General features: G+C 36.3%; 3 protein-coding genes across 3 annotated transcripts in view; 1 reads left to right on the top strand and 2 right to left on the bottom strand.

Moving 5' to 3' along the window:
* Nucleotides 1–21,689, bottom strand: part of LOC140164048 (uncharacterized) — a 22,568-nt gene extending 879 nt beyond the window's left edge. The window contains exons 1-13 of the mRNA XM_072187313.1: nucleotides 21,605–21,689; nucleotides 20,475–20,552; nucleotides 16,899–17,126; nucleotides 14,163–14,334; nucleotides 11,783–11,919; nucleotides 10,285–10,374; nucleotides 9,683–9,835; nucleotides 9,002–9,127; nucleotides 6,262–6,516; nucleotides 4,348–4,479; nucleotides 1,879–2,106; nucleotides 1,209–1,342; nucleotides 1–98 (exon numbers count right to left, since the gene is read on the bottom strand). The exon at nucleotides 1–98 is cut by the window's left edge and continues 879 nt beyond it. Of these exons, the coding sequence (XP_072043414.1) occupies nucleotides 1–98; nucleotides 1,209–1,342; nucleotides 1,879–2,106; nucleotides 4,348–4,479; nucleotides 6,262–6,516; nucleotides 9,002–9,127; nucleotides 9,683–9,835; nucleotides 10,285–10,374; nucleotides 11,783–11,919; nucleotides 14,163–14,334; nucleotides 16,899–17,126; nucleotides 20,475–20,552; nucleotides 21,605–21,623 (1,850 nt within the window). The 5' untranslated portion in view covers nucleotides 21,624–21,689. The remainder of the gene's footprint in view (nucleotides 99–1,208; nucleotides 1,343–1,878; nucleotides 2,107–4,347; nucleotides 4,480–6,261; nucleotides 6,517–9,001; nucleotides 9,128–9,682; nucleotides 9,836–10,284; nucleotides 10,375–11,782; nucleotides 11,920–14,162; nucleotides 14,335–16,898; nucleotides 17,127–20,474; nucleotides 20,553–21,604) is intronic.
* A 30,571-nt stretch (nucleotides 21,690–52,260) lies between these two features.
* LOC140164155 (toll-like receptor 6) lies at nucleotides 52,261–55,161 on the top strand. Its single transcript, XM_072187398.1, has one exon. It carries the CDS (start codon nucleotides 52,261–52,263, stop codon nucleotides 55,024–55,026), a length of 2,766 nt encoding a protein of 921 aa, XP_072043499.1. The 3' UTR covers nucleotides 55,027–55,161.
* Nucleotides 55,162–64,028: 8,867 nt separating this feature from the next.
* LOC140165012 (uncharacterized) lies at nucleotides 64,029–135,992 on the bottom strand. The gene is made up of 32 exons (XM_072188423.1): nucleotides 135,541–135,992; nucleotides 132,100–132,229; nucleotides 126,523–126,981; nucleotides 125,635–125,682; nucleotides 122,526–122,987; nucleotides 119,436–119,593; nucleotides 116,526–116,624; nucleotides 112,952–113,050; nucleotides 104,835–104,933; nucleotides 104,540–104,629; nucleotides 104,088–104,192; nucleotides 102,874–102,990; nucleotides 101,667–101,768; nucleotides 101,122–101,235; nucleotides 99,653–99,763; nucleotides 92,719–92,817; nucleotides 91,137–91,271; nucleotides 89,379–89,477; nucleotides 86,999–87,100; nucleotides 85,033–85,128; nucleotides 84,020–84,115; nucleotides 80,793–80,885; nucleotides 78,862–78,960; nucleotides 77,433–77,507; nucleotides 76,624–76,740; nucleotides 76,028–76,273; nucleotides 75,646–75,748; nucleotides 74,713–74,873; nucleotides 74,305–74,517; nucleotides 68,982–70,124; nucleotides 67,848–67,887; nucleotides 64,029–66,223 (listed from the first exon to the last, which is right to left on the bottom strand). Exons 3-32 carry the CDS (start codon nucleotides 126,527–126,529, stop codon nucleotides 65,889–65,891), a joined length of 4,863 nt encoding a protein of 1,620 aa, XP_072044524.1. The 5' UTR covers nucleotides 126,530–126,981; nucleotides 132,100–132,229; nucleotides 135,541–135,992; the 3' UTR covers nucleotides 64,029–65,888.
* Between the last annotated feature and the right edge of the window lie 8,187 nt (nucleotides 135,993–144,179).

Genomic DNA, 144,179 nt, shown 5'->3' with positions numbered 1-144,179 from the left:
ACATTTTTTCTACTCGCAATCGGGACAAGAGTATAAGCCGTATCTCCAGACTCGCTTACAACACGGCCACCAACCTTTACGTCACCACAGTCGATAAGCTGGAAAAAAGAAACATTTTATTATTATTATCAGTGGCGTCAATCCATTCCGAAAAGTAGCGGATCTAAAGCAGTGGGGGGGCAACCTCGAGAAAAATAAGTGTAAAATATGGCCACGTAGAGTCTATCTCGTCGCGCTTGTACGACGCAGTAGGGTGTCTGAGGGGTTGTGTCCCCCTCAAAAGTAAGAAATGAAGGCCCAATTACAGCCATCATACTGCAGTTACTGTCCGTTTTCCTATACACAATACACAGTGCTCTTTCCCATTGACGAGTGACCTCTACAAATAGCCCTACGTTAACAGTATGGGGATATGACTAGTTAACGTCGCTGTGTGAAAAATAACCGGCCAATATTAAAAGTACTCTTCTAAAGTTCTAGAAAATATAGTTTTTTAACATGTCCTAAATTTTTAGCTAATTTAGATGTTTGGAAATATTCGTACTTTGGTGTTTTAGTTAATGTTATAGGTAATAGTACATTGCCTAGTTAACGTCGCTGTGTGAAAAATAACCGGCCAATATTAAAAGTACTCTTCTAAAATTCTAGACAATATAGTTTTGTAACATGTCCTAAATTTTTAGCTAATTTAGGTGTTTGGAGAGGGTCGTACTTTTGTGTTTTAGGAAGGACATGTAAACGACAGATAACACCAAAAATATGAAGAAATTATTTCCAAACCGTGTTAAGTCAAAAATCATTATGTTGCTCATTTTCAAGAATGCTGGTTTACAAAAAAGCACGCCATTGTCTGATTTCGTGAACAAAGCCACACATAACATTGTTTCCTTTCGTTTCCTTTATAATCGGTTACCCAACTGAAGCTATGAATACCAGCTTTATTGCGATATCGCACATGAAAACAGTCACTTGTGCACAACCAGAGAAGATCCGATTTAATCAGTTGAGCTGTTTCAATGAGTGTTATCTTGGTTTAATAGCTTTTAATGGGGTTAAGTCCTGCAAAGGTCGAGATGAATTCTACTGTAGACATGACTGCATCATGTTTGGTGGACCACTATGGCAGTATAAAGTGTGTACAATTTTATGTTGGTGAAATGAAGGCCCAATTGATTATTATTATTATTATTATCATTATTTATTCTTACCTTTAACCCCCAAACGCGTCTGTCAAAATGAAGTACAACTCGCCAATTGGTGACGTCATAGTCTCCGACAATAAATGAAACTCGGCCCATAAATCCACCTTTCCATATGTTTAGCATTTCTACATGCTTGACATCTGTGAAGAAAATGATACGAACGTAAATCGGTATTGTAGTCCAATAAAATCCCGTAACCATCGTGCAAATCATGTTACATTACACATGTTCAGGTAGGCAATGTTTGTCGAGTCCTCACTAGCATGACTAGAAGCAACGTTGAAAGTCGCCAAGCCAATACTTTGAGTGAGGCAATAACATGTTATGTTCACGTGTCACGTGTAATGTTTGCGGAGTAATGATTAGTGGTGTAGCAAGCGCCTCAGGGCCCGTGGACAAGGGGCAGTGTGGGCCATTTTCATATCTCCTCTTTTCCCCCTTATTTCATTTTTGCTTTTGCTAAGGGCCCCTGGACTTCCTCCACCCTTTCCACTCACATGTACAACCCTGGAGGTGAAAGTCGGCCAAGCCAATCACAGTGTGTCACGCGTCTCGTATAAATGCAAATCATAAGTTTTCCGGTCGCAACTGAGCCAAATCAAATTTAATGTCACCGCGCACAATACGCCTTGAAACACTATACACGGAAAAAAAATTTGAAATGATTTTTACATACCACATTGAACCGTGACATTTACTGTAGGAGTCCGAGTGTACGTAATATACTCTCCATTGTCTTCGACGAGTTGTAGATGAAATAATTTCTCCGTCGTATCGTAAGAGTCACTATGGTTGATGATTTCAACATCAAATTTTACAAACTGGCCGATTCCGACATTCAATGTCTCGTTTACTTCTCGAAAGTTTGTATTGCTTTCAGCGGTGTCATTAATGGAAACAACATCTATAAGATTTACCAATAATAGAAACCAATTAACTTAATTAAGTACAACCGTTTAATGACAAATCATGTTGCTACTGATAATTTCCTACATGTTTAATAAACGGTGTGTTCTGCAGCCTGTCTCAAAAAAATTGTGCAAGTAAAAACTACCCTCTTTGGCAATTAGAAAATAACGATGTGCCATGATGCTTACATCAACGTCAAGGGCCGTTTGTTCTGTTCAATTTGCTTGTTGTAGTCTCGAGATATGTTTAGTTAACAACGAAAGGGTAAAATCACAAAGAGGGCACTTTTTACTTGCACATTTTTTTTTTGAGAAAGGCTGTAGATTTGGCTCGTACACTGCATAGATACATTACATCGATTTCAGTAAGCCTAATATAGCATTCACATAATATGATATGATATTGATTTTATAACCAGAAAGTAAGCGGCTCTGGAACCATTTGAATAAGAAGTGTCAGTCAAAAAAAAAAGATCAAATAACTATACGGCTTATATTAATAGTAATAAGTGAGAGCCTCTTTTTGCTTTCAGAAAGGTACTTTTTCAGCATTTTAAAAAAATGTATTTTAAATCGCTTAAGTTAAGGGATCTAGAATGAGCGTTTATGGCGTTTCGACAGTATTTTTTGTGGGACATGAGAGTACCTCAGACGTATCGAATTGCATTCTGAATACGAAGCATGTCTTTCTGATATCAAATCATTTTCATTTTTTGAAATTCACGATATAATACAAATTTTATGACAAATCATTAAAATTTGATATTTTCATTTATATTTTGGATATATAACAGTCCTCGAAATAAATTTTATAAATCTAATGATATATTCTTAAAGTGTATGTAGCTGGGAGGAAAAGCCGACGATCAATTGAACATTTTTACCTTTTATATTGAAGATATGGATTTTTTCCAAAAAGACCTATTTTTTTGGGTGTTTTGGGAAAAAAATCCATATCTTCAATACGAAAGGTCAAAATTTTCAATTGATCGTCGGCTTTTCATCCCACCTACATACACTTCATACTGCAGTTACTGTCCGTTTTCCTATACACAATACACAGTGCTCTCACCATTGACGCGTGACCTCTACAAATGATGTATGTTGGCAGAATGGGCACTTGCCTAGTTAACATCACTGTGTGAAAAATAACCAGCCAATATTTAACTTATTCTCCAAACTTCTAGCAAATATATTTCTCTAACATGACCTAAAATTACAGCTAGGTTAGATGTTCAGAAATAGTCGCACTTTTGTAAAATATGAGTGAGGGCAAGGCATAGCTAGCCAACTCCCCGTGTTAATTGAATGGAGATTTGACCGAAAATATTGGTATCGGACCGCTCACTTCTGAAGGATGCCACAAAAAACGGTACAAGCTACATTTAAACTATTCTCTGGCAATTATCATGATGAGTTTCTTATATAGTATGCCGAAATTGGGTACTGTAGGTGATTGACAAAGGGTCGCACTTTTGTGTTTTAGGAAGGATATGTAAACGACAGATAACATCAAAAATATGAAGAAATTATTTCCAAACCGTGTTAAGTCAACAATCATTATGTTGCTCATTTTCAAGAATGCTGGTTAACAAAGAGCAGGCCATTGTCTCATTTCGTGAACAAAGGTCCACTACCATTGTTTCCTTGCGTTTCCTTTATAATCGGTTACCCAACTGAAGCTGTATTATAGCAGCTCATTGCTATATCGCACATATAAAACAGACACATGTGCACAGCCAGAGAAGATCCGATTTAATCAGTTGAGCTGTTTCAATGAGTGTTATCTTGGTTTAATAGCTTTTAATGGGGTTTAAGTCCTGCAAAGGTCGAGGTGAATTCTACTGTAGACATGACTGCATCATGTTAAGTATAAATCGTCAGATTTATAAAGTTTACTTCAAGTACTGTTAAATATCAAAAATATCAATTTTTAATGATTTGCCATAAAATGTGTATTACATTGCGAATTTCAGAAAATCAACATTATTTGATATCATCAGGACATTCTTCGTATTCAGAATGAAATTCGATATGTCTGATGTGCTCTAATGTCCCACAATAAATACTGTCCAAACGTTCATACCCCTTCCCTTAAAGAACACGATTTGTTCTGAAAAAAGGTCGTAGTCATAATACGGAACAAATCTCATTCCTAGGAGTATGTCGAAGCTTCAATTTGTTACAACATTACAAAAGATAAATTGATAATGATAATGATCAATCCGCTGACTTACTAATTGAACCAGAAGCGCCACCAATGTTTGTCAGTCGGACAGGTAAAATTCCTTCACACACAGGACCAACGAGAACCGATTCAAAATTTATTGCAGGGCCGCACCCATCATAGTCATCGAAACCATACGGTCCTGAAAACAAAATATGCACTATTTCAAAATCTAAATAAACATACAAATTTATTGTTTTAATTATCATTTTAAGATGGTAAAACATATTGTAAACAAGCACATAAGCAAAATAAAAGCAAGATTTACGTGTCATATTGCCGACTAGAGTGCAATTCTACTGTTCTTATTACAAGACTGCCCTACCGTAACCCTAAACTCCGTAAACGAGGATTGGATTCAAGTCTAGCAAGTTGCACCCTATTCTGTAATTGTACCTACATTTTAGTGTTAAAGTTTTTGCTAGGGTAGTCTTGTAATAAGACTAGTAGAGTTGCACCCTATTCGCCAATCGCTCCTTTGCTGCATTCCATTCTTTATTTAAATCTTGTTTATAACTTTGTTGTACCAAATGTTTGTTGTAGTTTAAAGCTTGCTTTTGGTATTTTATATGTAAAGATGCCATATGCATTGGGTGCTATATAATTTATTATTAGTAGTAAACAATAAAAAATCATAACGATATCAATGTTGACATTATAAAAATCATGAAAGAGTCAAAAGACTCACTGAGTCTGATGTCTTCGGAAGGGAGTTTCATAGATGAGCAGGACCGCGACACTCCAGCACTTGTTGGAAGACAGAGTACAGCAGACAGTACTAATGTGATTTTCACATTTATAATTAAGATTACGTCATTGCCAGAGCTTGTTTTATTAATGATTGACAGCGGTGGGCGGATTTATACTCTTTGTTTTGTGAGCGGTACAAAAATGTGATTCCCTGATAAATTAATAAATTAGAATTCGGACCATCTCTTCCTCAGTCCTCTATGGTATCTTCTCATTACACGATCCATACTGCAGTTACTGTCCGTTTTCCTATACACAATACACAGTGCTCTTTCCCATTGACGCGTGACCTCTACAAATAGCCCTACGTTAAAAGTATGGGGATATGACTAGTTAACGTCGCTGTGTGAAAAATAACCGGCCAATATTAAAAGTACTCTTCTAAAGTTCTAGAAAATATAGTTTTTAACATATCCTAAATTTTTAGCTAATTTAGATGTTTGGAAATATTCGTACTTTGGTGTTTTAGTTAATGTTATAGGTAATAGTACATTGCCTAGTTAACGTCGCTGTGTGAAAAATAACCGGCCAATATTAAAAGTACTCTTCTAAAATTCTAGACAATATAGTTTTGTAACATGTCCTAAATTTTAGCTAATTTTATAGGTGTTTGGAGAGGGTCGCACTTTTGTGTTTTAGGAAGGATATTTAAACGACAGATAACACAAAAAATATGAAGAAATTATTTCCAAACCGTGTTAAGTCAACAATCATTATGTTGCTCATTTTCAAGAATGCTGGTTTACAAAAAGCAGGCAATTGTTTCATTTCGTGAACAAAGGTACACATACCATTGTTTCCTTTCGTTTCCTTTATAATCGGTTACCCAACTGAAGCTATAATACCAGCTTTATTGCGATATCGCACATGAAAACAGACACTTGTGCACAACCAGAGAAGATCCGATTTAATCAGTTGAGCTGTTTCCATGAGTGTTATCTTGGTTTAATAGCTTTTAATGGGGTTAAGTCCTGCAAAAGTCGAGATGAATTCTACTGTAGACATGACTGCATCATGCGTAGTAAGACTTGGCCGGCGACGACGCTTGCGAATTGCATGTATTCAACTGCGGTATAGCATGGTATAGGCAGTTTGTACAGAGTGTCTCATCTCATAGTATAAAATCTCTGAGATAAGGTGCCCACCTCCCGCCTTAAAGCTAACTAACACCTACCATAATCACATCGTTCAAAGTAATCCTCTGATATGGTAATGTTCCCTGTTCTATTGGTCGAACGAGAGATCATGGGTACACTACCAGTCAGCATAATGCTAAAATGTTTCTCATCGGTTTCCTCTGTTTGGTCGGCAAGAATGTTAAACGTGTAAGATACTGTTTCATTTACAGTCACAATGATTGTTTCTTCTATGGCGTGCTCGTATGTGTAATCTTCACCTTCTATGGCTGTTCCATTATCTGTGCTTACAGCTGAAAAAGAAAATATCGGCAACATAAGTGTTATACATACGTGTTTTCCCGCACGAAACTCTAAGCTAATTTTAACACACAGTTCAATACAGTATAATGTGACTTATCAATAAGTTTATGCTTCTCAGATAAAAATTGAAGTTGAGGAAGCATATAGCTCACAGTACAATGTGATCGGCACTTTGATAGCAACAGGGCTGCATCAATGTCTGCTTGGCCCTGGGCTCCATTTTCTGAGCAATAGAGCAGGCACTCAGATGAAGGCGTGATTTAACTAAACTGCTGCCCCGCTCCGCATTCACAGCCTGGTCTTTGACAGATCCCCCATCTCCACGTGTTGGCATTGAAACGCTAAACTCTAGTACGTAATGTATTTAAGGGGAAGATTGGAATGTCATCTATCCCTACGGAAGATCAGCCAGACAGTAACTTGAGTAGGTTTATTTTACCTTGAAGGCATGGAAAGTCTTGCAAATATGGGCTAACTAGCCCCTAAGCCATGCAATATGTTATGAATTAGTAGGACTACAACCATAACAACTGGTATCTACTGGTCACTTTATACTTTTATTTCCACATGTTTTTTTTTTATGTGTGGCTTTAAGCTTCGCTCAAGCTCGTCGTGGAAGGTCAGACCCTGGTTATGTACGTATATCTGTGTAGATGAGGCGCGAGGTTGACTTCCATTTTATGGCTATCCAGTTCGCATTTGTCTTGGATGGATGTTACACTGATTTTGGAAGCTGTTTTCCATGTCAAAATATATTGATAGCCTGATGGAGGAGGGTGACATCCCGCTATCTCTAAGGTCCGCTATCTCTAAGGTTCGCTATCTCTAAGGTTCGCTATCACTAACGTGTAAAGTCTATGGAGATCAGAATCACGCTATCTCTAATAGAGAAAAAGGTTCGCTATACCTAAAATAAGGTCCGCTACTTCTAAGGTTCGATATCACTAATTTAGAATAAGGTTCGCTAGTTCTAAGGTTCGATATCACTAATTTAAAATAAGGTTCGCTATCACTAATTTAAAATAAGGTTCGCTATCACTAATTTTGAATAAGGTCCGCTATCACTAATTTATTGAAGGTTCGCTATCTCTAAGGTTCGTTATCACTAACTCCAATAAAGGTCCGCTATACCTAAGGTTCGCTATCACTAATTTTGTTTAAGGTTCGCTATCCCTAATTAATTAAGGTTCGCTATCTCTAAGGTTCGTTATCACTAATTTCGATTAAGGTTCGCTATACCTAAGGTTCGTTATCACTAATCTTAAATAAGGTCCACTATCTCTAATTTTAAATAAGGTCCGCTATCTCTAATTTCAAATAAGGTCCGCTATCTCTAATTTTAAATAAGGACCGCTATAGCGAACCTTATTTGAAATTAGAGATAGCGAACCTTATTTAAAATTAGAGATAGGGAACCTTATTTAAAATTAGAGATAGCGAACCTTATTTGAAATTAGTGATAGCGAACCTTAGAGATAGCGGACCTTATTTAAAATTAGAGATAGCGAACCTTAGGGATACCGGGATTGTTAAAATTAGAGATAGCGGACCTTATTTTAAATTAGTGATAGCGAACCTTAGAGATAGCGAACCTTCAATAAATTAGTGATAGCGGACCTTATTTAAAATTAGAGATAGCGAACCTTATTTAAAATTAGTGATATCGAACCTTAGAAATACCGAACCTTTTTCAAAATTAGTGATATCGAACCTTAGGTATAGCGGACCTTTTTCGTAATTAGTGATAACGAACCTTAGAGATAGCGAACCTTAGAGATAGCGAACCTTAGAGATAGCGAACCGTAACCTGGAGGAGTACTGCTGCAGAATGGTGAAACCATTGTTAAAGTTTTGTGAAAAGTGTGAAATTTGGCTCAGATGTAGTATTCAGTCTGTTGAACAATTCTAGGGGGAGGGCCAAAAATGTTTTGTCCAATATGGCCGCCATAGAGGTCATCGAACTTTATACAGAGAAAAAAAATCAATTTGAGACCATTTTGATAACAATCGGAGCAATTTTTCAAATTTGACCATTGACCTTTTTGCTTATAACTTGAGAACCGTACATCACAGATAGGTCAAACTATATTTTTTCTGAATCCTTGTGACAAGAGGAACACTTTGGTATGGTTTATATTTTAATTTGAACAACTTTGAATTTCAACAAATTTCCGTTGACCATAACCACAAAAATCTGTAAATATCCTTTAAACAATGAGGAACTAACACAACTGCTTTTAAGCAGTTAAGCTTTTAAGCTTTTAAAAAAGCTTTAACCTCTGATAAGAATCTTTTACTTCTCTGTTTAACCTCTGATAAGAATCTTTTACTTCTCTGTTTAACACACAGCAGTGCAATCTTAACTTGAATGAATAAGAGTGCAGGACCATAGGAGAGAATAGTCTTCTACTTACTAATGATGCCATCGCTATCCCCGTTATTTGTGATATCAACACACACTGTCCTTCTACTTACTAATGATGCCATCGCTATCCCCGTTATTTGTGATATCAACACACACTGTCCTCCCTTCACAGACTGGCCCGTAAGAAGTGAAAGATAGATCAATCAGTGGTCCGCAAGTGTATGATTGTTCCATTCCTAAAACAATGACAACATTAGAGATAACGATAAAGAATATTATTGTTTCGTGCTATGTGTAGTTTCAATAAAGGTCACACGAGTCTTGGGAGATACCCCAATGGGCACAAATGACGTTGAAATAACGTTGAAATATATAAAGTCTGCACAAAAAGTAACTCAGCTGTTATAAATACGCCTATAGATTCAGAACTAATAATTGTTATATATACTCATGGCTTGGCATTTACTTGGCATCAACTTTTAAATTTAAAAGTTTGTGAATGACAGACCACTCATGCAGAAATTCTAAATTCTGCTGTACCTCAGTGACATCATCAATGGCTCTTTTTTCACCTATTGTAAGGTCATCAACGTACTTCCGAACCTTCATTTTGCTGTCATCAAACTCAGTGATAGATCCAATGATAGTGCCCTGAGGTACACCACCCACTCAGAGTAAGTATTTTTGTACTTCACTGTAATCTTCACTGCCTTCGAAACATCTGTCAGCACAAGTGTGCCAACATTTTTACGAAATAGGTTCTGCGTTTTGACTCAAGAAGATTTTCTTACCTGATTCATACTTTACAAGGTATGTTTTTGGAGTGCCTGCAGTAATTTCCTCTTCTGTGTCATTAAGACCATTGATCGCCATACGCCGAAGAGTCGGGGCAGCATAATACAAAAATCCCCCATATTCGGCAACACCGCTATAGGGTCCAGTGCCTGAGGTTGAAAATAATGACAATAATAATACTGAATTAAGTATCTTACTATAAATAGGGGAATGTTGTATGTATCCCGCTAGGGATCAATAACAAGAACACCAAAATGGTTTGCTGATCGTCTTTACGTGGATTCGTGTAATTTCCCGGGTGTCTGATAAGCGGATAAAATCGAGTCAAGTGATATCGAAAAAAGAATTTACCCGGACAACGGGAACCTCCGTGTCGGAAACACATAATTATTTACTTCTTACATATTCATCTTTTCCTTTTCATGGCTAAAATTGTGGGGCTCTTGGCTAACCGGATGTACGTGTTACAAGTTACAACCCCACGTCATACTAACAACACCATCACATGTTATACTGACAACACTATCACATGTCCTACAGACAGCACCATCACATGTTGTCGGTATGACAACCACAATGAGATATTAAATTTGCCTACCTTCATCAGACAGAACTGTTCTAGTTTTCGTCTGTAAGTCGTACACTTCAAGTTTGTTAAGCAATGCATCGGTCCAATATAGCTTGTGTTCTATAGAAAATAAAAAAGAAAAACAGACGAATGCGCGCTTGACATATATATCACTTCACAGAGACAATGTGTGCTACAATATGCTATTTTAGGGCTAAATTGTCCAAAGAAGGACAGTCGTGGCCTAAAGCCGTTACAAAGGAGATGCAAGTTACAATTTTTGGTTACAACTATCCATGTTCAGCCATAAAATCGGAATAGGTGATGTAGATTGAAGTTTCACCTACCTTGTGAATTTGCTGGCAATTGGATAGGCCTACTTCATATTTTTGCCATAGTTTATATTTCATGCTTCATTGTGACAGAATGCATCACTATTAATATATCTAATATTCCATGTGGTAGAGCCTATATCAATATTCAGATTCTTCCACACACTGTGATATACTAATGGATTTTTTTTTTTCAAAATGACCCTTCCATAACATAAAGCTTGATTATGATGGGATATGTAAAAATAATCCAGCCACCCAAAATATTTTACTTTTGGTTTGATCGATTTAGCATCAGGGTCCTGAGAATGATATTGGCAAACTGTTTTATCATGATACAGGATTATATGATTCTCCTTTTCCACTTAAAACCGATTAAAACAGAAATAGATATTTCACATTATGCTGTAAAATTAAATACATGTGCATGTCAATGCTTTTATCATGGTTAATACTGTTTTCTTTGTCACTCAAGATATGTTAAAAGACAAACAAATATTGCAAACTTATAGGTTAATGAACGCGTATTATTTGTTGGGAGAGAAATTAGACAAAATATTGCATGCGCGCTGATGTTGATGCGTCTTATGCACGAGCCCCGAAGTGGGAGTGGATTAGACGCATCAACATCAGTTATCGATTGATTTACTTGTGCAGCCCTTATTAAAAGTGGCACAATTGTGATTTTACCCTTTCGTTGATAACTAAACATATCTCGAGATTAAAACAAGCAAATTGAACAAAACAAACGGCATGTGAGAGCTAAGACTGCGCCCTTGACATTAATGTAAGCATCATGTCACAACGGTATTTCATAATTGCCATAGAGGGCGCTATTCACTTGCACACTTTTTTTTGAGACAGGCTGTATAGAGCCTTGTCGCCCGTACTATTTGACACGTTGGGCGTTGGGCTCGTGTACTTAAAATTCAAAAGCGTCCTTAAATGGTAAAAATAGGGTATTTATTTCGAAAAAATGTCCTTGATTCCAATATTATTAGAGACGGATATCAAAACATTGATTTTTTTGTGTGCAAATTGTCAGGCTGTTTTGAAGTTTAAAATGGTTGATTTTGGATACTACAAATCATTATTGATTTGGTTACCTTCTATTATCTATCAATTTTCTTTACAAATTGCAAATCATGACCCTCAGGGTGCATAATTTTGACGTGATATTCTTTTGCAATACAAACCCATTTCGTTGACTGTCATTGCCCATGGTTGAATAATATCATCGTCGGCTGCTATAAGTGACTCGTCAGTAGTCGTGCCATCGTGAGAGTACCTCCTGATCTGAGAGCCCTTTTTTGACCATCCAATATAAATCAACCTATTCAAAGCCAAAAAATGGAAAACATAAAATATTTCGAAATTAGACAATATTCCAAATATTCATATTTAGTAGAGCAGCCCAGACCCAAAGGAGCAGCGTTGCACACTGGTTAAGGTCTTGGCCTTTGGGGCGAGATGTTCCGGGTTCAATTCCTCGCAGGACCCAAAAAATCTGGTAAAGGCGGGGCACATGATCCATGATAAAAAAAACTCGTTACTGTCGGTTCTGATCAGGATAATAAGCCCGATTGTTGGCTACATTTGTCTCATGATGCAGTCATGTCTACAGTATAATTCACCACGACCTTTGCAGGTCTTAAACCCCATTAAAAGCTATTAAACCAAGATAACACTCATTGAAAACAGCTCAACTGATTAAATCAGATCTTCTCTGGTTAAATCCACACTTTCACATGTTTCTCTTATACCTGTGCGGTATTGGAATAAGCTGGTATTATAGTTTCAGTTGGATAACCGATTATAAAGCAAACGCAAAGTAACAATACTATGTGGGCCTTTGTTTACGAAATGAGACAATAGTCTGCTTATTGTTAACCAGCATTCTTGAGATTATTTCAGTTCATTATCCTTATCAGAAATGAGTCAAAACCACTAATTGCTCACTAATTGACCACTAATTGATAATAGCCCCTCGTGGGCAGATTAACAGCTGAACTGATCTAATCCCCCTGGTTGCCTTGTATGCCAAGAGGGTTGTTAATTAGTCAGTGTCGCAAAGGGGATTTGCGGCAAACCATGATCACAGCAGTATTCACACCTCTGTAATTTGGCCGATTTCCTTTTTTGCTTACAATACGTTAACAAATAAATTTAGCGATTAACAATCAAAACAATTACACTACCAACAGGTCCATTGTTTCTTGCAGTGTTTTACTTTTTTTTCTTAAAGCGTAGTGAATTATAGTGCACTATATCCACAAGACTTAGACCACTACGGTCTCATATTATTCCATAAATCATTAAACAACAACACTGGGACGCGCAGCTAAAAAGCGCACACCATAGGTATTTCTCAATTGACCTTTGGAGCCAAGATCAGCTGCTCAACAATTAGCAGTAAGTTCCTTGTCCAGGGAATTTCAATTTTTACACGAGAGCGTACTAACCACCGCCGGGATTCGAACCCGCACCTCTCGCGCCATGGTCGAACTTGACTGCTACCCATTCCTTTAGTACGCTTAAGGGAAGGGGTATGAACGTTTGGACAGTATTTATTGTGGGACATTAGAGCGCATCAGACATATCGAATTGCATTCTGAATACGAAGAATGTCCTTCTGATATCAAATAATTTTGATTTTTTGAAATTCGCAAGGTAATACACATTTTATGGCAAATCATTAAAAATTGATATTTAACAGTACTCGAAGTAAACTTTATAACTCTGATGATTTATATTTGAAGTGTATGTAGGTGGGATGAAAAGCCGACGATCAATTGATAATTTTGTTTGACCTTTCGTATTGAAGATATGGATTTTTTTTCCCTAACACCAAAAAAATTAGGTCTTTTTGGGAAAAAAATCCATATCTTCAATATGAAAGGTCAAAATTTTCAATTGATCGTCGGCTTTTCATCCCACCTACATACACTTTAAGAATATATCATTAAATTTATCAAATTTACTTCGAGGACTGTTATATCTCAAAATTGTGAAAATATCAAATTTTAATAATTTGTCATAAAATTTGTATTATGTCGTGAATTTTATAAAATGAAAATTATTTGATATCAGAAAGACATTCTTCGTATTCAGAATGCAATTCGATACGTCTGATGTGCTCTCATGTCCCAAAAAAAATACTGTTGAAACGCTCAAAACGCTCATTCCAGTTCCCTTAAGGGTAGACGAGGTATTTTTGGTCGAAGCAACCTAAAAATCGATTTTCATTATCTAGATCAATATATTATTGAAAATTAATACCTTGATGTTTTGCAAAAGTTCATTCTACAAATCGTATTCTTTGCAAACTTGCTTAATTTATTGTTGTTAATGAGTTATGTACGTTTTACAAAAGTGTTGTTGTTTCAGCACTCTTTACAACGTAACTCAAGAACCACAGCACCTATAAAAGTATATCTGTGATATTTTTAATTCTTCTTCACGCTCGCTATGAATTGAGCAATGCAGTTTTTGCCAAAGCTCACTACCATTCGTAAGATGCTGTGAACTATCAAGTCACAACAGTTTAAAGTGTATTAAAATAAGCTCATTTCTTACTGTGTCACAGATCCAAAAGCAAGAGCGCGTCCGTTTCTTGGTTGAAAATCGCTGCTGGCTATAGAACCTTGGCCTGTTCCGTCCATATTAATGTATTGTATGCCTTTAACCGCGCCCGTTTGTGTAAAATAAACGATACGATTACTTGTATCTAAGGTAATTCCCCATGGATCTGTGAATGAAAAAAAGTATTCATAATGGTGTAAATGTAACAAGTATACCAACCCAGTTAAAAATATGTTACCGAAAAATTATTTTAACCGATGTTAAACTTTAGAAGAGATGGCATGTTAAAGAAATCCACGAATTTCGTATTTTATCCACGGTGACTGATACTCCTTTTACCTATTATTGGTATGAAATCAAGTTAAATATAGTGCTCTAGCTGCAGAGCAATTAGGATATGGGGTAATCCATTTGTTCAAGATGGTTGCCACTTTGCCGCCATAACCAAAAACACTTAAATAGTTTTGTGTGTTTTAAAAATCAATCGGAAATGTGAAAAGTTGTTTAAAATGTTTGGTGTTATAACTCAAAACGGTAGATTAATAAATGTCGGGTGAAAGGTCATGAAAAGTTTTTAAAATATCTTATATGAAAAAATGCTGCAACAACTGTTTAAAATGTTGTCAAAATGTAATTGTTAACTTTTTGTTTTAGATAGCAAACCTTTTTGTAAAATATTTTATCAACTTTTTGATAACATTATAATGTTTTGCATCTATTTTTCAAAAATGTTTTTAGAACGTTATGTTAACGTTTTATAAAATACCCTCTATATAACCAGACAATAAAACCTTTTCTGTAAAACGTTTTGTTTGTGCTTGCTGGGCATCTTAATTTGAAGGCTCTTCGACGACTTTGAACAATTGACCTTTCTGAGCTAAAAATCAACAGCCATCTTGGACTTGAAGGTAAAAAAGAGTCAAATTATTATTACTTGTAGTCTATACTGTCCAAGACTCAATCCAGCATTTTCAGACATGTCACTTCGAGCCTACCTTGGCTCCTGCACTAGGACACACTTTTAATCTCAAGAAAGTCAACAAATAAATCCCATTCATCCATTTGACTGAATAGGACTGAATACACAGTCCATTCATAGATTTGTCACCTACCAGACAATAGAGATAAATCAATGAAGGACAAACTGATCACAGTACTAGGCATGTCCACACGGAGGGCTTTATGCTTAAGCAATGCAGTTCTCAAGCAAAAGCCTCGGGAAATCTGCCGTATGAACGCTCTCGAGGACTTTAATCTCTAAAGTCTGCCCCAAAACGTATCCCCAAATTTATCCCCAAGAAATTTCATGATTTCTCAAGTGATCCTCGGGTTCCACTGCCATGTGACCGATACATTTCCCGATTCTTGGGTGCTGAGCATAACCTATATGACCCTGTATTAATATATTTAATACGGCTCAATTAGTTGGGTTACAGCAGGTATTTAAAATCTATAGTTATAGTAAGGTACCGGTTGCAATTCCAGATCTTGCGACATCAGAGTCAGATATTGCAAAACAGGCTGTAATTGAGTCATGTGGACACATACTCAGGGATTGACTTGGGGATCATAATTCTCGAGCACACCAATCCTCAAGAATTGTATGATTGTCTGAATATGACTAGTATTTGGCTAGTAATACATAATTTCACACACCACTGGTTAATGTGGCCACTGGCTATTGTCATGAAACTTCCAAGTAGCCTATTGTAATCAGCATCACAATGGGTTTGAATGCATCATAAATTTTCATTCTGTTAGGTGTCAGAAATAAATAACATTTTTGGGCCCATCCATGTGACTTGTTTATGCAGGTCCTAAGGTAGGCTCGTAGTCACATGGAGCTTTAATTAGAGCCTATTAGGCCAATTACAATTGATTCTTAGTTTCCTGTTTCCCCCCCGCGTCCAAAGTAGAGAATTGCAAAATATTTAATTATTTTATTTATATTTTGGATTTTCTCTTTATAATTAACTTTTAATGACTACCATTTGCTACTTTCTGACTTTGATCATATCATCTATAATGATGAATAAACATAGAACCTAATTGTACCATTACTTATGTATAAAATCGAACATAGTAGTAAAATAATTAAATGCATGCTCCTTGTCAAAATGGCTTGATGTAGGTTGCGACCACTTATTTTAAAATAAAGAAAATAAAAGATAATTAATAATTAATAATTAAAAGTCGCCTCATCCCTGGTTTTCAACCATGAAACAGGAAACTAAGAATTAATTGTGAAGGGCCTTATGAAGGCTATTAGTCGACTTTGAAAATTTGACTTCTGTGAGCTGATAATTGGCGGCCATTTTGGATTTGAAGGTTAAAAGTAGGTCAAATCATCAAAGTGTGCCTCATTACGGTAAACAGATAATTCATGAAAAGGTGAGAACTTGCAATTTTACTCAGTGGCGGCCATTTTAAATTTGGCGACCATCTTGGAAAGAAATAATTTTGGCCTTTGCTCCAGATTCCACATCAAAAGCTACAAATGAGCCAAACTTGGTGATTTTCAGGTAAAAATGCACAAAACTTTCACGCTTCTGCAGCACTATTAGATACCGATAACATTCTACGAGCTTACGCCCTGCGAATTATGATACCAATACCCCCTGATATGACAGTGATAGTGCCGAGGTGCAAACGAAATAGTGCCACACAGAAACTAGCTGCTTCTTTTTATAGATTATTTCACCATTGTGGTTTCTACATATATATACGTACTTTGAGGACTGACAAGTATTTCTCCACCCGTTCCATCCAGGTTAAATCGAAGAATCTGGTCAGTGTCTCTTGAAACTACGTAAAGCTTTTCATCTACAGGATCATAATCCACACCTCGGACATTGGACATCGTCATTGATGGTGTTATTTCTACTTCTTCCAAATCAGTTAGACAAGTTAGGTTGGACGTGTATATCAAATCAGTGGATGTGGAAAACGTTAAGAAGTCTATGAAATGATTATGTAACAATATTAGATTATTCCTTTACCGTACCTGATCATGATGATTCGCATGATTTGTTACTGCAATTTCTACCAAATTTAATATAGGTTATTTAGGGTACCCACGATCTGCTCTGGCTGGCTCTCATGTTTGCGCCCCAAGGCGGTTTGATGTTTTGCCAGTTTTCGTACCTTAAAAGGGCATTTCGTGATCCACAGCATTATCCCCCACTTTTCCCAAAAAGGTTGAGATTTTTATATCACTGGAAACCTCTGGCTACATAATGTTTGTGTACAAAATGTCTTGCAGAATAATTCGTTTTGCAAAGATATCGTGAAATTTGAATTTCGTTCTGGTTACAACACATTGTCTATGGAGCAGTGTAATACACATAATCATGCATAACTCGCAAACGCAAAATCAGAAGCAACTGAAATTTTGGGAATAAGCTTTTTACGTGGATATAAACTGAACAATGTCATAAAAAGAGGATGCTATGATCACGAAATACTCCTTTAATAAACCAAACTAGAGATCTAACCCAATGGTCATGATGGTGATCAATGTACAGATATCATATTTCATTTAATGAAGTAAACTACCATTTCTTCCATGCTTTCTACATAAGGTCAATACAAACACTTTATTAGAGGTCCCGGTTCAACCATTTTTAAATTCCACTCACTATTTCCTCTTTGAAACTCTTATACTTCCATGAAGACAAATCATTCCACTTTTATTAATGTATTAACACTGTGTACTTTCATTCTGGACAAAAATAAGTCCACTTTTCAAGAAAACTTTAAAGAAAATGCTCAGTGTGTTGCAAAGATGATTTCGAACTATCAAATCATTATCCACGCAGAAACAATGTTTTAGGACAGACTTATCGCAGTCTAAAAACTTTTTTTTTTTAAATTATTATAATATGGAAGACTTGGAACAAATCTTTACTTTGATTACAGGCGTATTACATCAAATCAAAGTTGGTGTCCTTTGAGGCTTAGTTTTCTATAAGGCTGGCATGTTCTAATTACAACGTATGAATGCAACACCTTAATCACTTAAATGAACCCGAAATTAAAAAGAAAATCAAGAGGCGCCCTGTGGAAATGTTCATTCTACCATTCTTTGCAATGGAGAGCTGATTTGGTGCTCTGTGCCCTTACGTGAGCTCATGATTGCCGAATTCATTACCGTGGAACAGTGCTTTGACCTGTAAATTATCAGTGTACTATAAAGGCTTATAAAGGCCTATTAAATTTCTTGATGGATTTTGAAGGTATATTATAGGCCTAATTGTGATGTGTGTGAGTATGATCGTATCGGGGGGGGGGGTACCTGTGGCGTGCCGTGGCCGCTGCTACCCGGGGCTGCAGAAAAGGTACATTTTACCGCCCGCTTTATGAAATGCCCGAAAAGGTTAACCGATTTTTTTTCCAGCCAGCAGGGCGCTCAAGAAACTAAAAGTTGGTGGTAGTGGGGGTATGGGGTTTAAGGATCAAAAGATATCTGAACTTTTTTTTTTAAGAATTGGGGTAACTCCCCCCCAATCCCTTCTCTCTAGCGGCGGCCCTGGTAGAGACCAAAAGCAAATTTTAAGCTATAGTTTCATTCGTTGCAAAATTTTCAAGCCCTTTTTCATTAATGATTCTTCTTGCCGCCCCTTCTGCCCGGCTCTTTTTTCATTAATAATCTTCTTGCCGCCCCTTCTTCCGCCGCCCCTTCCTTTTTGCCACCTACTGCTTTTACCCTCGGAGGCTGGAGCCCTCAAAGCCCCTCCCAAATACGCGCATGGGTACATAGGCCTATATGTTGTTAAGTTTAATAGAATTTAGATGTCATACATGCCATGAAAACTAAGACTGGATCCACCCGGCCTCTTGTTATCCGGGGATAGCCGGGCAGTTGATAACAGATGGAGCTTTGACACAAATCTTGTCTCTGCAGGGCTGGGCATGTGCCGGGCCTTGTAGGGACCAAGCCCAAAGAGCACGGAATTAGCGGCGAGGCTTGAGCCAAGGCAAAAGGCTACATGGGTAGCAAGTCAACACTGAATTACCCGGCTACCTGGAATCGGGACTTGGCCGGGGTTTTACACACAAATATTGCCCCGTCGTTCGGGGACGTGGCCGAAAGTTAGTCAGGAAGATTTACTAACTTACCCTAAAATGCATAACCATAATCCTAACTATTCCTATACTACCCTAACCCTAATAATTCATGCTAACCAGATGGGGGTGGGGTGGGGCTCAGCTCATTCTACATGGATAAAACACTGTATTCTTTCATTCTGGACCTTATTAAATCCACTTTTTAAAACTTCAATAAAAAAAATGCATTAAACCCTGGTCCCCTGCAGCGCCTGGGTACCTGGGAATAGCATGGCCACGTGCCCGATCTATTCGATGGAATTGGCCGAGAGAGTTTTAACATGCTCTATTTGAGTGGATAATGGTTTGGACCATCTGTGTTTGGACATTCAAAATCATATTTGCCACACAATGTGATTTTTTTGTTGAAAATGGACTTAATTTCGTCCTGAACGAAAGTACACAGTGTTATAATGTTTTGTTAATTCTAAATTGACCCATTTGTCGGAAGATGTTTCTAAAATATAGGTGTATGAATGAGTCTGGTCGATGTTGTTTTGGGGGTTATGTAGAGACAATTAAAAGAAGGTGACCTGATATATTTGGAAAATCAAATTCTTTAAAACTTACGTATAACATAAAATGTCATCCCTTTCAAGCACTCATGCAAAAAGAAAATGTAAATGTTTTTGTAAATGTGACTAATTCTAATGGAATTACCGACATTGTCGATGTCTACAGTATTTTTATTAATGATGATCATCATGATCATGTAATATACTGATTTCAAGTGAAAGGCCCTATTTTTTTCATAAACATATTGAAATTAGAAGTTCCAACTCAGTGTATTTCCCAAGATATCATCAAAAAACTGCCTAACGTTTTGAGCAGATAAACTGCTCTTCTTCAGGGACAGACAACAAAATATAAAGCAAACAGCAAGAACTACATGCTGTAGTTTAAAAACAAATTCAAGTCAAAACTTGAAGGCAAGTTCAAATTGAAAATAAGTAGCAAACAAAGACAGCAAACTCAGAGCAAAATAAGTTGTGTCTTCTCTCATTGAGAGCAAATTCACTACTAATTCATCAGTTTTTTGATGATTTCTTTTGAAATACAATGATTTAGAACGCCAAATTTCAATATGTTTATGAGAAAAATACGAGCTTTCATCTGATACCAAAATCAGTATTTTGATGAGGTAAAGTGGGGGATGAGATTTTCAATCAGGTTACCCACCTTTAAGATGATAACACTTACCTTGGTTGCCCTGTGATTGAGCTAAATGCATCTGAAGCAGCGACACTATTGCCACAAAAAGAAACGCCATCATGTTAACTGGAAGGATAAATATAAATTATGTTTGTTTGTTTGTTTAAACGGTCGCTCCGTGTGGAGACACACTTGGGTCCTGATGGGACCAGGCTCAAACAAAATGCTGTCTGTATATTAAATTCCAGTTTACTCTGATAAACACAATGAACTCTTACAACATGGAAAAACAGTGGCATGAACGACGGGAATAAACATAATTTTTCACCAGATTCGCCGTCGCAAGTAATAAAGGAGACAAGCAGAAAAAGCGATCTCGGCCGGGAATTGAACCCAGGACCTCAGGTTTACAAGACCTGTGCCTTAACCACTTGGCCACGGCAGCTTCGTGATTAGGCTAAAAAAATTAAAATTGTTTATAAATTGCTTAAAAGTGAAGGATAATCATTCAAATTGTCATTTGGTATTTTTGAAATGAAAAATTTGGCAAAAACAAAGAAAACAGCAGTATTGATGAAGTTGAAGCCCGATTCAAATACATGTAAGCTCATGTAGCTACTGTTAGTATATAAATTACAGATTCATATAAAATGTCTTATTTTGTCTCAAATACACAGCATTCGGCTGAACCACTAGCAGGCTATGTTAGCACATCTATGACAATGCCAAAGGTACTAAAATCTGAATTTTGATGATTTTACGATCGTCCGGATGAGCTAGTCCGAATAATCAGACCCAGAACTAAATATTAATTTCTGACATGATCGTGTACGGATGAGCAAATGACTGAATGGGCCTTTGAACTTATCGCCTCCCCACAATTTGTAACATATTAAAACAAGGAGTGCCAAATCGGTTTTTTTTTTCGAAGATGTCATCAAAACCTGTTGAATTAGTTCGAACGTGAGACTAATTCGACAGTTTTGTATGATATTTCTGGAAAGTTACCGATTTGGAACACCTAATTTCAATTATATTAAAGAGAAAAATAGCATCTTTCATTTGATATCAAAGTCTGAATTTTGATGGGGTGCAGTGGGGGATGAGGCTGTCAATCAGGTCACAGTGTCTCCACATGGAGCGACCGTTTAAACAAACAAACAAACAAACACACCTACCTTTAAGCAGCTGAGGCATCGAAGAATACAGGTTGTGTCATTGAGTATCACAACGAATAATTATTTTCGCTGATGATTTCGGGGAGTGCTGGTTGCAAAAGTAGTCCTAAACATTCCGACTCTTGCTCCGTGATGCATCACAAATTAGGCAAATTATTTTCTCGCTTCAACTGTTTCTTATATATATGATATGAGATGTTTTGGTATGTATTAACACAAATGCATAGTCCGAGGACAACATTAGAATTTTTACAATGACCAAATTTCCAGGTGATTTGGTTTGAAAGGATTCTTTACGTAATTTTTATCAACTAATCTGCATAATCACGATAATGAGTCCATCACTCCACAGATCCGCCCAAGGATCTGTGGTCTATTCATATTCGAAATGTAAAATGTGATACGAAAGATTTGTTTGTTTGTTAAATTTTTTATTTGTTTATTAGTTTGTTAAAACGGTCGCCCTGAATGAATACATGAGAACAGGCTTATACAAAAAAATTCAAGCCAGGTTTAAAATCTTATATGATGCTGGACTATATTGAAAAGTTTTTAACAGATTTGAAGAAAGAGAAAAACACTCCATGGTAATAATTGTCAGCCTTTCATGCTTTGGTTCGACATAAAAACGACAGATCTGTGTGATCGTCTTGGGCCACTTTTTTATGTGTGAGATTGCCAGTTTTATGGCAACTAATATTAAAAATTGATATTTTTGACATTTAACAGTCCTCGAAGTAAACTTTATAAATTTAATGATATGTACTTAAAGTGTATGTAGCTGGGAGGAAAAGCCGACCATCGTTTGAAATTTTGACCTTTCGTATACAGTCCCGGCATACAGTTTTTCCCAAAAAGACCGGAAACGTATGGCTACATCATACTGCAGTTACTGTCCGTTTTCCTATACACAATACACAGTGCTCTCACCATTGACGCGTGACCTCTACAAACAGTGTATGTTATAGGTATATGGGCATTGCCTAGTTAACATCACTGTGTGAAAAATAACCAGCCAATATTTAAACTATTCTCCAAACTTCTAGCAAATATATTTCTCTAACATGACCTAAAATTACAGCTAGGTTAGATGTTCAGAAGGGGTCGCACTTTCGTAGAATATGAGTGAGGGCAAAGCATAGCTAGCTCATAGCTAGCCAACTCCCCGTGTTAATGAATGAAGATTTGACCGAAAATATTGAGCTATATTGGTAACGGACCGCTCCGTTCTGAAGGATGCCACAAAAAAACGGTACAAGCTACATTTAAACTATTCTGTGAAATTCTAGAAAATATAGTTTTGTAACATGTCCTAAATTTTTAGCTAATTTAGGTGTTTGGAGAGGGTCGCACTTTTGTGTTTTAGGAAGGATATGTAAACGACAGATAACACCAAAAATATGAAGAAATTATTTCCAAACCGTGTTAAGTCAACAATCATTATGTTGCTCATTTTCAAGAATGCTGGTTTACAAAAAGCAGGCCATTGTCTCATTTCGTGAACAAAGGTACACTATCATTGTTTTCTTTCGTTTCCTTTATAATCGGTTACCCAACTGAAGCTATAATACCAGGTCAAAATTTTCATACGGTGGACGGCTACTGCACCTCTGACCCTTTACTATTGAAATTCGCAATATAAGATGTTGCATTCAGTGAGTTAATTGATCTTGGGGCAATTTGGTTTTGTTAATCATCCCCATTTTTTCACTGGTATCACAGATTATAGAAGATAATCTGTGCTGGTATGTTTATAATTGATCATCAAAAAGCATTCGACACTGTAAACCATGTCACACTTGAGGCCATGAGTGTTTCTTCAGTGGATAGGTTTAGATCTTATTTGAGTGGTAGGAGTCAAATTGTTAATGCCAATCGGGTTGATTCTGGTCTACTGGAAATTTATTTCTCTATTACGTGAATGACATGGCGATCAGTATCAATTGCAAACTTCTTTTATATGTATGCCGATGACAGTGCCTTGCTGGTTCACATAAAGATCCAATAATTGTTGCTGATAAGTTAAGTCAAGAATCTTGCGACAATGCGTCGGCCGCATCACATACTGACGTATTTGCAAAATACGCATTTCGAGAAAATCGAACTTGAAAATTTAGCGATTTTCATTTGCCTTATAATCTTGATTAAAATATTATTGTCGATTAAAACCAGGTTAACAGTGATGCAAATATACCATATTTTCAATATAATTCACTTATCACTATCAGAGCATGACTCATTCTGCAAAAAATCAATATCAAAATAAAATACGTCACTATGTGAAAAGGACTAATGTCAATTTCGCCGTTCAAATGACAAATACGTCGCGCAAATACGTCAGTATGTGAAACAGTTGCGCAAATACGTCAGTATGTGAAAAGGACAAAACAGCAAATTTGCCGTGAAATGAAAGAGTCGCGCAAATACGTCAGTATGTGAAACGGCAAATTCTTCAAATTGCAGATACGATATACTGGGCTTGCGCAGTATAAGTGATCGGCAAATACGTCGTTATGTGATGCGGACATTTCATTGTTTTGTAAATACGACATAATTAAATTAATTAATATCTTACTAATTAAGCCACTTTGAGGCATGGGTTTTGGTGAATAAATAGATTAGAACATAACAAACTAATATACCAATTTTCTCAAAAATGTTAAAAATGTCGAATACGTCAGTATGTGATACGGCCGATGGTTGATTGATAACAAACTTTCCCTTCATCTCGGTAAGACTGAGCATTATGCAGTTATGTATACAGCAGAATTCACCACGACCTTTGCAGGACTTAAACCCCATTAAACCGAGATAAACCTCATTGAAAACAGTTGAACTATGTTAAATCAGGGATGTGTCTCATATCCCTGGTTAAATCCATATACACGTGTTTCTGATTTACCTGTGCGATATTGCAATGAGCTGTGATGAAATGGGTATTATAATTTCAGTTGGATGCACCATTACAAAACAAAAGCACAGTAACAATACTGTCAGTGGCCTTTGTTTCCGAAATTAGAACAATAGTCTGCATATTGTTATCCAGCCTTGTTGATGGTACAACTCATGTCAAAAGTAATTGTGATCGTATTACACAAGGAAATAAGAAACATGTGGTTTTAGACTTAACACGGTTTGGAAATAAGTCTTCTCATTTTTTAGCTCCCTATCGGGCAGTCAGAACTCCATATTTGGGAGTTAATCATATTTAGATGACCATAGAGGGAACGGATTGAAGTATATTTACAGCTTTTATGGCGAAAATTGATCGAACCGATCACACGATGGTGCCCGTTCGAAGTTGAGCACAATTAGCCATTGAAATTACATGTCCGACTGGTATGAAATTTTGGAAGACTCTCTTCGGAAAAACAGCTCGACAACAGCTTTTCCATGACATTTTGTTGCTTCAAATTGTAGTATATTAAGGATGAACCTTATAATTCACATGTGAGCCTTTATGGCTAATATAGGGTGAAGGGTTTTCCCACCAGCTCACTATATTCTATTGCCCATACCTACAGTACATCGAGTAAGCTAGAGGTCAATCATCAATTGGAGCGCTGTGTGTACACTGAATAGGAAAAACGGACAGTAACTGCATAATGGTGCATTCTGTTTGGTACTAAAAGGAAGCTCAATACTATTGATAACTTCTCTGTCAAATGCATTGGTGAGACTATTGATAACTCTCGTTAAGGTATCAATGAAAGGATAAAATCACAATTGTGCCACTAGGGAAGAGGGCTGCCGGCTGTATAGGGTGGAAATAGTCCGACGGTTCTTTATTCCGACGGTTCTTTAGTCCGAAGGTTCTTTAATCCGACGGTTCTTTATTACGAAGGTTCTTTATTCCGATGGTTCTTTATTTCGAAGGTTCTATAGTCCGAATTTTGAAAACGGTTCTTTAGTCCGAATATGAAAATAGGCTCTATAGTCCGAATTTAAAAAAGGGTTCTATAGCCCGAATATGGAACTAGGTTCTATAGTCCGAATTTTATTTTCATCATTTGTTTCAGTGTCGAATCATCATTCATTTATTCATTCTTGATTTCGTTCAATTTTTTTTTCATTAGCTCTTTCTTCAAATCCCTTTCCATTTTTTTGTTCTATATTCAAATTTCTTTCGTTCTATCTTTCTTTCTTCTCCTTGTTCTTTCTTAATGTTCATTATTTTGTTCATTATCTTTGTATTCATTGTTCTTTCATGTGGACTTCCTTTTAGTCTTTATTCAGATGTTTTATTTGTTCTTTCATTTATTTTCTTTCATTGTGTTTTTCCTTCTTTTGTTCTGTTTTTTTTTGTGTGTGTGTGTGTCTTTATTTTTGTACTTCTTCAGGTTTCTTTATATTTTCGTTCCATTCATTATTTTTCTTTTCGTTTCTGATGGTGTAAAAATATGTCAACATTTTTGGAGCAAATATCATATTTTTAAGATCTTTGTTTACAGTAAATTGGGGATATCAGGCGCGAACGCAGGATTTGTTTTTCATGACGGGGGGGGGGGCAAAAATAGCGTCATCCCGTTTACCATAAACTCTGCTATTATCTAGCTAGAAGGCGCAGTAAATGTTAATGTTATAAAAAAATCGGACTATAGAGCCTTTTTACTGATTCGGACTAAAGATCACGGTATCCGTTTCGGACTATAGAACCCTTTTGCAATTTCGGACTATAGAACCCTTTTTTAAATTCGGACTATAGAGCCTATTTTCATATTCGGACTAGAGAACCGTTTTTAAAATTCGGATTAAAGAACCTCTTTTAATATTCGGATTAGGAAACCTTTTTTAAAATTCGGACTATAGAACCTTCGAGATAAAGAACCGTCGGAATAAAGAACCTCTTTTAATTTTTATTCGGACTAGAGAACATCTTTTGAAATTCGGACTAGATGCTATGAACACATGTTCGGACTAGCGAACCTTCGGACTAAAGAACCTTCGGATTATAGAAGCGTCGGATTATAGAGCAGTCCCCGCTGTATTATGTAAATCAATGATAGTACCAAGTTTAACAAGAGTTCCTTCGTGAAATCAAAAGAATGAATGCATTAATTGCACAACATAACAAAATAGTTTTTACTATTTTTACTGTATTATCATGATGAAGGTATGATTCACCTTTTCCACTTAAAACAGATTAAAAGATAAATACTTCACATTCTGCTGTAAAATTAAATACATGTGCATGTCAATACTCATGGTAAATACCATTATATCATGGTAAATACTGTTCTCTTTGTAACTCAAGACATGTTAAAAGACAAATAAATATTGCACATTTATAGGTTAATGAACGCGTATTACTTGTTGGGAGAGAAATTAGACAAAATAATGCACGCGCCCTGATGTTGATTATTGTTAATTCACTCCAGAAAATTGATTTCAATTCTATTAAAATTCAATTCTTTCTACACCTTGAGTCTTGCTATTCAATTCCAATTCAATCCACCTTGCTTCATTTCAATTCCAATCCAATGCAGTGAAATTAACAGTTAATCAATTTCAATTCAATTCTGAGCATTCATTTCAATTCCAATTCCAATACAGTTTGTGTTTGTGTTAATTGACCAAAGGCACACTGCAAAAACTGTGTCTAGAGATTGAACACTTTTTGTCCTCCATTTGTAAACACATGTAAAATCTAAACACAAATGTCAAACTTCAAAACATCAAGTGTTTAATCTCTAAACACAAGGCATCAAATTACTAAACATTTTAGCATTTAGACATGTTCACAAATCGAGGACAATATGGTGGCTAGAATGGTGTTTAATTCCAGACACTGTTTTTGCAGTGCATGTTTTAAATTTTACTACCAATTTTATAACACTTGAGTCAGCAACATAAAGTCAAAATCAAGTACACTACTTGTCACAAACGCATTTCAACAGAAGATACTTTATTGTTATGTTAACTCATTTTTCACATTCAAACAATGCGAGTGATGATGGTATGTACGATCGATAATGGGACCCTGTCCCCAGACTGACCTCAAAGGTGTCAAAAATCAAGGTTTATTAGATAGCCCCTACTTGGCTGCTGCTCCTCCTAAGATTTTACACCCAAAATCCTTGTACTTTTCAAAAAGCTGTCAAAGATATAACCCTTTTCTTAATGGTTTTCTCACAATTTGTTCAAATGTACAATGATTTTCGAGCATAAGAATTAGGAGCTTGAGAAAAATAGGGGCTTTATGATTTGTGCTAAAAGTTTGAGATCTTTGGCAAGTTTTTTTTGGGGGAGGATCTCATACGGATCATATCAAGCAATAATTTAAAACATTGGAAATGCTAAGAATCAATTTGCATCATATTAGCATGATTAGAAGATATTAGTGTCTTTATGAACATAGAACCTATAATTTTTCCACATGACAAGAGAGACAGTTCTGTAGATATTCTTCTAAAGAAAGATTTGGTAACTTTAAACCTTTCTGCATAGTTAGCTGAACAGCTTGTCACTCACATGCAGTCTCAGCTTTATCGCCATTGTCCAGCCGTACTGTGCAATAAATTGGGGAAATCCTGTTCTGCATTCTTTTATAGTAAATACGCCAAATTTGGCGCATATGTAGAGCTTACAACGGTGCATAATTTTTGATATGGGATCAAGTAAAACATTTCAATATGACTTTACATATTTAGGTTGAAAATATGCTTTTTATCAATATTTTTACCCCAAAGATTTTACCCCAAAGTCATTATTACAGAGGATATAACTTCCTCAAGGATACTCCACAGTTAATTTTAATCTTCTCCGTTACGTAGCTGTGGGTTTGCCAATATACTGTGGACAAAAATACATGCTGTGACACCAAGAGCGAACCTTCTCTATACTTTTATGACAAATCCATCTCTGCCGCCTTTTCAAATGATAAAACTCAAGTATCTTCAACACTGCCGCCAAAGAAAGAATAGTATAAGGTCACTCAAGAAATCATTTATTCCTTACAAGGATTGCTTCGTATCGTCATAAATAATATTGATAGATATCGACTATTTAGTAGAAGTAAGAACAGGACACAACAACCTGCATAACATTTTCCAAATAACTTTATGTTGAACGGTTATTAATTTTCAAAATAGGTTTGTTTTGTCAAAACTTGGAATTCACCATTTTTACGTAATATCTTGTAACGTGTACAGTTTGACATAATGCACTTGCAATAAATAGAAACATGATAAGTATGAGTTCCTGCAAGTTTTAAAGACTTTTTTCTTTCTTGCATAGGTGTAGCTTATCGCACTCCAAATCTCATTCCAATCACGGTTTCAGTTGTTTATTAGTTGCTGACAATCTTGTTGTGTTCCACTGTTCCAAATTCTGAAAAGAAAAAAAGAGAAAAAAAAAAAATATTATTGACCTGAAATTGCTGCCATTTATTCGATTCAAAATGAAATAAGTAGAGAGGCTTTCACAGTGGGAATCCAAGATAGCATACTTAATAAAAATTTCCAATTTGTACCCACAACAAGCAATAAGTTGAATGAAAGAAACGTTTAGCCAAATTCTCAAGACTTATTCGGTGTGGTGACCACGCTTAAAAAGGAAACCTGTGCGTATATGAGGGGACTTGGGGGGGGGCACGGGCCCCCAGGGAAAAGCAGGAGGCGGCAAAAAAGAAGGGTGGTAGAAGAAGGGTGGAAAAAATTGAGCCAAAATGCACCCCCCTTTGTTTACCCTCTCCGCCGGTAGGAGTGGCCTATGCACGTATGCCTTTGTATTTTCGGAACAATTAATGTTAATTGTTAGAAATTTTATTACGTTATAAAATTTTGTTAATAATTTTATTAATAAATTAAGATATGAATAAAATTTAATAAAATTCAATGAAAATAATGAACTATTAAATCCATCTATATCTTACTTTACTTTATTTATCGCTCCTTTACAGTTAAAGTTGAGCACTCTCCGAAGTAATTCAGTTTATAACTTTGTATTTACCCAGGGAGCAGGGATGGTCCACCTGCATCGGGATCGGGAAGATATAAAAACCTCATCGGTGTCAAACAGTTCAGTGGGCTCAAATAAACACCCCTAGAGTGCACACGTAATTCTGCACGGGGCCTACAACAGGGGGGTCACATGTGGGGGGTCCATTTTAGTAATTTTTGCTCAAAGTATATCGTGTTTGGTGTCAAATGAAGGGAAATTTAAGAAAGTGGTGTTTGTTTTGTCAATTTATCATCCTGCAAAGGTGTACATGTAGGCCTACACTATATAGTAGCGGATGATTGAAACGCTAACATGGTTAATTAGGCTATACATCGTGTATATTACTGTCCCTATCTAGAATACTAGAAAATGGTGCCTTAAGACTTCCAGCTATTTCAGTGGAATGTTTCATTTTTATTGGAACTATTTTCTGTAAATCCTTTGTCAATATGACCATCATCTATGGATGATACTACATGTACATTCACATGTACATCAAAGCCCACTTTGTACCTCTTGTCTTAGAGTCCGTTAAACGTACTAAGCTTAGCTACATTGTGTTATCATGACAAATGTTGAAGTCATACAATAATATCATATTGGATGTCTTCTTCAGATCCACTTTCTTCTTCATCACTTGACTCTAGTTCACCTGCCAGTTTCATTTCCAAGTCTTCTTGCCGCTTTGCTCGACTACCGTCAGGACGTCCTCTGCAGATTCAGCCAATATTGCAGCGTCTGGATGCTTTTGAACACTTGCAGTTTCTCTGGCACCCTTTCTTGCAGGAGCAGTTGGTTCCTTTTGACACATTTGGTGGCCATGGTGGATTTCACATTGCTTGTGGAACTACGATCTCCCCCTCTAAAGTCCATCCGCATTCCTTGGCGATTTGACTATGATGTATGGTTAATTAGGCTATGCATCGTGTATATTACTGTCCCTATCTAGAATACTAGAAAATGATAAAGGTGCCTAAAGACTTCCAGCTATTTCAGTGGAATGTTTCATTTTTATTGGAACTATTTTCTGTAAATCCTTTGTCAATATGACCATCATCTATGGATGATACTACATGTACATTCACATGCACATCAAAGCCAACTTTGTACCTCTTGTCTTAGAGTCCGTTAAACGTACTAAGCTTAGCTACATTGTGTTATCATGACAAATGTTGAAGTCATACAATAATATCATATTGGATGTCTTCTTCAGATCCACTTTCTTCTTCATCACTTGACTCTAGTTCACCTGCCAGTTCCATTTCCAAGTCTTCTTGCAGCTTTGCTTGACTACCGTCTGGATGTCCTCTGCAGATTCAGCCGATATTGCAGCGTCTGGATGCTTTTGAACACTTGCAGTTTCTCTGGCACCCTTTCTTGCAGGAGCAGTTGGTTCCTTTTGACACATTTGGTGGCCATGGTGGATTTCACATTGCTTGTGGAACTACGATCTCCCCCTCTAAAGTCCATCCGCATTCCTTTGCGATTTGACTATGTTGCATGCATATGCTGCTCTCTCCAGATGAAGGCAAAATGCATCCTCGGTTGGGGGTAATCTCTTTAAGTTAGTAGTATAATTCTTCGCTACCCCTGCCTGACACAGATCTGTATCTAGTTTGCCTGCTATTTCATGGATAGGGACTCTCCTGGTCAGTTTTCATCCACAACTTTAATCCCATTTCCTGAAGCATGGTCTTAAAGTAGTAGATGCATAATCCAACAACATCATTGTCATTGGTGTAGATTACTATCCGCTTCACACCTCCCACTTGAGTAGCATATACAGCGTGTAGCAACATCCGCGTATCCGCTTCTTCATGAATTGACATTAGTTGTTTAACTCAGAGAAGATGTAAGGAAGTAATTACAACTTCTCTGCTCAACTGCAATCTCACTTCCATTAGTCAACAGGGTGCATTTTTGTTCAACACGGAAACCTCCCGCAAGAAACAACTTCATCGATCCTAGACATGGGTTGACCATTTCATTACTGACCCACTTCCCACAGAGGTACACAGGCAACGCTGATTTGTTGTTAGTTACGCTGAAAAAGCTTTGGGATCAGGCGCACAAAATTGGCTGCTAACTTCATACACTTTTCCACCTGTTTCAGCCCATCTGGTATACGCTCTGCAGATTTCAGGCTGTTGGCATAATACCTGTCGCAATAGAAGTGTATGCTCTCTGTACGTTGGGATAGATTGGACATTAGTGATCGTCTGTATTGGTCAGCAATATCTGGAAAAGGAGTATCTCTGTCAAATGACCACTTGCGAATGACAGACATTGCATCAACAATCACACTGGTACTAACAATGGAATCTGTGGGACAGCAGATATCTTGCACTCCAGGTTGCACTCCAGTCTCCTCCTTCAGGGCTTTCACAAGGCTACTTGTTATCTATCCAAAAACATGGAAAGAATGTGAAACAGCGCCTCAGATCAGTGTATTGATTGCAAAATTTAACGAAATATGATACCACACATGCAATATATGCGCAGCTCTACTTCATCTGATAACCCCCCCCATCCATTATCCAGAGGTCCCCCCCCCTCCCACCACACACACACACACACACCCCAACATGGTGGCCCAGTCCAATCAAATGTATGGCATAATTTTAAGCATTTTATACTAATCTTTGTGCAAATAAAAGGTGAATTTGTCACATTATAGTGCACTATAGTGCACCCCCCCCCCATGACAGCCCCTGTGCAGCTGATTTCCAATATATATATATATTTATATCTTGCCAAGACAGTTTGCATCAAAATATGAGGGTTTGCTCCCTGGATAATTGTCATATATATATATATATATTTATGGAGTTATATTGTCATATAGGCACTGTATGTACACAGGTTTATTCAAAGTACGTGTATGTAAATTGCGACCAATTACGAACACTTGCATCAGCTGTTTTTATTAATCATTGGTCACGTTGAAAACTATCATATAGATAATATACATTGTTGCATTTGCCACTATTATCTGGACAGACACCAATCATAGTAGGGTCTATGCACCAAACCATATTAGGCATCTCGACACAGCAACTCAGTATTCACGGTAAGTGTTTACTTTCTCAATCTAAACTTGCGATGGGTATTCGCTGGCGAAGTCATGTAATAATCGGATTAACTACCATCTTTTTTTTATAATATATCGCGCTGCACTACAAGCAGGTTGGACTCATCACTTAGGGGCATTGATAATAAAGTAAACATCTACCAAAAAGTAACCCCCCCCCCCTTTGTTTGCATACGATCAACCGTCTTGGAATAATGGACAATATTTAAAGCGGGGTAATTACTTTTTGGTGCATGTTTATTATAATTATGTTTGAGAATTTACAAGCAATTATTATAAAGACGCAATCAGGGATGGCACATTATACACACATCTAATAATGTTTTATACCGTTTTTAAACCCCTTGGTGTTTACAGTTTAGTATCCGCCTATGAGTTAAATACTAAATTAAAGACTTTTTCAGGGCCATCAGTAGGCAAGGGGCGTCCTACTTGTCTCATACTTAGGTACTTTACCTGAAGAAGTCAGAGCTACTCCTGACGAAAGCTTGACAGTTATAAACTTGTCCGACGGCGAACTCGCTAAAAACTTACTAATTGTTATAAACTCCCGTCGTAAAAGCCTATCCCACAATTAGTATGTTTAACCCAAGAACTACTTGTACACCCCCTAAGGTTTTTCATTCATCATAAAGAAAATGCGCGGTTTTACGCTTAAACGACTTAAAGCAATATTATAACATTTTCAAACAAAATAGATTAGCATTTCTTTGCCATAAAATGTTAGCTTTTACTGTCAGATATATCCTCTTTTATTTTTGAGCCGAACAACTACGGCAAAGCAAAGAAAATTGGAATTTACTACCAGCGCACATGTCGCCAATACGTACCACTCCTTCGGTCATGTTGTGGTACGACCCTTTGTTAATGTAGATCACCGTCCCGCACGCCGTGACGTACTGTGTGTTATGAACATCGTGTATGCGTTCGACTAATAATTCCATCGTAATAATAAAGCGCTGAATCAGCCTTTAATTCAAAATCACGGATTTTGACAAAACTACAACACTTAGAGTCTTGATTTTTGCAGGGTATATTGGTTTAATAAAGTACAATTTAATCGTGTAAAAAAGGAATTTTAAAAATTCAGTGAGGGCGTCTTCCTCAGCAAATGTTATAATATGGCTTTAACAGTGGACTTCGGTGGTATATATAAATGCGCATATATAAATGCGCACGTGACCAGATGGCCAGTGCCATGTTCGTGTTACCTCACTGTCAATCACTGAAATTGCGACCACAGTTCCAGGTGGTGGCCGCATTGCATTCTCTAAATTCAGTAAATTTTCATCGTCAACCGTGTAATTGAATGGGATTATTTTGAAATTTTAAAACGCTTGAAATATCACAAACAAATAGGCCTATGTTGATAAATAATATAAATACAAGCTAAAACCGTTGGGGTTCGATAATGAACCCCACAAAATTAACCGACTATATTGGAAAATGCCATACGGCCGGGCGGTTTCACAAGTTGCCGGCTCGATCATGTCATCCGCCGCCTGCACAGTTCTGACCTTAAAGCCAATCATGTCCCCTTTCATACTTTCATGCCGTTGCGACAAGAGGCATGACTTATCAGCCATTCACAAGTCTTGATTGTGTCTGTTTGTCTACAATGCTCGTGTGTCACGCCGCTCGGCGGCAAGCAGCATGATAGTATGAAACCAGCACTACGTCATAGATATGGCCAATTGGCACGCCCATTTAGCACGGAAATTATGAAATATAAGTTTGTAAATCAGCTATATCTAGCTTTTCCGTAGTTAATTTTTTTTTTTTTTTGATGGAAAACGTTAATAAAGAGTTTATCTTTCGGGTTAAGTTATTTTACCCTTTGCAATCAATGCCACTATTTTGCAAAAGCAATTTTCCTTGCGACCTGTCATTTTCCCCTATACTTTTGCACGGGGAGTTTATGTACATCCGGGTATGGCGACTTGTAGATGTCATGTGCGCATTTATATATGCGCATATACAACCGAAGTCCACTGCTTAAGCTAATCGTAGATACATCCTTTGCGCTCATTTTAGTAATACAATTTTTTTTTACCTCAGCACCTTACGCAGGGGTACATGTAGGACTGACCATCAAAGATGACCATAGAGACACACCATATAATAGGTTTCTACAGTAAAATCCATGATTTTCAATTTCCTCTTGTAAAATTATTTCAAGAGATATTAAACCAGCTGTGTACTTTTATCGGGTTGCTGCTGGTTAAAAATGCAATTCAATTATAAACGAATTTACATTTAAATTGTAAACCTACCCTTCTAAATAAATATTCTTTTCTGATAAACATTTTACAGAGATTGTGACATTGTAGGCAACTGTGCAGATTTTTTTTTAATTCGTTTTAAATTCGTTTTTACATTCTGATTAACATAATACCGTTATCTTTAGGGACCGTTCACAAACACTTGTTAGGGGGGCTGATGCAAAAAAATTTCATCGTGATATTTTTTCGCCCCCTTAGGAGGGTCAAAAAATTTCAGAGCCCCCCTTTTTGCATCAGCCCCCTCTAACAAGTGTTTGTGAACGGTCCCTTACAGTAATGAACCATCAAGATGTAATATTTTATAAATCATAATATTGTTTATTTATTTATTTATTTTATTTATTTATTGCATCATATTTAACCAGGGTACCCCGATCAGCAAAAATGCTGTTCTTACACGGGGCCCTGCATCAAATAACAACTGCACAACAGAAATTTAAAATTACATATAATACAATAAATAAAAAATTATTAACACATATCAAATCAAACCAGCATGGTAAAATAATATAGCACCAACTAGAGGAACAATTATTTGACAAAAAAAAAACAAATTTGTTTAATTGACAGTGAACCTGTTGTGTAGTTTATCGTATGACAATAACAAATTGACAATGATAATTCAAAATATGACAATAAATATCGAGTCATGTACACTTTTAAAATATATATACAGACTTGACATTTAATATGGAATATTGTGTCGCTAAATTCCAAAACTGGTCTGGAAGGGGTCTGCATGAGCCGCACGGGCTAAATATTAATTGGGGTGTGTTGTGAGATGCTGTAAAATAATTGTTTGACAGTAAGTGTACTTTCCATTGGTTTACATTATGACACTCGTGAATTTAGCCTAAAATGGCGGATTTAAAGAGATTGAATTTGATTTATGTGGGTGTAAAATTTCTGAATTTGAGCAACCTCTTTTATTGAGATTTGAGCGAGGTGATATTTACTGAACCTAAATACAAATAAGTGTTCATCAGAACTGGAATGCACTTGTAATCTCTAAGTTTTGAAACTGGGAGGAGCTTTAAAAGATATTGCTCTTAAAGGTGGTACCCACTCAGAAAGTTTGAATGGCCGTCTAGGGCCATATGTTATAAAGTTACTGTAACAGCATGAGTTCATTGGACAACCAGGAATCCGCAAAGTATTAGTACCATAAGTTTATAACATTTGACCTCAGGGGGCCATTCAAACTTTCTGAATACGTACCACTTTGAAGAGCCATGTTTTAAGTTGTACTTTGCAAGTGTATTTCATCTGTAATGAATGCCAATAACAGAACAATGTTGCATAAAATCCGAAATTGTGTTCCCCACAAAGCTAAAATTCAGTCTCCCCAAATCCGCCATTTTAGGCAAATTCGCTAAATTATGAGCACCAAAATTTAAACACGTTTTCTATCAAACAAATATTTACACCATCACCCGACCCCCCATTAACATTTAGCCCGTGCGATTTATGCCGACTCCGTCCAGACCAATCGTGGAATTTTGCGAAAAATATTCCATATTAAGTGTCAAGTCTGTATTTTATGTAGCTAAATTAGTTATGACAGCAAAAGTCACATCACAAAATAATAAGAGCCATTTGGTTAACCGTACATGTTTATTATTTGCAATACCGTAAAATTCCGTCTACAAGCATATATATGCCTCTAAACGAGGTTTTTTTGACACAAGAAACAAGAGGCAGACACTCTCAGCAAAAACGTTATTTGGAGTTTGAACAACTATATTACTGATAAAGGCGGCTGTACAAACATGTATATTTGTAAGACCAATCTATTGCAATGTTTTTGAGAAGGGTATTGGCCTTTCATATCTTTCGTTAAAAAAAACCCTCGTTTAGAGACATATATGCTTCTAGACGGAATTCTACGGTATTGCAATATTGCAAATTATTTGTCAGGTGGTGCAACGTTTTCTCAGGCTTTTGCTTTTAGTTGCACCTCCTCCATCTTGTTTTTATATGGGGTTGTTATTATGTATGTGATTTTTGATGGAAATAAATTGAATATGAATATGAATATATGAATAAAAAAAGATCATGGACGAAGTTCAGGTGTGTAAAATCAAAAATATCCAAGCACTATCTTTTATCTGACATTACTGAAAAAAAAATATTGTTTTTTATTTCACCCAGAAATTAATTTCAAAGTAAAAAGGTGTATCTCTAAATTGTGTTGATTTCAACATGTATCGATCGACATTTAGCACGACTATGCATAATAATAGAGGATGGTCAGTGGCGTTCTACGTGTACCTGACTAACGAAAAAACAAAGTTCTGTCTGATTTGCCAAATATGGTTACAATTGTCACCAGGATTGAAATTAATGCTTAGAACATGATTAAAAAACAAAGTTTCTTTGCCGCCTATCTTATAATATTAACTCTCTTCACGCGGGTGTCGACTGCAGACGATATGTTTAAAAAAAATTCAAAAATTCAAAAATTTCAGAAATGCAAATTTTCATGACCATAATTGGAATCAGCGTGAAAAAAGCATCAAAATGAGTACAAACAAGCCTAGTATTGGTTCAGTGGTTCTTGAAATAGCTTTTGATATTTTGAGAAAATATCTCAAAACTTGGGACTTCTTATGTTGAAGTCTATGGCTAGCATTAAGAGCATTAATCAAATACTTTATATCCTTCTTTCAGTTTTCGACATCTGTCTGTTTCAGTGGTAGAACACCATGGGGCGGAGAGTGCATTCCGTTAAAATGCCGAATAAATTGAAGTACCTGATGCTTTGTATATTCTTGGTTGTTTTGGTCGTCATCTTCTCGTTATTCACTAGACATCTGAGCTGGCAACCGGTTGACCGTAGTTCGGTGAGAGAGATTCGGCACCAAGTGCGCAATCCGCTACCAACCATCGACAACAGACCCCTTTTAGTACTAGGCATATTGTCAACAGAACTAAACAGTGACTTAAGGGACGCCTCACGATCCACATGGTTATCTACTATTCACATGTTGCGAGATAAGCTTCCTTTCAGAATAATCCACAAATTCCTTCTCGATCTACCAACAAATGAAACAATCATAGAAAATGATAGATATAACGATATGATATTCCTAAATGATACACATCACGGATGGGCCAATAAATTTGGATATAAATTATACGTTTGGTATAAGTACATTTATGAAAACTACCCAGATACGTTACTTGCCGCTAAACTAGATGATGATGTTTTTCTTTGTGTCTCACAGTTATTACAACGACTTAATGAACTCAAATCAACGAAATTACACTACGGATGGAAACATTATAATACCATATCAATAGATGAAATGTTTGTGGTTGTAGGTAAAGACTTGTTAGATAGAATCGTAAAACGTAAATATTGCGTAGAACTATCATCGACATGCAACGACACAATAGGTTTGGTTGACAGGAATTTTGCTGGTATATCTTTAGGAATGTGGCTGTCAATATACGATGACGTCGACTTTCAACCAGATAACAATAGGATTATTCATTTAAAACGACAGACGTTGAACTTCGAAAAAAAAATTCTGGAAAATATAAAGCCAGGTTTTTGTTCGAAATATTTCATTAACCATAAATCGTCTGTACAAATAATGAAACAACTTCATGTATATAACATGTATAACAACATATCTGATGCCGTGACTGGGTCCATATTTTCGGGTGATATCGTAAGGAAACTGCTCCCAATGCCATCATTAACAGCACATCACAACGATTATGCAATCATGGACAAGACGCCAGTTTGCGATAATTGGGCTGTTGTTACTACGATTAACTATCCTACAAAAGTCAAAAGCTGTAAAAAACATGGCATACTTTCCTAACTGGTGCTTAGTAATAGTAGCTGACACCAAGACACCGCCTGAAAGTTCATATCTTTCTGAAATTGAAATGACAAGTAACGCTTCCAAAATAATAAAATATCTTTCAGTGAAGGAACAAACTATCCTATACCCTTTATTATCAGAAATCATACCTTTAAACAGCTTTGGAAGGAAAAATATAGGGTATATGTATGCTATACATCACAAAGCTAAATTGATTTGGGATTTCGATGATGATAATGATGGAATAGTAGATTTAAATGATTTCAAGAATTTATTCCCGTATGTCACTGTCTGCAACGTTTTACATGATATACTTCTGAACCCTTACCCCTATTTCGGGGTTACAGAAACCCGTACATGGCCAAGAGGTTTCCCTCTGCAATATATTAAAAACAAAAGGACACTACCTAAGCTATGTAACTCAACTGATTATGTTCGGCTTGGTATAGTGCAATCATTAGCTAATCATGAACCTGACGTAGATGCTGTTTATAGAATGACACGCGACGCACCTTTTAACTTTCACGCCAAACGAACATCTCATCGGCCCTTCGTTTTGCCAAGAGGTTCATATGCACCATTCAATGCCCAGGCTACATTATGGTTTCCCCCGGCGTTTGCTTACATGGCATTACCATTGAGTGTACATGGACGTGTAAGTGATATTTGGAGAAGTTACATAGCGCAATATTTTCTAAACAGAAAAAACATTCGCTTAGCCTTTTCGCCGCCATATGTGATTCAAGACAGAAATGCCCATACTCTTTTAAGAGATTTCAATGCAGAATTAGATTTGTACCAAAAAAGTCAACAATTGGTCCATTTTCTTTCATCTGCAGAATATGTTAATGTAGACATTGTGGAGTTGTACAAACATTTATATACAAGACAATATTTAGAACAAATAGACATTCAATTCGCTGAAGCATGGACAAAGACGTTGATAAATATAACTGAATCATTCTAGAACTATTATCCATTTAATTGACCCTGGCAAAAGTTTCGAACGTTCCAATAGAGCCAAACGTAAGCAAGATTGAACACGATTATGCGATTAATTTTCTTACACGGAAAAATAAAGCCAATTCAGGAAAAAATGTTTTTTAGTATATGGCCTATACACACCGACCCTTCTTTTTTTCATTACGTAAATGGGTTTGTTTTGATGATAGGCATTTAGGAAAATACGTAATAAAATTTCATGTTAATTTAATTTAATTTTATGTTTTAAATGAAAACAAATCCATTATACGTAAATGAAAAGAAATATAGCTAAGCGTCCAACAAAAATACGGGTCCGCCGTATGTTTCCGCGTAGTATACCCAATATTGGACTCTCTGGAACGTTCATAAATTTACCCTGGTGTGCCCAGTTAAAATTAAAGCCTTAATGAACAATTTCCGTTAAATTTAAATTTTGTTATTCTTTATTCAAAATGTTGAAATAATATTAGTAATAACTGACGGGAAGGGTTGATGTCCATTTTAAGTTGAAATAACAAGGTAAGGTGAAAGAAACCCCACTGGTTATTTTGGCCATTTAACACACAGTTCTATGGGAGGACATTATTATCACAATTTTTAAATTATGATAATATGTCGAACTTTGCTCTGTTGACCTTCAAAGACAACAAATTTGGCCGATTCCATTTAGGTGCAAATTGGGACATGTGTAAACATTACAAATATGCAAAAAAATCAGGTTTGAAAAAATTTTACCAATTTCATATTATAAGATCATACATTATGGCTTTATTGGATTAAGTGACCATAAATATTTTATGATAATTTTATGGCAAGACATCTTATAAGAAGTGTGAAGTAGTTATTACGTTGACTTATTCTTTACATTAAAATGGTAATGTTAACCTTTGCGTATCGTTTATAAACCTGAAAAGCTTTAGTGAAATGTTTATATTAACTTGAGATATGTTTGTACAAATATATATATTAAAATATTAGTTGTAAATTTGTATAAATATATAGACATAAAAGTTGTTATGATCATTCAGACGGGTTGAATAATAGCCAGGTTTAAGTAGCTATACTCGATGAAAGGAATGTTTGGAGTACATAAATTGGTTAGAAATTACTGAAACTAATGTGAATTATATACGAAGTAGTTATTGAGGTATCCTTGTTGAAAAATGTGTATTAAAATACAATTTGTAAACGTTGTACATATATTATTGTGAAATTATATTTTGTTATCCGTCTATTTCTCTTGGTGTAATCAGCGAGTTTTCCCCCCGAAACTTTGAGATCCATCGGCCATCTATTATGGTGTGAAATCTATCTTTCAGCAGAATAACTGATAACTTGATATCAATTGGTGCAGAATCCGTGTCGTAATCTTTTCAGGTACCATTAGCTGACCGTGGATTACCCCTGAGGTAAGCAAGAAAAACAATTCAGCAATTTATAGCAATTTTGAATTGATTGTATATGAGTATCATATGTGAGTGGACACTACGAATGCGCCGTAAACTCGGCAAATTGTATTCTGAGTTACAGTGTAAAATATGCGTGAAGGTCGTACTCATAGCTGTCTCAATTCAGTGCGACAAGTATCTCATCAAACACTGTTTAAATCAATCAAAAATACTATTGCTGAAGAGGATAATAAGCTTCTACCTATTTCTGTAGAATAGTTCTTAAGCATTGTTATTTGTCTAGGTATGTATAATCAACAATTAACAATGAGAGGACATTCCTGAACCTCGTTGACTTGAGGATGATTTGAAATGACCGCCAATTATGACTGTTTGATATTTATTACCAGAAATGTGGAAAAAGAGACACATGCAGAACCGAATAAAATAAAAATTTTGTTGAAGGAACAGAGTTCAACAAACCATAACCCCGCTTCTGGATATCGGTTGAAGTCAAATGATATACCATTTTAAAGCTTATGATATATATTTTTTAAACACGAAATAAAACGAAATTGACCGGGGCCGACTTTACGGCTGCTTCGTGGTGTCCAGTCACATATATGTGATATTTTATGATAGTTATAATTGTTGAAATTCACGCTGCGATAGAGGATTGATTTCCCGCCAAGAATTTTTGCTGCGTGATTTCGGAAATTTTCTGAATAATTTTGCAGCCTGATATTCTTGTATTGATACAGTGTAAATTAATGGCGAAAAGTAAAAGTGAATATGGCTCCTATAAGGCTGTGTGTCCTGAACTCGCCACCCAAAAAAGGTGGGGATGTTACGTTTTTCCAAAGTCGACTCAAATTAAATGATGATATCTCTGCCAAGCAAGAAGTTATTGTCATGCTTGTGGTCTCATTTTATCGCTAAATAAAATGCAATTTTAACCCTGTAAAAAGAAATTCTTTAGCATTTTAATACTGACACTGTGCTTCATAGAATTCAGAATGGGCATGGTGGCGGATGTGGAGGTGGGGGATGTGGTACACACAAACTCTATGGGATTGATATTTTTAGTGCATAATCTGCTTCTGTAAAGACTGTAAATTGGATTTTAAATCTATTTAGCATCTAAAACACTCATGACCTTACAGCTAAATAATTTTACTAATTGTTTTTAATCATTTATGATTGGTTTAGTCTAGAAAATATAAACTTTTCCACACAAAAATACCCATTTTCATATTAAACACTGTAGTAAGTTATGTGGATGTCTTCAAAATCTAAAAGTTACTGTAAAATTGTAATTACTTATATCCTATCATAGTCAAAGTATAGATTTTCTGAAGGGAAATTTGATGATATCTAAATATGGGCTTTTTTTTTTTTTTTTTGTATGCGTTAGGGTCAAAAAGTTTCTGTTCAAATGATGTTGAATTGTAATTGTAATTGAATATATGAATACAAAAGCCACCCAAGTCCATACTTTGGCCAAATTGAGTTAAGCATGGGAAAGTGTTGCTATACATAGGTCTGTCATATGTATGAAAGAACAACTCAAATTCATCCTCTGTGTCTAGTGAGCATGTGAAAAATAGCATGTATGAAAGAATCAACCCATGATTTGAGTCTTGTAACACTTTGATTGAAATCCAGTATGTATAAAAGTCCACTTGTAACACATTTATTGCTGGAGATTGACTTTTGAAAAAAGAATGCGTTTAATCAAGGAAATTGTGTGGTTTATATTACATGGCAGAATGCTTATCAACATTATACATAACTGTGTGCTTTAATTTGTATTATCTTACTAGTGGTAATCTCATTCCAACATTATTGTCTTTGTATATGATTCAAAAAACCACCCAAGTCCCGAATTTAAAATGAACCCCACGAAGTCCTTGAAATGCTAATCGTCATACCTAATACAGTTTAACCCACCCATTTGCACGTAAAACTTACCATATTGACCAGGTAAATATAACTGAAGGAATTAAAATGATACACAGGTTTTTCTCTCAAAATCACTTCCCATGGACTTGGGTGGGTTTTGAATTCATGTATTCAATTGTTTTCCGAGATTACCAAACAGCTCTGATTTTGGTTCTTCCAAAGTCAGTAGGCTCCCACTGTCCTCTAACCAAAATAATGTTGTTTACTACCAGTTTATTACTGCAAGTTGGTAATAAGCAATGCATTAAGTAACCCATTTTTTATCCGAATCTTTTTTATTCCACCCTGTATAACTTGAAGGTCACCCTGTATATTGCGTTTAAATGTGTATATTTGAATTACTTATGCCTTCAGCTTTTCCAAAATGTATACTTTTGCTAGTTTAGGGTTAGGGTTAATAATTGTGGAGATAATCTAATTAGAAACTTGATAGGTGTAAAATTCATAATATTTGTGATGTAACGCTAAGGGTGGCGAGTTCAGGACACACGGCCATAAGCATACCAATTGCCCCAAAAATCCCACTGGATGGCAAGCAAACACTTTTTTGGCCTAATACTCAAAATAATTGAGCAGCACGTATACAGCACGTATATCATGTATATAGGAAGTAGAAGTTAAGCGTACCGTACATGATGACATAGCAAATCATATATCAGATATTGTAAATATTCTGTACATCCAACTGAAAGTTGATAATATTATATTATTAGAAGATATATTTATAAATGTTATATGCAATCAAAAATCTAACGTTTTGGTGAAAAGTAATAATGTGAATCTAATATCACGCCACAATTTTTTGAACACATCTGACAGGTACAATGTGTTACGTAATCTATTGAGTCTCCATGTTATATAAGGTCCTTGGTCTGAAGTGTTCTGTTCAATATCATGTAAATCCTCTGATGGCGATTTCATACCCAGGAATCATGATATTTCAGGCCTTGCCGTCTAGATTTTAAAGGCGAGTGGTTAATCACTCTCTAGCATGATTCTATAGGCGAGTGGTCGAATTTTCACAAATACCACATATTTGTGTATAATCTATAGTAGAGCTTCCAGCTTCGGTCTTAAAACCGTATGTATGTATGTATGTATTTAAGCCTATGTTGAAATGCGCGCGAAGCGCGCTAACATTTGTGACTTTCTCCGCCTGGAGGGGCACAGAATCGATTAAATGCTGAATTGGCTGATTCGATGGCTGATTTTGGGAGATTCGCAGCGAGTGATATTTAGTGTCTATGGCGAGTGGAAAAACGCTCACTAGAAATCGAGTTCGGGCGAGCGGTGGCGAGCGAGAGCGATCGCTCGCCTCAAACGGCAAGGCCTGATATTTGGCTTTTATCCAAGCTTTTGTGGGTTGAGGAAACTGTTTGAACAAGAAAAAACCTTATACGGATGTCCCCATAAATAGTATTTCAAAAAAGATGATACAAAAAATCAGAACCACTAAGACGCATCCGATGTGTTCAAATATGTCTCAAGGTTTTTCTTAGTGCGTCCATGTCAGCTTTCTTTCATTTTACCTCATTATTTCGGCTTACCAGAAAACCAGTTGTTACTATACGTTGGCGAAGTGACGTAATAAATCGGATTAACTACCATAGCCATAGGTAAAAACAATTTTGAAATATCACGCTGCAGTTTGCACTCATCATCTGTGTATGTCTGCAATCAGAGATTGACTACAATACCGGTATTTTCAAAGATACTAATCTTACAGGTGCGAGTGATCAGCATGATATGGTTCAATGCAGAGCTACCGCTTGAACGTACCAGTGCAGCGCGGTTTATTCAAAAATAGTTTTCACCTATTGTTATGGTAGTTAATTATTACATAACTTCGCCAGCGTACATATTAGTTCATCATTTTGGTAATTTTGTTTGACTGAAATCGTATATTATGGCTTTTGAAAGGTACTGGTATGCAGTAAAGTGACGTTCATTACCAAGATTTGTACTTGGTTCGAAATAATGCAAGACCGGGCGGTTTTAATTGCACAATATTCTGAAATATATAACATGTATAACAATCCTTTTAATAAATAAATTGAATTCAATTATATTTTGAAAATTGAAAATGATTTGTTTTCAGACATTTACACTACCAACACCAGTAGTTCATTTGAGCAAATAAAACCATTAAATCGATACAAACTACAATTAATGGCAAGAGTAATGTCCACGTTGTTTATACCCTCCTGACTGCAGAGTATTTTAGCTTATATTTTCAATATCGGAGCGCAGACTATTATAGCAAAATTTTGCAATTACAAATCACGACTTTCATATAATTAAGTAGAAACAAGCAGAGTATTGGCTTAGTGTTTTTCAACATAGTTCTAATAATGACATTATAACTGAAATCTGAACTCAACCATCAAAAATTTATATCTCCAATTTGTCCGTGCTAATTGTCGATAAATCCTTGACGTCTTGCTATAAATAATAGCTGTAATAGCTATGTAATGATTTATCTTGTTTATGTTATAGCATAAATGGGTACAAATATCGACGGCCATGATCGTTGCGTAACCATAGCATCCATCGTAGCAACCTAATAAAGTATTGGAAACCCATTTGCAGAGCTGTTTAATAATCTTTCAGTTTCCAGCGATGTGCGATATCAATCAAAAAGTCCGTTTTGGGATTCGCAGGATGCTACAATAAATGTCATTGGCCCAAATCGGCCATCTGTGGCTAGGACAGGGCTAGGACCCGTGAAATATGAATAACGAATCAAGCACTTCGTCTCAACAGACTATCGACTGCTCAGTGCCAGAAGTGGGTAAGTGCAGTAGCTGCCCTGTGAACATTTGGTAAATTACACACAATACATCTACACATGGCAGCTATTGTATTTATCCACTTCTGGTACTGAGCAGTCGCTTTTATGCGTAGATCAAATTTAGTTGCATTTGTTTATGGCTCGGTTCAAATTTTTCGTATGGCATAACAAAAATTATTTTATAATTCATATTATTAGGTTCCAGACTTACTAAACAGGGCCCACTGAAGTGCGTGGGTGCGTACGTGAGACATTGTGAAAAACCCATTTAGGCATAATACTATAGCTCTCTTATTGTGGACTTGGATTAGCTCTATAAGAATCTTGGAAAATTTAATCAATTACGCAAAGCTTTGTTATTTAATGGGGTAAATTGCGAAAGACTTGGCCAAAATTATTATAGAAACCATATTGTCAAAACTAAAAACAATAAGGAATGTATATTAAAGATCTTACCCAATACTAAGATTCACATATATAAGATAAACAACATTACATTTCCTGAGTACACTACTGTGATATTTTGTCCGCCCGTTATAGCCGTGCGATACACTCTTTTCATGCTCATTCATCTGTGTGAAAACGGCCTTGAGCACATAAAATCGGGAGAAGATTTAGCATAACAATAGAGCAAGTCTCCAAATCCAGTGTAAAAGCTACGGAGAGTAAAACATTCTCATTTACATAACAAGGAGCGACTTTTTGAGAGCTAACGCCCATCATATCATATAGCAAGTTCATCTGATTCTCATTACCAAAAACTTAAACCGAGCCATGCGCATTTACCTTATATATATTTAGATAGATATACAAAAATAAAATCGCCATCTTTGATTAGATGGAATAATAATACAAGTATATATCACTTAACGCCTCTTAAAATTAATGCAGAGACGCAAGTACGACATCATAATAGCTTTTTCAAGGACGGTGCATCATACCATTTGAATTTCGTGTACATGTACCTGACTTTAGTCAATAATTTAGTTAATAAAGAACGTAGAGTCATTACTAGGTATGTTTGCACTCATTTGAAATCATTTTTGATACCATGTTTAAATTGGTCACGTGAATGTTTTAAATATTCTGACATTTTATAAAAACGATAATTTTGTTCAATTTGATGTCGTCTGTTACGCCGATTTTCGCGCCAAGAAGGTTAAATACTTAAAAGTGTTTGGATTTATTGACCATGTCTTAACTCGCATTTATTCCGCTGGATTGAGAATAGATTGGATTGAATTGAATTCTCACCTAAATATCAACGTACCGTAATTGCATAATAGCATCTGCAATTGGTACAGCTCATCTGGAGGTAGGCCCTATTAAAAAAATAATTGATTGTAACTTCACCTTGAGTCATGCTTATTAATGTCAAAATCATCTGGAAGTATCTCTTTCATTTTCCTCAACATTACAGCAATTTAGAGCGGTTAGAACAAGTCTATAATTTGTACCGACTAAAATTGCCATAAAATCATACACTTTCTACATTTTTGTTCAAACGATGGAAAGCACAACAGAGAACAACAACGTCATGGATGCTGAAATTCCTGTAGGACATATTGTCATACTTTCAATCATAGTTTGCTTTGGTCTAGCCACTAATCTGCTGTTATTATTTCTTATCTGCATACGACGTTCTCTTCGTACACCCAGCAATATTTACATCATCAACAAAGTTGTTACGGATCTCTTAACCTTAACACTCGCACCTCTTCATCTTATATCGATCGCTGACTCTCGTGGATGGGGTTTTGGTGTGCTTGGATGTCAGATTATCAGTAGTTTCGACATGCTTTTTCTGTTCGTCAACCTTCATTCACTCTTTGCTCTTGGTCATCAAGTGTATGCCATCTTTGCGAAACCGAAGTGGTACATTGACAACAAGAAGGCGTTAAATCACAATATCGCCAACTGGATCTACTGCGCAATGTTGGTATTGCCTGTTCCAACTACTTCGTACACGTTCCTTTGGGATGGACTCATTGTCTGCGGCTATAGATGGCCTCCTATGCAAAACTATTACGCAATGTACTACATCTCACTCTGTGTCGTCGGCTTTATTGGCCCATACTGTTTCTTCCTCTGGTGGTTGTGTGAAGTCCGAAAAGTACCTGCGATTATCCGGGAAGACCCGATGAGTAAGCAAGAGGTGAAGGAAGTCTGTCGCGTTTTGATAACAATGTGTGTCATATGTTTAACGAGATGGCTGCCATATTGGGCATATCATTTCGCCATTATGGGGATCCTTGGGGATAACTACACTCAATCATTCCACGTACCAGGTGGCACAGGATCTTTCAACATGGCCGTTTCTTGGACCTTTTATCTTACAGCCGCTTCAAATATATGTGTATTGACATTTACAACTGAAAGCTGGCGTGTGGCAGTTAGAGATGCACTCCGTTTACGATTTGGTAGTGAAATAGCGACAGCTCCGGGGGAAGCTGCTATTGGCCCGACGACGAATGCAATACATGTGTCTGTTATTTCTGTGCAAGCTGCTGAGGAGGATAATTCGTATGATAACGTGGCAGTGGGTGGTGCCCCCGGAATGATTGAAATGGAAACGTTAGCTTAAGACTTTCTTATATTATTTATAGGAACATACACAACGGCCAGTGACATGGGTGGGTTCAAGTTGTTGGTATTTTGCCTCATTACATAACAAAAAATTTCGTAATTTGTGATGCGATCAAGCAAAATCAGTCGGAACTCGGAAATATTGATTTTGAGATACAGCCAAGCAAAGAATATAGTTCCTTTTGTTTTCTTGTGATAACTCTTTAATTGCTCATATCTTTGGAACTGGTTGTTCAATGTCATTGGGGTTTTCTGCAAAATGCAGTTTTGTAAATGCCTTTTACTATTCCATAAGAAACTGAAAATGTAATATTTCCGAGTTCCGACTGATTTTGCTTGATCGCATCACATTTATTCCGTACCCAAAAAAGGTTAACAAGAAAATCCGACTCCACAATAGAGAGCTGTCAATCAAATGTTAACAATAGACGTTACGAAATGTATCAAGGGTACTTGGCTATCAATTGTTTTCAAGGGTATGTTTGAAAAACGGCATTTAAAAAAGAATTAAAACAAAAAAAATACTTCACAGCAGGTTTCAAATCACTGCCACGGGCGACAATGCCTTTGGTGCTACGGTGATTGTGATTAGTTCTTGCGATTTTCTAATAATATACATATCAACACGTTTCTAGTGTAGTAAAAATCAGAGTTTGGTAGAAATACAGTCATAGTAAGACATAGTACTCTACTTTCTGAATGAGTTTCTTTTAATACAAATTGATTTTGATTAAAATGTCAGATTATCGGTAGTTTCAACATGCTTTTTTCTGTTCGTCAACCTTCATTCACTCTTTGCTCTTGGTCATCAAGTGTATGCCATCTTTGTAAAACCTGTGGGAAATTGACAACAAGAAAGCATTAAAAATCACAATATCGCCAACTGGATCTATTGCGCAATGTTGGTATTGCCTGTTCCAACTACTTCGTACACATTCCTTTGGGATGGACTCATTTTCTGCGGCTATAGATGGCCTCCTATGCAAAACTAGTACTACGCAATGTACTACATCTTACTCTGTTGTGTCGGCTTTCTTGTACCATACTGTTTCTTCCTCTGGTGGCTGTGTGAAGTCCAAAAAGTACCTGCGATTATCCGGGAATACCCGATGAGTAAGCAAGAGGTGAAGGACGTTTGTCCAGTTTTGATAACAATGTGTGTCATAATTATGTTTAATAAGATGGCTACCATATTTGGCATATCATTTCGCCATTATGGGGATCCTTAGGGATAAATATACTCAATCATTCCACGTACCAGGTGGGCAATGATTAACTCACATTCCTCATGAATGTTGTTCGTTGTTGAAAGGGATTCAATCATATGTTTCACCGTTGTTCATCACCGTTTAACATCTCGCGTCCGGCGCGTCTGCGTGGTTTTACTTCGCGAATTAAACTACGTAGACGATGCGGACACATGATGAACAACGGTGAAACATGATTGAATCCCTAAACCATCACATAAGGACTCAGAGGACCTAAAATTAGTGGGTTTTTTTATTTGGCAAAAATATCGGAATGATACACATCTTTATAGTTGTGTACTGTTTGAAAAAATGAGAAAATGTTCCCCGATGTTTTAAGAGCATGATCTTAATTGGCATCGTCTTGTTAACGATGAATAAAAAACCCCATATGCTTCTAGTTCATGAAAGTGCAAAAGAATTTAAGCATTTGAGTGCATGTTGACTATTAATATTGACATCCCATTAGCAAATATTATGACATAGCAAATGCGATTCCATTAGCCCCTACCGTTTGCGTTGTATCACGCAACACAAATCGCTCATGCAATATTTCACTTCCACACATATTTCGCTTTCACTCCGCCATCGCCACTTTGCTGTATTCATATTTGATTGCATGTTGACTACTATATTGACATCCCATTAGCAAATATTATGACATAGCAAATGGGACTCCATAATATGCATTGGCCCCTAACGTTTGCGCTGTATCACGCAACACAAATCGCTCATGCAATATTTCACTTCCACAAATATTTCACTTTCACTCCGCCACATTGCTGTATTCGTTTTAAACAATTTTGTTCTGAACTTAACCTCTAAAAAGGCCAAGACGCAAGTGCATATTTAGGTACTAAATTAATCTAAAAATTAAACAATTCTCCTGATATAGAAGTGTCTCGGTTCAACCACACCTCCCTTAAAGGAGGATTTCGTGATCCTAGCATCCTCTTTTTATGACATTTTTCAGTATATATCCACGAAAAAATCTTATTCCCAAAATTTCAGTTGTTTCCGATTTTGCGTTTGCGAGTTATGCATGATTATGTGTATACTGCTCTATTATGATTCCGTGTATTACATTGCTCCATAGGCCACTGTTGTAATTTCGTTCTGGTATACCAGAACGAAATTCAAATTTGGCAATATTTTTGCTAAACGAATTAATCTGCAAGAAATATTTGGTACATAAACATTATGTATCTAGAGGTATCCAGCGGTATAAAAATCTCAACCTTTTTTGAGAAAATTGGGGGATGAGGCTGTGGATCACGAAATGCCCTTTTAAGATGGGTTAACGGACTCATGCTAAATCACAACTGTTAGTGAAATCTTATCCGTTTCCTGAATTTCTGCCAAAGTGAAATAAACCCCTGCCCTGAATGTAGATGTATGTATAGCTAGAGTAGTAACACAATTATATGGGCTGGTATAAATTTTTGCTATAATTATTACAGACCATGAAAAATGAAAGTGGAATAACCGCAAAACTACAGATCTCAAGACAGATGCTTCCTAGTAAAGGACTTAAGATATGTCACAACTGAGAGTAAAATCTAGTCTCTATCTGAGTTTTTTCTAAGGTGAAAATGGTATCACCTTATATGGGCTGATGTAAAGTGCTATATTTTTTAGTCCATCAAGAAATGAAAGAGATATAACTGATAAGATCTACGATAACTACAGTTTATGACAGGAAATAGATGCTTCATGTTACAAGACTTTTGATATGTCACAACATGAAATTGACCCTTGGATGTACATGTATGTATAGCTACTTTTCAGAAAAAATACAGCACTAATTTTTTGGGGATTAAAAAATATCTTGAAATTAAACATAGCTTAGTCCAAAAAAAACGTTTCTGCATGTTGTTTTTACAAATGCCATCACAAAACTCAAAAAAACATTCAAAATCTTGAGTATACGCATGAGTTTGCTTTTAATTTTTTTTTATTTGATGTTAAATTTGGTAATTGGTTATAAAATATGTTAGAAATTGTGTTTTTAGAAATTAGAATCCTAGCCTAAAATTAGACTTTGTACAAGTCTTCGGACTGAAATGTTTGTTTTTAGACCTTGTTTCCAAAAATTGACCAAATAGTAAAGATGTTATGTGATCAAGCTAAATAAGTTGTTTGTCAAGGAAATTTAATGTTTTAAATGTGCCATTTTCAAAGAAAACAATTGGACTTATGGTTCAAATGATTTATTTAAATTTATCACATGTTCTTTCATTGCCAGTTAGTTCTAAACTTATGGTCATTTATGCTATAATATTAGTTTCATCAAAAAATTAAGCTGTATTTTCCTGGAATCGTGGAAAGTGGAATAGCTGATTAAATCAAATAAATTACAGACCACGACAGAAAATAATAAGTCACAACATTGTCTCGTGACAGAAAGTAGATGCTGCCTGTGTCTGCTCATGTGTCGATACTATAACTTGTAAACTTGTTTCCATTGTGAACATTCGATACGTCCATATAATGTGAAAAACATTTTATAAATTTCAGTTCTCTCCACATTTACCCATCTGTTAACAACATGGATGTGATTATACTGCAATACATCAGTATACTCTTATTGTGCCACAGATTGGTACTAACTTCAGCAGCCACTCACCAGTCACCATGTTACCCATCAGGAAGTATTCCTTGTAAAGTCTACAACCATACAAGACTGGATTGTGCCTACAGAAACCTAGTGTGCATACCACTATTACCAAGTAATGCTTCTCTGCAGGGGATTGAATTGCACTCCAACCAGCTTAACAATATTCCTGATGATGCATTTGCAGGGCTCAACAACTTGCTTGATCTGGACTTGTCTTCAAACAATATCTGTTACATTTATGACAACAGCTTCAAAGGGCTACACAAACTCTTCAAACTTGACCTGTCAAACAATAATTTGAAAAACTTGACTGGTATTCCATTTAGAGATCTTGTTTCATTACAGATACTTGATCTTAAAGACAATCTAATCGACAGTTTCTCTTCATCGACACTTGCAGCACTGACAAACTTGGAGGACCTCAGCATTGGTTTTAGATGGCTCAACAATATGACAAACACCCCTTTCATTAACCTCACATCTCTGCAGAGTCTTTCATTGGATATGTCATTGATATTATTTGACTGTAATGCCACCAGAGAGCTATTCACTGGACTTAGTAAATTAGAAACCCTACACTTGTACCTTGCAATTGGAAGCTGTACCAATTATGATTTCTGCCCACTGATTTCCCTGCAGACATTAATCGTTTCAGGTGTTGATAATGAACTAAACATAACTCATGAATGCTTAACAGAAATTCCTTTGAAACATGTTGAAGCTTACCATGTTGAACTGTACTCTCTCTATGCGTACCTACATTACCTCACAAGTCTTTATATTTCAACATCCAAAGATGTCAATGAAATCATCATGGATTTAAACTCACTGAATTCATCACTTCGTAGCTTATCTCTATACCTTCATCATGTACAAGTACATCTAAATTCCACAACATTTGAAGGCTTACCAAAATGTAATAATGCAACTTTGAATGCACTTAAAATCTTTGCCGCTGAATTTTGGATTGAAGGTTCTCCTTTCAAGTGGTTTCCTAATCTGCATGTGCTGCAGATAATTGGGAATAGTGGACATCCTCAAACTGTTAAGGTGTTCTCGGTAAATGCCTTTGTTGGCTTAGAAAACTTAAGGGAGTTACAATTAACTTTATTATATTTCAATGTATTTGCATCAGGTGCACTACGCATACTTGGCACATACAATTCTCTCAAGGTTCTGAACCTGGTTGACAATCATATACAAGGTGATATCACATATGATCAGCTTTGTGTGATCACATCACTTGAGAAGTTGGATTTATCATACAATAACATTTATTCTTTCCCACATAGCTTTCCATGTAACCCATTATTGAAAACATTACTAGTAAGTAAGAAATCACCAGGATGGCGCTCATCCAGCATACACTTAGTAAAGATTTGTCATAATGCACCTAATCTAAATATCTTGGATGTATCATATTGGTATATTTATCTTGGTAAATGTACATGTCCAAAACTTATGACTCTTTATCTCAATGACATTTTGACTGGTAATATTGTAAGCGCTGAAGTTATTGTACCTAATTTACAAAGACTTCATATGGGCAACGTTCACTTTGGCTCACAGTATACTCAAAACACGATAAAAGCAATTCTGAATATATTTAAGTCACATAATCTGCAATATCTTGACTTGCATTCAAATTCAATATCCGCTATTGACAAAGAAGAAGCTATGTTATTGGGCAACTTAACATGGCTGGATTTAAGTTACAATCAGCTTGTATCACTTGATAATCTACAAAATCTGAATCATATGCACACATTAATTTTGAGTGGGAACAAAATTGCAGTTGTGCCAGAGTCAATTCTTTCTCAATCAAATCACCAAGAACTTCAAACATTAGAGCTTGAGAATAATCCACTATTATGTGATTGCAGTGTTATGGCATTGAGAGAGTGGTTACTAACTGATCAAGTTGTTAGTCTTTATTTTGGTCCTATTGATCTTCTCTTTCCTGATAACTACAATTATATTTGCCATCTGCCAGACTCAAAATATGGATTAAGTGTGACTGAGATTGACTTGGACTGCAAATCAAAATTGTGGATGTACATTTCTATAGGCATAGCATGTTTAGTTGTTGTAGTCATTGCAACTACAATAGTCTTAAGATATCGATGGCATATTCGATACATACGCTTCCTTCTGTTCAACAGAAGACCATATCAAAACAACCTTATCAATAACGATGATGATGTTCTTGGTGATGATGAAGACGAGGATGGTGTACCTCGATATGATGCTTATGTGATATACCATGGACAAGATGAAGATTGGGTAGATGGTGAACTTCTAGTCAACATTGAGGAAGGCGAAGAACCATACAGACTTTGTCTTAAGACCAGAGACATACGTGCAGGCAGACTCATCTTCAATGAATTGTCACTTCACATACAAAGAAGTCGCAAAGTTATTGCAATACTCTCGCCTCATTTTGTTGATGACAATTGGTGTCACTTTGAACTAAACATGGCACATCGCAGGGTTCTAGAAGAGAATCCTAATGTCCTGATCTTTATACTTCTGGAAGACCTTCCTGAAAGGAAATTAACTCTACTGCTGAGACAATTATTTTGCAGAGTTGAGTGCCTTAGATGGCCTGCAGATGGACATGGGCAATACCTTTTCTGGCGGTGTCTTAAAGAAGAACTCAAAAGACCCGTGCCATTAGATCGACGCTTTCAAGTTTAAAACAGGCATTTCATTTTGACATACCAAACTGGTGCTTCATGAATTTATGAGATTATGATGTGCACCAAATAATTGCTAATATTATAGCACGTTATAGTCGGGGTTATAGTACGTTATTTATGATAAGAAAAGAGGTACCGCTAGAATTTACCTCATTTCTTAACATATATAATGAATCACTTGTCTTGAAATTTCAGTGAAGTAATTGGATTCCTTGCTTTCTATAGGTAGTAACATATTTGATGGTCATGTATATGTACCATTTTCTCTCTAGTTCCAAATTATTATTGATGATATAATCATTTGATGCCTATTGTAAATCTTAAATAAAACGTGCATGGTCTTATTCGCCGTAGAAGTGACGTAATAATCGGATAACTACCATAGCAATAGAGGAATAAAAATTTTGAGTAGATCGCCCTGCACTACAAGCAGATTGCATTAATCACATGTGTATGTCAGCAAACATAGATTGAATAGCTTGAGGTTTACTTGTAAATACTTTTTAATTTAATTTGTTTTTATGTTTGAAACGTGTTGCTCTTGTTAATATATTATGTATATACTTATTACATGCAAACCTAAAATTTCATATTCTTTTCTAATCTAGCCTTCTTGTGTATCTTAATTAGCTTTAATTGAAGTATTATATAATCGCACTCGGTCTCTCCCCTCTCTACTCAACCCTCGCTCTTTCCCTCCCTCTCCCCTCTCTCCCCTTCCCCTTCTCACCTTGGTCTGGGGCGGACATTTTAAAAATGAATTTAGAAGAGCAGCAACGACATCACTTGCATTACATTCCAGATGTTAAATCTACATCATATGCAAAATTTGAGGAAATTCGCACGAGTCCGTTTTATTTTAGGGCCATTTGTCTATAACGGGTCTTTACATGTAGCCCTATGGAGAGAGTGTCCGTTGAGGGCGCTATAACCCCATTTTAGGAACAAAATGTGATTTAAAAAAAACGGACTCAAAAGTGCGAATTTTCTAAAATTTTCAGAGTATGTAGTATGAACATGTAGAAATATAATCAAGTAGTTGCCCTACCTGCTCTTCTCCGAAAAAATAAAAAGTCCTATACCTCAATGATAATGAAACCTAGGTGATCTCCTCTCTTATATCTCTCCTCTCCTCTCTCTCTCTTTCCCTCTTTTCCTCTCGATCTCCACTCTCTATCCTCTCTCTATTGTATACCTACTTGTAATTTTTAGTATAATCCTTTGATATGTATTACTAATTTAATTTTGTTTTTATTCACGTTGTTAATATTTAATATGTATTAAACGTTGTTAATATTTAATATGTATTGGATACACCATCAGATTGGTTAGCGCCACTGATGTAAAAGTGATATCCGAATAAAAACTAAACTAAACTAAGTAACATATTTCGCTAATGAAAGATATTTCCCAACTTCCTAAAGCGCATCAATTTTAACACCAAGATGTTGTTTTAAAAAGGTATATCCAAGCACTATGTTTTTATCTGACATTACTGAACAAATTAAAATCATTGTTTTTTATTTGACCGAGAAAATTAGTTTCAAAGCAAAAAGGCACGACTTTTTTAATATGCATAACAATAGAGGATGGACAGTGGCGTTCTGAGTGTTAAGGTAATGGGACGTTTTAATGACATTATCCGGGAAGACCCGATGAGTAAGCAAGAGGTGAAGGAAGTTTGTCGCGTTTTGATTACAATGTGTGTCATATGTTTAATAAGATGGCTGCCATATTGGGCATATCATGTTATTTGGGGTTGAAAAATATTTTGCAAAAAATGTTTGCCCAAAATATTTACAATAACGTTTTTAAAATGTTTTCACGACCTTTATATAACCCGACATTTAAATGTTATTTAAAACGTTTTGTAAAAAACATTTTAAGAACATTTCTGTGTTTGCTGGTGCAAATATTTTAACATAATGTTATTTAAGTGTTGACAAAATATTTGGCCAAAAATGTTTGCAAAAACAATGACATTTCGAAAACATTTTAAAAATATTGTTGTAGTGTGTTTTCATGCAAAACGTTTTAAAACGATTTCATGACCTTAAAATAACCCGACATTTTAATGTTATTAAAACGTTTTTACCTAAACCAAAACCCAAAATATAACTTATTTAAAACGTTTTAAAAACGTTTTTGTGTTTGCTGGGGTGGCAGTGGGTGGCGCCCCCGGGATGATTGAAATGGAAACGTTAGCCTAAGGATTTCTTGTATTATCGATAGGAACAGAAACAACCATGAATTCCAATGACATGGGCTCAGTTCGAGTCTTTGGTTATTTGCCTCATTACATAAGTTTTTCGTTATTTATTCCGTACTTATGCACAATAGAGTCAGCAAGCAAATCCGAGTCCACAATAGAGAGCTGCCAATCAAATTTGGAATTTAACAAAAGAAGTTACGAAAACGGATTTAGGAAGACATGGAAAACAAGATCAATGCTTTTGCAACATCTTGCTAGAGTCATGGATAAAATCGGATTCGAAATGAAACAATCTGCACACTGAGCAACACTACGACACTCGGTTGCCAAAGTCAGTAAAAAATCCTTTAAAAAGATCAACTTTGACCGATGTTTTAACAACCTTTTTTACCCCGTCCCTCCCTAACGAAAGGACTTTCGTTTATAGGACTTCAACGAACTTTTGGATTGTTCCCTTACAGACGACAAGACTGTGAAAGAATAATTTCACCACATGGTAAGAGGAAAGCATATTACACTTGAGGTTTTGACTTTTAAACCTACATTTTGGTCGAAAATTGTGCTTGAATAGGTCGTTTTCAACAGATTTTTCACATTCGTGTTGCTATATTGAACTGCGTCATCTGTTTTTTAGCGGAAAGTGTTAGCTTCCGTTTGATATTTAAAAAAAACCTTTTCTGATTGGAAAAATCTGTATACTCGGGTGTATCGAGGTGGAAACTGTGCGTAGATGCATTTATAAGAGAATAGTTCTGTAGCCAAACCTGTTCATATGGCACGCAAAATGTGTTGCAGTATGTCCAGCACCTCCTGGGGATGCTGGACGGGATGCTGCGAGGAGGTAAATCTATAATACAGGGGTCAAAAACGAAAAATGCTTGGACTAACTGTAAAAGCTTGTAAAATGCGTTTCATTTACATGTGTTTGTCACAGTGTCGTACTTGTCGATAAAAATTCGACTTATTTGCCATTGTATGTGTGCTTTTTGTGAAAATCGTTGTTTTACATAAACGTCTAGCTTCGATCGTCTCGCATTAAACATGTTAAAATACAAGTACAACGGTGTTATTTCCGTCGTATCTCACAATACAGCCTGTCTGAAAAAAAATTGTGCAAGTAAAAAGCGCCCTCTTTGACAATTAGAACATGCCATTGTGACATGATGCTTACATCAGCGTTAAGGGCGAAGTCTTGGCTCTCAAATACCGTTTGTTCTGTTCAATTTGCTTGTTTCAATCTCGAGATATGTTTATTTAACAACGAAAGGGTAAAATCACAATTGTGCCACTTTTACTAGGGAGCTGTACATTTAAATCAATGATAGCTGATGTTGATGCGTCTAATGCACGCCCCCTTCAGGGCTCGTGCATTAGACGCATCAATATCAGCGAGCGTGCATTATTTTGTCTAATTTCTCTCCCAACAAGTAAATATGCGTTCATTATCCTATTATTTTAATAAGTGTGCAATATTTGTTTGTCTTTTAACATGTCTTGAGTGACAGTAGATCAGTATTTACCATGATAAAATCATTGACATGCACATGTTTTTAATTTTACAGCAGAATGTGACATATTTATTTATCTTTTAACCTGTTTTAACTTTAGTGAGAAAAGATCATCATTATTCCTGTGTCATGATAAAACAGTAAAAACAGTTTTAAAAAATTGCATTGTGTAATTGATGCATTCTTTTGATTTCACGAAGGAACTTGATAAACTTGATGATATCACTGATTTACTTGTAAAGCCCTCTTCCCTAGTAAAAGTGGCACAATTGTGATTTTACCCTTTCGTCGTTAACTAATCATATCTCGAGATTAAAACAAGCAAATTGAACAGAATAAACGGCATTTGAGAGCTGAGACTACGCCCTTGACGTTGATGTAAGCATCATATCACAACGGTATTTTCTAATTGCCAAAGAGGGCGCTTTTCACTTGCACTATTTTTTTGAGAGAGGCTGTATATATAAATTATTGCCGTATAACGACTCTTTAGAGAATACACGAATAAAGTGAAGGATTTTAGCCTAAAATATAATTTTAATATTAATATTAATTTGATGAACGTCTTCTTTAGATTGGAATGGTTTTCTTTCAAATATAGATAGCATTATTTTAAGAGTACAAAAACAATAGATTTCGGCAAAATTTAAAATGCGATTTTCTCGAAATACCTTTTGAGATACGCAGTTATGTGAAACGGACGACAATTTTTTTAAATAAAATACAATTCTAAATCCTAGATCTGGACAATAAAATCAGCTTTCACACTATTTACAAATATATTTAAGCTATTTGTCGACTTCCTTACTTTTTTTTTTTTAATTATACATCTTTTTCTCCTTTTCGTGGTAATTTTTATGCTATAAACTACAAGTATGTATTTGTGTGAAAATTCAGGACGCTATTTACATAAATTTGAAATTTAATTTAGCCAAATAATGAGATAGTAGTTTCATTTCATGATCAAAATGTGCCTTGCTTTTTATTACTCATTCATTTCTCATGTTTTATTGAAGACATTTGATGAACAATTTTGGCACTATTATTGTGTACAATTTTAGCTTTAAAAATCCGAAAATGGGATGAAGGCCCAAAATTAAAGCCATTCGTTGACAAGTTTTCACTATTATTGTATAAATTTCTTTAAACATGTTGTATTGTGTGTCCAAAGCAGAAGGGAAAAGGGGAATTTTTTTGAGGCAATTCTATTACTACTTTCGGGCTCTGTTGCTTTAGTATACTATGCCAGAGAGGTTGCGTCAGCGCCCCCCCTTCGGGTGCTCGCTAAGTCTGTGTGGGCCACAGACTGCGGCTACCTGTATTTTGAGGTGGAAAACAGTAAACAACCACTGTGGGGAATAGTGACGAGATTTTCTTCTGGGACCCAGACGTATCAGTGGGAATTATTAGGTGTGAAGAACGGTGTTTTGGTGTGAATTGGAGAGTGGTGATGATAATTCTGTGAAGTGGCTGCAAGTGGCTATAGACGAATCCAAATACACGCATTCCTACACCTGACTAGCAGCCTTTAGTTGGGTAGCCGTCGGCTACAATGCACCCAAAATGTGAAATGATTCGGCCTTGGCGGAAATTTTAAACTGCATTCCATCACCCGTTTTACACCTTCCGCGAAAACACAGGTAGACAAAAGAATGATTAATAACAACACAATACAGTTCCCTTCGACAAAACACACAGCTTCTACGTGGTCTATTCGATGTTGAAGTGACATAATAATCGGATTAACTACACGCGGTATCTATGCATTGATGTACTTGCAAACAAAAGGACTATGTATGACAGGGGCTATTTTAACGTGTCTCACTGTCACGTACGTGCCGAGATAAAATATTCGTACAGTGACAATTAACAATCCGTGTTGATATGCTTTAATAGTAGACAATGGTAGAGCCTTTCTTACGGTCACATTCAGGTAAAAATGTCATTTTTTTAATTTTTGAAACGCACTCTACTTCATCAACACTTTTATCTCATTGCACGAACGTGACAGTGAGGCACGTTAAAATAGCCCCTGATGTATGAATAGATGCGACGGGATTACCTGCGGAATTATCTCCATTATATATATTATTAGTTATTATTCTATTAACCCTCCTCGTCCTTGCATCTTCTCTAGGTGTTAGGCGGCTTTTATTTGCACAATTGGACGCTCAAAACACCAGGTTGGTGCTAGCGGCTACCCAAAGATGTCCGACCAAATCCTGACCATGACTTGGCTCGTTGGATTCGTCTATAGGAGTACATGTTTGAGAAGCTATGTGTGCTTGAAGCCGAAGGACGATCGAGAAGGAGGACCTTGTCTTGGGTGAGGTGCTATTGGGTTTGAAAGTGTGAGGATGTTCAAGTTTTACTCGCGTTGAGGTATCAGGGAGTTGTCTGTCACGCGTGTTGCATTGGACACTGATGCGGGAGGTTTCCCAGGGAATGATGTTGCAAGACCGAGGGAACCAGAGATCGTGTAACCCGAAATTCAAATGTGCATGTTGGCAGGGGCCATATCAAGTTGAGTCAGTTAAAGACCCATTCAGTGATCCCAGCGCAAGTGTAAAAAATTATAATTGTTTATAAATTGCTTAAAAGTGAAGAATAAGTCATTCAAATTGTCATTTGCTATTTTTGAAATGACAAATTTGGAAAAAAAAAAACGAAGAAAACAGCAGCACAGGCGAAGTTGATGCTCCATTCAAATGCATATAGCTAATTTCGATACTGTCAGTACCTAAATAACAGATTCGTGTAAAATATCTTATTTCGGCTAAACCACTCGCAGGCTATGTTAGCACATCTATGACAATGACAAAGGTACCAAAATTTGAATTTAGATGATTTTTACGATCGTCCGGATGAGCAAATCACTGAATGGGCCTTTAAGCTCTGTTGCTCGGAGATGGTGTTCATATCCAAAGACCGGAGCGGAGGTGTAGCAGATCAAGAATTGTTCAAATGAACAGGTTGCCCTCGTGCAAGGTACTGGAATTGGAGCCTTGGGAGTATATGATACCTCTTGTGAACTGTAAGCAGGAACCAGTGGTGCATATCATATCATGTGGACTGGAAGGTGTAAGTAAAGTGCTAAGAGGAGCTGTAAAAGTTTTGTAACAATTTAATAAGTAGAGTTTAAGTTGCATTGGTTCATTGCTTTAGTGCAACTTCAACTTTCAATTTTGTGATATTATCACCCCGGCATACCACATACTATGTCAATGTCGTATAAATTTTGATGAAGCCAGGATCTTTTATAGAGGGGGTGTTGATGAAAATGTTCAAAATATACATAAAATATCATGGTGGCCATCATCTCACAGGCGGCAAGATGTAGAAGGAGGGGGGGGGCTGCTGCTTTGCTCATGTGCACTCCACTGCTTCCACCTACGCTGTAATTGCATCACCTGACCTTGCCTCCTATAAAATGAATATTCAGTTCAAACATATTAACAAGATTAAATGCAATTATCATGTATTATTACTTCTTTATTAAGATCCGGCAAAACAAACAAATACAAGACCAAGACACCATCTAATAATTCAACCCATAACAAAACCGATGATAACTGAAGAATTGTAGAGCTAAAAATCCATCAAAGAAATATGCATAAAATGTATTTTGTTTTTGAGTGGGCTAGGAATGAGAGAGAAAGAATGAGTTGTATGAATGAGCTTTATCTAGAGGATGAATTATTTCACCATGCCCAACTTCCACAGAAATATATTAAAGACCCATTCAGTGATCCCCGCACAAGTGTAAAAAGATTAAAATTGTTTATAAATTGCTTAAAAGTGAAGGATAAGTCACTCAAATTTGGTATTTTTGAAATTAAATATTTGGTCAAAAACGAAGAAAACAGCAATAAGTTGAAGCCCCATTCAAATACATGTAGCTAATTTATATACTGATTCTTATGTAAATGCCTTATTTTGTCTTAAATACACGGCTTTCAGCTGGACCACTAGTAGGCTATGTTTGCACATCTATGACAATGAAAAACGTACCAAAATCTGAATTTTGATTTATTTTTATGATCGTCATAAGCAAATCACTGAATGGGCCTTTAAGGGTACACGATGTTGGGCGAAGCAGCCAAAATATCCATTTTCATTGTCTAAATCAATATATTATTGAAAAACAATGATTTGATGTTTTGCAAAAGTTCATTCTACAAATCATATACTTTGAAAACTTGCTTGATTTATTTTTGTTGATGAGTTATGTACGTATAACAAAAGTGTTGTTGCTTCAGCCTTCATTACAGCATAACTCAAGAACCACAGGACCTACAAAAGTATATCTGTGATATTTGAATTCTTCTACACTCACTATGAAATTATCAATGCAATTTTTGCCAAAGCTTACTACCGTTCGCAAGATGCTGCGTACTACCAAATCACAACAATTAAAAATAATTGATTAATTGAATAATTTGGATTTTAAAATTGAATACATGCAATAGGAATACAAATTATTTGAATGCAAGAAAGTTGAATCTCAATGGCTGCTCTCTATTTTACTTGTTCCATTTAGTAAATAATTCACAAATCATTCAGTTTCATTGCATGGCCCAGTAGTTGTTAACAAGAGATCCACAGACCTTATAGAGATATATACTACTTCTTCCCATTCATAGGTTCTAGTTCTAGATTGGTGGGATTGCACCTCATGACCATATATATTATATTTACCATCACATCATCCGGCCAAAACAAATTTTTAAAACTAAATAATGCTAAGATATAGTTATTGAAAACCGCGATTGAGCCCCTCAATTGATTTATACTGTCTTTTATTTTTCAAAACATTTAATTTTAAGTGAACCTGTATCAAAAACAACCTAAATTGAAAGAACCCATATCACAGAGATGTTTAAAGGTCCGTAACCCGATCGACAACATTATCCCCCCGATTTTTGTCATTGTAAATGAATTTTTGGTATCACAAAATAGATCGTATTTTTCTCATTACTATCCTGAAATTTGACGCCCCAAGTCGATGTATTTCCGGAGAAATCGGAGAATTCACACAAAAATTCTAAAAAATCCAAGATGGTGGTAGCGGGCTGATTGGCGCAGTTGGTTATCGCGCTATGCTTTTTATGCAACTTATGCAATAGGTACCCGGTTCAATACTCGGGGTGGCAGGTTTCTTTTTCTTCTCCATTTTTAACCCAAACTTTTTTACATTCATTTGAAATGTACATATTGCAAGGGGAAATATATTTTGTTTCTTTTTTTTTTTCTGAATCGGTACGAAAAAGATTTAAAAACGTTCAATACGGGCATTTGCAGCATTGTCGTACAGGGCATATCTGTTTTGCTTTCAATATTGGCTATTGCCATTATGCCATAATTTATACACAAAAATCTATCATGAACGATATCAAGACAAGCATAAAAACACTGGTTATGGGGAGTGGTATATGAAAATGTCACTATCGGAACGTGCACCTGGTGGAGCCTGGTTGTCAGTGCAACCACGCACGCACAGCACATGACGAACGGAATTTAAGGCCCTGTATCCATAGGCTGTTCCTTGTGGCGTGTGCCCTTGTTCCGTGTCCACTTGTTCCCATGTGGCCTGCCACACAGACCTATGGATACGGCCACTAAGCAAAACAAAGGTTCGTTGTCTGTGTGGCAGGTCACATGGGAACAAGTGAACACGGAACAAGGGCACACGCCACAAGGGAACATCCTATGGATACACGGCCTAATACGGCACGTGTTATTGCTTGCCTGCCCAGAATGCAGTTCACGCATACCAAGATATTGGATTGCAAATTTTTCTATTTATTCACATTTACGCTGAAAATGCTCTCGTTTTTCACAAAGCTGCATAAAGGGGACGATATTTGATATTATATGTCATTTTAAAAACAATCCATATCCAAAACCAATAGGGTTACCCCCCTTTAAGCATGGAGGAGACCAAAAGTGGCAGGCAGCAGTTACCATCAGTGGTTGAAAACATTATAATTACATCAACTCTTTCACATTCATTCACAAAAATACATTACAGTCTTTTTGAAAACTGAAGGAAGTATTTTATACTTTTACATGTTACTAAGATACATATATATTTTCTAAAAATATATGAGTCAGGCTCAGTCAATTATAAATTTATATATAAGACTTATTTTTCTCTTGCTGAAATCCATTTTTCCCTTCACAATTCCTACTCTAATTCTCAAGTTCTGAGAAAGTACATATTATGATAATGATTTTATAAAGCTACAAACTAATGATTTGAAATAATATTTGTAATGACAGAATTTATAAAGTTCACAGCAATGCAAGTAATTAAATTTTAATTAATTCCATTCATCCCATATCCACCTATACAATTACTTGGTATGATAGAAATATACATGCAGATACTATGAATATGTAAGGCACTCTATGGCCCCTATACACTACAAAAAACATCATAATTCAATATGTACCCCATTTCTGATAGTGATGCAAGTTGTCTTCCTATTGGAAAACATTTACTGCATTTGACTTAATAGGCACCCGGCTATGAATTATACTATTCTCATTTTGTTTTAAAAGCCAGCAAACTGGATAAAACAATTTTGTAGCTCAAGAAGAATAAAAATACCCATAGAACAAAATGCCACTTGGATATTACATCTATTACATCTCTATGCCAAGACGATTGTGCTGTTATCAAAGTAATTTTTAACCCTTTTTATATAAAGAGTGTATTGCAAGGGTTCCCTTGAACAGATATATGACTTTAAAGTTCACAGCGCAACAATTAGAGGAGAGTTGTACCATTTATATTGAATACGGTACTACAAGTAGTGTCTTACATACAAGTAGGCACTACTTCACATTGGTACCTTTTCCCGACCGACCGACCCAACTTCTGAAAGTGATCTATGGACAAGCAAACAATTTGTTTTTGGCCCTATCGTAGTCATGAACATTTTTTTTCTTGCTTTTCAGGAAAACATGGAAACAAATGGCTGCAAAGTGAAAAAATTAAAAAACGTGGACTATTAATGCAATAAATATACGGTATTAAGCGCTATAGAAATGTCGTACGTATGTATGTATTACTGTTAAGCACCTGATTGCTAATTAGGTCAAATACAGTAGTACTGGTTCATGCTATGCTTGGTATCACTTAAAATACTTTGTGTTTCTTATTGCTCTTAAATGCTGCTGCATATCCCTACAAAGATGTGAATCAGTGCTTCCATGTTGTATGCTGAATGCTTTCATCAGCTCGTCCCACCATCCCATCTTCTTCAGCTTCAGAATCTCGCACACAATCATGTCGTTCAACTCTTCATTACAGTGCGAGTCTACCATTATGCGAAGTTTTTCACCCACCTCATTTGGTAGTGTTGAGAGACAGTCCAGTAGTACCTTATCAGCTTCCATGTTTTGCCGTAGGTTACCCATGTAGCAATTCCTCAAAGCTGCCCGTTGTGCCAGTAAGTCAAGAGGAACATCTAAGGAAAAAGCAATACAAGGAGAACACAATTAATTTCAAAAGTCAATCATTATGCTCCATTTTTTGGAAATTTTGTACTAGGTGTCCTTTTTTTCAAAATTTTATACCAAATGACCCCCTTGTTTCAAAATTTTATACCCAATGCCCCTTTTCTTCATTTTATTAATAAATAACAAAAATATTTGAATTTATATAGCACATTCTTCCAGAGCGTTCGTTGCTACCGGTAATTCATCAGAAAAAGATCGCATCAAAACTAGGCTGGTTGCAGCCGAACCCAGCGCAAACCTATCTGCACTTAGATTGTAACATCAACCAATTATCTGTGCAGCTCCCCAAATTCAATTGGGTGAAGAATGTTTTTCTTTGATAACCAAACAACTAATCACCAATTTTTGAGAGCAGGAGGAAACTGTAGATCCTGGAGAAAACATGCCAATTAAGCTAGTGAGCATGTATCGGGATAAACCAAGTGCACATACAGTCCTTGGGCACGGCCGGGGCTTGAACCCAGGACCACTGTGGTGCAAGGCAAGGCAAGGCAACTGCTGTGCCAACTTGCTCTACCCAATGACACCCCTTTTTAAAACATTATTTTTTATACCACCCAATACCTCTACTTCCCGACACCGGTATCTAAAGTTGAGAACCCATCCAGGATTTTAATGCTCTTGTTTATTCTAATTTCCTAAACTTTTGACAAATAATTTATGTTTCCCATAATTTATCCAAATTGGAATGTTGTTTACTATGTTTGCTCTAGAATTTGTTTTCTTCCTTGGTCATGTATGGTTGATACCATGGGATATGTATGGGTATCATCTTACTATTGATAACAAAATAAGTACCAACATGCCTCGTATGACATCACAATCTCTGCAAACCATCAAAATAACCAAAAATGTGAATTTTAGTCCAAACAAATCTAAGCATATGATATTTGGCTGAGAATAGCAGAAAATGACAAGTCAAACATACATAGAGCATAGAGTTCCATGCCCACTCTGCCAATATAATTTTCATTATTAGAACACTACCAATGCTCTTGAATCTTTCATAGCTTAAGTCAATTCCGTAAAGGCTATAAAACTACTAAGTTCATCGTAAGTCTAAGCTACAACAGATGTCTATTTTTCATAGATTTCACTTATGACTGAACAAGTTTTGTGAACGGAAAAAAATCTTACGATCAAAGATATGATAATTTTAAGACAAACTTAGCTTAAGACTGTCTTAAGATCATGTTACTGGTAACGATCTCCAAAATGTTGTTTCACTGAGAACAGTATTCCTTGGGCTGTTTCACTTACACTGACAGACGTGTCCTTTCCTAAAACAGACTTGTCGAAGGAAGATAAAGCAAGTCCCCTTTTCGGATGTGTCCTATTTAGCATACATTTATTTCATTTGTTCTGGTTGGAATAGTACCATCTTGGCTACGCAAAACAATTGTTTGCTTTTCAAGTGTTCTCTTTGAGAACAAACTTCAACAAAGCTACAATCCTATACAGCTCACACTACGAACACTTCACCATCACCATCAATGGTTATTTCTTTGATTATAATAGCAAGAAAAGATATATGGTACCAGGACATTGGCTTTTCATTACTGGCCTACTTACCAAGAGTCATTTTCAAAGCTGGTACTCTCTGATGATGATGCTGCAAAAAACAAGATGAACATACATCACGTTTGTACACTGATCTTCATTGATTGCAAAATGTCTTTTACTATGGAGCAGGAATTTTTTTTCGGGGGGAAGTGAATTTCAGGGGGGCAAAATTGACGAAAAAAGTGGAAATTATTGTAATTTTGGGTTTTTTTGCCTCAAAAGTGGGGGGAAAACTGGGGGCAAGAAAATATTGGGGGCAAATGCCCTCTTGCCGCCCCCCCCCCCCCGTAGCGCCGCCACTGTGGAGCAGTCAGTGATAGTTTGGTTAGGATCTCTTCAATTTGCAGTATACACAGTCATGACAGTTAATGGGCTACTCCAGTGGAAATCCACACTACCACCGTGTGGAAGATTCTCTTCCACAGAGGGAGTGTTTTTCAAATGTAATTGGTCAGGGCTAATCATTTTGAAACCTAAACTCCCCCTGTACCTATATCTTCCATAATTGGCGTGAGTACTTCAAATGGAAATTACCCAATTGTCTATTTAATTTGAAACTCGTACTCCCTCTGTGTAAGACTTATATACCTTGTTATGTCTCGCAATAGATCTGCACGTACTGCGTATGATGACTACCCCCATGAATACACACGTCACATAGCAGTGTTCATGCATTTCGGCAGGGTATTTTGCATTTACGCTCATAAATGAGGGCTCTGTTGATTTCCTGTTGATATGCACGTGAGTGAACTTGATAAAAATGGTAACAAATGTTTCACTTAAAATAAAGGTGTACGTTTCCTGTGTAACATCAGGCCAGAAACACAGCCGTGTATAAAACAATACATTTATTCTCTATCAGAAATTTTCCTTGTTCCTCTCAATTTAGAGTGTGACATTGATACTTCTCTGCTGTATACTAATGTGCATTAAACATGGGTACCAAAACATATATTAAACCAAAATCAATATAACTTGATATTAATTGCCTTCACTATTAGTATCAATTGTTTTATGTTATCACATCAAATTCCTCCCTTAAACTGCCACAGAAACAAGGCTCTTCCGAAATTGAAAAAAGTGGTCAGTTAAGGACATCATGAACTGTTTTGCCTTCACCAGATTTGTACTTCAATGACTCACCTTTTTATCTATCTTTGCCATCATATCATCCAAAGCCCTCACTGCTTTCTTGTTGTCAACTAGTCCTGGATGGTTAAGGATAGCTCCTAGATCACCGACAGTCTTCCTTTCTGGTTTGGACCATGCTTTCAGAACAGCCACTGTGACAGACTCCTTATTCCTACATTTCTGTGCGATATTCATCAGTTGGGTCTCTGAGAAACCACATGCCTCAGCAAGACCACGATAATCATCTCGCAAAGGTCTCTCCATATTCAAAGCCTTTGACAATGCTTCTTGAGCATCAGATGTCATCCATTCAAGACTGCAGTCCCATCCGAAACATTCTAAGAATGTTTCATCGTAACCAAAACACAAGAGATGTTGAATTTCATCTGTATTTCCAGTGTCTGGATCACACACTGTGCCATTGCCAGTTGGCCCAACAGCTTCTTGTAGCTGCGCAATGGTATAACTTCGCACCAACCCCTTCCTGTGCTTCATCAGCTCTGCTGAACTGAGAAACCTGTGTGTGATGATGGTACCTGGAGAGCGTTCCTCTAATTCTGCATGGATAATCCCTTCAACTTCTTTCAGGATCTTATAGGTATGTGCCCTCTGGTGTTTGCCAGCATTGCGAACATAGTACTGAATTGCTTGTTGATCTTCTACAAGTTCAACAAAACCTTCTACGCGATCTGAAAACTTAAGCTCACTCTGGGAGATAAAAGCTTTTGTTTTCTCTGTGTAGTAGCGTCTCATCAGCCTCACTTGAAGACAAGGAAAGACATCTGCACTGAATATATCTGTTTCGTCTTTGCATTCTATTCGCCTGCCGTAGTATTCTTCCTTTGTTGGATCTTCTGCCCAAAACTTTTGTGGAAATCTATCTCTCAGTTGTGAAGGCATGGTGTAATTCTTCTCATCCAGCTTGTAGATAAGCTCCAATTGCTCAAGAAATAGGAGCAGATGCTTGTGGTTTGGAAAATCTGGGAAAAGCTCTTCCACATCTTGGACAGTAAACCGACCTTTGTCAAGCTTCTTGAATGTTGGTGGAAACCCTGATCTGGACCTTGCCAGGGTTGGCCCGATAACTTTAGTGCACAACCATTGCGGATCTAGCACAGCTAGAGATTCTGCACCCTTAATCTTGACCAGGTATATCTACATATAAAAACAGGTGAGAAAAAAGTTTGATATCACGAAAACAATAGTGTTCCAATTTATGAATTAATATGTTATGGTCAATAGTGTCAAAGGCTTCTCAAAATAGTCCGGTTTCATTTCTTTCAACGGCATAATTAATTTTATCAACTAGTTGTGTTATGGCCATGTATGTAGAATATTTGTTTCGAAAACCAAACTGTTTATCATTCAGTACCTTTTTACTATCTATATACACAATACATCTGTTAAACACTTGTCTTTCAAGTATCTTTGAAAAATAACGAAATTGGTAATTAGAAAATACTTCAGAATCTTTTTTTTTATAGATTGGTATTACCTTTGCTGTTTTTACTCTTTGTGGCACAACACCGGTTGAAATTGAGAGATTAAAGATTGAGACAAGCGGCTGAACAATTTCCTTTGCAACTCTTTTTATAATAAATTTTCCAATATTATCATGACTAGCACTTTTATTTTGATTAAATTTATCAATAATTTCCATTTCAACAACTGGCTTCATATACATACTAATAGATATTGGATTTTTTAGGTAATCAAAATAATCTTTACCTGATTTGTGAATTTGTTATGCTAGATTAGGACCTACATTTTTGGTAATAGATTTCTTTTGAGCTTGTTTTGTTTTACCACGGCCAATGATATTATTGAGTTTTCCCTGTGTGTTTCATATTATTTATAGCCCGCTCAAATAATATTTCCTCTTAAAGTTGCGTTTAAAAGAATGAAGTTTTATTTCTATATAATTTAAATTTGTGAAGGCATTCAACACTTGGGTTTTGTAAATATATAAAGTATTTTTAATGTTTATACTCCTCAGTAGCCATTTGGTTATATCCACGGCGATTTTGGTTCCCTTTTATTTGAACATTTCTTTAATGGAATACATTCATTATATATTTTATTAAATATACTGATAAACTTATTGTAATCATCATCTGCATTTATATTATCTAGGTATTCTTGCCATCAGCTAATCTTTTCTTTAACATGTAAACATTTTCGTTACTATGAACCCTTTTATGTGTCACCGTTGGTCTTGGAATGTCAGTTACATCTAGATTTGTTGACAAGATTGTTGGGAAATGGTCACTCACATTTGTGACTATGATAGCAGACTGAATTACAGCTTCGTTATTCGTTAATATTATTAATTAGTGTAGCGGTGGTATCAGTAATTCTAGTCGATTTGTATATAGTTGGCATTAATGAATAGGAATAAATTAGGTCTTAATAATCATGGCAGGCTTTTGTGTTAGATAATAGATAATAATAGATCTATATTAAAATCGCCCAAACATAGGCAAGCTTTTTTGAGCATTAATTGTCTGTAAAATAGGATCTATACCTGTCATGAACTCATTAATAGATGTATGGGCTCTGTATACAGCACCGACAATGATATTTTGTTTATTTACATTTTCAATTTCTATGAAGCATGATTCAAAGTTTGGGGTTGATTTACTTAAGTCTTTGCACACCTGGTATTTAAGGTTGTCCGAAATATACATGCCTACTCCCCCTTTCTGTCTTCCCACTCTATTGACACATTCAAAGTTATATCCAGCGAGTTTGTAAAAATCAGGTGGCTTATCTCTTAAAATGGGTTTCAGAAATACTTATTACGGTAAAGTCATGGTTAATAGCTTTCATACATTTCTTGAGTTTGTCAAAGTTATTATTTAGGCTTCTAATATTGACATTCATAAAATTTAATTTACCATTTTCCAAGAAGGAACATTGGTTTGGTGTTACATAGTTACATTGATGAATGGTGACATTTGACCAGTGTTTAAATATGTCAAGTCATGTCAACAGCATTTGTAAAACTGTCAATTTTCATATTCGTAATTTGTATGGCGTATTCGCCGCTTTCATCACCCAAGACGCTTGTCATCATGCCGTCAGAGCATTGATCTTATCCCGCATCGACTATGCTAACTCACTTCTTTATGGCGCTCGCGAAGTCGACCTGAAACGCTTGCAGCGATTACAAAATAAGGCTGCGCGGCTAGTCCATGCTTGTGGACGGGATCAATCCTCTGATGGCCTCTTGCTGTCTCTCCACTGGTTACCGGTAAAACAGAGAATTATTTACAAAATCATTCTATATGCATTTAAATGTCTAAATAACCAGGCCCCTTCATATCTCACTGATCTTGTCCAGCTACTTCAGGATGTTGCTACTGGCGGATACAGACACAGACTTCGTTCTTCTATGCAACAAGACTTGCTGTTCCTCGATCTAAAAAACGAGTCAGAGATAATTCCTTTGTTGTTGTTGCACCTCGCGTTTGGAATAGTCTCCCCGTTGACATCAGGGAATCGGCGTCTGTGTCTATATTCAAAATACGCCTGAAAACACACTTGTTCCAGAGTTAATTTTTCTGCATTTCTTTTTGTTTTCTGTATTATTGCTTGTGTATTGCTATATTGTGTTTTTTGTCGCTTTTGTAAGGCGCTGTGTGCTCCGTAGAGCGCCCTATAAGTATTGTGTAATAATAATAATAATACATTTGTCATTAGTAATATTATCTTTATCTGTAGTACTATTTTCAAATTTCAATGGATTGAAAATCATTTCATGGTATTTCTTAAAGTTTGCATCAGTAATAGGCTGCTGTTATGATAAGGATAATGAACTGAGTGCAATGCATTCGTCAAGATAATCGCACGCGCCGTGGAGTTATTGCATTTAGTTAAATGCAATAACTCCATGGCAAGTGCAATTATCTTGACGAATGCATTTGCACGAGTACATTATCCGTCATACACTTTGAGTGTAGGCCTATTAAAACAATAGGCAATATTAATTGCTGCATTCATTATATTAGTTTTAATATTAGGGAAAATATCTTACATTTTAAAAACACCGTCAGGAGATTGACCAGCTACGTAGCATTTAACTGGTAAAGAAAATCAATTCCTGTATAAGTTAGCTATCAATGGTATCGATTATGCCATACGTCATACTTTAGTAACTTATTCACGCATGGTTTGTAACCAATTGACTTTATGTTGTGATCATTTAGAGCACTGAACCAGTTCATTTGGAAACGATCGATTTAGATGTCCGACTAGTACTACGGTGAATATCAACTGGACTTTATAGCTCTATAATTTGAACTTTAAAATCTACTTATATTAAAACACACGACATTGGGATTTAACAATTTGTTCAGTATTATCATAGGCCTTCAAACACATGTGTTTGAAGGCCTATGGTATTATAAAGCATGATCATGATATTATGCGCTAGTGTGTGTTTCCTGGCCCGCTATGTTATTTTAGATATAGGCCTACATGTATTTCATTTGTAAAATGCTGAATATTTTGCAATGGTGTCATCTTGTATAATTATGATCCACCTGTTTTTGGCCCTTTTTAATTAATAGAAGCTCGATTATTCTCATTTGATGTTTGATTTATTTGAGGTCATTAATCATAATGTATGACAACGTTATTTGCATAATAGGGTGCAACTCTACTAGTCTTATTACAAGACTGCCCTACCCCAACCCTAACCCTAAACTCCGTAAACGAGGACTGGACTCAAGTCTAGCGAGTTGCACCCTATTCGATAATTGTACCCTATTATAGAACACCGTTTGTAACTATACCATTTTAACACCACAGAATGTATATTCGTACTTTTTGATGGTATATATATCGAACAGACAATTATATAGTTATGTGACCTCTGTGTCGAAAGCGTCACCTAACTCTACTATATGGTTATGTGAAAGTAGTATTTCTAGTATTTGAGCGTGCACGTATTATCTAGAATCTATTGTTTAGCGTGCAGGTTTTAGATAATGCATTGTTTAGCGTGCAGGTTTATATAATTTGGGCTGTGAAGGGTAGTTCGCGAAAATAATGCACGGGAGAAGAATACATAACGATGAATAGAAACGGGCACTAGAAGTGTATATTAAGATAATGTGATATTTATATCATCGTCAGAACTGGTATCTTTATTTTGAGCTCTTGTCGCACGTTTCCAATCCAAACAAGTATTTTAACACAATTACGCTGTACTGGTGTAGACATTTAAGTTAAATGTGCGCCATTTACAAGAAGGGTAGATAAAGTATGTACATTTGTACCTTATAAAGAACATTGTTTCAATGCAATTCCCAAAATTGACAGTTTGACTCACCTCTCCCATTTTGTGAAGATACTCTGAAGCAGTTTTGATGAATTCATCATTATTCCGATCATCTAATTCTTTAATCTTCTGTGTGAAATGTGCAATGGGCATCACAGGATATGCAGCTTCTTCTTTCATTTCATTGGCTTCAGACTCGGTAAGACACCACTTTCCCATCTCTCGTTTTATGTCTTCACAGAGAGTTGGTACCATTCTTTCACCCTGCATGAAAATAATGTTTTAAAGAAACCCAGGCACCCATTATTGAGAGATCCTATAATTCGATTACAATAAAAAAAAAAATAGCCATGACCCCTTATTACTTGTAAACGTTGTCATAAAAATTCTGCAACTTAATCACATTCTAATATTTGACCTTTCTTATACTTTAAAAACTTCTTTTATTCCATGTCTCACCCTGATTTCATCAGCTTGTTCCTTCAAAGTGATTTTCAGTAATTTCATTTCTTCTGATTTGCCTTTTCTTCCATCCAGTGCAACAAGTTTGTCTTGAATATTCAGCGATGCAGAAAACATCTTTCTCAGCTCTTTCAAAATATTCTCAGCAATCATTCGCCCTTAAAAAAAGTAGTACAAAAATGAATCGTGTTACCAATAATTATGTCTTCATATTTACGTTTTGGGTTTAAAGCCATCAACATGAGTGAATGCAAAAATCAAGAAGAAAATAAAACAAGCAACAACAAAAAAAATATTAGCATAACAAATACAATACCAATTAACTTACAGGTATCTACTTAAATGCAAAACACTGTGGGTAAAATAAGGTGAATGTAGCAAGAGATATTGAATGAGGGTTTTTGTTACTGTTCAAAGGAGTATTTCATGATCCTAGCATCCTCTTTTTGTGACATTTTCCAGTAGATATCCACGAAAAAAGCTTATTCTGAAAATTTCAGTTGATTCCAATTTTGTGTTTGCGAGTTATGCATGATTTTATGTATTACACAGCTCCATAGAAAATGTGTTGTAATTTCGTTCTGGTGCACAGAACATAATTCAAATTTCATGATATGTTTGCTAAACAAATTAATCTGTAACAACTATTTTGTACATAAACATTATGTAGCCAGATAGAGGCTTCCAGTGGTATAAAAATCTCGACATTTTTTGAGGAAAGTGGAGGATGATGCTGTGGATCACGAAATGCCCTTTTAAATAAAATAATGTAAACATGATTTTGTGGCAAAGAAATGAAGTGACCTGTGATCTATGAATTTAGCACAGCAATTTGTTTACAAAGTTGAACACTTGGAATAAGCCAAGTGGAGTTATAGTCAAGGTGCTAACAGAACACAAGCAGAACTACTCAATTAGTTTTCATCTCACCATCATCAGGCACTTTATCCAGATGTGAAGCAACAAGCACTACTCTGGGTTTGTCTGTTGATGGACTGTTGCCTGCTTTGATGAAAGAGAGCCAGTACCGCAACTATAAAAGTAAAAGAAGTCAGAATTATTTTACCATCTGTTGCCGCTTATGAATTATGATCATACTTGTATTATGCTGTGCCAACAGTGCATGAAGTGATCCCTTTTAGCTGTGTGTAAAGGTTTAAATCTCTATCCAGTATCAGCATTTGTATTATGGCAAAAAGTACCAAGTAATAATTTTAGCTCAGTCCGTCCTGATGTCCAAGAGGATATTCTTATAACAATTCTTATATCTTAGAGGGCGTGTGATCAACATATACAAAATGAATCATCTTACCCTTTCACAATATTTTGTGACTTTTTCTTGATCTGTGCTTTTTCTGCTAAATGATGTAGTGTATGCTTTGGACAAATCATACATCACAAGAAATATGGAGTTCTCTCCTCCAAGAAACATGCTGTGGGTAACATGGAATTCCTCTTGCCCTGCATAATCCCAAATTGAAAACTTCCCAGCTTCATCCACAGAATGTTGTGATACATCTATACCTGCAGTTCGGATGTACTCATTGCTAGCAGCTTCCTTTTGTTGGGAAGATTTTGTGAAATAAAACAAAGAATAAGAATATGGTTATCAAATTAACCATATATCATAACAGGTTTGAAGTTGGTTTAAAAATACACTAACATAATCATCAAATTATTCATGCCTAATTCCAGCCTGTGCATATTTGTTTTTATTGCTACTGTAATGTGTTTTTGTAGATCTCGAACAGTTGATTTACATTTAAATTAAGTACTAATAAGCTAGCAGTCACATGAGATTGGTTATCAGCTTTATCTTTGAAGCTCTGGAGAGACAAATATATAGCCTTTGTTTCTTTCCCCAATGCATAAAATCATTTAACAAACCAACAAACATTAACAAGTTACCTTGATTAGACTACTTTTGAGTGTAGTTTTTCCAGCTTCTGGCTCACCCAACAGAAACAATTTCACCGTTTCTAACTTTGTTTCTCCTCTTTTCTTCAATTCTTCATATTCTTGAACCTACAAAAGGAATTGTAATTGTGATGTTAGCAAGCTATACTAATAAAACAGAAAAGAAATCTTTCTTTATGAATCATGCTTGGTATCAGTGGTGGAGTTGAGGGTATGAATTTTGCCTCCACCCCCCCCCCCCCACTCAAAATAAGAAATCATGAAAATCTAAACTTTTTAAGCCAAATAATGCAAAATTCTAGGCTAATTTTCCAAGGTAAAACTTCTGTTTGTCTTTTGTCCCAGACATTACAGAGTTATGTGGCAAAATGCCTAGGTGCAGGATACTTTATCACTCCAAACACCAAAGTGTCTATTATTTAAATTAAGTAAGTCCTGGAGGCTATTCATGCAGTTGAGGGTTCCTAAAATAAATATGACTGTGATATTTCACAATGGTGGCAAAATAATATGTTCACATTTGATCATATTTTTCAATAATGTTTACATAACATTATTTGCAAAAAGATCAGGGGGCTGCACCCGGCACCAGCTTGGTCATTCCATGGGGAAAGTCCCGGTATTTAAGAAGTTTGCCCCAGTTGGAGAGAAAACAGGATTCAATTGGGCTGCCATGATATAAAATTCTGTCCTTTCTGTCCCGATTTCTCCCAAACATATTGTTCCTATTTCTAGGGGCACTTTATCTTGAGAACTGACATTACACTGGCATTTTTATTAACAGATTTATTGATGCTTACCTTAACTGCCTTTTCCAGATTTCTGGGTCTCTGCTCACCAGATCCTTGCCAAAGATCCAAAGGTCGTTCACCAGCCTAATTGAATTACATAATAGAATATTAATAGGTGCTGTCATATAAACTTGAGAATAATTTTACTGTATTAAAGTACTTAAACCAAGTCTGCATGCCAACAGGACAATTCCTCCAGGGCAATGACCTAACTTAGATGTCTGAGAGCACTTAGAGGGCATGAAACACATTGCCTTTTGGATGATTACTTTGGTGATACACAATATCATTTTGTCATGCTTCACATACATTTCCTGAAACTAGATCTATCTCCAATGGCTATCAAAATATCTGCATCAACCCCTTGCTCAGTAGAAATTAACACACCATATTCAGAAGCATAGTTTTAGAGGAGGTATTAGACAAGGTATTGAATGCCCGGCATTGAGATTTCATCAAAAAAAACTTATAAATGCTGGTGTCCCACAAGGCTTCATCCTTGGACCTCTTCTGTTTAGTATCTTCATCAACGACATAACCCTGATGTCCTCAATCAAGTCCAAGGAAGACAGAATAGGTGCTTAGCAACATCACTAGATATAAACCTCAAAAGAGAAATGGGCAAACACATGGAATGTGCTGGTACTGTGGAGGGCAAGACCACCACTATACGTATTCCAACAGCAGAGATACTCCAACTAGTCATCCTTAGCTCCCCTTCTGCTGAACAACTTTGGAAGAGACTAATAGTGTTGACCTGCTTGTTCTTACTGTAAACAAAGACATATCATGGACTCCTGTGGTAAACAAGATGGCAAGAACAGCTAGTCAATGTCTTGGTCTCCTTTGCCGTGCGGCCCATATCGTGTTCTTTCTCAGAGAGCAATGATATATACAAGACTATAATCTGATCCAAGATGGAATATGCCAGCTCCACATGGATGGGGCTCCACCCACTTTGTCCAAACTTGATGCTATCCAAAGAAGAGCAGTATGCATCATTGGTGTCTCAGATGAAGATGGAAAGACTTATTACCTCCAACCAAAATTCGGCTGATCTTCAAGCAGTAGGTTAACAACCATCTTGGTGTCAACCCATGGGCACTATCACATTGATAGCCGCTGTTAATGCCTGGCATAGTTCAGACATAAAAAAAGAAAAAGGAAAGAAACCTCGCTGGCCGTTTCATGTGGAGATCTATGGCAGGCTTATGTCTGAATACGATATTATGTCAAACAAACTTGGCTGATATCCATTTATAGGTGTAAGTTGGGACATGTGTAAACATTACAAATATGACAAAAAATCAAGTTAAAAAAATTAACCAATTTCATTATAAGATCATACATTATGGCTTGAATAATTTGCATCTCTTCACATAATAATGGGCGTTTTATGGGTCGAGCATCAAAAACACAAAACAAACAGGTGTTTTACCTTGTTCTGTTTCAGTGCATTTGCTTTTGCTCCTATCAATAGCATGCAGTTGTCTTCATTACCTGCTTTGGCTGCCATATGCAATGGTGTGTTACCATCCTGATTACAAAAAGAAATATAAATAAATAAATTGAATCTAATACAGTGTTTAAAATAAATAAGCTGTCCTATACAAGACTTGCTGATGACATTTTATAGCTTCTACTTCTACTGAAAATGTATGACTGACTAAATAAAAATTTTGAAATACCAAAGATGTAATGATCATGGGCATCTCAGAAAATAAAAATTATGAGGCTTATGGAGAATCATACTGATTTTAATTTCCACATCGCCATCAATTATGCACAAGAAAAGTGTTTTGACTTATAGGTTAATAACTGCGCATCGGTTATTTGGAGGGCATTGTGAAAAATCTAAACATTTTGCCTTTGGAACCGAGGTCCAAAGCAAAATGTTTAGATTTTTCACAATGCCCGACATATTACCGATGCAAAGTTATTAACCTCATTCATATTAACCGTCACTTTAATCTCTTCACCTCACAAAATAACACAACATTTTGCTCAAAAGTTAATAAAAAATGATTTTTACATCTTCCCTTTCCAAAAATCGATCAGGTTAAAACAGGACGACCAATAACAAAAGTGCGTACCACAATCTGTGCAAATATGGTAGCGCGCATAGACATATCACCTAGACCTATGACTGCCCATCCCTAACCATGGCAGTAGATGAAGCCACGTCGTATCCAAGGTGATTTTGGTCGGGTGGTCGGACGCGGAGAAATAAGCGTTCATGTCTGGAGATAAAGACGCGCTCGTTTGCGTGATTGTTGCGCCATTATCGCCAGCGCTTGAATGCAACATGTTCCGTGAGACGCGAACATATCTGCTTGCTTGCGTCCGGGTATGCGTCCTTGTCAAAGTCGTTGCTAAGCAGTGTCGGCTTCACTACGCGAACCAAAGTCATTAGTCTAGGTTCTTGTTTGTCTGGGGTAGCGCGCACTCCAATTACGGCAGCCAGCGCGCGCGCAGTTTGTTCGACGCACAACAGCTAGCAAACGCCCGTCAATTGTGTGCGACATTGGAACAATTACGCATTTTGCGGTCAATTGTGAGATATTAATGACCTCGATTTGTGTTCGCGTTTTCACAAATAATAAAATATGATTGGATTGCACGCATCGCATTTATTAATGAGGTTATGAATGTTCATTAAACCATCCAATTGTAGCTAATTGTAATCAGTGTCAGTCAGAAGTGTCTCAAATTGATCGCAATTGTGTATTTTCAATTTTTTTATTTTAAGTTTAAATTGGCTAACATATTGTTATAAGTAGGTACTATTATCTTTTCCATCTTCATTAACACAATATTGGAACATTTCCCTAAAAAATAGATTTGTATTTCTATTTCACAAAATTTACTTTTTACAGTCAGATAATGCCTTTTTCATTTTGAGCTGATCAAATGAAGCAAAACAAAGAATATTGCCCTTTATTTCCATCACCAAACGACATCAATGGGTATCACTGCGTCGGTCTTGACCTAGGTTGGTCATTTTGATGAGTTATGAACATGATCCCATAAACTATCCACTGATGAGTGTAGTGTTGAAAAACATCCTCAGCAAAATTGTACAATATTGCTTTAATTTCGCTGGACCTTTGAACGTACATTTGTATTATAATATGTATTTATAACATGGCTGTAGTGCTTTTTGGCATGCCCCTCTTATCGGAGTTATCCTACCCAGGACATGAGGTCAATGGAATTGGAACAGATAGCAGCATCACCTTCATTGTTTCGTGCATTGTATTTCACCCATTGTTTTTTTTACCAATCTGCACATATTCAATGCAACATTTATGAATGATATCATTTAAAATTGTAACACATAAATCTCATTTTAGACAGGATTATACTCACATTATCTTCAGCATCAACAGAAGCCCCCTTCTGGAGTAGATGATCACAATACCCTTGGAATTGGGCTGCATAATGCAAGGGTGTTTTACCTTCCTTTAATAGTAAAGAAAAAAAGTAGGGATGCCGGTCCCAAATAGGTGAATTGGATTTCATCATGTAAAATGTGACGCATTTGCTCACATGCCCTTTATTAATGTGTTTGGAAAATTCATGTTAAAATCACCTTTTTATGTTATGAAAGCATATTTTACCGTAAACGTTCGCCTAATGGCGCTATGGAGTTCATGGAAATGAGAGAGCGCCATCCCTGTAAAAGCCGACTATTATCACTGATCATTAAGGGTACATGTAGTTAAAGGGTGAAACCTATCGACACATACAAAATGAACAAGATCGAACAAACTTGTTCATGATAATGCGGTAATCATTCACCTGGTACGTTGTGGCCCAGTGAGCAGAGCATTAGACTATAGTGCGAGGATAAACTTGTGGAGAAGATTGATGGTTCGAATCTCATGCAGTAACTTCTGACAGATTATAATGTCTGTCAATGTTTTTTTTCTGATTTGAGGACATTTTATTCTCTATTTTCTTGATTTTATCTTTAACATTGTTTATATAATTTTATTATTTTATCTTGTATGTGTCTTTTTTCATGATTCTTTGTTTTTATCGTTTCATTTTAGAGTAACTCAGTCAATTCAATCAAATGTTGTAATGAACCTACCGTAAACGTTCGCCCAATGGCGCTTTTGGATTCTTAGAAATGTGAGAGCGCCATCCTTGTAAAATCTCAACAGCATTAAGGATACATGTATGTTAAATTGAGCAACCTGGACATAATGACTCAGAAAAAATATCGTGACATGACCCAATACTTTGGGTCACTAGGTTAGTTGCTAGAGCAGCAAATGTTTTGGGGTTTCTTCAGGTATTCTTTCTCAAAGTGCCATTGGACTTAATTTGTAAATCGATTCATACGTTATACCTAACTCATTTTAGTAAATCATTTTATAACATTGTAATTTCTTCATATTTTTTTTATATTCTTCAGTTCAAAATTACACCCTTCTATTGTCTTAACCGTTAGCTTAGTCGGTAGAGGGTGGGCCTTGAATGGTAAATGGTACTTGTTCGAATCTTGATTTCTCCCCCCACTTTTATGTGAAGAAGGGTCAAGAAATGTTTTTGGATTTTGTCCTCATTTTTCGAACGAATATTGTGAATTTTCTTATTTTTTTTAGATAAATAGGCATTGCGAACAAACGGCAACAAAAACCGCTGACAAAATTTGCTCCACCCGCTACCTATCAATGCGTGATATATTCCACTACATTTAACAGTTAAATGACCTTTGAAAAATAGAACGGCCTCAATGTTTCAAATTGTGCAACTACATTACTTTATTCATTTATGCATTATAAATGATCAGCTATTTTTTCTTTTCTTAAAAGGATCGAACCCAAGTAGATCAGACCATTGATCATATAACTATCAGACCACGAAGTAGTTACGTAACTCCGTGATGGTACATGTATCGGAACCAAGCACTGTTTGTATTACGATCACGCTATTTTGGTATGCCTTTTTTGTGCACTGATTGTTTCGATCGTGGTTCATTACTTAAGCGTGTGATCCCGTTGACATAGTAACATTACGTAACTCGATCGATACTGAATAGTTGTTGAGTGCACATAATATGGAAAGCCATTGGGGTATTGTGTGCCTTCCAAAGCGCCTTATAACATGTTCTCATTGTGTTTTGGAATCCTAGCCAGTAATCAATGATAGCTATAGAGGCCTTGCGTTTATTGACTGGCTCCAAACAAAGGATTTGAAGACTGGTAGCAGGTGGAGCAAATTTAGTCAGCGGTTTTTGTTGCCGTTTGTTCGCAGTGCCTATTTATCTAAAAAAAATTAGAAAATTTAAATTAAATTTAAAAAAATCACAATATTCGTTCGTAAAATGGGGACAAAATCCAAAAACATTTCTTGACCCTTCTTCACATAAAAGTGGGGGCAGAAATCAAGATTCGAACAAGTACCATTCACTATTCAAGGCGCATCCTCTACCGACTGTCAGACAATAGCAGGGTGTAATTTTGAACTGAAGAATATTAAAAACATATGAAGAAATTACAATGTTATAAAAAGATTTACCAAAATAAGTTAGGTATAACGTATGAATCGATTTACAAATTAAGTCCAATGGCACTTTGAGAAAGACTACCCGAAGAAAACCCAAAACATTTGCTGCTCAACCAACTAACCTAGTGACCTAAAGTATTGGGTCATGTCACGATATTTTTTTCTGAGGCATTATGTCCAGGTTGCTCAATTTAACATACACGTATCCTTAATGCTGTTGAGATTTTACGAGGATGGCGCTCTCACATTTCTAAGAATCCAAAAGCGCCATTAGGCGAACGTTTACGGTATATGTATTTATGTTAAGTCTATTTTTTAATTTATAGAACTACGGTGTGCGTCCCTCATACTCTATTTGACATAAAGTTGCCCTCCCGCACACTGAAAAATGCACTTTTAACATGACTTACGCCAACAAAGGTCTTCACAATGTCTGCTCGCTGCTTGCCATTGATTTATAGATTATGTCTTCTGCTTCAATATATTTCCCGCCTCTTGATTAGTTATAGTGCCATTTTACAACTAGAATTATGCGGTTCACACTTGAGGTGTCTCCCACACATAGGTGCCAAAACGTGCCTACACCCCCCCCCCCCCACATGCTGGACTGATCTTTTTGTCTATCTACAAAAATAATCTTCAATGGGTTCATAAATAGACTGAAAATTGAGAGATACAAGATTAAAACAGGTAGTGCATGATATCCTTTATGAATGTGAACTTTTGTTGCATTCTCAGCTTCAAATCTTCAAATATAGCTTAACTGTGATATTTTAAAAGCTATAGGCCTATTAGAAGACTATTGTCCAATCAAGAGCCTCTTCTCCAACAAAATCTTCTTTAGTTTGTTTTCTTTTTCACCCAAAGTGCGTAGACCACTGTACCTTTATCAGTAATTGTTGTGTATGGGTTTTTTGTTTTTTAAATATGTTCTTTTTTGTCAACAGGGTTGTCAGAGACCCATTTTAAAGTGATTTAGTTTACTATGGAATCTACACAATGATTTTGCCCTTTTTCTGCTTTTGTATATTAGCTTCCCAATAAATCAAATCAATAAATCCAAACCAAATATTACTGACCTTGTTCACAACACAAACATTAACTCCTTCTGTTTGCATAAAATCGTATGTGTCACGTCTTTTCCGCAGTGAAATATGCAGTGCTGTATCCCCATTCTGGAAAGAAATTACAATTTTCAGACATGAGAATATTAGACTTAAATATATTTAAAATCTGTTCATAAATGTACTTATTATTACCATCATGATAAAATTTACCAATGTTATTATATTTACCAAAGGAAAAAGTGACAGAATTTAGAAATATAATTAAGAGATGATTTTATCATTGCCATCAAGCACAGTAAAGACACATTTTTAGCGGCAATATACTGTAGTTCTATGTGGGGTTTGGTCTTTTGACCAGAAAACATTACTCCTCATCAATTTACGTCTGCTTGTCTGAGCTTTCCTTTCAGAGATTAATTGTTATTCTGTTGGACATTCATATTTTATTTGCGATATCCCAGCACTTATATTTATAATTCTATTACCCCCACGACCCATTATTCAAAATCGCGCACTGTGATTTGTTGAAACGCGTCACGTGAAAGACCATTAATTAGCAATAAAGTGACCAGGGCAACGAACTTTATGTTCTTCTCGCATCACAGCGCACAACAAAGCGTGATGCAGTATATTAGCGTCGTTACACATTCTACGCAAAGCATTACGCTTTGTTACGCGTTCTGCAATACTCGCTACCACTTACGCTTTGGCTACGCGTAGGCGCTCCACCTTGAGATAAACAACTTGAAATATTTGGGCAAAAAATGTGATATTTTCTGTTTAAATCGCACTATTTTGTGATAATAGAATAGAAATAAAGGGTGCAGCATATCCTTTACGTAATAATGTGTCCTCGGCAGTAAAAACGTTTAAATAATGGGTTTGGCTGGGCCTCACCCATTATTTACGTTTTTACTGCCTCGGACACATTATTTGTGTGTAAAGGATAATGCATTACCCTTTATTTCTTAATTACATTATAAGATATTTACAACATGCTCATAATTCTTTACTGATATACTTACAATATCCTGTGCATTAATAAAAACACCTTTGTCCAACAAGGCAACTGCTAATCCATGCTCTTTTCCTGACAAACTATGAAATGGTGTTTGGAATTTCTTTTTAATAAAATGAACAAAAAATAAGATTTAATATTTAACAGCGAGTTTGACTTCAATATTATGTTTGCGGAATAATTCTGGTATATCCTGAACACAACATGTATAACCCTAACTTTAATACTGACCCTAAAATACAGTGTGCAGAGTAAACCAGAATTGTACCTAAAACACTGGGTGCGCAGGGTAAACCCCCGGGGGGTCACTCCCATTGTGGCCTGTACACCATCCGCGATAATGAAAACGCGTAAAAAGGGTAGTTTTTCGTGGGTAGGCATGATACACATGTATCGTGTTTAGGGTGTCAAAAACATGTAAAATTGGAAAAAGGGTAGCAAAATTGCAATTGCTAATACATGAAATGAAATTTAGGGTATGAAATTTGATGGAAGGAATAAAATCCCTGTTTAGGGTATCGTTTTAGCCATAGGGTGCTTTTCAAAAGTTGATTATCGCGGATGGTGTACAGGCCACAATGGGAGTGACCCCGGGTAAACCAGAATTGTACCATGTTTACTATAAACTATCCCTATCTAACACATGAATTGCTTCTGAGCTTTTCACTGTTAAAGGGGGAAGGATGGGGGAGCTATGGTTGACTTGATTTTGTCATTGGTCGGCACATAAACATTAAATTTGCAGAAATAGTTGTAAATATATGTAGTATGCTATGAAACAATATTTCTCCATTCTAAGGACTGTTTTTGAATGTTAATATATGAATAGCATGATTTTGATTTAAACTTTTGATTCAAACACAAGGGCTTAATTCCTACCTCGGAATTTGCAGATGGTACTCCATCTTTCATCAGCGAGTGAGTGACTGTATCAGGTTGTGATATTTTTGACGGAAGGGAAACCGCTCAAGATTGGCAAAGGGTTACACATGGATGTGATAAACAATCAGGTCATAGGTCAAAAAGATCCTGACCTGATACAGTCACTCACTCGCTGATGAATGATGGAGTACCATCTGAAAATTCCGAGGTAGGAATTAATTCCTTGTGATTGGATCAAAGGTTTTACATGACATGTATCTGATCTATACCAGCACAGATGAACCTTCATGAACATATGAATTATGAATTATACATTTAGTTAGTACATGTACATGTATTATTGACTGGTTAGTCCAGCGGTAGAGTTCTCGCCTTTCACACGGCAGACAAACTCTCAAACCCTCTCGGCGGCTGCTATTTTTTTCTTTTATCAATTGAACCCAAAATTGTTTATTTCACATGAAAGTGCACGTTTTGCACTGGGAAATATATTTTGTGCCAATTTTTTTTGTAATACAATCGCCTGTTTTTGAATAATGGTCATTATTTGAGGGGGGTTAGTTACTTTTTTTGAGATGTTTATCAAACACTAAAAAATGTCCCATTACTTAGAATGGACAAAAGATTTGCTTCTTGCATAATTAGAAAAAGTGGGAACCCTTAGGGCCGCTACAAACTCCCGAGTATCTATTCCCATTCTATTTCCAGTAATGTTTCAGATCTAACAAATGTTTGATGATGTCGTATAATTGATAATATGTTACGTATAATACCTGGTAGAAATATATTATCGAATTTACGTCATCAAACATTCGTTAGAACTTAAAACATTACTGGAAATAGAATGGGACTAAATTTGTTACATCAAATATTATACATATAATAAAAAGTCTGTAGTCACTTAATCACTAAAATACCTGTCAACATAAAATACAGATGAGAAGAAATATTGATTACAAGAAAAAGAAGGGTGCAAATTTGCCATAGTCAAACTGTAGTGTGCCCATACAGTATTCTTGTATGCCATAGGCCGTATAATTCAGTATGCATGTAGAAATGTAATGAATAAGTTTAAAATGCATTTTAGATACCTTGTTTTCTGCCAGTACATCTGCACCACCTTCAATCAACAATTCTATAATGGTGCCACCATCTCTCGCAAAACCTGCAAGGTGCAAAGGCGTGTCTCCAGTCTAATGCCAAAACAGTAAATACAACAATGAACAAAAACAAAGTTAAAATTCTTATAGGTTTCTGACAGGGAGAGAACCCTTTCTCATTAAAAAAAATATCATAGCAAGTTGGATGATATTCACAGTGTGCATAATGCTGTAAGGCCCACTGCAAACTTTTTATTTGGCATATTTGATACCTGCACGGAAGAGGTATTTATCGAATGCACATACATGTACAATACATGCATAGCTCTCTGCAGTGAAGCATTTAGCCCAACATATCAACCACACCAGCAAATATGATATGTTTTCTTACTATAACAACCAAAGTATTCTGTTATTGTTCTATTATTGATAGATTTTAAAATTTCAAGTAAAGTTCGCATGCAATCAGAGTATGTTATTTAAGTTCACTTGGACAGCCATCAGGGTTAAACAACTTTAATATTCATTTAACAGATTTTTACTCAATCATATTCAATCAGGTATGTTATTTTGGTTCATTATTTTGGACAGCCATCATGGTTAAATAATTATGTTTTAATATATGGAATAAAGCTAGCTTTATTCTATAGTAATGAGCATAAAGGTCACATGCAATCAGGGTATGTTATTTTGGTTCACTATTTTGGACAGCCATCAGGGTTAAATAATTAATGTTTTAATATATGGAATAAAGCTAGCTTTATTCTATAGTAATGAGCATAAAGGTCACATGCAATCAGGGTATGTTATTTTGGTTCACTATTTTGGACAGCAATCATGGTTAAATAATTATGTTTTAATATATGGAATAAAGCTAGATTTGTTCTATAGTAATGAGCATAAAGGTCACATGCAATCAGGGTATGTTATATTGGTTCACTATTTTGGACAGCAATCATGGTTAAATAATTAATGTTTTAATATATGGAATAAAGCTAGATTTATTCTGTAGTAATGAGCATAAAGGTCACATGCAATCAGGGTATGTTATTTTGGTTCACTATTTTGGACAGCAATCATGGTTAAATAATTAATGTTTTAATATATGGAATAAAGCTAGATTTATTCTATAGTAATGAGCATAAAGGTCACATGCAATCAGGGTATGTTATATTGGTTCACTATTTTGGACAGCAATCATGGTTAAATAATTAATGTTTTAATATATGGAATAAAGCTAGATTTATTCTATAGTAATGAGCATAAAGGTCACATGCAATCAGGGTATGTTATTTTGGTTCACTATTTTGGACAGCAATCATGGTTAAATAATTAATGTTTTAATATATGGAATAAAGCTAGATTTATTCTATAGTAATGAGCATAAAGGTCACATGCAATCAGGGTATGTTATATTGGTCCACTATTTTGGACAGCCATCAGGGTTAAATAATTAATGTTTTAATATATGGAATAAAGCTAGCTTTGCACACTAAAATGTCCTCACATTTTGTAAATGACCTTGTATGTGGAGTATTGATTAATGTCCTAACATGCACATAAAGTAAATACACCCTACATATTTAAGATTAAAAAGTGATGGAAAATCGTAGAAACTTACCTTTGCTTTTCTGATCTGATATTGTTGTCACCATCGTGTTCAAATACAACTGTTTCTTTTGTACCCTATATATTAATGCTGTCTTAACGTCGCTCTAGACCATTTTTGTCCAAACTGTAAATATTAACTTGTTTTATGTATTTGTGTAGTGTTCCTATATTGTTTTCATTTATAGTACCCTATGTGAGGTAAATATCAATGATTCTGATTCTATAAGTCTTGTACATATTGCCTCAGACACATTAAGGTGTAAACGATCATGTAGCGTAGCCAGCGGAGGGGGGATAGGTGGGGCAGAGTGCCCCCTGACCAAAAATGAAAGAAAAAAGTGCCCCTCTGACAAAAAATGAAAGAAAAAATCAGGAGGGCAAAGGAAAAGAAAAGGGGCAAGGAGCCCCTTTTCTACCAAAATTCAGCCCGATTAAGGGCCAAAATAGTGTAAAATACAAAATGTTTGCACACTACGCGCGCACATTGTAAAGATAAAGCCATTTCCATCCTGATAATGGCCAAAAATAATGTAAAATACCAAGTCTGTTTTCCGCGCTATGCGCACACATCGTCCCAATAAAGCATGTATTGTATGATGCAACTGTAATTTTTTTCCGTCTGTGCCCCCGAAATTTTATTTTGCCCCCCACCAAAAAAAAAAAATGGCTATGCCCCTGTAAACGATACTACCTGACCCTTTATTTCTTAATTAATGATGGGTTGAAACCACCCTATACATATATAAGTGACCATGCCAACCTCTGACTCTGCTAATACATCAGCACCTGCTTGTATAAGGTTCTTGCAAATCCTAGATTTTCCATTTCTTGAGGCTACATGCAAGGGTGTTTCACCATCCTGTATTGAGAAATTAAACAATATATTAGTCTTACCATGTGAAGGAATACCCAGTAAACACAAAATGTTTTTACTGTTTAAATGCTGGGATAAATATTGGGTAAATAGGGTATAACTCGTTTAAATAACATTTTTAAAACCACAAGTCGCACCTGCTTTCGCCACCACCTGCTTTCGCGATCACTTTTGGTAACAAAAGTAAAAAAAATAGAAATAGCAGTCCCAAATAGGTCATCTGAAGATATGGGTTGTGAACACCATGCAGACTTGCAGAGTGAAATGACCCCTGATGACCCTCCTCAGGTTGACCTCAAATGACCTTTGACATCAGTATATGAACTTTAATCACCACCAAATATATGAGGGTTCCCTAAGTTTGATATAAAATTGGATCGATTGAGCCCATATTTATTGGTCGAGCTATGGGCCCGACCAATAAATATTGGGCGTAAAGCATCCAATTTTATCCTTATCCCAGCAAACACAAAAACGTTTTAAAAACGTTTTAAATAAGTTATATTTTGGCTTTTGGTTTAGGTAAAAACGTTTTAATAACATTAAAATGTCGGGTTATATAAAGGTCATAATAACATTTTAAAACGTTTTGTATGAAAACACACTACAACAATATTTTTAAATGTTTTCAAAAAATGTTATTGTAAACTATTTTTGCAAACATTTTTGCCAAATATTGTGTCAATACTTAAATAACATTTTGTTAAAATATTTGAACCCAGCAAACACAAAATGTTCTTAAAATGTTTTTTCAAAACCTTTTAATAACATTTAAATGTCGGGTTATATAAAGGTCATGCAAACGTTTTTAAAACGTTATTGAAAATATTTTGGGCAAACATTTTTCGCAAAATATTTTTTTTTTTTTTTTATAACATTCTGTTTAGAATGTTTTGTATCATGTTTTCAAGAATGTTTTTGGAATGTTATTAAAACGTTTTAATACCCTTTATATAACCCAACATTTAAACGCTTTCTGTAAATCATTTTTGTTTGCTGAGCAGAAGATTAATCAAAAAATGTTTTCTAAGGTTAAAACGTTTTATACTCTTAATATACCCTTTATATAACCCGACATTTAAACGTTTTCTGACAACCTTTTATAACCTTTTCCGAATGATGTCGAAAACGTTTTGTGTTTGCTGGGATTATGTTTTGGATCCAATATTTTTACACACTTGGATTCAATTCATAATAATGGTTGAAATAGGATAATTGGAATGAGACCAAATTTACAAGTTAACCTTGTTTGACCTCAAATGACCTTGAACCACATCCAAAAAAAAAGTAGCAAAGAGTTTCTGACCATGACCCACCTATGGCCTGAAAATCTGAAGTCAATTTGCCCATCCATGCCTGAGATACAGCATCCGGACGGACGGAAGCACGGACATTGCAAAAACAGTATGCCTCGCGGTGGAGGCATAAAAACTAGTCTGCCATGTAGCTTTTTCGTCAAAAACCATAGGATTGTGCATGAGTATACATGGTTATAGATACCTGCACTAGCTGCCAGCAGTCCTTGTTTACCCCTTGCAAGTGCTGCATAACGGTACATGGCTTATGACTATAAAGCTCAATTAACTAGAGAATTGGTACAGAAATATATTTTTTTGTGCATGTGTGCACCCAATGAATATCTACCTTATTTTTCAGTGATATATTTGCTCCTTTCTCCAATAAAATCTTCAAAGCTTTTGTTTCATTGTTTTTATCATATCCATATCGATCAGGTCCTGGTCTTGCAGCACAAAGGCTATGTAAGAGTGTGTTGTTGTTCTAGCAAAAGTATAGAAAATAAGGAATATTCTTTCACATGATACAGGTTTTTCTTTAAATCTTTGGTGATGACGATGGTAACATGACATCACACATTTTCTTTGCAACAATATTTTGAGAAGGAAAAACATTTTAGATGGGTTTGCTTTTAGTACTGCTGCTATTCAGTAGGTGACTTAAGTAGGCCTACATGGTAATTATCCCAATTAAGATCTGGATTCAACTCGAAAATTCTGGGCGCAATATTCTGCCTCGAGTAAATGATCTAGGCCATATGCTGCGATACATTTTGCTTTTTTGGATTAAAATAGTTTTCCTGAATCATGATATACAATGAACAATTGTTGACAGGAATTGAAACCGATTCTTTCGAAATTCTGTGGCAAAAATGCAACAAAATTAAACTTACCCTGATCTGTTCCCAAGACCCCCATTTCCTTTTTTGACTGGCCGATCAGTTCCCTAGACCAGTAGCGTATACAGCCCTTTTTAAACAGGCGCATGCCCCCCCCCCCGATATAAAAAAAAAGATGCCCCCCCCCAGGTATCAAAAAAAAAAGACAGAAATTGGAGAAAAAGAGACGTAAAACGCCTCTGTGCATGTGATTTTGACAAAATTGATCTCATATTAAATTTTGACCATTTCAGCTTTAAAAAAAACAAATGTATGCATGCTTTAATATGTTATATATACGTTTTATGATCATTTCTTAGCTCATTAAGAAATTTGCGCCCCCAGTTGCTGAAGTTCTGTATACGCATCTGCCCTAGACCCCCTTTTGGTCGGCCGATCAGTTCCCTAGACCTCAAATTGAAACTCCCCGGGCCTCTGGACCTGTAGACTGACAGTATTGAGTCCAGGGAACCTGAGGATTTGTTCAACTCAAAACTGTTAGTCACTTCACTGATATGTGTTAAAAGAGACCAAAACATCCACCATCTTTAGTACAGCTTATTGAATCCAACAGCAAATTTGGAATGGCAGTTGGTGATCATGTGACACGTATGCAAATTAGCTTCCGACTGCTTATTTGATCTAACTCCCTATTAAGAGCTTCATATATTGATGGCCTAAATATTTGATAAAGACATTCCAATCTATACTCTTTGACTGCCTGTATGTGACTGCCTGTGTACCTTTGACTGCCTAAGTAACAAGCCTTTAAACTGCCTAATTTTCCAGCAACTTCTTGTTGACTGTTAGATCATCAGGCAGTCATTTGTTTTTGACTGCTTATGGACTGCTTATTGACTATCTATTAAGCAATCGTTGGTGGTAAAGATACTCTCATGCATAGTTAATAACTTAATTGGCACCTCAATAAGACTTCTCGATATGCAGCTAGTAATGTAACTTCACAAACAAGCACCAAGATAGTACAGGATGGGTGTTTGTATAAATGTAAAATCCCTTTTATTAATTAAAATGGACAATATAGACACTTACACTGTCAACCGATTTGACCAGTGACTCCTCCAACATTTCCAGTTTTTCTGCACTTGCATTGCTTGTCTCTAAGAACAAATGCCATGCTGTTTTCCCAACCTGTTATTTAAGAAACATTGTGTATAAGTAAATACCAAGAAATGTGTGGCAAAAAAGCATAAAAATTTTATTCCTGCAATTCCAATAGCACTTGCGTCAATTGGATCATTATCCATTTCACATAATGGCATGTGCCAATATTATTACTTTTTGGATAAATTAATTTGCACATATGGATATATAGCACATTCTATATCTACCACATTGAAAACCTTGGAAGTGTCAAAATTAGTAAGATATTTATTAGGCTATAAAAGTGCTGTATGTGCAAAGTATAAAATACAGGTCAGGTCGAAAACAATATTATGGCTAATAATGTTCAGGCATAGTACTGACTTATCTGCGACGTATGTTTGAACAAGAGCACCAATGGCGCTGTGGCTCTGCGCTTTTTGGTGACAGTGAAAGTAATTGTTCTTGGAGTCGATTGTGTAATGTGACAGATCACATTCAATGGGTACATCTGGTTGGTAGGTAGCTATCTCATTTGCAGAGCATACAAGAATACATCAATCAATTTAGGGAATTACTATTTAGCGACATGAATCGAATCTGGTGGAATTGGATAGAAATGGGTCCAAATGGACCGAAGCTGTGATCAAAATGTATCAAAATACATAAGCCAATGTAAAGAATAGTGTTGTCTGAATAAGGTTTTGGCTATAATTAGTGACTGTACCCACCAAGTTTAATACCTATACGACAGTTTATACTAATTTGATCTCAGTTGACCCCAGGTGACCCTGAAATGGCCTTCCAAAACTTTGGCTCTAAATAGTGACTGTACCCACCAGGTTTCATGCCTATCCAACAGTTTTTACTCATTTGACCTCAGATAACCCCTGGTGACCCCAAAATGACCTTCCAAAAATGTGACTGCAAATGTTGACTGCATCCACCAAGTTTCATGCCCCATGCCCGTCCAAATGTTTTTACTAATTTGACCTCAGATGACCCCTGGTGACTCGAGATGACCCCTGGTGCCCGAAATGACCTTCCACAAATTTGACTCCAAATGTTGACTGTACTCACAGTTTCACACCCATATGACAGCTGTTACTAAATTGACCTCAGATAACCCATGGTGACCCTGGAATGACCTTCCAAACATTTGGCTCTAAATGTTGACTGTACCTACCATGTTTCATGCCCATATAACAGTTTTTACTAATTTGACTTTAAATGACCCCTGGATAACCTCAGGTAACCCTGAAATGACCTTCCCAAAATTTAACTCCAAATGTTGACTGTACCCACCAAGTTTAATGCTCATCCGACAGTTTTTACTAATTTGATCTCAAATGACCCCTAGTGACCCCAAAAAGACCTTCCAAAAATTTGACTCCAAATGTTGACTGTCCCCACCAAGTTTCATGCCCATCCGACAGTTGTTACTAATTTGACCTCAAATGACCCCTGGTGACCCCAAAATGACCTTCCAAAAATTTGAATCCAAATGTTGACGGTATCACCATGTTTCATGCCCATACGACAGTTTTTACTAATTTGACCTCAGATGAACCCTGGTGACCCCAAAATGACCTTCCCAAAATTTGGCTATAAATGTTGACTGTATCCACAAAGTTTCATGCCCGTTCAAAAGTTTTTACTAATTTGACCTTAGATGACCCCTGGTGACCCAAAATGACCGTCCACAAATTTTACTCCAAATGTTGACTGTACGAGGGCTGTCGAGTGCAGATCCGTCGGAACACGCTTTTCAATACGGAATAAATGCTAACCTCGTTGTGACATCATCCAAGCAGCAAAGTTCATTTCCCATTGAAAAAGCGTTATCTGACGGATCTGCAGACGACCATTCTGGTACCCACCAAGTTTCATGCCCATACGACAATTGTTACTAATTTGACCTCAGATGGCCCATGGTGACCCTGAAATGACTTTCCAAAAATGTGACTCTAAATGTTGACTGTACTAAACAAGTTTCAAGCACATATAACAGTTTTTACTAATTTGACCTCAAATGACCCCTGGATGACCTCAGGGGACCCTGAAATGACCTCCCAAAAATTGGGCTCTAAATGGTGACTGTAACCACCAAATGTCATGCCCATCCGACAGTTTTTACTAATTTGACCTCAGATGGCCCCTGGTGACCCTGAAATGGCTTTCAAAAATTTTGACTCCAAATGTTGATTGTATCCACCAAGTTTCATGCCCTTTTGACAGTTTCTACTAATTTGACCTCAGATGACCCCTGGTGACCCCGAAATGACCTTCCCCAAATTTGGCTCTAAATGTTGACTGTACCCACCAAGTTTCATGCCCATACGAGTTTTTACTAATTTGACCTCAAATGACCCCTGGTGACCCCAAAATGACCTTCCCAAAATTTGGCTTTAAATGTTGACTGCACCCACCAAGTTTCATGCCCATACGACAGTTTTTACTAATTTGACCTCAAATGACCCATGGTGACCCCGAAATGACCTTCCCAAAATTTGGCTCTAACTGTACCCTCCAAGTTTCATGCCCATACGACAGTTTTAATAATTTGACCTCAGATGACCCCTGGTGACCCTGAAATGACCTTCCAAAAATTTGACTCCAAATGTTGACTGTAACTACCAAGTTTCATGCCCATCCGACAGTTTTTACTAATTTGACCTCAGATGACCCCTGGTGACCTCGAAATGACCTTCCAAAAATTTGACTCCAAATGTTGACTGTAACCACCAAGTTTCATGTCCATCCGACAGTTTTTACTAACTTGACCTCAGATGACCTCTGGTGACCCCAAAATGACCTTCACAAAATTTGGCTATAAATGTTGATGGTACCCACCAAGTTTCATACCCATCCGATAGTTTTTACTAATTTGACCTCAGATGACCCCTGGTGACCCCGAATTGACCTTCCAAAATTTGACTCCAAATGTTGACTGTACCCACCCCAGTTACATGCCCATACGACAGTTGTTACTAATTTCGGAAGCAATCGGGTCAAATTATTTTAATTTTTTTGTAACTTTTTTTGATTGGGGAATTTTTTAAAAGTGATTTCCCCCGGCTGTCATTGATTGCTTGACATTCCTTTTGATTTCTCTCAAAAACTTAGATTAATATTGCACAGCCTAGAGCAAAACATTAAACTTGGCAACTTTCAATCAACATGATCAATGATTTCTGAAACCACTAATTTCAGTCACATTTTATTTCAATAATTATGCATTGTACATTTTATTTTAACTTTTCTATTTCTGCCACCCCCTTATGAATTATTCATTCATAACTGTGATGACCTTGGGACCGTCCAATCAGAATCAACATGATCAATCAATACGCCGTAAAGGTCATGACCTGTGTGGTGAAACCAAAATAAACAGTCAAAATGGCGAGATTGGTCGGCACAGTCGATGTAACATCGATCAAATAAACCGTGGTCTTGAATTTCTTAAGAAATCCTGGCCTAAAAACTATGTTGTTTTTCAGGAGAAAACATATTAATCTTTGATATTCTGAAGTATAAAATTGTTGGGCAAAGTGGAACATCATTTATTTAGACTGTTTTTGCTATAGAAAAATACGAAAAATTTTCCATTTTGCGAAGAGGGTAAATCCCATTGAAAATATAATTTTTCCTCAGAATCATGTCCACAATATGGTTTAATTTACTGTTTTTAACTATATTCTAACAATTAAATCTACTATGAGCGTGACGAAATACGAACAGCTTGCATGACTTTTCGGTCCGTGTTCAGATAACAGGTGCACTTGACTTGCCAAAGAAAAATAGTGCAATCCGTCTATTTCCGTCATCTTCTCACAACTTAAATTATACAGACCAAAATAACCTCTAGCACACACAGGGAACCAAGCAAAGCGATTGAAATTGCTCGTTTCTTATGACGATTTCGGACTTTTCTTTCATAAAATAACTACTTTTCCCACCTCATTTCAACCCAATATGGAGTGCAATCGATTGAAAAATAACTTTTAAGAAAGTTAGAACTCAATTTTAAAAGCACATATCGCACACAGAAATAACCTTAGCATAAAAAAGCACCATCAAAAAAAAAAAAAAAATGAAGCAAAATACACCGTCCACTTAGCGTGATCACGATGGCTCGTCAAGAAAGCAAGGAGACAAAAAAAGAATGGCAGAAATGAACATTTGTTTGACTTACTGTCATACTACTAGTAGGAATAACCATCAAAATTTCATGTTGCCCCTATTGCTACAAAAGATTGTTTTCTGGATAGAACTCATCAACAGAAGTATTCTGGTGGTTAAATGGCCAAAATCGGTCAAAAACTTTTCGAATTATGAATTTTCAAAGTTTCCCATTCTGACCGGTCATTGGAATAAAATAAAATGACAAAGTCCAAAAATAGCAATTGGGAGCAAAATTGGCATAAGCATATATTAACCTTTATATATTTCTTTGTTCATCTACCTCGGGGGCAAAATATCTGGCAAAGGAACATGTAAGGAGGATGTCAAACACAGAATGGGAAAAGAGCTAGGTGCGGTTCAAAGACTACAGCCAATCTGGAATGCAAAGGATATTCGCCGCTCAACCAAAGTCGAACTGTATAAAGTACTTGTTCTCTCCATCCTGCTATATGGGGCAGAAACCTGGACCTTGAAAAAGGAAGATGAGAATCGTCTGCTTGTCTTTGAGATGATGTGTCTGAGAAACATCCTGGGAGTATCTCGACTAGACAAAATTAGAAACTCAACCATCCGTCAATCACTATATAGATATGAACCACACCATCTTAAACAGAGTAACTCAGAAACGACTGCGATTCTTTGGACACATCCAAAGAATGCCTAACACAAGGTATCCAAAAATCCTCCTGGAAGCAAGCATATACTTCCACAACGACCAAAAGGAAGACCCGCAAAGAGATGGATGGATTGCATCAAGACAGACTCCTCAACCATTAACTTGACATCCCTGGTAGAAGCTAGAAGGCTATAGCAACACAAAGAACAACCTGGCAAAGCATCATGACACAGATGGCAAGGCAGAGTGATCCACCCGTGCCGACGCCTTAGGTCAAGGTCAAGGTCATATATTTCTTTATTTTAACATTATATGCAAACATGAAACAAGCATATTGTGAAAGTATCAAGGGGGTTTCTTATGAAATGGCACTTTACTAGTCAATGGCATAAATTATTTTTTCAAACCGAGGCATTGAAAGCGTGCATTTAGAGAACATTTGCCAAAAATCATCCAAGATGGCCGATATGGCATAAAATCAAAATTGCACTAAGTCCAGGTGAACTTTTTTTTCACAACCAAAAATTTCAATGTTATTGGATTTAATATGACCAATTAGTAGGTGTATGCAAATAAAATCTTAAGTGCCATTGAAGGTCATTGACTCATTCTCAACAATAGAGGTTATCCACTTATCCACTCATGTATGACAAAAGGCGCTGGTTCCCGTAGTATTCCTCATTCAAACTAATTCAATGCATGACCTCGGAGTTACCTGCATGACTTTCGGGGGCTATTTTGAAACAGTTATGGTTGCACATTCAGGTACTTCTTTTGAAAGTCCTAAACAAGGTATAGCCAGCAGCAAGTTGTAGATGATATAGGCCTAAATATAAGAAAACGTTTAGGGTTGAGATCAGGTGAAAAATACATCGAATGAGCACGAAACTTCACATTTATGTTCAGAAAGGTGTCTTCTTAACATGATTCTTTTTTTTATTTATAACATTCGGCCGAAGCCAGGCTAATCCCAATAGTGCTCAGAGGCTACTAAATTTAAGGGACGCCATCCGGATATGACGGGACAGGGATATGGGAAGAGGTCCGATTTTAGATGCAGGAGGAAAACCGAGCACCGGAGAAAAACCTGCGAGGACGAGCATGGATCAGCAACCAAACTCACATGTGGCGCCGCTGGGAATTGAACCCGGGCCACAGTGGTGAGCAGCGAGTGAGAAGACCACTACACTAACCAGCCCTCCCGATTCGAAGGAGTATGGAAATTCCAAAGGGAAGCTGGTGATTTAATTTGTAACTTCGAGATCTACTTGTTCAATTTTTAACCTTTTTACAGAGGGTATGATAGAGGTATTACTGGCAACCAAATTACAGCTCAGTAGGCCAAGGTTTTCAGCTGATCTTATTGATCTGAATATTTTGTGCCATTCTTGAGCAGTGCTGAACTCAGCCACTGGCAATTAAGCGCACTGTGGCAATGGACCAATTTTGACTCGCACTATCAGGAAAACAAAATAAGTTATGTTGTTGTAATTTGCAAGATAGTTACAAAATATAATTGGCATTAAAGCCTTAATGTACGATCTTATAATATGAAATTGGTTAATTTTTTTAAAACCTGATTTTTTTGAATATTTGTAATGTTTACACATATGTCCCAACTTGCACCTAAATGGAATCAGCCAAATGTGTTGTCTTTGTAGGTCAACAGAGCAAAGTTCGACATATTATCATAATTTAAAAAATTATAATAATATGTCCACCCATAGAACTGCATGTTAAATGGCCAAAATAACCAGTGGGATTTATTTCACCTTACCTTGTTATTTCAACTTAAAATGGACAGTAACCCTTCCCGGCAGTTATTACTAATATTATTTCAACATTTTGAATAAAGAATAACAAAATTAACGGAAATCGTACATTAAGGCTTTAACTTCCCCAATTTTTACAGAAAAATATTGAAAAATAAAAGAATAAGCTCAGTTTAGAAATGCCTGTGCAAGCAGTGTACAGTTGAGCTCCCTGCATGTCTATGGGAGTGTTCTAAACAAGTTGATGGTTCATTGGTCATCCCTACTACTAGACTACTAGTACTTTGATATTAGATTAAATTTGACTTACATTGTTTGTGTCAGAGAAGTCAAACCCTAATGAATGTAGTGCATAAAAGGCTTCCGATGATCTGTAGTCCTGAACTTTTTCCAAGCAGAGATGTACAGCAGTATTCCCTTCCTTTAAAGAAATATTTATTTAAAGGTATTATCAGTGATAGGCCAAACATCAAACTTAAGGTCTATAGATAATTATCAGACTCATTAGCTCAGTAGAGAATCGGTCCAGCGATCCAAAAGTGCCAGGTTCAAATCCTGGATGGTTAGTGAAATAATTTTTTCACTGGCTGTCATTTAGTCATTTATGTATGCGGAGACCTGTGTTAAAAAATTCTTTCTCATATGTACTATCAGTGATGTGCTACACCGTTAAAATTCATTCTAAGATATATGTGTATTTTTGAAAAAAAGCAAACAGAAGCTAGCAACTGAAAATATAGCAAAGATATAAGCAATCTGGTAAGGACATTTAAAATGAAGGTAGGTTAAAAGTACATAGATATTTATATTATCATGTGAGTGAAATGCACAAACCATGGGTAACATACATGCACGTCACCAGCAGACAACGATGTGGATATTCCATTTATAGAGCAAGTTTGCATTGTTTTATGAAGCAAACATGAGATAACTATGGCCTATTTATGATTGTTTAAATAATAAATGCACAAACTTATAAAAAATTCACAAAATTTTGCATCAGAACTGGAAAAGATACAGTTCTTCCATTCTAATGTTTCCTTTCCCATATTTCAATCCTTTCTACAAGCTGAATAGTACAATAAGGCGACCTTCAGAAGTGTTAACCTTGAATTGATTTATTCGTATTGATAAATTCTGTGTGATACACTGAATACCCTAACACATAATTTGGTTGTGTACCCTAAAACAGCAGAAAATTATGGTAATGTTATCAAAATAATTAATATTGCATATAAGTCTTACTCTATTGGATAAGTTGGTTTTCTATGCGGGTATTAATTTCTTTTCAGTAAACAATGGATTTCAAAGCTTTGTGAAAATGTTGTGGACACTTCAGATATACTGACTAATATTAATATAATTAAGATGTCTTTTCTTTAAAAGGGCATTTCGTGATCCACAGCATCATCCCCCCACTTTTCTCAAAAAAAGTTGAGATTTTTATACCACTGGAAACCTATGGCTACATGATGTGTATGCACATAAAATTTCTTGCAGATTAATTCCTTTAACAAAAACATTGGGGAAATTTGAATTACGTTCTGGAACGAAATTACAACACATTGCCTACAGAGGAATGTAATACACATAATCATGCATAACTTACAAATGCAAAATCGGAATCACCTGAAATTTTGGAAATAAGCTTTGTTCAGGGATATCTACTGAAAAATGTCATAAAAAGAGGATGATACTCCTTTTATCAAAATATCTACAGATTGCTTTTGCAGTTGAATCTTCACTATTTAGTATTACTTTTCAAAGTCAAATAATTACCTTATCTTTAGCATGCTTATTAGCATGATGTTCTACTAAGAAGCGCACAAGTGGTTCACTAGTCGATGTCTGTGACCAATCCAGAACAGCATAATGTAAAGAAGTGTACCCATTCTAAGATAAATCAAGAACACATTTTTGTTTTAATTGAATATAATTTCCTTGTCGCAATATATTTGATCATCAACAACAACAACAACAACAACAACATCAACAACAACAACAACAACAACAGTAACAACAACAACAACAACAACAACAACAACAACAACAACAAAAACAAAAGTAACGTAATATTTTATGTTAAACTTTCATTGCTTTAAGGGTAGAGACATAGGAGGAGTGACCAAAAGAACATCAGCTTGTTTGTACCATACAACTTCAGCTGCATAACTTTTATAAATTCCCGCTAAAAAGCAGTTCTTTTAATTTTAGTACATAAATTAAAAATCATTCTGTTTTTTTTTAAACTGATTCAAATATATCAACAAAGGAAATTGGCTCCTTTTAAGGCTTCAGTTATTTTGAAGTCCACGTTATAATACCTTGGTATCAGTAGCATGAATATCAGCTCCAAATTCTAGCAGTGCTGAAACAAGTGGCAATTTCTTTTGTTTTACAGCAACATGTAAAGGTGTCAGACCATCCTGCATAAAGAATAAAAAAGGAATTGTGGTGTCATTGCAGGAGAGTATTTTACCAAAATCTCAGTTTTTATGAAGAAAAATGGGAGATGCCCGGGGGTCACTCACTACTTGACTTGCTACGCACCCGTGTCCAAGAAAAGCGTCTAAAAGGGTATGTTTTTCACCACACAGCGGCGTCGATGTCTTTTTGAAAAAGGGGTACTTTTTTAGAAGGCATCGCCATTTAGGGTCCTTTTTCAGCCAAATCCTTAGACGTTTAGGGTTAGTAATATTATTGTTTGAGTGAGTTTGCACTCATTTGATCAAAATCCCCACTTTTTAATTGATTCTTGTTACTTTTGTGCATGTTTGCTTCAGTATCTATATGTCTGCAACATCAAAAAGACACCTTGGGTATCAAATTAGCTCATTTCCCTGTTTACGCCACTTAGGGTATCAATATAGATATTTCCAAGTTGACGCCATTTAGTGTATGGTTTTTGCATGTGCTACGCCATTTAGGGTAGGATTTTGCATGTGTTTCGCCATTAAGGGGTGCAATTTGGTTAGGTGAAAATTCGCCATTAAGGGTGCATTCCCCCGGGGGGAGATGCAGCTGTCGATCAGGTCACACCCCTTTAATACAAAAATGAAAAGTTTGCTATATTTGATAAGTCAGTCATCTAATTCTAGAATCATGGGCCCTGTTCAGAGTATAATGTGAGCACGTCAGGAATCATTGTGAGTTATTAATGACCTCGCAATTAGTGCTCGGTCAGGCAATCAATTTCTTTTGATTGAATAACCTTTGGAACATTTCACATGCAGGTTTTTCTCAATACCTTCTCTGACTGCATTTATATTGGATGGCAAGTTAAATCATGAAATCGTAGAATGATCTGTTGGTAAGCATAAATATTGAATAAAATTGAATCCCATCACATCAATTCAAAGCTACACCCTTTTTTGAAATACTGGTTACCTGCAACTTATGCAATGTATGTACTATAGGCATTAGAGATACATGATCTTTTACTCCTTGGGACTAGAGGAAGAACAAGAACTTGCGATATTTTATAACTTGATTAAAATGCTACTAAAGTGCCAAAATGGAGATTCTACGCACCTTGTCCCGAACTTCAAGATTCAGATTGGATCCCTTTGTTAAGGAAAAACATTTCTTGCACTCATCTTCACTTCCACTGTATTTATTCACCCAAAGATGTAGTAAGCTATTGCCGTCCTAGAGGATAGAAAAAGATAGAACAAATTGATTTCATGCAGTTTTCATTCGATTCAGCGAAAACATCATAAAGAAAGCAAATGAATAATAAACTTTTCAAAAGTCTATCACACTTTAGTTGTTTGTTTGGAGCGATATATCTTTTTCAACCTGTCTAATTTTCAGAAAATAACAAATAATCATTTGAAAAAGTTGGAACAGCTGGGCAAGTGTGGACCTCCTATCTTTGAGGATGCTACCTACATGAAGGGGAAGCTCTCTCTAAAAGAGAGAGAGAGGAGAGGAGAGATAGAGAGACATAAGAGAGGAGAGGAGAGGAGATCGAGAGGAGAGGAGAGGAGAGGAGAGGAGAGGAGAGGAGACACCTAGGTTTCATTATCATTGAGGTATTTTTTTTGGAGAAGAGCAGGTAAGTCAACTACTTGATTATATTTCTACATGTTCATACTACATACTCTGAAAATTTTAGAAAATTACATGACGGTCAGTTTTTGTAAAAGCACATTTTTGTTCCTAAAATGGGGGTTATAGCGCCCTCAACGGGCACTCTCTCCATAGGGCTACATGTAAAGATCAGTTATAGACAAATGGCCCTCAAATAAAACGGACTCGTTCATTTTTCCTCAAATTTTGTATATGATGTAGATTTAACATCTGGAATGTAGCGGAGAGGAGCGGAGCGGAGAGGAGAGGAGAGGAGCGGAGAGGAGAGGAGAGGAGAGGAGGAGAGAGAGAGGAGAGGAGAGGAGAGGAGCGGGAGGGGAGGGGAGGGAGGGGAGGGAGGGGCGGGCGGGGCGAGGCGAGGGAGAGGGAGGGAGGGAGGAGAGGGAGGAGGGAGGGAGGGAGGGAAGAGAAGAGAGTCTGCACCTCATACCCTCTAGGCTCTAGTCTATTAAACAATAACCAATAATAATGTAAAATGGTTGACCAAATGACTGCAATTGCATGGGGCTTAATTTTGAAAGATTTTCGAAAGCCCCAGCATAATCACACAGGGGCAATGCGTGGTGCATCACACACTAAACAACCAAATTTGTACTGTCATTACAAAGAATCATTAATAAGTCACATGTTATAATTTTTTCCAAAGCATATACCTTGGTAATATTGTTGACATCTGCTCCTGATTCTGCAAGAACTTCTACTACAGTTGAAGATATGCTGTGTGTCTCGATTGCATGCACCAGAACATTTTCTCCATCCTGAAAAAAAAACAATATAGCTACTGGGTTATTTCATAAGTCTTTCCTGCATGCGTGATGATCCATAGCCAGTTTGGTTGGATCAAGCCAGTTCACGCTATTGTAATGAGCTATTTATTTTCAACTGGAAGTGAACATGGTCAGAAGAAATATTATCCCAAACACTTATTAACAATTATTTTCTGAAATTCTTCATGCAAATATTTTGTATGACATAGGCTATATATTCTTGATTATCTGTGAACTGAATGTGAAATTTTTTTTTTTCTAAAGCAGTTTTCGAAAAAAAAACCTCAAAGGAGAATTCACTGAAGGTTAATTTGTTTCAATAAAAGAAATTAACCTACCTTATCAATCACTGTAGCATCAGCATTGAATTCTAGCAGAACTTTGCATACTTCCACACTCCTCACAAAGAACAGAACATTTTTCCCATCCTTAAAATAAAACAAAGATTTGTATCACTGTCAGGCCCATACATCCTCCCGTTTGGTAAGTATAAAATAAAAAGTCCCCAAAAATTCAAGCAGTTTGTGTCCCCATGAACATTAATTTGTGCAGGCAAGACAAATAAGATAATTCATCAAGAAAAACAGGACTTGGAATTTGATGGCAGTTGTTAGTTCTAATTGTCTTTGCTACCTTGTTTAAAATGTTGACTTCAGCACCTCGATAAAGAAGGTCTCGACATATAGCGGCATTGTCTCCTCGCACTGCATAAAACAAGGTAGTCTCACCATCCTATTTGAAACAAATGTAAACAAAATTGTAATATGTATTCACAAGAGGACTCATAAGTATAGCTATACTAATCAATAGGCATATTAAAGCCATAATGAACGATTTCCATCCATTTTTAATTTTGTTTCTCAAAATGCTGGAATAATTTTAGTAATTTTAATTACTAAAAATTTAAAAACTGTCAGGAAATATTCCTTTCCATTTTAAGCCAAAAATAATAAGTTTAAGTAAAATATAATAAGGTAAAGTAAAAGAAACCCCATCACTGGCTATATTTTGGCAGTTTTATGTGGAGTTCTATGAGAAGAAAACGGCAGTATTGATAAATGTGAAGCTCTGGCCATCAATTGCATGTAGCTACAAGTGTCTATTGACACCCCCCCCACCTGGACCAAAATATGACATTTTCCATATTATTAGGTGGTGTACAGTCTTATCACTTGCAGGGTAGCACACCCATAATTTCTCTTTACAAAAATGCAAACAAATCTGAGTTTTGATGATCTTCTGATTTAGTGAATGATAGTGTCATGTGACCCAATGTCTGAAATGTAAAAAAAATAAGGTTATTGTTCTTCAACAGCTGCATACTAGCTCAAATTGGTGTGAATTAGGATATTTTCATGTTTTAAACAGTTCAGCAGTGCAAAGAAACTGTTGTTTGTTGTCATCAGGATACACACAAAATTGTGAAAGAAAAAAAACCACTCTTTCTGCAATTTTCAAAATTAGGATTAGTATTCTTCTGCAAAAAATAAGGGTCAGTTGGATGTAGACAAACAAACAGCCGGTGGCCTTAATTCTGGCAAAATTCAATATGATCAATGGCATTTCCTAACCTTTCACGTCACCAATTCTTTAAGAGTATACAAAAGAGTAGCTAGAACTGTGCAAGAGTGTACTGTTGGACTGTTTACTGTATAAGAATGCATGAACACATGCTTTAAGGGTACAGCCTATAGGAACAAAGACCAATCGAACATATTCTTGTTTATGCCATAATATTGTAGTCTTTCAACCCTTTCATAACTTCAGCTGTGTAACTTACGAAAATTCCCGCTAAAAAGTGGTTCTTTTAAATTTTGAAAATCTGGATTTTTCGTACTGATCATACTATAATGATCACCAGACAATAATGTTCTAATCACACTATAGACTGTGTCTATTTCCGATTTTAGGCATCATTTTGTGCAAATAGGCGTTTGTGAATTTTAAAAAGTTCAATTTGATGTCTTATATGGTCAATATCTCAAAATATAAGGCCAATTGATATTTAAAAAAATATAAAAAAACCGCTTTTGGAATGGAGCCTCAAGTTTGAGCTAAAAACAAAATAAAATATTTTGGAAAGAGTGTTTTTTTGTTATGATGTACCTAACAAATATTGCCAAAAACTCACTTTTTTGTGATTTTCTTCAGAATTGTTGTTTTTACCCCAAATCTGTATTTATATTAAGATTTATTGATGTCTTGCCTTGATACAAATGTATACTTTTATATGTCTTGTGCGAATAATTACAAAGTTATTGCACTTTTACTACATGCATGTCTGAGAGTACACAGCCTCCTTAACAACAATTGGGCGCTATTAATACACATTAATGTTTTTAAGCAAATAAAATTCCAAAATATGGTACGTTTTCTGCCTTTGCTTGCCACGTGGTAAGCCTATGTTGAGGTTGCGATTATATGTTAAAAAAATTCAAGATGGATACCAACAAGTCGTGTGGCCGAGCGGTCTAAGACCCTTCTTTAAAAAATTAAAAAATATCGCATCGCGCATAGACTCAATCTCGATAGCCTGAGTCTCGCTGGGAGTCTTGCTCTCTCGTGAAAATTATTAGAGTTTGTAAAAAAATATTTGAGTTTGTAGAAAATCATTTCAGTTTGCAAAAAAATATTTGAGTTTGTGAAAAATTATTTTAAGTTTGCATGTCCCTCATGGTACACCGTAGTTCAGGGACCGTGCTTTTAAAAAACCCACCAGATCGCAATCAGGCCATTGACCTGTGTAGTGGTCATACGCTGCTCGCTCAACCATAACATCATGACTGTCCCTAATAGCTACTCATTAATAATGCGTTGCGTCAGGTCATGGACTCTATTCAATAATTGTAATCCTTTCTTTAAGGTCAATAGATGAAAGGGAGACCTTGAAAAACAGATGCGTGTTTCTAGATAATATTTTATCATCCAAGCTGGTGATCTAGGATATTTCTAGGAGGCGACATTTATTATTTCATACCGCTCACATCTTTCTTCATCCAATGGACTTTGGGGAACTGCTGAGATATAAGTGGATGTTGGTACAGGCACATTCTCCGATAAAGCGTTCAAAAAGCCAAATTTGTGTCGCCAATAGTTTCAAGTCGTATTCAGACTTGTTTCGTCAGAAAGAAATGACCTTTTTTAATACAACTAATACTTAGGAGTTGCTTTCTAAAATGTGTGGGGCTAGAGGCTCTAACATGCCTAGAAAGTATAAAACAATAAAGCTGATTATGCATATCCATTGTTTTCCTCCATGTCGCCAGCCAAGGTGCGTTCCGTATAATGTGTCCCTGTTCGCTATACATGCGCATAATAATGGATTATAGGTACTTTTCATTAGCTGGTATCATGCCCTAATTATAAAGTATAAAACATCACAACACAGGTTATTAAATTTTTCCAACAGGTCTTTGAGACTATGTCGCCAATATTGTTCACAGATCGTTACCATATTTCTAATGCATAGCAATCTGTCAAAATAACTAGCTATATGAATGTTCTCATATGTGATGGATCAAGCAGGCTCCATAGTTATATTATATATGTGGTACATAACACAATGGTTTCAAAGTTAAAAAAATCAGGTCTATTAATGGCAAAAAATCCTGACGTTACGCTCATGTCGTCACAGATACGTGACCTAAATTCTACTCCCCTCGGAAAAAACGCTGTGATAAATGAAGCCAAATACCATGCCAGACTTTAGTACTTTGGGTGATGACTGATCAAGTATGAGTATTAAGACGGTAAGTTTTTACACTTGCACGATTAAGACAAAAGTGTGAAAAGGCTTCACAGATACGTTACCACTGATACGTTACCACCAATGCGCATAAGTAATATTGCTCAAAAATTAAGTATTGTTGAAAAATCACCCATGCGTTGTTTTGTGCTCTGAAACTATTAAAGTTTACGATTCTGAATGATTTTCATGAATTCTTCGTGGTTGGAATTTTGCAATTTGCGAGACCAAACTTGGACGCTTTATCGGAGAATGGGCCTACAATCTAATCGGCTACAATCGGCATAGTTGATGATATCTGATTCTGATAATTCACTAGTAGCAGCGAAATTACAGCGCTTTGTATCCTCTGGTGCACTATATAAATCTTATATGGATTCATGTTATTTATTTATTTTATAAATATTTCGTGTAAACACAATCTAATGTGGTGCTCACTACATGTAGAAGGCCTGGTCTGCAAATGTTCAGTGCATAAATCTAGTAAAGATAAAGCTTCATATGTTTAGTGTAATCAAATGAAATACCAAAGCTGGATATTATACAATCGTGATGCATTCCTTCTTGTTATGGACGACAAGTATTAACTTTGATATTATTATGGCAATATCCATTCCCTTCTCAATTGATTATGCTTTCTTTTAGAAAAATAAACCATGAGGCCTAGAGGCCATGATATAAACCTATATTCGGTATGCGAAACCTTTAACGGTTAGGGCGGCGCTTGCACTCGCATATTCACTAAACTGCCGCCTCCTTCATTTGCCAACCTTTATCGAGGGGCGTGTTTGAGGTTTTATAGTCATACATGTAGGCCTACCATTTTTCACCCTGATGTGGCAGTCAACGTCAACGCGTTGAAGCAGCTGTTTCGCGCGCGCATCTATGTGGCGTATTAAGCGTGTGCATGTGTACACCAGCGCTTTGACCGAACGCTAGTAATTATTTGGCTGTGCCCAATTAAATGCTCACTGTACTGACATCACTACCACATCAGGATGAAAAATCGCATATCGCAACCCAGCCAAATTTGTCATAGGTTTGAATTGTAATAGGAAAACCGTGAATATATGGTCTCAAACTCTGAAACATCTGAGCAGAAACGTGTCCTTTTTACTGGTTTAAAGTGAGTCTGTAGCTGTCGCCATCTTTGGAATATAATACAACATTCTCTGGCCAAACATCGGGTTAAATGTAAGTAAATAGTTCAAATCGTCTAAATTCAATAATATCAAACAGTCACGGACATTAAGTCAAGGCTACATGAGAAGTTTGGGATAGGTCACGCATTTCCTTGGTATAAAAAACAGCCAAAAGGATGTCCAAAATTCCCTCTTTTTATCACAACACGATTTATTACGAAACAGCATTTTCATAGGGCATACGCTGGTTCTTTCAATTCTAGTTTAAAATCTGTTCGTCCCCTTACCTAAAAAACTAGCATTCCCTAGCACTCACTAGGCATTCCATTGAATGGTAAAGAACCAGTAATGAATGCCTAAATGGTGAATGCCTCCAATACTGTAACATTGAGTTAATAGGCGGTTGTTAGCACTCAACCGCCTGTTTGCTAGCCCTCAACCGCTTGTAGTGGTTCATAAGTGGTTCATAAGCCCTCCTCAGAGGCGAAATATGTAAATGAGCTAAGCACTCGAACCACTAAGGAGGCATTCGAACCACCAAGGAGGCATTCAAACCGCCTAGCATTTAAACCACCTAGGAAGCATTCAACCGCTTTGTAAGCATTCCAACCGCCTAGGAAGCATTCCAACCATTAGGAAGCATACCAACCGCCTCAGAAGCATTCCAACCGCCTACAGGTTAGCACTCGAACCACTTAATTAGCCCTCAACCGCTATAAGTGGTTCGTAAGCGTTCTTAAGTGGTTCATAAGCCCTCCTCAGAGGCGAAATATGTAAATGAGCTAGGCCCTCGAACCACTTGGTGGCATTCCAACCGCTTATGAAGCACTCCAACCGCCAAAGAAATTTCCAATCGCCTAGGAAGCATTCCAACCGCCTATAGGCATTCCAACCACCTATAGGTATTCCAACTGCATATACATGTAGGTATTCCAACCACCTACAGGTGAGGCAATCGAAACATATAATTATATAGCTATTTTGGCTAAGCAATTCTACGAGAGTGAGAAATAGAATGCACTGCAGAAAATCAAACATGGTAAGCCCAGAATATACTCCATTTTGTATCCATTGTGACCGACGCAGAGGCATTTTAGTTCAGTACAGCATCTGTCCTCTATCTTTGTCGAGCAGAGATGCTTTATCAGATCAAATGAGGCTCATGATAATACTTTTCCATATGATTTCCCACATTTTTTCCTTCAAAAAATAGCACTTAAACCCCTATCTTATAGGGCTTGCTATAGGAATTCTAGGAGAGTAAGGATTAAGAATATGCACAAATTGAACTTGAATATATCAGCAAGTATATAGCCATGTGCATCAGCAAGAGCCACTAAATTGCATCAAATTCATAATGATAAATTGAGTAACATATCCCAGTGGGCACAGGTTAGGATTTTGACGTTTTAACGTTGAAACAACATCGAAGTTTCAACCTAACCTGATTTCAACCTAACGGTTAGTTGATATCATGTTGAAATTTCAACGTTAATTGATACCACATTGAAATTTCAACCTAATTTCAACCAACTTTCAATGCAAAAATTAAGGGGGTTGAAATCAGGTTGAAGTTCATTTGCAAATACAACCTGATTTCAACCAGTCGACATCGATATTTCAACGTGATTTCAATGTTAGGTGCGCCCACTGGGATCAGTGTGTTTTATAAATATGTACACAAAATAATTATAGCTACATAATGATATAATTTGTTGTTGTTTAATTGGTTTCATTGAGGTTTCATTGCTCTGCTTGAGCTCTTCTTGCGCCATATGAGTGCTTTTTAGTGTATTTGTGTGTGGTATAAATGTACACTATTATTATTATCAATAATAATGCCCCAATATACTAACTAGCTCCTCCTTCCTAGCACCAGACCATTTCATATTTCAAGAAACTGCCTACATTACATCTAGTCATATTTAAGCTTACCTATATACACCATCCATCATTGTGGCATATTATTGCACACAAAGATAACTACATGGATCACATATATACATGTATGATGTTGTCCACATAATATGCATTGTCATGTAACATCCCAAATGTAAAAAGTGGACAAATACGGCCTATAATAAAGCTGGAAACATGAAAGGATAAAGATTCCATCATCTCTGCATTCACACCAGTTCAAAATGGCAGTTAGAAATATATTCCCATCATGCACCTGTTTGACCCTTGGGTCAACCACTAAGGAATGCTAGTCAAGGCTATTAGCAGAATGCCTAATTGAATGGAATGCCTATTACTTAGAAATTTTTAAACCGAATGCCTATTAGAAATTTTTAAACCGAATGCCTAATACTTAGAATTTTTTCAGTGGAATGCCTATGACTTATCCGAATGCCACTGAGTGCCTATAGCAAACCGCCTAATCCTAGAACCACTAGGAATGCCTAAGTTACTGAATGCCTAAGTTAATAGATTGAGCTTTAATGAGGGCTTAATGAGTAAATATGTTATCGTAGCATTCTTGTGAGGCATTCAGAATGCCTGTGAACCAGCTCTATAGGCATTCATTAGCTGCTGAGTGCTAGTGACCACCTAGTACCGCTATCCTTAGCACTCGAGGGCTTGGCGAATAGCTACAGAATGCCAAATAGGCATTCATGTTTGGTAAGGGTCACATGCAGTCTGATTTGGTATCTATGTTTTCATCAAAGTCTTGGGAACTAATGTGGACAGTAGTTTAGTTTAAAAAACGGATACTGTTTAAAATATCAGTATTTACGCGAGCGACATTTTGAGTGTGTAAAATGCATTGAAAATTGTCGGCTAAAGAATGCATAAATTAAAATCGCGAACAGTAATAGCAACAATAACTATCTACATTCCAAGCGGAAACGCTTTTCATAAGCATACCACCTAGTTTTGGGCAATCGCTGCAACCGAAATATGAAATTCCAGGCCATCTGTAAAAAAGAGCGTGAGCATATTTTACTATGAACTTGGGACATCAAAACACATGTTTTAATTGGTGTCAGACCTATTTTAATGATACGATAATTATGCCCCCAATAATGGCTTTCATTTGAACTATTATTTGTTAAACTGTTATTTTTACTTTTTGAGAAATTAATGAATTTATCAAAAAACTCGACGGAGAGTGTCACTTTAACAGCTACATGCCTTAAATACAGTTTACACAATTTTTTTCTTGGCTAAAAAAAGCTATACTTTTAAGCACTACTGCAACATTCTTACTTTGAAAAAAGAAATTAGCCATAGGCCTATGTATATTATGAGTCATGAACTCATGACCATGCATTTTCCTAAACTTCTGGCTCTGTTATTAATTTATTTTAGGTACATTTGTCTAAGATAAGTTTGAAAGGTTGATTATGACTTTGAAATCTCCCAGAGTAATTTTATTTTGTTATTGAGTACACCATATTTATTCCCCAATCAATTTTCTAGCAAAATGCCCCCATCAATTTTCCAGCAAAAATAGATCAATTTCGGCCACACAATGCTGAAATTTTCATACTACCTTGTGCAAGTAAGCTTATCATGGTCCACAAATGATTGATAATTGCTGCGATATGTCGTAAGTGACATCGCAAAACCTGGAAGTGAACCGGAAGTCGTTGATCCTAAGTTCAGATTGTCATATCCGCATGATTTTTAAGCTTATAATTTCGGAAATTATTGTTGTAAAAAAGACCTCTAATAAACGCCCCCTATTTCGAAAATGTCACACCCCAGGGCATTTAATAGAGTAAATACAAAAGAAGTGAGGGTGCTAATAATATAAACAATGTCTACAGATGACACAACCTATATAGGTCTATCACTATAAGATAACTGATATTAAATCTGAAATTTAACAATATAAAAAAAGCTCGCTGTAAACTCACCACATTTTCCTTGTGAATGTCCACCTTACAATTCACTAAGAGATCATATGTGGCCCAATTTCCAGATGTTGCTGCAAACATCAAAGGTGTAACTCCTCCCTGTAAAAAAATAGTTGAACGATAAAATAATCTCACGATAATCTTGCATATTGTCAGCCTTTTAATCAGGAACTAAGGCAACCTCTTGCCCAGGGGAGGTGGGGGATAGGGGGGCACTCGAATATGAAAGTGACGTACCTATGCCTACCGGAGTATGACACTAGGGGTCATTCAGTGGTGGGTCCAAGAAAATGTGGGTCATTAGAATTGGGTGTCATTGACCGTGAAAAATAACTTTCTGTACAATTTGCACGCGAAGCATACAAAAAAAATTCTCTTTTAGTGTAAATTTCTTAAACAAGGCGGTTCTCGAACCACAAGTCTCGCCTGCTTTTGTGACCGCCTGCTTTTGCGATAACTGTTGGTAGAGAGGTAAATGAATTTGGCGGTTATCGGCTGGGCATGATTATCTGGCTGATGGTAACTGTACTGTACCCACCAAGTTTCATGCCCATGCAACAGTTTTTACTAATATGACCTCAGATGACCCCTGGTGGCCCTGAAATGACCTTCTAAAATTTTGGCTCTAAATGTTGACTGTACCCCTTGTGCTAAGTTTCATGCCCATACGACAGTTGCTACTAATTTGACCTCAGATGACCCCTGGTGGCCTCGAAATGACCTTCCAAAAATTTGGCTTTAAATGTTGACTGTACCCATCAAGTTTCATGCCCATACGACAGTTTTTACTAATTTGACCTCAGTTGACCCCTGGTGACCCCAAAATGACCTTCCAAAAATTTGCTTTAAATTTATGTTGACTACCCACCAAGTTTCATGCCCATACGACAGTTTTTACTAATTTGACCTCAGTTGACCCCTGGTGACCCCAAAATGACCATCCAAAAATTTGGCTTTAAATGTTGACTGTACCCATCAAGTTTCATGCCCATACGACAGTTTTTACTAATTTGACCTCAGTTGACCCCTGGTGACCCCAAAATGACCTTCCAAAAATTTGCTTTAAATGTTGACTGTACCCACCAAGTTTCATGCCCATACGACAGTTTTTACTAATTTGACCTCAGATGACCCCTGGTGACCCCAAAATGAACTTCCAAAAATTTGGCTTGAAATGTTGACTGTACCCATCAAGTTTCATGCCCATACGAGTTTTTAATAACTTGACCTCAGATGACCCCTGAGTGACCTCGGATGACCCCGTAATGACCTTCCAAAAATTTGGCAAAACCAAAGAACTATTTCATCAAATAAATCAAAACAGAAAGATGCTTCCTTTACGAGTTATCACTCATTGAAAGTGCTACTTTGCTATACTTCACATGGAAAGCGACTATCTTAAAGTCGTCATATTTCATTAATTACATGACCGATCAAGCTGTTATTTGGATATGTGATGCACAGTTGAAAATTAATTATTAAAAGATTTGGTGACCTCAGTTGACCTTTGACCTTGTATGTGACCTTTGACCTCACGAAATTGGATAAAGTATGTTGCGCTGAAAAATCAAATTTGGCAATACCAAAGAACTATTTCATCAAATAAATCAAAACAGGAAGATGCTTCCTTTACGAGTTATCACTCATTGAATGCGCTACTTTGCTATACTTTACATGGAAAGCGACTATCTTAAAGTCGTCATATTTCCTTAATTACATGACCGATCAAGCTGTTATTTGGATATGTGATGCACAGTTGAAAATTAATTATTAAAAGATTTGGTGACCTCAGTCGACCTTTGACCTTGTATGTGACCTTTGACCTCACGAAATTGGATAAAGTATGTTGCGCTGAAAATCTAATCAGGTCAAGTACCTCTGGCCTCGCAAAACTCCCCACCAAGTTACGTCACTGTACCCCATACGGATCTCCAGATAATCTGTTCACAAGGTATTTTGCTTATTACGCATATATTATGCAAATTAGGTACTTAATTACCATATTTTACACTCAAAATCTAATCAGCTCGAGAACCTCTGGCCCCACTACTCCTCACCAAGTTACGTCACTGTACCCCATACAGATCTCCAGATAAGCTGTTCACAAGGGTTTTTTGCTTGATATGCATCAAATACGCAAAAAATTATGCAAATTAGGTACTTAAAGATGAAGCCCCGCTTTTGATCTAAGTTCCTTAGGGATTTAGTCAAGGTTAAAATGTATCCATGTAAATTCTGTTCTGTCTGTCATCAAAGTAACAGGTGTAAGTGAGTTCTTCTGTGGAGAACTGGGCAAGTGGGGCTCCCTGTTTAATTACCATATTTTGCGCTGAAAATCGAATCGGGTTGAGATCCTCTGGTCATACTGCCCCCTACCACGTTATGTTGACCGTACCCACCAAGTTTCGTGCCCATATGACAGTTTTTAGTCATTTGACCTCAGATGACCCCTGGATGACCTCGGGTGACCTTGACACACTAACCAATACAAACTTGTTCTGTCTGGAGTGAAGATGCACCCACCCACCAAGTTTAAAGAACGTGCGACCCAAGTCTCCGAGAAAATAGGTTTTTGCATTTTATGCATAAATTATGCAAATTAGGTACTTAATTACCATATTTTGCGCTGAAAATCGAATCGGGTTGAGATCCTCTGGTCAAACTACCCCCTACCACGTTTCATCATCATAGGGCTTAGGGATCTTACGGATCCCCCAGATACAGCTCCACAAGGCGGATTTCTTTAGATTTCCAACCATATTTGTAGAATCGTTCCGCATAAATTATGCAAATTAACAACTAAATGCGCATACTTTTCGCCGAAAAACTAATCAGGTGATCAGCAGGTGTGTATCATAGCTGCCACCAGGTTTCGTTACCATGCGCCCGACGGATCTTGAGATAGTCTGTCCACAAACCCCGCTATCAATTTGCGCTGATTTTCGCATAAATTATGCAAATTAGCTATGTTAATTAGCATATTTTTCACCGAAAACATACGGTTACGGAGCAAACATGGATACCCTTCCTCCCACCAAGTAGCGTCGCCGTAAGTCTTACGGTTCCCCAGATACAGCTCCGGACGGACACACATAGATCCACACACACGACACACACACCCCCACACACACGGACCGACAGAAATAGTGATTACTAAGTCCCATCCTGAACAAAGTTCAGGCGAGACAAAAAGGGGGTTGGGTGTAAGCTGATGAAAAAGGGCTGGCAGATTTGCCTCAAAAAAGCGGGTAAATTGACAGGCACATGACGCATACCAATATATGGGAGTGCTCTCGCCTGGTAGATCAATGCCCCATTATAGCTTCTCGATGTGCCAGTGCTGACCCCAGAGGTCAAAGTTCATGGACTATATGAAGCAAGTACTGATGAGGGCCTCAAGGCTGTCTTAATATAACTGAGAAATGCTTTTATTTCCTTCAAAATTTCAAAATACATGCATTACAAAATTATGATGCATCAAAAACAAAATTACTTTCTACATGTACTCTTAAAATGATACAGCAGGCCTACTGGCAGAAACGTTTGACAATCATTTAAAAAGCTTATGACCTACCGTATTTGAAGGCCAATTTACATCTGCTTTAGAACACAGTAGTCTGCATACATCAGTACGTGCATTTGCAGAAGCTTCATGCAGTGGAGAGGTTTCGTTCTGAAAGTGATGTGGTTTAAACGATCTATATTAGAATTTTATATTAGAATTCCAACTTCTTTTTCAAAGGTGCCTTGTAAATGTGTGCCAAAAATTGCCTTTCCCCCTCTCAGCCTGCCAAAAATTCTTTGCCCCCCCCCCCATTTTACCCTCCCCAGGGCTCATAATTATTGCACAGCTCCGGATACACCCTTGCATGGGTGTACTCACAAAGCATGTCCTCCAGCTCCTGCTCACAGTAATAATATCGCTAAACTTATAATAAGACAGGTAACACAATATGGTTTCTTCATAAACATTTTGTTGATAACTCTATTAGGGATGGGCAAACATGTGAGGGGTGGTGTAATAATTATGTGTACCCCGGGTGGTGAATTCTCAAAATGGTCTGCCAAAATCGCCTGCCCCCCCCTTTGACCTGCCAAAATTGCTTGACCCCCCCTCTTGACTTGCCAAAAACTGCTTGCCCCCCCCCCCCATCCCTTTTGGCCTGCCAAAAATATTTGCTCCCCCTATAATTCACTCACCCAGGGTACACATAATTATTGCACCACCCCAGGGTACACATAATTATTGCACCACCCCTGATACATAAACAACCCATAATATCTCCCTTCCTTTATAAAGATAACATCTCATCTCCCTTCTTTTAAAAAAAAGTTGTGATTCTTTTTACCCATGACACCTGCATCACAATCACTTATATATACATATTAATGCAATAAAGATTGGAGAAGGTAAAAGCTAGTAATCAAAAACAACGGAGCAAAGCTAGGCCTAAAAAATGTGTTTCATTTGGCAAAACATAAAAACAAAATTAAGGTAGGTAGGGATTTTTTTTTTTTTGACTTTTAACAGGGCATTTTGTGATCCACAGCCTCATCCACCCCCCCCCCCCACTTTCTTCAAGAAAAGTTGAGATTTTTATACCACTGGAAAGCTCTGGCTACATGTTAATGTACCAAAAATTTCTTGCAGATTAATTTGTTGTGCAAAAATATCGTAAAATTTGATATTCGTTCTGGTATACCAGAATGAAATTACAAAAGTGGCCTATGGAGCAGTGTAATACATATAAATCATGCATAACTCGCAAACTCAAATTTTGGGAATAAGCTTTTTTTGTGGATATCTACTGAAAAATTTCATAAAAGAGGATGATAGGATCACGAAATCCTCCTTTAAAGCTGTAAATTGCGATAAAGGCCTTGGAACTTTTTTCTTCTTTTTTTAGTGAAAAAGGGCATTTCGTGATCGACAGCCTCATCCCCCCACTTTTCTCCAAAAAGTTGAGATTTTTATACCACTAGAAACCTCTGGCTACATAATGTTTATGCACCAAAAATTTCTTGCAGATTAATTCATTTAGCAAAAATATCGTCAAATTTGAATTTCGTTCTGGTATACCAGAACGAAATTACAACGGTGGTCTATGGAGAAATGCAATACACATAATCATGCATAACTCGCAAACGCAAAATCGGAACTGAAATTTTGGGAATAAGCTTTTTTCGTGGATATCTATTGATAAATGTCATTAAAAATGAGGATGCCAGGATCACAAAATCCTCCTTTAAGATTGAATGTAATATTTCTATTTTTTTAATTAATTTATTTTTTTGGCCAAAAAAAAGTCAGGCCTACTTTTAAGGTCGATCAGGTTTAATACGTCAATCAAACAAATTTTTTAGGCCCTAGTTTATTCTAGACTAGACAAAATTTCAAAAATTCAGGTTTCGTAACAAATGTTAGTAAAAGTTGATAACCTAGGTATCTTTACTAATTTGGATGTGCTGAATCCAAAAAAGGCACTGAGCAAGCGTTAGGCCAAAAAAAAAAAAGTTCGCCTCAAAGCTTGCTGCTTGTAAAATCCCACGATTTGACAAAAAACAAATGCGGAATTTTTTTTTATTTCAAATTTTTTTTTTTTTATAGTTTTTTTTAGAAAAAAATCAGCGAAAATCAGACTTTTTTCTCAAAATACCATGAAAAAAGGTCGGGAATAAAAAAATAAAAAATTGCATTTCGCATTTGTTTTTAAATTTCTTGTGAGCTTTGAGACAAACGTTTGTTTTTTTTGGCCTTATTAAAAATTAAATATGCTCTGATTTCTCTCCTTATCCGTCTGGTTGTAATTGTCACAAAAATATAAATTTTGTGCGTGTACAACCTGTGGTTGCAGAGTTATGTGCCAAAAAGTGTGAAAGGTCAATTTTGAATTTGTACAGGGGTCAAAAATTAAAGTTGCTCTGATTGTAATGAAATTTGTACCAAATTGTTTGTCTAGCTTCAGGCTGTGAGAAAAAGATATGTTTTCACTATTGTGGTTGGGGCCAGGAATTTCACTTCAATAAAATCGGGACATAGCTACTGATATTTGAGGTGATATTCCTGCTATGTACACGCTTTCTATAACATGCAAGTACTATATTGGCATAAAATCACTGTTACTTCTCAAAATAAACTAAAATGAAGCAATAATATGGCATACATGTACCTTCGCAAGTTTCACTGTTTACAATGATCAGGTCCCGATCATTGATCATCGGGACCACACAATGCAATTTGCATGTACACCTACATACCGTTATAATTATTCATATTTGAGCTGAAAATAATTTTTTTTTTTGCATGGATGCAGTGAAAATCCATATCCTAAACCAGTAGGGTTACCCTCGAAAAAAAACCAAACCTAACTGGCAGTGGTTTATTATTAATATTATCTTATTTTTTTGTGAAAGAATGAAATTAAAATTTGACAAATTATATATTATTGTGTTAATCAACCCTGGGAATTCAGCTCATACTTACATTTTTTCCTGAATAACAATCAAGTCGCCCACCAAGGTCAATGCATTCTTGAACTTTGACATGATTGCCCCTATTAGCATATGTCCAAAGTTTCCAGTTTACATGCGCTTGTTGTTCCTGTGTTGATATGTCATCTCTTTTCTGAAATGGTGTTAGACCTTTAAAAGAAAGGAAACACAAACACCAATTTAATTAGCTTTTTGTTTCTTCTATTTGTTTACAGTGCTAAACGAGGACACACACCTGATGAACTATCAAACAAGGACACACCTGCAATGGGAGACCATTCTCGCTTTTTTATATCATACAATACTGCAACATTTAAGCATAAACTGTTTTGGGTCCTTCGTAAAAATAATTGAAAAGTTTAAAAATCATACGAAAAATGGAATGATAAAAAAATTATGTGCCAACATTCAACAACATCTTTCCAAGGAAGGCAAATGATAGAGGGTGGGTATTGATTGAACTGAATGCCTATACATAATAACATCACTGCTCTTCTCCATCTGACTCAATAGAGAGATTGCGAACTTTACGTGAAACGTGATACGGGAATGCCAACGGCAAGCTACATTAGTCAAAAATCAGTTAGTATGCCCTCTAGAGGGTGAAATCTATTGTGAATTGGTCAATTGTGGAATTACCGTAAGGGGCTGTGCAATAATTATGGGTAAAATTTCCAAACGGCTCGCCAAAATTGCCAAAGGGCACGCCAAAAACCGCTTGCCCACCCCCTTTCGGACCGCCAAAAATTCTTTGCCCCCCCCCCCCTTTGCACATGCCAAATTTTGGGGATCCCAATTTCCAAACCGTAAATGGTCTATATACATGTTGCGAGCGCAGCGAGCAGGAACATTCGCATATTTCAGCGTTTCCGTACCGTTTTCCTGAGCCTTTTTAGCGCGTTTTATTTAAAAGGCGCCCCATATGCCAAAAATCGCTTGCTCATAATTATTGCACAGCCCCTAAGCAGTTGGTAGCAAAAAATGATGTTCCAAAATGACAAAAAATGCATTATAAAATGCAGAAAAATGTTATGTTTGTCATGTTATGAAGCGAATCATAGTATCCAAATAGAACAAGCAGAGTCCGACATGTAATATAATCCATTTTGGGGGTTACAATTTGACCTAGTATAGACAAGAAGAAGTGAATAAATTTTGATTTTTTTTCGACGCGAATCTGTGTGGAGAATGCCGTCCAAAAATCAGCTTGCGAAGAGGCGTTTCAGGCAAGATTGTGACGTCTTACGACATAATGCGGTAGAATTGTCTGTTTTGGATGGGTGATAGCAGTTCGTGCAACGTCATTTTTCGCCATTGCTATTTCATTGCATTAAACAGCTGTAAAAGTGTTTGCTTATGGATACTATTCAGCAAACACCAAAATGTTTTTAAAACATGATAATGCATATGTTTTAGGTTTTAGTTTAAACATTTTGATAACATATCAATATCGGTTTATATAAAAATCTTGAAAACTCTTTTTAAAACGTGTTATACTGAAAAAAAAAAAAAAACATTTTAAACCAAAATTCGAAATGCTAGAGTAAAATATCATTTACCAAACATTGTGTGTATTATGTTAGAATGCTTTGCAGCAAGTGTTGAACAAAAGGCTTTTTGACTGTTATTATTGAAGCGGGCCCGGGCTGGTCTAGACTGGTTTTATAGCGCCACCATGGGTAAGGTGAGGGGACAGAACCCTCGGATTTATCTGACACACAGAGAAGAGTTATTTGACAATTTCAATAAGTTATTCTTATTTCTCTATGTGTGTCAATATGACACAATGCAACATATTAAAACAGAAGAGAGCGAGCAACGATATGATGAAATGAAATGAGCCCGGAAATGAGCGAAAGAAATCAGAGCGAACGAGCTCAGAGCAGTCGAAAACTCAACTGCTCAATGGTAATATTTCCGAACAAAAATTCAAATCAACTCCGCATAGAAATGTGCAAATATATCTCAAGAAAAATTGGGCTTGACTTTACCCCTCAAATAACGGCTGGATACTGGTGACGTACGCCAGTCGTTGGTGGCGATCTGACAGGTTGCGCATGCGCGGTGATCCGAGGACCGTGACATTATATTAAAACCTTTTATATACCCTTGACCCTTACATACCCTTTAACCCGACATTTCCCGTTTTCTGTAATATATTTGTGTTTGGTGGATAGTAATCGGGCTAGGCATGTTAATTTATCTATTTTCATTTTGCTTTAATAAGTCAACAGTGTACTATTTATATGATAACGGGGTTTCTTTCTTGTTGTTCGAATAATATACACCATGGCGACTTCCGAGGCATCCAACACCAGACTCTGTTTCGTTTATTTAGACAAATAGCATACACGTGTGAACAATAGGCCTACTAATTTTCCAATGAGCCCGCAAAACTCAAATATTGCTAATCTGGACTGAAAGCTTAGAGTAATACAGCCAGTCGTATTTACATATCAATACCGAGGAAAGTGGGTTCAAAGAAAGAAGAAGAGAATCTATTCTCATCTTCTCTGGTTCGATGCACCCAAGGTGAATCAATGGGTGCTTCCTATATCTTTAGATATATTTGTCTCAGCATAGCGCCACCATGAGCTTATTTCAATTGCATTTAGATATAGTCTCCGGTCAGACTTTGTGAGGCTATATCACGAACATACTAGGAACGACGAGCGTTAGGACCAACACAAACTGGCTGTTGGGTGTGAACGGCACTATGATGTTCTACCGCACAATGTCGTAATACGTAACCCATATGGCGTTTGCAGTGAACGCCTCTTCGCAATCTCTCTATTAGCTCAGTTAGCAGAGCATCGGTCCGGTGATCCAAAGGTCCCAGGTTCAAATCCTGGATGGTCAGTGAAAATTTTTTCACTGGCTGTCATTTATGTATGTGGAGATCGACTTGTGTTAAAAAACCTTTCTCAGAGGTCAAAACAGTTTTGACTCCAAAAATGTCCAAGTGCCCAGCCCCCAGCCCCACCAAAGTATATCTGAACGCTCCTTTATGAGGAAAATACCTCTGAAAAATATAATTTCCACTTTTTTGGCTCACAATGTAATATGAACTAAAAACTCTTACCGCATCTAAAGAAATCTTTGACTCTGATATCGTTGTCCACCAGTTGCAAGCTGATAGGTTTAACCTGGTTTATAATATCTGCATTAACATTGATATGAAAACCTGGGGTTTCAATTTCTCTAACGATATCCTGATCAATAAGAACTGGTACTAGCTTGTTGCCCAAGCTGCCATCCTTGCCAAGCTGTGCATAAGAACTGCTGCTACGGTCAAGAGCATGGCAAAATCTGTTGATATCTGAGAGGTTGGTGCAATATGCCACAAACGGTATCTCTGGATCATCAGTCATTTTTACATCATAACATCCATGGTCTTGGAAGACTTGAAGAACCTCCTGATAGTTTTGCTTGGCTTTCTCCATCATGCTGGTTGTCAGCTGTCTTGTATGAGCTCTTTGGCTAACACGCTGCATCGAATCATAGATGTCCTCTAAAACGCCAATGGTTGCTTTTATCGGTATTCCTATTTGATCAATATAAAATTAATTTTGAAAGTTTTACATTCCTACTTTAAAAAACATAAAAATTAATTTGGAAAGTTTTTGATTCATTCTTTCAAAATTGAAAGTTATGAAAAACATTGGATTTGTCATTCCTACCTTTGGTAAAGTTCCAAATCTTAAATTCTTTCTCCCAATTCTTTTACAAGGTGCTATAATTTTTTATTTAAATGTGCAAAATACTAATGATGCTGATCTCCAACATCTATTCTACATATGCGAACAGTGTAAAGGATAGTAGATTTTTTAAGCAGATAAAGTGATACATTTTTGGCCTTTGTGGCCTGAGCAGAAGTGGAAGTGTATAATTGTGCATTGCATCATATTCAGTTTGATCTGATGATATATTCTACAGACCCCACCTTATGTCCATCAATAATGGCATTTTTAGAAAAACATGTTTTAAAATTTGCCCAAGAATTATGCTTGAAACCAAAATGGTCTATGTCCAGTGTGCCTGCAGGAAATATTATGTGTGTGTACTGTTAGCCTATACTTCATAGATACACACTACTAGATGCAGAATAGGGCCTACAACTTTTCTGGTGCCCATAATACCTCACTGAACTCATTGTGTACAATTTATCATGCTGGACATGCATATATCCTGTTTTGGCTTTAAAAATTAACCATGGACATAAATGTTGACGATTGACTTAATTTTCCTAGGTGCCCTCTAAACTGAGACAAACACTTCTGGCAGAGAAAATTTATCCAACTGGCACACAGTGTCAACATCCTGTATAATAAATATACTCAGTTGGTGAGCGACAGGTCGATTGGTATTTCAATCGACGCAAAAAAAGAAGTCCTATCTGATTGGCTAGAAATCGATCGCTAGATCGCTCAGTGGTAAAGTACAAACTCAAAATGTATTAAATTCTATTGAAATCAATATTCTATTATTGACACAGATAAAGAAAGTTTACATATGCATTGTGTTAGAGACTTGTGATTTAATATTCTATACAAGCACCTGTATCTTAGGACGTGTTCACACTATGCCTGTTTTGCCCTGGGTCCCGGGTCTAACCCGGGTTAGACCCGGGTTGATTATAAGTGTGAACAGGAAAAAACCTCAAAAAAATCGACCCGGGTCAATATTTTTCAACCTAGGAATGAGCAGGTTAAAACCCGGGTCAAACCCGGGTATGACCCGGTCAATTGTAGTGTGAACAGAAATTCACTGTTTGACCCGCATTACTAGAAGTAAACACAACCATTGTCATTCCCTATTCTATTGTTTCAGTCTACACTGGGAAAAGAATGATTCAGTTCTTTGGCAATAAAATCAATAAACATCTATTCCTGAGATAAGAAAGTTATTTCATGCAAACAAATTACTAGTATTATCGAATCAAGAAGTAACAATTATTTTTGTGAGTTTTTAACCAAAAACAGCTACAAGAAGTAACTAGATAAGATTACATAAGGTGAAATTAGAAAATAAAATAAAAAATGAGCATAATTAGGCCGGGAGCCTGTTATTATACCAGTAATAGTCAATGACAGAATATGTACACGCCTGCATTTTCCAGTAGGCTTTAGCCAAAATAATCAACCCGGTCAATTTTCTTCATGAGAGTGGTTATAGTGTGAACAGAATGTTTTTCAACCCGGGACCGGGTACAACCCGGATTAACTCGGGTCCCGGGTAAATAATTTATATGTGAACACGACCTTAGCTGAATGGGCTAAACATGTTCCTTTATATAATTGTAATTCTCAAACAGTTAAATATATCACAATTTTGATGAACGATTTAAAAATCGTTACGGATAAAATGCAGTACAATATATCAACAGCAAACAGCAATCGCCGCTAAATTAGTGTATTACATTTCAAGTTAGTGTATTGGAAACAAAACCTGGGTTTTACCTGACAAATCAAATTTTCTTGTAATAGCATTAGCAATATCATATGGAGTACTGAGCATGCGCAAATCGTAATAATGTCTAGAATGGAAATTCTCTGTGGTATCTCATATGATAGTCATATCGTGTAAATGGTATGCTTAGCCTGAGTCGCTCGGCCTATCTCGAACAAAATCGCCATGCGTAGCTGTTGAAAAACGAGAGGATTCGCCGTACTATCTATCAAGGCAATTTTTGACACAAAGATATAGGGATGATGACGCTATGTGGCATACCTAATAGTGGGCTTAACTCATTTTAGCCAAAAATGGACATAGTCGTGTCTGGTTTTAGGCCCTCGGAATTATTAAAATTGACCAAAATCATAGTAATACCGTAAAGGTTTGCCTATTGGCGCACATGGGCTCCTTTGCCCTGGGGTAAATTTCATGTACAAAGAGATCTCCTTCCTTTGAAAATCTCAACAAGAGTTAAGGGTACGTGCCTTTATTTGCTGGTGGGATTTTTGAGAAGGCACCTTTAGATTGTGCCTAAAATTCCAGTTAGGTCAATGCAGCCCATAGCGCCATTACGCATATTACGTATTATCAAACTAAAGTTTAACAAAAACATGATACAGGAAGTAAATATATATCTTTCATTGATTAAGTACTAGTTTTCCTTTGAAGCATAATGCACATAATAATCATGATCAATCGTGTTACAAATATAGCAATATTTAAGGAATTATTATTACCTGTATCATATAACCTTCTCTCGTTGAGCAACCCTTGTTGTTGTTTTCCTGTAGAAAGATTTAAATGATTCAAAATCAATGTACTTTTCTAATTTGCAAAGTAATTTCACTCCAGAAAATTCGATTCAATTCAAATTCAAATTTCAATGCATTGAATTAACATTATTCAAAGTTATTTCAATTCCAATCCAATTCAATTCTTTTTGCTCACAATTATTTCAATTCCAATCCAAATCAATTCATGCCCAATTAGCTAATCACTTTTATTCCAATTCAATTCCAATGCACTGAAATGAAAATCACCAAAAATTCATTTCAATTCAAATTCATATTTCAATGCATTGAACTAACATTAGATGGCACTGTATGATTAAAATGACACCCTTTTTTACTTGTTTGGAAGCAGGTGAGTTCACTGTCAATATACAAAATAAGAAAAAGAATTTACCGGGGTAGAGGGGAGTACTCTGGGGTTTTCCCTCTTATTGTAACATTGGGTCATATTTTTTATGTTACTAGTGTTACTAGTGTTGTTTTTTTCCTCAATTTCTACAACATAAATTTGTCTATAGCACCACTATGACTATGACAATGGGTTGATTTTAGTAAGACACCTAAAACAATGGGTCAATAATTCCAACATTCTGATAAGACTCCTTGCATGTGTAAGTTCTACCAAAGATATCTCAAACACCATTTCATCAATCAACATACCGTATTGGTATAGTCCCACCCGTTTTTTAGGTGAAAATTTTTCACAATGGGGGGGTGGGACTATACTCGAACGTGGGACTATACTCGGACGAATACGGTACTATGTTGTTCGTCAATCTCTCTGCATTGTTATTGTATCCTTGATTATTTCTTACAAAGTTTAACAGGGCCTACCTAGCATTTCTGTTGCAGCCTGATAGTCCGAGTCTTGAACTTCAAGCTGCACAGCAAGTTCCTTCTCTAGTTGTTTACCAACATCATAGCGTACAAAGCACTCAGCAATCTGTGCTGCCAATGCACTTGACTGAGACTGAAATTGTTGCAATTTGTTGATGTCACCAAAGCGAACTGCAAACAGGATCTGTCCCTGGTTCAATTCTAACCTGCACAACTGTCCCCCATAGAGAGCCGTTGAAGTACAGATATGCCACAGGAGTTTATTCTGTGCAAGAGGTGCTTCAATGGGCTTGCAGTCTCCCTGAACATCCAAGCATCCTGCTTCATCCTGAGTTGCAATAGTCTTCTGTTCAGATTCAGCAGTGGTGAGGTCTTTAAACACATTACTAGTTGCCTCATTAATAGGAAGTGCTTTGTTGGTAGACTTTTCTGTCACATTCACACACACCTTGAGATCTGTCAACAGCAAAAAATTACAGTAAGATGCCATTACCAGTCATTTTACAAGATTATCATGTTTGCATAATTAGACTAAATTAAAGACTAAATGTGACCATCCACCACGAAGTGGTAGTAAAGTCGGCTGTAGATCATTGTCTGTTTATTGCCGATTTTGAAAGAATACACTTTCAGCTTCACAATGACACCTCAACCAGCTTCATCGGACATATGGAAGTGAAGTTATAGTTCATCAAAGGTCAAATAATGCTGTAATCAAAGACTGATAAATTTTGTGACTAATTTTGCATTTTTCTCAAAAAATAACTACACACTGGTAGGCCTATATTATAGGGGTAAGGAATCCAATTACTTTACTGAAATTTCAGTGATTCAAGACAAGTGGTTCAATGTTAAGAAATGAGTTACATTCTAGCGGTGCCTCTATTTTTTATCATAAATAATGTTAAGTGTACAAAAATGAATCTTCACTCATCAAGATACCGTAAAACCCCGTCTACAAGCATACCCTGGCTGAAATTTGATACACTTTTGATACACCACTTTTGATGCGTATGAAAAATGTATGAAATAAAGGATTTGAATTGGAACCCTCATTTCATACACTTTTATGTATCAAAACTGTATCAAATTAACATTGCATACACATTTTATACATATCAAAAGTGTATCAAATGCCATGATAATGTATCAAAAAAGTATCAAATGAAATGTATCCTTTCATTTCATACATATTTGATACATAATTATATCAAAAGTGTCTCAAATATGGAACTGTATCAAATCAGGGTTCCAATTTAAACTGTATCAAATTAGCATTGAAATTTTTATCCTTTCATTTCATACACATTTCATACATAATAATATCAAAAGTGTATGAAATATGCAACTGTATTAAATCAGGGTTCCAATTTAAACTGTATCAAATTAGCGTTCAAATTTTTATCCTTTCATTTTATACACATTTTATACATAATAATATCAAAAGTGTATGAAATATGTAATGTATCAAATCAGGGTTCCAATTTAAACTGTATCAAATTAGCATTGAAATTTTTATCCTTTTATTCCATACACATTTCATACATAATTATATCAAAAGTGTATGAAATATGTAACTGTATCAAATCAGGGTTCCAATTTAAACTGTATCAAATTAGCGTTGAAATTTTTATCCTTTCATTTCATACACATTTCATACATAATTTATATCAAAAGTGTATCGAATATGTAACTGTATCAAATCAGGGTTCCAATTTAAACTGTATCAAATTAGCATTGAAATTTTTATCCTTTCATTCCATACACATTTCATACATAATTATATCAAAAGTGTATGAAATATGTAACTGTATCAAATCAGGGTTCCAATTTAAACTGTATGAAATTAGCGTTGAAATTTTTATCCTTTCATTTCATACACAATTTATATCAAAAGTGTATCGAATATGTAACTGTATCAAATCAGGGTTCCAATTTAAACTGTATCAAATTAGCATTGAAATTTTTATCCTTTCATTCCATACACATTTCATACATAATTATATCAAAAGTGTATGAAATATGTAACTGTATCAAATCAGGGTTCCAATTTAAACTGTATCAAATTAGCATTCAAATTTTTATGCTTTCATTTTATACACATTTTATACATAATAATATCAAAAGTGTATGAAATATGTAACTGTATCAAATCAGGGTTCCAATTTAAACTGTATCAAATTAGCATTGAAATTTTTATCCTTTCATTCCATACACATTTCATACATAATTATATCAAAAGTGTATGAAATATGTAACTGTATCAAATCAGGGTTCCAATTTAAACTGTATCAAATTAGCGTTGAAATTTTTATCCTTTCATTTCATACACATTTCATACATAATTTATATCAAAAGTGTATCGAATATGTAACTGTATCAAATCAGGGTTCCAATTTAAACTGTATCAAATTAGCATTGAAATTTTTATCCTTTCATTCCATACACATTTCATACATAATTATATCAAAAGTGTATGAAATATGTAACTGTATCAAATCAGGGTTCCAATTTAAACTGTATGAAATTAGCGTTGAAATTTTTATCCTTTCATTTCATACACAATTTATATCAAAAGTGTATCGAATATGTAACTGTATCAAATCAGGGTTCCAATTTAAACTGTATCAAATTAGCATTGAAATTTTTATCCTTTCATTCCATACACATTTCATACATAATTATATCAAAAGTGTATGAAATATGTAGTATGAAATGTGTATGGAATATGTAACTGTATCAAATCAGGGTTCCAATTTAAACTGTATGAAATTAGCGTTGAAATTTTTATCCTTTCATTTCATACACATTTCATACATAATTATATCAAAAGTGTATCGAATATGTAACTGTATCAAATCAGGGTTCCAATTTAAACTGTATCAAATTAGCATTGAAATTTTTATCCTTTCATTCCATACACATTTCATACATAATTATATCAAAAGTGTATGAAATATGTAACTGTATCAAATCAGGGTTCCAATTTAAACTGTATCAAATTAGCATTCAAATTTTATGCTTTCATTTTATACACATTTTATACATAATAATATCAAAAGTGTATGAAATATGTAACTGTATCAAATCAGGGTTCCAATTTAAACTGTATCAAATTAGCATTGAAATTTTTATCCTTTCATTCCATACACATTTCATACATAATTATATCAAAAGTGTATGAAATATGTAACTGTATCAAATCAGGGTTCCAATTTAAACTGTATCAAATTAGCATTGAAATTTTTATCTTTTCATTTCATACACATTTTATACATAATTATATCAAAAGTGTATCAAATATGTCACTGTATCAAATCAGCATTCCAAATCTAATGCTGGCCAGCGGGACCGCCCTATTTTTGATACATGCCATTTGATACACTTTTGATATAGTTTTTTGATACACTTTTGATACAGTTTTGCTACACTTTTGATACAGTTTTTATACACTTTTGATACAGTTTTTATACACTTTTGATACAGTTTTTATACACTTTTGATACAGTTTTTCAAATTTCAAAATTGGTCCAATCAAGCTCAAAATCAACAAGAATTATCTTTACATGATCTAAACATATTTGCAAACATTAATGACCCCAAAGCTCAAAGTGAAGGGGTCTAAGGTCAAATTTTGAAATTAGTCTAATCAAGCTAAAATTCAACACTGCCCTCTACTACCAATGCTGACCTCTAGCACTTCCCCCATCATGGAGTAGCTCAATGCACTTTTCCCTATCAACGTTCAAAATTACAACGCAATAGGACAAATGTGTGAGAAAGTATTGCAAAAAAGAAGCAAAACCCAACCAAAATGGAACATACATACATCAGAGGGCCTGCTTGGAAAGCAGTGCTTGTCACTGAAGTTGTTACCCTCAATAAAGAGACAAAAAGGCTACCAATAACAAAAAGCAGGCATGTGCTATATTCATGCTTAATACATATACATAGAGGCCCTATATATAATAAATAGTAAGCTTACCTTATCAGAACAAAGTCAATAAAATATCCTCTTTTTATAAGCACAGTCCCTGATTACAACTACATTGTAACCTAATGTGCAGTCTACAAGCATGTTTGTATCTTCATCATGATAAATAAAACACCATAATTTGCTCTAAAATACAGTACATTTCCAAATGCAAATCCTGGTGTTAACTGCATGCATGCCACATGGGCAAATTTGAAAATGATGAGTCATTATCTAGACATGTGATCAGTTATTGATACAGTTTTGATACACTACAAAAGGTCAGTTTATGAAAGCCCAATTTGATACACTTTTGATATACCTCTAGCCACTCAAAATAAACTAAGTCCAATTTAATATGCTTTTGATACACTGTAGGCAGCCAGAATTGGACTAAGTCCAATTTGATACACTTTTGATATACCTCTAGCTACCAAAAATTAACTAAGTTCAATTTGATACACTTTACATACACTAAAAAACAGGCAAAGTCCAATTTAATACACTTTTGATACACTGTATGCAGCCAGAATTTGACTAAGTCCAATTTGATACACTTTTGATATACATCTAGCACCAAAAATGAACTAAGTTCATTTTGATACACTTTACATACACTAAAAAACTGCGAAGTCCAATTTGATACACTTTTGATACACCACAAGCATGGCCAAAATTAACTAAGTTCAAATTCGATACACTTTTGATACATTTTTGATACAGTTAGGTGGTATTTGATACAGTTTTGATACCATATATTTTCAGTTGATACATTTTCAATACACCCTTTGTATATCAAAACTGTATCAAATTGCCGTTTGATACAGTTTTAATACACTTTGATACACTTTTGATACACTTCTTGCTGTATAGAATTTCTGCTAGGGTACATAGTGTTTTTTATGAAAGCTAAATTAATTAGAAGCCAGCGTAAATATAACAATACAATAGATTGGTCTTAAAATAATACTTGTGTGTATATGCTTGGATCCGCAATTTATTTGCTCATACTCCATAATGGCGCCTGGATTAATGTAGCTTTCATCAGAAGCACTCTATATGCTTGTAGACAGGGTTTTACGGTATTTCACAATTCACATGCATTTGTACTACCAGCACCGTATTCATTCCAATAAGCGCCCATGCCCCAATAAGCGCCCACCCAGAGTATTTTCAATTTGCTAAAGGCGGGTACCATCAATGTTGAAGTGACGGATAGACGTCGATAGAGTGAAATAGCTGGAGGACTAGATTTCTACATCAGAAAAGCTACTAGAACATTCTCAGGACCCATTTATAACATACATAAATTTGTCTCTAATAAATGCCCCTAACAAAAAAATTAGGTAAACCAGGTAAAAAATAAGCGCCCACCCAAAATGACTTTGTTAAGCGCCCTGGGCGCTTATTAGAATGAATACGGTATATATTTTGTTAAGTTTCTAAAAATGGAATGCAAACACACTATCATTGAATGAAATCTTGTTGATGAGTGAACTTTGTTCTATTTGAGCCATGCAGTGCAATGATTAATTTCTATATGGTTTGAATAATTTGTCACAGTCATGTTTGTTTAGATTTTTATGTTTTAAAATACATACCAATAAAATTCAATTTGTGGTTTTGGGCACTCCCAGGTCCATCAAGAATATCAACAGCTTCATCCTTTTCTTGGTAAATTGTTGACGATCATGGAAAATGTTAACGCTTTGTTTCTTGACTTTTGCAAACCTGATGGAAATAAAACACACACAGATATGAGCATACAACTCAAGATCCCAAGTTAATTTATAAATTCCATGATATTTTTGGGCCAGCAGACCATCCATGCCCAGTGTTGCCAAAACTTTTCAGCGTCAAGGCGCGGCGCATTGACTCGCCAGGCCGCGGTAAAGGATTCTCAAGTAGCCCAATTTTTAAGCTTCCAAAAAGCGCCTAATACCGGATATTTGGGCGGATTTACCCAATTTAGACCGCAAACACCCAATTGGGCGAAAAGCACTTGACTTTGAAACTTCCGGTACTTACTGGGAAGTTACTGACCGATCAATAAATGGTCACAAAACCAATTGTAATTTCAATTTGGAGCTTCAAAGACTCAAAACCTTTATAAATCGGCTAAATTGAAAGGAAGATACATCAAATTAGTGCCGCGGCCTGAGACTGGCAAAAGTAGCCCAAATTTAGACAAGTAGCGGCATGCTTTTTTGAGTAGCGGCAAGTGATCGCCAAGTAGCCCAATTGTGCGCCTAAGGCGCGGCGTTGGCATCACTGTCCATGCCCACTTTGTTGTGGACATGTCATCAAGGTTAAAAATTCTGACCTGTTGATTTTTTACTATTTTTTGAAATAATTTTCCCGCTTATAAAGGGTTTATAAAATCCTGTCATACTAGGAGTACATATAATTTTCAAACCTCACAAATACTAAAGATGCCTTTTACTTTAGAGTCAAACATGAAACCCTCAATGACCAGGTGTCATGATCTAGGTGTCATGATCTAGGTGCCATGCCCCCCGGTGCTAGTCCCTCCCCACTTTAAGCCTACCAAACCCGCCTTTTAATCATGCTGAGTAGCATTAACAAATTGCGCAGCTACGCAACAGAATGAATTGTTACGCATGTGTACCCCGCTGGTTCAACAAAGAGTTTCCTCTGCCCTTTTAAATTGCAATCATGAGTGAAATATATGGTGAAATAAATTCATCAGAAAATGCAATCTGGGCTTAAATCTGAATTTTCTTTGCTTGTATTTATAAAACAGTTACATAAACTGAACCATAGGGCTTTGGCAGTATATTGTGTATATTCTGTTGTCACATGTTATAGACATGAGGAGTGTCACCCCTGGTTGGAATATATTTTCATATTTTTACCTCTATATCTTTCACTCCCAGTGAGGGAAATATTTTCATTCTATTCTTTACATTGTTTCTCTTTCATTTGATACGTATACCGCTTGAGGGTCTTACAACAGTGGGGAAAATATTTTCATTATATTCTTTACTTTTTTCTCTTTCATTTGACACCACCAGGGGGTCATACCTTTTTGGCATTTCTGAAAAGGACCTGAAATAGGAATATTGAGGAAATTATTTTCATTTGTATTCTTTACTTTTTTTTCTTTCGTTTGAGACCACACAGGGGGCATTTCAAGATATGAAAGAACACATACTGCCCGAGTGGTCATACCTTCTGATGCCCATTTCAGACAACTAGAGCATTTATCGCACCATAGTTGAACCACGGATCACCCGGACTGGAGGGTCGCCTTCTCGGAATATCAAAATATGAAAAGGACCCAAAATATGAATATTTTAAAGTTTTATGAGGAGTGCAGTAGCGTAGCCAGCGGGGGGCAGGGGGCAGAGTGCCCCCTGACAAAAAAATGAAAGAAAAAGTGCCCTCTGACAAAAAAATGAAAGAGAAAATCAGGAGGGCAAAGGAAAAGAAAAGGGCAGGGAGCCCCTTTTTCTAGCAAAATTCAGGGCCAAAATAGTGTAGAATACAAAAATTTTCCAGCTTCGCCACAAGATTGTAAAAATAAAGCCCTTTATTAGCCGGATAATGGCCGAAAATAGTGTAAAATACCATTTTTTTCTCGCTACGCGCACACATCATCCTAATGAGGCCCTTTTCGGAAGCTCGAAGACATACAGTCTCTATGTATTGTATGATGCAACTGCAATTTTTTTCGTCTGTGCCCCCAAAATTTTATTTTGCCCCCCCTGACCAAGAAAGCTGGCTACGCCCCTGGAGGAGTGTCACCCCCGGTAGCAAAATTATTTTTATTTAATAGATGTCCATTACTCATTTTTTCTCTTTCAAGCTCTTTCATTTGACACCACTCAGGGGTCATACCTTCTTGGCATTTTGAAATGTATGAAAAGAACCCAAAATATGAATATTAACCAAGGTCTTATTAGTAGTGATTACCCCTGGTAGGAAAATTATTTTTAAATAATGAATAAATAAATAATATTTATTTGGTACCAAAATACAAAAAATATAATACAACATACTGCAAGCAAGCAAATGGCTATTCTATTCAGGAAAGAAAAATAGACTTGTTTAAGTCCAAACACAATCTGAGTGATTTACTAAACATAATTGAATTACTGATAAAAGAAAACACCAAAATAATTTATACAAAATTATAGAGAACCATGATAGAGAACTGCAGAATTGTCAGGGGGACTTTTCGGGAAAATTACCCATTTTTTGTTCTTTTCAGCCACTTTCCGGCAAAATTCTGACCTTTCGTATTGAAGATATGGATTTTTTCCCCCAAACACACACAAAAATTAGGTCTTTTGGGGAAAAAAATCCATATCTTTAATATGAAAGGTCAAAATTTTCAATTGATCGTCGGCTTTTCCTCCCAGCTACATATACTTTAAGAATTATGTCATCTTTTGGGGAAAAAAAATCCATATCTTCAATATGAAAGGTCAAAATTTTCAATTGATCGTCGGCTTTTCTTTCCAGCTACATACACTTTAAGAATGTCATTAGATTTATGAAATTGACTTCGAGGAATGTTATCATGGTTATATATCAAAAATGTGAAAAATATCAAATTTTAATAATTTGTCATAAAATTTGTATTATATCATGAATTTCAAAAAATGAAAATTATTTGATATCAGAAAGACATTCTTCGTATTCAGAATCAGAATTCGATATGTCTGATGTGCTCTCATGTCCCACAAAAAATAGGCCTACTGTCGAAACGCTCATTAATTAAATGGTCTAGATATAAGCTGCCAAAAAATGTGCCCCCCCCCCTAATTTTACCCTCCCTCCCACCAGGGCTCATAATTATTGCACAGCCCCTATAGTGTGGAGAAGGCTAGATGATTATTCAGCTACACTGAAGACTGCATGTTCATCAGTCAATAGGGCCTACCTATAATTAGTATAGGCCTAGGCCTTTGTGATTTCAACAAAAGGATGTTCCTTTTTCGTATATAAAAAAAGCTCAATTCCGGCCTAAATCCCTTGAAAGAAATAACGTCTCAGCCACGTTTAATGCTGCCTACCTGCACTGGGAACTGTTGCTGCCATGTCGTTTCATTTCATTCACACAAATCACTCAGTTTATTGAGACAATATTCGGGACAATATTATGTTTGCCGTCATCATGTTCTGATGAGGAAGTTCATCAGAGAAAATAAAGGTAGAGAAGCGACACTCTCTGCAAACTGCCTATACCGTGCTATACCGCAGCTGAAGACATCTAATACAGCAGAGTGAGCAGACAGTACATGTACAATGTGATTCTCTCATTTATAATTAGGATTACGTCATTGCCAGAGCTTTGTTTTGTGAGCGGTACAAAGCGTATAAGTCCGCCCACCGCTGTCAATCATTCTAATGAACGAATAAACAAGCTCTGGCAATGACGTAATCCTAATTATAAATGAGAAAATCACATTGTACATGTACTGTCTGCTGTACCATATGTCTTCCAACAAGTGCCGGAGTGTCGCGGGCCTGAGTTCATGGTCAATGCATTGATTCCATGAGCCTGCCATACGCCGCATGCGCGTTCGCTTGGAGGAATCTATTTATAGCCAAACGGGAATTTTGTGATATTGTGCAAGAATAGATTTATATATAATAAGCTTACCAGAGGGAGACATATGGTATCAACATTAACATCAACACACCTGGCAATCTTGCCCAGGCAGCCGCAACCTACCAGTCCAGCGCCAACACACAAAATGTTTTCGACATCATTCGCAAACGGTTGTTAGAAAATATTATAAAACGTTTTTAATAACATTACAAAAATATTTGGCAAAAAATGTTTGCAAAAAATAGTTTACATAAAGTATAAACTAGGCCTACCCCCCGTAGTCCACTTGCCCAAATGTTGTTAATACTCTGGATATTGTAATTTCGCGATTAATAGGCCTAAGGGACGGTTCATAAATACTTTGGTGGGGGGGACTGGGCAAAGTGTGGGGGGACACAGTTTTGAGTTGCACAAAGGGGGGGGACCAAAAAGTTTTGGTTACTAAAGGAGGGGGGGGCAAAAAGTTTTAAACAAGAAAATACCAAAAGAACATACCAAAAGAACAAGAGCATACGCGCATATGTAGGCCTACCAATAAAGCCCTTTTTTACCTTGATTATGGCCAAAAATAGTGTAAAATACATTTTTGGCGCGCTACGCGCGCTCATTACCGGTATCCCATTAGGCCAAGTCAAAATAAAAATATGTTTCTCGTCCGGGCTTTTAAAAATTAGGAGGATGATGGGCTTTTTATTTTCTATTTTTTATTGGAAAAAATACCTGTATTTGGCACCATATTTTGGGTATTCGACATAGGCCTACAGATTGATATTTGAGAAAAAGGAGGAGGCCCTTTTTATTTTGTTGTTTTGAGAGGTAGGCCTAGGCCCCTCTAGTGATCACAAAACTCTTCTTAAATGATGTATTATGCATTTACAAAGCCGTAAAATAAGTTTCAACTTCTGAAACATCTTTTTCAACATGTTATAACTGAAAGTTTACAAAATAAAAAGAAATTTGAAAAATCTTCCAAAAAGGAGGAGGGCGCAGACGAGAAACATGTTGTTTTTTTTACTCTGCCTTAAAGCCTTTTTGGAATCTCAAAGACTTTACATGTATTCTACATTCGCTATAAGAAAAGGGAATATGTATGTCATTGTATGTATCCCACTGATAATACCGGGTCAAAATGATGCAAACAGCATTTTTTTTTTTTTTTTGCCCCGAAATTTATTTTCACCCCCCCCCCCCCCCCCGCCAAGAAAGCTGGCTACACCCCTGATAAACAAGTCTTAAGTATTAAAAATCTTGAGTATGTGCCCAGATGTTGCTCTCAATTTCCAGTAGCATAGCGACGGGGGGCAGGTGGGGGCATGTGCCCTGGGCGCCACTCTTAGGGAGCGCCGAATTGACCAATTCAGCTTCGATTCTGCGCCCCTTTAAGCGATGGAAGTCAAAATTTTCACGCGCTTCGCGCACATTTCAGGACAAAGTCGATTGAAAGATCAACTTCATTATAACCAAAATTAATTAGTGATAGGCCCTATTTGTGCTCCGCGCGCAATAATTTTTTCAAGAATCGGGAGCGACACCTATCCTTAGCCTTGAGTGTCACAAGCCCTAGCTACCCCACTGTCAATTTCCCTTTTTTGTGTTACTTTTATGTATTCAATTATTGGTTATAAGAAACATAATTGTATTTTCAAAAAATTAGAATGCATAAATTGAAATTAAACTTCATACAAGTCACAGCATGTGAAAAACACCTTCAACTTTCATGTTTTTAGAAAACAGACCTATTATAAATAAATGTAGGCCTATAATTGCCGGGTATAATTGTGACTGAGTTGCACAAATGGAGTAGCCCCCCCCCCAGACTGTTTTTAACCTCTTGGATGGGGGGGGGGTCAAAAAGTTTTGTATGTCTAAAGAGGGGGGTCAAAAAAGTTTTAGGTTCTCTGGAGTGGGGGTCAAAAAGTTTTGACTCCAAAATTTCAATGCCCAGCCCCACCAAAGTATTTATGAACGGTCCCTAAACTGGCAGATTCTAAAATCAGAATTGTTCAGTATTGAAGCCCTGGACAAAATAAAGCACATTAGAAATGTACTTTATCTGTACTTTATGGGTACTTTAACTATACTTTATAGGTAATAAGATCATATAAAGTGTACTTTAAATGTGCTTATTTTTCATATCCTGTAAAAACATTGTACTTTAAAGGTACTTTAAATGTGCTTTATATGACTTTAATTATGCTTTATGAATATTTTGATAAATATGTGAAATTTTTTATGCTTTAACTATACTTTATTTGGACTTAGTTTTTTCACAGTGTCAGTGATTAAACTTTAATTGTACTTATTTTGGACTTAACCAAATTTTGAACATCAATGTGTACTTTAAAGATACTTTATCAGTACTTTATGCATACTTTATCTGGACTGATTTTCCTGGTGGTATTGTCAGCGGTGTAAGAGTACTTAAAATGTGCTTTTCAGTGTACTTTAAATGTACTTTAATGTGGTCATGTGATGTTTACATGTACAAGTCACATGACTACATTCTTCTAGATTTGAAAAATACAAACGGCCATCTTGTGGCAGTTGTGCTAAGGTTGTATATTGCAATGGATGTGTAAAACTATATTCATATTTTTATAAAATGAAGAACTTAATGGACTTACAAATACAAGCTTGATTACAGGAGATAACTGGTAATGTACCAACACTTTGAGATTACTCCATAAATGTGGTAAGCTTATAAAGCTTATAATTATAACCTTACTGGTGCATGATGTACAGCCTGTCTCAAAAAAAATTGTGCAAGTGAAAAGCGCCCTCTGTGGCAATTAGAAAATACCATTGTGACATAATGCTTACATCGACGTCAAGTACTGTTCTTTTTGTCATTCAAGACATGTTAAAAGACAAACAAATATTACACACTTATGAGTTAATGAACTTTGACAAGTTCATGAAATTTGACAAATTAATGAAATTAGACAAAATAATGCACGCGCGCTGGTGTTGATGCGTCTAATGCACGAGCCACAAAGGGTGGAGTGCATTAGGCGCATCAACATCAGCTATCATTGATTTACATGTACAGCCCTATTCCCTAGTAAAAGTGGCACAATTGTGATTTTACCCTTTCGCTCTTAACTAAACATATCTCGAGATTAAAAAGAGCAAATTGAACAGAACAAACGGTATTTGAGAGCTAAGACTGTGCCCTTGACGTTGATGTAAGCATCATGTCACAACGGTATTTTCTAATCGCCAAAGAGGGCGCTTTTCACTTGCACAACTTTTTTTGAGACAGGCTGTATACCGAGTATACTTGTTTTGGTATAAAGTATAATTAAAGCACATTACTTTAAATATGCTTGTTTGGTATAAAGTACAATTAAAGTACAGTACTTTAAATATGCTTTTTTTTTCACTATGCTTTAAATGTACTTTTCTGGTCATTGTGCTTTATTTGTACTTTAAAGGTACTTAATCATCGTTCCAAATGTCGCACATTGGAGTGTTGTTTAGAAAGTATATTTAAAGTACAGTGCTTTAAATATACTTGTTTTGGTGTAAAGTAGGGCCTATCATTAAAGCACATTACTTTAAATATGCTTGTTTGGTATAAAGTACAATTAAAGTACAGTACTTTAAATATGCTTTTTTTTTCACTATGCTTTAACTGTACTTTTCTGGTCATTGTGCTTTATTTGTACTTTAAAGGTACTTTATCATCGTTCCAAATGTCGCACATTGGAGTGTTGTTTAGAAAGTATATTTAAAGTACAGTGCTTTAAATATACTTGTTTTAGTCCAGGGAGTGCCAATAAAATTATGACATTATGATATATTGCATTCAATAAAATAAGCCTACTACACTTTACTTTTACTGTCACTAATATAATTATATAAACTTTTTCATAACAATTTTGTAGGCCTATTTTGATGTAATAAATATCAGTATAATTTCGAGTTCAACTGAATGCTTTCATCATGATTAACATTAATAACATGCTTTTCTTTATTAAAAATCGACTATGGCATAGTCTAACATAATTTAGACTACCCTGTAGTCCACTTGCCCATTGTGCATACATTGGATATTGTATTTAAGCTTAAAACTCTGATTTAATGTGTGCACAATTGATAGATTTTCACATCTGTTCTTTTCAGTCACCCTACTCCCTCTGTTAGCTTCCCAAGTGGACTACTGACTTTGGATTGCGGTTTACATATGCTTAAGGGTACATGCCACTAAATAGCGTTCCATAGACTTTACGTGCAAAATAGGGGTCACGTTTTAGGCTATAAGTCGAGTTACGTCTTACTTTGAAATATATATTTGATATCATCTTAATCAGAACAAAATTATGCATAACATATCTGAAAATGACACCATATTTTAGGTCTACTTTTTGAGAAAAATAGCGCTATATAAAAAGACCCGATTTTCCCGTGTTTACGTCCGACTGCTAACCGCGTTTTGACCTCGTGTGTTCATGCGCTCATCATCGTAAACATCACTCAAATTTTCGCGTTTTCTGTTCAAATTAGTAGAGATCACATTCACAAGTTCTAGCAAAACACGATTTGCAAATTGTTAATATTGTACCGATTTTGCACATTTTTTATGCAAAGTTGGGACTATAGTCGTGATAAACTTTTACCGGAAACCGCTTCACATGCGGATTTAGTGGTCTGCACCCTTAACACGGCTGTCTATGAGCTTCTATGGATGAGATTGCCGGAAATCTGGCCTACTAAAATTGGCCATGATGTAATGCATCTTTAAATGGATCTGGCTTGTGAATGGTCGCCCAGATCTCGTTATGGTTTAAATCCTCCGGATACCTGTCATTACCATTAAAGCTCATTAAGATAAGAGAAAAGTGGGGGGATGAGGCTGTGGATCACGAAATGCCTTTTTAAAGCATGTTTGCGTTTGCTGGGTACTTATATCAGCCCACGCCCACGTAAAAAAACAAACAAAAACAGACATAGCCTACATACAAAAAAAAAAAAAAAAAAAAAAAAAAAACAATATGTCTTAATTTAGCAAAACGACAAAAAGCAACATAATAAATCTTGAAGATAATGTCAGATTACGAAGGAACAATAAAAAGTGCCAGATGGCGCATCGTGGTATTATAATCGATGGGAATCGAACCCAAATATTATTGAAAACCAATATGCATTAACCATTCTGCCACGAAGTAACCACTAAGCTAAGCCGGCACTCGGAATAATTCAGGCGAATATGTGTATATAGGCCTAAAGTGTAATGAGCATGATGCAATATACCCAAAATTCTAGAAATACTTATCTTCTCTGAAAATCTAATGTCCAAATGCGAACTTGAACTTGAAGACCCCCATTTTGAGATCGTTGTTATCGACAGATATCCATATTTATTGCGGCAATTTGTCATCCAAGGACCCATTATTTTCAATCAAAGATCCAAACAAAGTCCTTTATAGATAGATAAAATAATTGGTAATAAATATTAGTGAAAAATACAATATTGACCTTTAAGATCCATTCGTGCATATTGCTATATTATATATTACATGTAGGCCTACGGCTCATACTACTCATGACTATTGTTCACATATTTTTGACATATAGGCTATGTGATGCGATCAAGCATGTGCTGGGGCATTGCGTCCCGGCATTGCGTGCATGCTTACTATTTGTATATACATGATCTATATTATAATACGCTATTCTCTGTCTGTGGATCTGTCTGTGACTGCTAATGTGAGGCCGCCGTAGGTCATACAGGGCTCAAACTTGGTGGGTGGGTGCAGCTTGATATGAGAAAGAACAAGTTTATATTTTTTAAGGTCAAAGGTCAAGGACGGGGTCAAGTTCAATTGAAGTCTAATTTCAAATTGCCCCTATGGAGCTCAAACTTGGTGGGTGGGTGGACCTTGGACTAACAAACAAAAGTTTCCACGGTGACCTTTTTAATGATACGGCGGCCAGAGGTCATAGGTCATGAAAGGTAACAAATTCAAATTGCCCCTATGGAGCTCAAACTTGGTGGGTGGGTGGACCTTGGACTAACAAACAAAAGTTACAACGGTGACCTTTTCATCATACCTACGGTTAAGAGGTCATAGGTCAAAAAGGTAAAATTTCAAATTGCCCCTATGGAGCTCAAACATCGTGCGTGGGTGGACCTTGGACTAACAAACAAAAGTTTCCACGGTGACCTTTTCATCATACCTAAGGTTAAGAGGTCAAGAAAGGTAACAATTTCAAATTGCTCCTATGGAGCTCAAACTTGGTGGGTGGGTGGACCTTGGACTAACAAGCAAAAGTTTCCACGGTGACCTTTTCGTCATACCTACGGTTAAGAGGTCATAGGTCAAGAAAGGTAACAATTTCAAATTGCTCCCATTGAGCTCAAACTTGGTGGGTGGGTGGACCTTGGACTAACAAACAAAAGTTTCCACGGTGATGTTTTTGTCAGACCTACGGTTAAGAGGTCATAGGTCAAGAAATGTCAAAATTTTCAATTGTCCCTATGGATCTCAAACTTGGTAGGTGGGTGGACCTTGGACTAACAAACAAAAGTTTCCACAGTGACCTTTTCGTCAGACCTACGGTTAAGAGGTCATAGGTCAAGAAAGGTCAAAATTTCAAATATTGCCCCTCGAACTTGGGGCAATGAAATTTAGAAATGTCAAAATTTTCAATTGTCCCTATGGATCTCAAACTTGGTAGGTATGTGGAAATTGGACTAACAAACGAAAGTTCCATTGTGACCTTTTTGTCAGACCTACGGTTGAGAGGTCATAGGTCAAAAAACAAAGATTTCATTGGAGCTCAAACTTGGTCGTTGGGTGTAACGTTGGCCAAGGAAGCCCAGGTTTGAGATCTGCAAAAGCCAATAACTATGACAGCCGAGAACCGCGAAATATGGGTAACCGCCTAGTATATATATATAATACGGTATTTAATAGTGCACGTATATCTTAATACTAATTACGGCGTGTCCGTCCTCTGTCCGCGCGCTATCGCGTTCGCGTCCCGCGAGTTTCGCGTTCACGCGGTGCACTATCGCGTGCTCGCGCTGCACTATCGCGTGCTCGCGCTGCGCTATCGCGGAGTATCAACGGGAGTGTGCGCGGAGTACAGTCCGAAGTAAGCATCACACCTTTAAAACAAACAGAGTTGATTAAGTTGTGTCTTGGGTCTTGATCATTGAGAGACGCATTTCTTAGTAGTTTAAAAAGTCAGGGCAGGTATATGGGTAACGAGTTTGGGTAATTAGAAATAGGCCTATCACGAGAAGCGCCCGACCCGAGAACCGCGAAATCTAGTTATACATATTGCTGTTTGTTTATTTGTTTATTTAACTACGTGTTATTATAGTCCATCGTTTCGACGTGAAACGAGTCAAGGAAGCCAATAATCGCATTTATATTTCCGTGTGACTTGTAGTTGCTAGGCCTAAGGCCGATGATATAGCAAAACAAAGGTTTTAAGTATTTCCCCCCTCCTGAGAAAAATCCTATATATGGGTTGGGGGATCTCCTTTTGCCATATTTACAGAACCCATACCATTCCTCATGTTTGACAATTAAATTTGTCCCAATTGATTTGTTGTCTTTTTTTTTTTTTTTTTTTGTTGTTGTTTTTGGTTTGGGTTTTTTTTTTTTTTGTTGGTTTTTGTGTGTGTGTGTTTTGTTTTTTGTTTTTGTTTTAATTTAATTTAATTTTTTTTTTTTTTTTTTTTTTAAACATCAACCAAGAAAAATACAGTGATTTTGAATACATTTCAAGAAAAATCACCTTAATTTGGTTAAATAGGTCGAAATAAAGCCACAAAACCTAGTAACAAAAAAAAGTGCCAGATTGCACTTGAGGAAAGTCTCGGTGGAATTGAACCCACGAAGATAGATTAACAGTCTATTTGCATACCAATTGCGCGAAGTATCCACAATGCTACGCCAGCACTCAACTCTCTTCCGGTGCAAAAGCCCTATATATAGTGAAGGCACGAATGATGAAATAGTTGTATATAGAAACACAGCCTTTAAAAAAGGAGTACCGGTTACTAGTAGTATATCAAATAATGATTATAAACATTAATGCGTGGCAGCGTGGGATATATTTTGCTCATGTGTTTAATTTATTTGT

Source organism: Amphiura filiformis, chromosome 11 (assembly GCF_039555335.1).
Source record: "Amphiura filiformis chromosome 11, Afil_fr2py, whole genome shotgun sequence".
Lineage (NCBI taxonomy): Eukaryota > Metazoa > Echinodermata > Ophiuroidea > Amphilepidida > Amphiuridae > Amphiura > Amphiura filiformis.
This window is presented reverse-complemented; position numbering and strand designations above follow the sequence as displayed.

Bases quoted from the DNA above. Each gene is read 5' to 3' on its own strand.
- LOC140164155 (XM_072187398.1), top strand. From the start codon at position 52,261: ATGGATGTGATTATACTGCAATACATCAGTATACTCTTATTGTGCCAC.
- LOC140165012 (XM_072188423.1), bottom strand. The intron at 122,988-125,634 runs GTAATAATAATT...TTGATCAAATAG, and splicing joins GAGAAGGTTATATGATACAG to GAATACCGATAAAAGCAACC. The intron at 66,224-67,847 runs GTAAGTAGGCCA...CTTTTTCCTTAG, and splicing joins AGCTTTGAAAATGACTCTTG to ATGTTCCTCTTGACTTACTG.